Source organism: Camelus dromedarius, chromosome 21, assembly GCF_036321535.1.
Source record: "Camelus dromedarius isolate mCamDro1 chromosome 21, mCamDro1.pat, whole genome shotgun sequence".
Classification (NCBI taxonomy): domain Eukaryota; kingdom Metazoa; phylum Chordata; class Mammalia; order Artiodactyla; family Camelidae; genus Camelus; species Camelus dromedarius.
Window position 1 is genome coordinate 5,080,534 of NC_087456.1, and position 140,998 is coordinate 5,221,531.

General features: G+C 48.5%; 4 protein-coding genes across 24 annotated transcripts in view; 3 read left to right on the plus strand and 1 right to left on the minus strand.

The window, feature by feature from the left end:
* The window catches only part of CHIT1 (chitinase 1), a 13,546-nt gene extending 5,742 nt beyond the window's left edge, over positions 1-7,804 (plus strand). For 6 of the 8 annotated variants that reach the window (XM_031438823.2, XM_031438824.2, XM_064477046.1 and 3 more), the window contains 6 exons: positions 819-984; positions 1,151-1,275; positions 1,915-2,038; positions 4,714-4,899; positions 5,185-5,298; positions 7,375-7,804. In XM_031438823.2, the coding sequence (XP_031294683.1) occupies positions 819-984; positions 1,151-1,275; positions 1,915-2,038; positions 4,714-4,899; positions 5,185-5,298; positions 7,375-7,785 (1,126 nt within the window). In that variant the 3' untranslated portion in view covers positions 7,786-7,804. Of the gene's footprint in view, positions 1-818; positions 985-1,150; positions 1,276-1,914; positions 2,039-4,713; positions 4,900-5,184; positions 5,299-6,642; positions 6,770-7,374 lie in introns of all 8 variants that reach the window. The other 2 variants (XM_064477047.1, XM_064477045.1) reach the window with 1 other exon arrangement.
* A 31,991-nt stretch (positions 7,805-39,795) lies between these two features.
* On the plus strand, positions 39,796-47,048 carry CHI3L1 (chitinase 3 like 1). 2 transcript variants are annotated; one of them, XM_010983750.3, is made up of 10 exons: positions 39,796-39,844; positions 40,191-40,220; positions 41,127-41,328; positions 41,845-41,901; positions 42,654-42,804; positions 43,615-43,736; positions 44,791-44,914; positions 45,508-45,690; positions 46,147-46,263; positions 46,452-47,048. In XM_010983750.3, exons 1-10 carry the CDS (start codon positions 39,811-39,813, stop codon positions 46,590-46,592), a joined length of 1,161 nt encoding a protein of 386 aa, XP_010982052.2. In that variant the 5' UTR covers positions 39,796-39,810; the 3' UTR covers positions 46,593-47,048. The 2 variants fall into 2 exon arrangements, with proteins under 2 accessions (XP_010982052.2, XP_010982053.2); XM_010983751.3 differs by having other exon boundaries at positions 39,844-39,981.
* Positions 47,049-47,186: 138 nt separating this feature from the next.
* MYBPH (myosin binding protein H) lies at positions 47,187-58,483 on the plus strand. 9 transcript variants are annotated; one of them, XM_064477050.1, is made up of 13 exons: positions 47,187-47,871; positions 48,714-48,941; positions 50,477-50,611; positions 51,082-51,275; positions 51,374-51,541; positions 53,990-54,078; positions 54,466-54,661; positions 54,847-54,986; positions 55,554-55,713; positions 56,937-57,073; positions 57,202-57,388; positions 57,701-57,751; positions 58,250-58,483. In XM_064477050.1, exons 2-12 carry the CDS (start codon positions 48,847-48,849, stop codon positions 57,715-57,717), a joined length of 1,518 nt encoding a protein of 505 aa, XP_064333120.1. In that variant the 5' UTR covers positions 47,187-47,871; positions 48,714-48,846; the 3' UTR covers positions 57,718-57,751; positions 58,250-58,483. The 9 variants fall into 9 exon arrangements, 5 of the variants coding, with proteins under 5 accessions (XP_064333120.1, XP_064333121.1, XP_064333122.1 ...); XR_010377096.1 differs by lacking the exons at positions 57,202-57,388; positions 57,701-57,751; positions 58,250-58,483 and adding exons at positions 49,464-50,385; positions 56,360-56,828; XR_010377097.1 differs by lacking the exons at positions 57,202-57,388; positions 57,701-57,751; positions 58,250-58,483 and adding exons at positions 49,464-50,385; positions 56,360-56,527 and having other exon boundaries at positions 56,937-57,062.
* Positions 58,484-59,530: 1,047 nt separating this feature from the next.
* ADORA1 (adenosine A1 receptor) lies at positions 59,531-98,587 on the minus strand. 5 transcript variants are annotated; one of them, XM_031438830.2, is made up of 3 exons: positions 98,389-98,587; positions 97,129-97,526; positions 59,531-60,808 (listed from the first exon to the last, which is right to left on the minus strand). In XM_031438830.2, exons 2-3 carry the CDS (start codon positions 97,467-97,469, stop codon positions 60,169-60,171), a joined length of 981 nt encoding a protein of 326 aa, XP_031294690.1. In that variant the 5' UTR covers positions 97,470-97,526; positions 98,389-98,587; the 3' UTR covers positions 59,531-60,168. The 5 variants fall into 5 exon arrangements, with proteins under 5 accessions (XP_031294690.1, XP_031294694.1, XP_031294691.1 ...); XM_031438834.2 differs by lacking the exon at positions 98,389-98,587 and adding an exon at positions 97,869-98,023 and having other exon boundaries at positions 97,129-97,193; XM_031438831.2 differs by lacking the exon at positions 98,389-98,587 and adding an exon at positions 97,869-98,022 and having other exon boundaries at positions 97,129-97,442.
* Between the last annotated feature and the right edge of the window lie 42,411 nt (positions 98,588-140,998).

The following is a 140,998-nucleotide window of genomic DNA, read 5'->3' on the forward strand; positions in this document are numbered from 1 at the left end:
ACTTGGCTGCCAGAATTTCCAGGACATTTTTGATGATTTGTGGAGACAGTAAAATGGTATATTTTGGAACCAGACTTTTCCTAGAAAGCCCTGACTATATGGTCCCCAAAGTTAACCTAGTCATTCTAATATTTTTCTAGACCAAGAGCCCTTTTGAGAACCTGGTGAAATGCATGCGTCACCTTCCCGAAACGCTGCTTACACGCAGATTTTTTCATTGAAATGCAGGGATTCTTAGCCTGGGGTTCCCAGGCACGTGAACCCCACTTAAGAACTGCTGTTATTAACTAAATTAAATTAAAAAATAAGGTCAAATAGGAGGAGTCTATTCAAAAAAACTCAAGACCCCTAAAGATGTCCAGGGACTTCTTACAGAAACAATGAGAAAGTAAGATGTGGGGAGGTGGCTCCTGGGGCACCTCAGGGATTCTGATGAGCTCTGGACCATTAATAGTGCTTTTTTCAACCTCCATGTGGGTTGACAGCCAGCTCTGAGTCAGGGCAGGACACACCCCTGGGCAGGGACATGGCGGCCGGCTTCTGGAGGGCATTCGGGGAGCGGAGCTCCAGTGAGTCCATGTGCCCCCAGTGAGGTCAATGTGTGGGCGGAAGGACGCACTTCTAGATGACCCCTTGCCCCTAGCCAGGCCCATAAGTCACCAGCAAATGTCCCGGGAGCCTCTGCAGCAGCCCTCCCAGTGCCTTCCTGGCCTATACAGCTGAGCGCCAACCTCCTGAGCAGTTTCTCACTTGCCCATGAGGGACCATGACCCACTGTCCAGTGTAAGACAGGCTCATACCGCCCTGCCACCCCGCAGGTTTACGGATATGGTGGCTACAGCCAACAACCGACAGACTTTTGTCAACTCGACCATCAAGTTTCTTCGCAAATATGGCTTCGATGGCCTTGACCTTGACTGGGAGTACCCAGGGAGCCGGGGGAGTCCTCCCTTGGATAAGCAGCGCTTCACAGCCCTGGTGCAGGTATGGCTGCGTGGGACGGGGTCACCTCTTTAGCCAGGGGGCCACACAGAGCGCAGACCAGCCCTGGGGTCAGTTTTCAGACTCCTGAGCTAAAACATCTGTCTGCTTGGGGCTCACAGGGCTGCCTGGCCCCTGCCTGTGTGTTCACTCTGAGCTGCCCCTGCAGGACCTGGCCAGCGCCTTTCGGCAGGAAGCCCAGACGGCAGGGAAGGCACGCCTCCTGCTGAGCGCAGCCGTCCCAGCCGGGCGGCGCTGCATGGAAGCTGGATACGAGGTGGACAAAATTGCTCAGTGAGTGTCAAGCAGGTGGCATGGACCCTGTGTTCCCTGTAGGGGAGAGAGACCGGGGACAGGCTGAGCATCCCCAGGGAGGGAGCAGGGCTCACCTGCATGGCCAGCAGACCCAGGAAGGGTGCGCCCACTGCGTCTGCTTCTCCACCACTCCAGGGTCCCTCTCTTTGGCGCCTCGCCCTTTCCCTTAAGAGCTCAGTCTTAACATGAAACACCCTTGAGATGGGGAACGGTGAAGCCTTTGGCATCTCCCAGAGGGGAAGCTGTTTAGATCCTTCCCAGCCAATGGCTGCTGGATCAGAACCTGCACCTTAATGGGATTCCCAGGTCACTGATGTGCACAACTGAAGTGGGAGAAACACTGAGTGACATTTCCTTCCAAATAGCAAAATAGCACAAGGTGTCCCGAGTGGACCGCGTCTTGAGGGTGCTGAGGGGACAGCCGGGGGGGAGGCCACTAAAGACACGAGAATGGCCTGGATAACGGGGGGGACTGGGGAGTGCTGTCTACATCACCTTTCCCAGAGCCGGAAGTGGGCCTGCCCTCTGCCTCCTGCCCCCTGCTTCCCATGAGGGTCTCTCCCCGGGCCACACACTGGGCGGGGGGACTCCTCACCCCCCTTCCCTTGCCTCCTGCAGGAACCTGGATTTCATCAGCCTTATGGCTTACGACTTCCATGGCTCTTGGGAGAAGACCACAGGCCATAACAGCCCCCTCTACCAGAGGCAGGGAGCGAGCGGCGCCGCAGCTGAGCTGAACGTGGTGAGAGCAGAAGGCGTGCGGCTCGACCTCCCTTGCTTAAGGGGCACGGCCCTTCTGAGCGTGTAGGAACCTATGGGAAAGGAAAGCAGGGTACCGAGCAGGGCCCGGGGAGCCAGGAGTTTTTGTTTCTTTCCTGTTTGTTTGTTTGTTTGTTATTTTCCTGTCTCATGCCACTGCAGAGTACAAACCTCTCTTCTGTGTAGCATCTTGGCTGGTGTTAGACACAGCAAGCCAATCCCACGACGTCAGTGACTCACTGGGAGGCCGTCTTTGAGCTAGAGTTTCCAGCCAAAATGTCTCCTGCTCCCTTTACACCCCCATTCCATTTCCTTCAAGACAATGGATAACTTCTTTTTTAACATTTTATTATGGTATAATTCCTGTACAGTAAACTGCACATATTTCAGATGTATAATTTAATGAATTTTGATAGGTGTATACACCCATGAAACCACCACCACAATCAAGACAGCTAACATTTTCATCACTCCCTAAGTGGTGCAACCTTCAAATTCCCAATTTATCCCCTCCCACCCCCTTTACCCGCTGGTAACCATAAGTTTGTTCTCTATGTCCGTGATTCTGTTTCTGTTTTGTAGGTAAGTCCATTTGTGTCCCCTTTTTTTGGATTCCACATATAAGTGATATCATATGGTATTTTTCTTTCTCTTTCTGGCTTACTTCACTTAGAGTGACAATCTCCAGGTCCATCCATGTTGTTGCAAATGGCATTATTTTTATTCTTTTTTATGGCTGAGTAGTATTCCATTATATATATAAACCACAACTTCCTTATCCAGTCACCTTTCAATGGACATTTGTGTTGTTTCCATGTTTTGGCTATTGTAAATAGTGCTGCTATGAACATTGGGGTGCATGTGTCTTTTTGAATTAGAGTTTTCTCCAGATATATGCCCAGGAGTTGGATTGCTAGATCATACAGTAAGTTTATTTTTAGTTTTTAGAACCTCCATACTGTCTTCCACAGTGGTTGCACCAACTTACATTCCCACCAACAGTGTAGGAGGGTTTCCTCTGTCTGACGATGGATAACTTTTGCTCCTGGTCCCTGATTGACCTTCTGGAAGGTGCTTTCAGAGGTGAGAGCTTTCCCAGGTTAATACCATCTCAGGGGCTGTCAATCAGGGCAGAACCACCCCTATCCCGCCTCGGTCCCTGGAAAGGGCGGGTTTGGTTTTAGACGGAGGTGGGTGGGGGTTTCCTGTCCAACTCTCCCTCATTGAGCAGGCTAGACACTTTTTTATAAGCCCATTCTATATTTCAAAGCAAGACTGACCATGTCACTTCTCCTTCTTAATATAAACAACAACAAAAAGGCCTAAATGAGGACGTTTGCTAATTCTGAGGAGCCCACATCTGTGTGCGTGCACTGGGTGGAGCATCCTGGACCTCTGTCTCTTTCACAAATAAAGCCTGCTCCTTAGAACACTGGAGCCAAGCACCCGTATCTCTCACCAAGCCCAACTCCTCCACCCACATCTGGAAAGCCATGTGGGTCCCAGGAGGAGCCAGCCCGTTCAAGTGGGGAGGCACACAAGGACATTCAGTGCGAAGCGAGGGGGTTGAAGTCCCCCCAGCACGGCGCTCTCCGCGCCGCATGCCCTGGGTCCATGCAGGGAGAGGGAGGCCTTTCTCCCCCTGCAAAGAAGCCTTCTGCTCCCCACATTGTGTGCCCTGCTGGCTGGCTTCCGGACGGAGCAGAGACTTTCCCAAATCTGCACAAAAATGCCGCAGAGCTTAGCAGAGTGCTCTGACCTCTGTCCTCAGAAAGCTCCAGTTTGATCAAAGATAAATCACGTAGACCAGCAAAAAGAAATACACATAATAGAGTGAAAATTGCTCCTTACCTCGGTCCTAAAAGGTTGCAGAGTGACTAAAAAACCTGGACTCAAGCGGGGCGGCTTCTTGGGAACAGTGAGCCTGTGATCTTGGCTGGAGGGAGGAATCTGCATTATTTGTTTATTCCACATAGTTGTACTGGCTACCTCCTCATATCACAAGCCTAGGGCATCGTGTCAAGTAGTGTGTGATGGGGGAAGGTCTAGTGCAGAGACCGTGAGGAAGCCCTGTGCACATCTGTTCTCTCTATTTGAGCATCTAAGTGTCAGGCGTTGTTCTAGGCTCCAAGGACCCAGGAATGAATAAAATAGACCCAACTCCCCGCTCTCATGCTGAGGATGCCGCAGCAGGGAGGTAGTGGTGACGATCCTGGCTCCCCTCCGCTGCGCTGTGCTGGGCCTTATCCGTGTGTTATACCCTTTAATTCTCACAACACCCGTAGAGACAGATATTTTTATTACTTCCATTTTATAGACAGGAAGCCCAAGGTTAAATAAGTTGCTGAGTGAGGCCGGGATCTGTGCTCACTGAGACACCCCAAGCATCTGGGACAGTGCCCAGCACACAGTGGGCCAGCAGTAAAAATTCACTCGGTGAATTGCTGCCTGACCCCAGAGCTCAGGCTCATGGCTGTAGGGCCATGCAGCTTCTCTCACTGGGGTTGAGGGTCTAAGATGGGATCTAAAGAAGATGGGGCAAGGTTTGAGCATTAGTAAGTGTCTGTGAAACTCCTCTGAAGCCCCTAGGCTTGGACGATCAGAACCAGGCTGAAGGCACAGACAGTTAGCCCTGACCCTCCTCCTCTGCTTCTCCAGGACTCTGCTGTGCAACGGTGGCTGCAGAAGGGGACCCCCGCCAACAAACTGATCCTTGGCATGCCCACCTATGGACGATCCTTCACTCTGGCCTCCTCCCTGGACACTGGAGTGGGGGCCCTAGCCACAGGGCCTGGAACTCCTGGTCCCTTCACCAAAGAGCAGGGACTGCTGGCTTATTATGAGGTAGGAAAACCCAGTCACCCCAAGTGCTGTGGGGAAGAAGGCTCCCTCTCCCACAGTTTCTGAGCGAGGATGCCGGGCATCACGCATTCTGGCCAGCTGAGCTCCGTCCCCTGCCTATCACCTTGGATTTAGCCTTAAGCCCAGGTGCCTCATTGAATCTGTGGCTCCTGGGTTCCCCGGGCTTCTCAGACAGGAGTTTTCCAATCCCTAGTCTCTTCCTGGCAGGAAGAAGATGCTTGTTGGATCCTCCCACCTTCCTCCTCAGCTCTGCCCTCTGTCCTACAGATCTGTTCCTGGAAGGGGGCTACTGAGCACAGAATTGAGGACCAGAAGGTGCCCTATGCCTTCCAGGGCAACCAGTGGGTGGGTTTTGATGACGTGGAGAGCTTCAAAGCCAAGGTGAGGCTCAGCGTGGCTGGGAGGGGTTGGTCCTGGGTGGGCCCAAGGCCTGTCAATAGCATTCAGTGACAGCGTCCAGAACCTCTCTGAGCATCTCACAGAGCTCCGTGGGACAGCATGTTGTACCCCCGTCACCTATTGACTGAGAAAAGACACAATGACAAAAAATTGCTCTACATTGAGTAGCACTCTTGAAAGTATTTGTATTTTATTAAATATAAATACAAAATGTGTATTTTATTAAATACAAATTCTCCAGACATATGAAGAGGAGAAGTACATACAGGGAGATGTATCACTTTAGTGAGCCCATTGACAATATTTGGCGCATGTTCAAATTAGAGAACTTTTAATTTACTTATGTGCCCCCCGCCACCAGCTCCTGCCCGATGCTGGCGGCTCACAACTTGAGTTTCCATCCCTCTCTCCCCCATGAGGCCGTTGGCATCTGCAGAGAGACCTGCATTTGCCCATCTGCTTGTCTCATGTTGGTTATCATGCGAGCAGACAGAGGCAGGTTCTTCTGAAGGGGTAGACAAAGCGTTCTGGAGGATTGAGGAGGGAGCATGGTCCTGGCTGGGGGAGATGAGAGAACAGATCATGGTGGAAGGGGTTTTGAGAAAGTCTTAAAGCAGAAAAGGTGGGCATTCTTGGGTGGAAACTGCAGGAGCAAAGACGTGATGGAGAAGAAAGGGGAGGGCAGCCTCTGAGAACAAGATGCTGGCCCACACGGCTGGAGCCCTGAATGGGGACTGATGTAGGAAGGGAGATAGCTGGGAGGGAGATTGGGGCCAGCAAGGGTTCCAGAACACCCCTGCCCTCCAACCTCGCCTCACTGCAGAGGTGAGCCGTGGCCCTTTGGCAGGGTTAGGGGACAGAGACGCCCACTCAGAGGGAACACACAGCCGTGCCCTGAGGAAGCCTCAGGGATCTGGTGGAGGAGAGAAGACCCTCAAGGAAGACAAAGATGTGAAGTCAGGGAGTTGATTCAGATCCCTGGGGCAGCTCAGTCATTCCCTAGGGCAACTTACCTCATCGCAACCAGCAGGCAGCTCCCCCAAACACAGCAGCTCAGCTCAAAAAAGGCTGAGATGTTAAGGCTTCCAGCCTAGGGAAGTCCCCACGTCCATGTCTTCCTCATACCTCCTCCCCACGCCCACCCCGGGCCATGCTAATATTAGGACAGGAGGATTCCAGAATGAATCGTGCCTGGCAGGGATTGGGACTCGCAGGCCCGGCGGTGATGGAGGAAAGCGGGCCCTGCCTGGATGAGGAAAGCCGGCTCTGGGGCTGCCTGCCCGGGCTTCCCTGGGCTCCTCCACCCCCATCTCACGCCCCACACAGGTCAGCTATCTGAAGCAGAAGGGACTGGGCGGGGCCATGGTCTGGACACTGGACATGGATGACTTTGCTGGCTTCTTCTGTAACCAGGGCCAATACCCCCTCATCAAGATGCTGTCATTGGAGCTGAGTGAGTAAGGGCCCAGGGACCAGAGGCAGAATTCAGGGCAGGGCATGAAGTCCCCTTCCTCAGGTCCTGCCTCCTTCTGAGGAAATGGCTTTGTCCCAATACTGTGATTTCCCAAATTTCATGCCCCCACTCCACTCCCCCAGGAGCTAAGGAAGCTGTTGAAATGATTCTCTCTTCACACTCTTCTTCCCCTTTCTGATTGTTCCAATGCCTGCTCAGGGTGTGGGTAACCAGGACTTCCCTCCCGAGGGCCCTCAGCTTGGCAGCAGCAGCTGGCCCCTCCCTTCTCAAGGAGGAAGCCTGCCCTGGGCCGCTAGTGTGAGACCCCACTGGCCCTCACCATTGCTTGGTTGGGTTTTGCAGAAGGTGGATGGTCACTGACCGCCTCATGCATGTGTAGCCCCGGCGCTTCCCGCTGAGCTGTGCTCGGGCTGCAGGCGTGGCTGGTGCCGGGCTGCCCTCAGCCTGGGTCCCTGACTGCGCCCTCCTGCAGGGTGCGGGTGCTGGGCTGCTGCCTGCCGACGGCTGCTGCCTGTGTGCTTGGCCTGTGGGTTTGAGACCCCTGGGGGGAGACTTGGCTGCATCACTGATCGCTGTTTTCCCAGGTCTTTCACGTGTGCCTCTGGGCCCCCCAGAGCCTGAAGCTCCCGCACCAGGCCAGCCCTCTGAACCTGAGCATGACTCCAGCCTTGGACAAGATGCTTTCTGCCAGGGCAAAGCTGACGGGCTCTACCCCAACCCCCTGGACCGGACCAGCTACTTCACTTGTTCAAGGGGGTGGCTGTTCCAGCAAAGCTGCCCGAGGAGCCTGGTGTTCAGCACTTCTTGCAAATGCTGCACTTGGAGTTGAGTCTCCAAGACCCCTCCAGCCCATCACTCCCACGGCCCACCTCCCCAGCTGTCCCTGGTGGCTGCAATCTGGCTCCTCGCGTCTTTCCACAATCAAACTTTCTGTCTCAGCCTTGGGTTCCTTTTGTTCTGGTCTTTCTGGGCTGCCTATTTTTCTTGCAGAATAAATCTTTGGTTGGTACCACACTGCTCCTGGACGTAGTGACTTACAGAGAGGCTCTCTAAGCACACTGTTAGTTCAAAAACTGTCCTGAGGAAGGTAGGGCTCCAAGAGGGGAGGGTGGCATAAGGCATGCCTAGGTCAGAACCAGGGGAGAAGGTGGTCCACCGCTGCACCAGCTCTCGCCTCGAGGACCCCACATTCCAGTGGGCACACAGCTGCATCTGGGGCATGGCCCTGGATCTGACACATTCTTCACTGGCTCAGAAGCCTTTGGAGAGAACTTCTAGTGGCCTCCACTCAGGTGTTATCCCCAAAATGCACACCAGATGGTAGCAGAGAAGAGCTTTTCCCTGCCTTAAGGCCTCTGCTCACAGCCATTCCGCATTAAAAAGAGAATTCAGCAAATGCTAACTACTATATGTAAAATAGATAAAAACCAGATTTCTTCTGTATAGCACAGGGAACTATATTCAATATCTTGTAATAACCTATAATGAAAAAGAATATGAAAGCAAACATATGTACGTGTATGTGTGACTGAAACATGAGGCTGTGTGCCAGAAGTTGACAAGTGGTAACTGACTATCTTTAATGGAAAAAAGAGAGACAATCCAAACCCCTGCTGCTAAGCACCCATTTACCAGACGAGGCAGGGACAGTTATTATCCCCATTTCACAGGTATTTAAACTGAAGACTAATTCTAACCCAGTTCCGAGACCAGAACCCGAGGCCTCTGAATGGGTCATGATAGGCCAGAAGATGCCCCCGGAGCATCCTGGACGAACAGAGTAACCCAAACAGTCCTGGAAGCTTTGGGCTGAATCTTGGTCATTCTATTTGAAGAAAACCTGCACGTAACCTAATGGTCCAGCCAAACATGCCCTCGCCCCAGGCTGGTTTTGGGGGTGGGACAGGGGCAGGCAGCTGGGGATGGGGACAGGTAGAGACAGAGGGGATGAGCTGGCCCTTCGCAGGAGTGCAGCCAGTCCCAGAGCCCTCTGACAGTGGCTCCCCACTTCTACACGCTGCCTGTGCTCAGGCCTTTGGAGATCTGCTCTTCAGTGCAGAACACAGGTCTCCTTCAGCCCATGCTCCTTCCTTGGAGGTCTCAACCCACAGGAGCTTTCCGTCTGCTCAGAGTGGAGTCTAGGTTGGAAGTTTCCTTACGGTGGCGGGGCTGGTGGGGTCGGTACCTGAGCCCCAGACAGGCTCAGAGCTGACTTTCGGCCCCACCACCTCCTAGCTGTGACTTTGGGCAAAGATGGAACCTCAGTCTCCTCATCTGTTAGATGGGGACGACCTCTTCCCGTCAGGGTGGGTGAGGACTGGGTGAAGGACTGCACATTCGCTCCCACCTAATGCGACCAGCACCCAGCCACCCTCCCTCCCCTCTTCTCAGTCCTTTCTTTACCTTCTGTGGGCCAGATAAAACAAGAATTTAGCAGTCTCCTTTTAGCAGGATGAGCTCTGCTACTGGCTTCCTAAGTACTAACTCTGTGCTGGCTTTATCCTCAGGGTGGGGTTGTCCCCGGCCCCTCCCTGGTCTGCGCACCCCTGTCCCTCTTCAAACGTGTGGTCCCTGCCTCAGCAGAGGCCAGTCTCTCTGCTTCCTGCACCTCCTTCATCCAGTCTAACCTCCACACTGTGAGCAGCTTGATCTTTGTAAATTAGGAGTCAAACTCTGTCATTTCCCACGCCTGAGAACTACCAACAGCTTCCTCCGGCCTAAAGATAAAGTCTCTGTCCTCAGCACAGATGCTCTGCCAGACCCCAGTCCCCTCTACTGTTCTCACCTCCTGTCACCCCACCCCAGTTCGGTTGCCAGGCGCCCCAGCTATCGGCACTGGACACGCCAGCTTCTCATGTGGGACCCCCAGATGTCTGCCATCACTCCTGTGAGGTCTGAGCCCCTGCCTGAAAGCAAATACTGCTTTTGAAACAAGACTATCTCCCTTTACCCACAGGCTGCCCCACTGTCCTCACACACTTGGCTTTGCAAACCAGGTGATACCCCCTTGTATGGAGCAGGCCTTTGAAGTCAGGAGCAAACACTGCTTGAATTGTTAGAGTTTGCTTCACAAAGGAATTTGGGGGTCACTTATGCTTTGGTGGCTCAACCCGCTGTCCCTATCAACAATGACCACTCTCAGCACCACGGAGGAGCGGTTCTTCTGGCCGTCTCTCTGAGCACGCTCAGAGCACCCACCACCACGTCTAAGACTCCTGCTGGAACACCAGGCAACTCCTCGGCTCCCACCCTGCCCCAGGACCCAGCCCTCCTGGTGGGCCCACAGTCTTCTGCCCCCACACCAACCGCTTCCAAATCTGCTGCATCTTCCCTGGAGCCCAGGGAAGTGAAACTCGATTTTGTTTGTTTCAATTATGAAATCTACCACATGGACAGAAGAGTGTTTAAAATTTGTATGTTTCAGTATCTCCCAGGAACCCTTCACCCAGGTCAGGAAACAGAACCTTACCAGCAGCTCTGAGGCTTCTCACGTGCCCCTTCACTAACCCCACACCCTTCTAGCCAGGCTTTGGTTATTCATTCCGTCTTTTTTCTGATAGTTTTACCAACTATGTGTACATTCCTAAACAAGATATTATTTAGTCTAGGCCTGTTTTTGAGCCTTAAATGAATAGAAATATGCTGTGTGGGATCTTCTGTGATCCACCTCGTGTGTTTCACATAGCTGAACTCACTGCTGTATGGTATTCCATCACGTGACTGTACCACAATTTGTAGTCTGCTCTCAGTAGGCATTTGGGTTGTTCCCAGTGTTTGGCTAGTGTGGACAATAGTGTGTGAACACTCTTCAGCATGATGACTGTTGGTAAGTGTGCAGAATGTGTACAGGGGTGGACTTGATAGGATGGGGGGGCGCATGCAAGTTCAGTTTTACTAGGCGCAAAGTGGTGGTGCACGGTTTCCCTCCCATTGCAGAGTTATCACTGCACTCCATCCTCACCATTACTACACCCTACTTTATACCAATCCAAAAGGTGCAAAGTGGTGTGTTGTTACGATTTAAAGATGCATTTCTATAATTACTCATTATTTTAGCATCCTTTCCTATGTCATAAGCTATTTGTATTTGTTCTTTTTTTTTTTTTTTTTTGTATGTATTTGTTCTTTTGTGACTAGAGTGTGTGTCTCTTGCCCATTCTTCTGTTGGGTTGTTTGTCTCTTTCTGATTGAAATGTAGGAGTTTTTTTTATCTTCTGAACACAAATCCTTTGATAGTTACAAGTTTGGTTCTATTTGCTCCCATTTGAGGCTTGGCTTTTTATTTTTTTATGTGTTGTTTAATGTCAAATTTACCAATCTTATACCCTTTATGGTTTGTGCTTCCTGCTTCTTGGTTAACAAATCTTTCTGTAGTCTGAGGTTAAAAATGTATTTTCCCAAATTGTCATCTAAAATTTGTATAGCTCTTTTTCTTTACATCTTCAATCCTTCTGAAACTGACATTTGAGTCTGCTTTGAGGTAGGATTCAATTTTTTTTCCCCATTTGGATAACCAGTTGTCCCAGTGTCATTTATTACATAATCTATCATTTTGATACTAATAAACCAGGTTTCTATATATGCATGGGTATCTTTCTGTTCCTTGATCTATTTCTCCACCCCTGCCTCAGTAACTCACTGACTTAATTACTGAAGCTTCATGATGAATTCTGGTATATGGGAGGGCAAATCCTTCTACTATGCTCTTTGTTTCAGGAATGTCTTTTTTGTTTTTTTGAGTTATTGTCATTTTACAATGTTGTGTCAATTTCCAGTGTACAGCACAATATTTCAGTCATACATGAATATACATATATTCATTTTCATATTCTTTTTCACCGTGAGCTAATACAAGATCTTGAATACATTTCCCTGTGCTATACAGTATAAACTTGTTTATCTATTCTGTATATATATACCTGTCAGTATCTACAGATCTCGAACTCCCAGTCTGTCCCTTTCCACCCCTCTCCCCCACTGGCAATCACAAGTTTGTATTCTATGTCTGTGAGTTTGTTTCTGTTTTATATTTAAGTTCATTTGTCTTCTTCTTTTGTTTTTTAGATTCCATATATGAGTGATATCATGTGGTATTTTTCTTTCTCTTTCTGGCTTACTTCACTTAGAATGACATTTTCCAGGGACATCCATGTTGCTGCAAATGGCGTTATGTTGTCATTTTTATGGCCAAATAGTATTCCATTGTATAAATATACTGCAACTTCTTTATCCAGTCATCTGTCAATGGACATTTAGGTTGTTTCCATGTCTTGGCTATTGTAAATAGTGCTGCTATGAACATTGGGGTGCAAGTGTCTTTTTGAATTAGGGTTCCTTCTGGATATATGCCCAGGAGTGGGATTTCTGGGTCATATAGTAGGTCTATTTTTAGTCTTTGAGGAATCTCCATACTGTTTTCCACAATGACTGCACCAAACAACATTCCCATGAGCAGTGTAGGAGGGTTCCCTTTTCTCCACAGCCTCTCTAGCATTTATCATTTGTGGACTTTTGAATAATGGCCGTTCTGACTGGTGTGACGTGATACCTCCTTGTAGTTTTGATCTGCATTTGTCTAATAATTAGTGATACTGAGCATTTTTTCATGTGCCTATTGGTCATTTGTATGTCTTCATTGGAGAATTGCTTGATTAAATCTTCTGCCCATTTTTGGGTTGTTTGTTTTTTTCTTATTAAGTTGTATGAGCTGTTTATATATTCTGGAGACCAAGCCTTTATCAGTTTCATCTTTTGCAAATATTTTCTCCCATTCCGTAGGTTGTCATTTTGTTTTGCGTATGGTTTCCTTTGCTGTGCAAAAGCTTGTAAGTTTAATTAGGTCCCATTTGTTTATTCTTGCTTTTATTTCTATTGCTTGGGTAGGCTGCCCTAGGTGAACATTGCTGAGATGTATGTGAGATAATGTTTTGCCTGTTTCAAGAATGTCTTGACTATTCTTAGCACTTACTTTTCCATGTACGTGTTAGAATCATTTTGTCAAGTTCCATTAAAAATTCTTTTTAGCTTTTTATAAGAATTGCATTGAATCTACAGGTCAATTTGTAGAGAATTGACTTCTTTTTTTTTTTTTTCTTTTTTCTTTTTTTGGAGATGGATACATTTATTCCATTCAAAAAGAACAGGTTTGGTTTCCAGTAAGAAGAAATACTTTTCCCATAGGAGAGGGCCAAATCCCATTAGAAGTTGGCTATTCTGTGATATTTGGCTCCAGCTGAAAAGGATTCATGCTGATCACATGCGAGTGGCTGTCATCGTGCTCCCCTGAGAAGTGGAAGCATATATAGAGTAGAAAGGAATTATTCTCAGGAGCAAAAGGAAATAACCTAGCCCTGAGGATTGTTTTATTCTTGTTATTAAAGATTTGGCTTCCAATTTTTTTTTTGCTTTTTTTTTTATTTTATGAGGTATAGTCAGTTTACAATGTTGTGTCAATTTCTGGTGTACAGCACAATCTTCAGTCATACATGAATATACATATATTCATTTTCATATTCTTTTTCACCATCGTTCCCTGTGCTACACAGTATAAATTTGTTTATCTGTTTTATATATACCAGTCAGTATCTGCAAATCTAGAACTCCCAGTTTATACCTTCCCACCCTCCTCCCCTCTGGCAACCACAAGTCTGTATTCTGTCTGTGAGTCTGTTTCTGTTTTATATTTAAGTTCATCATTTGTCTTCTTCTTCTTCTTCTTTTTTTTAGATCCCATGCATGAGTGATATCATGTGGTATTTTTCTTTCTCTTTCTGTCTTACTTCACTTAGAAAGACATCCTCCAAGGCCATCCATGTTTCTGCAAATGGCATTATTTTTATCATTTTTATGGCTGAATAGTATTCCATTGTATAAATATACCACAGCTTCTTTATCCAGTCATCTGAGAACTGACATTTTTATGATATTGAATGTCCCAATCTAAAAACATGGTCTATCTCTTTATTTAGTTATATTTCCTAAAATATAACTTAATAGAAATTATAATTTTCTTCTTAAAGCTCTCATATACCTCTTATGATATTATTCCTAATTTTTTTTAAATTTTGATAAATTTTATCCTTTCAAAAATTAAATTTTAGCACTAATTGTTGCTAGTGTATAATAATGTCATTGATGCTTGAGTACTGATGTTGTGCCCACAAACTTTTCCAACCCTCTTAATTTCAGTAATTATTCTGCAAAAGTTTCTATGTAGATAATCGTATCATCTTCATGAATGTTTTGTTTCTTTCTTTCCAAACTCTATCACTTTTTTTTTTCCACTGCGCTAGCTGACCTCCAGTACAGCGGTGAATAAACACAGTCACAGTAGGCATCTTCACCTTGTTCTTGGCCTGAAAGAGGGTGTTCGCAACATTCATCCTTAAGTGGGCTGTTCATTGCAGGTTTCTTGTAGATGTATTTTATAAGACTAAAGAAGTTTCCTTCTATTCCTAGTTTGCTGAGAGTCTTCATAAGAAGGGCTATGATGCAAAATAAATGAGTCATGCATATGAAATTCACAGCTGGGGAATATAGTCAGCAACTATGTAATATTTTTGTATGGGGACATATGATAACTAGGCTTATCGTGGTGATCATTTTGAAATGTATTATGGGAATATCTAATTACTGTGTTGTGTAACAGGAAGGAACTAACATAGTGCTGGAGGTCAATTATACTTCCAAAAAACACAAACTAATAGAAAGAGATCAGATTTGTGGTTACCAGAGGCTGATGAGGGGGAAGAGGGGATTGGAAGAAGGCAGTCCAAAGGTGTAAATTTCCAGTTGTGAGATCAATATGTAACAGAGATGTAATGTACAACATGATAAATATAATTAATACTGCTGTATGCTATACATGAAAGTGTAGGGAATAAATCCTGAGGCCTTATCACAAGGGAAATATTTTTCCTATTTCTTTAATTTTGTATCTATATGGATGGTCACTAAACTTGTGATAATCACTTCATGGTGCAGGTAAGTCAAATCATACAGTGCTGTATGTAAATTTTATCTCAACAAAACTAGAAGAAAAATATCTAGGGAATGAAGCTGCAACACTGTGAGGCTCTAAAAAATAAAAAGAAGGGCTGTGAGTTTTGTCAAATGGTTTTATTCTGTTAATGAGGTAAATTATATTCATCAATTTTCCTCTGTTAAATTCATCTTGCTTTCCCAAGGTTAATCCAACTGGGTCATGATAGATTATTGTTTGTGTACATTGCTGGACCTGGTTGATATTGTGTCTCACATTTTTGTGCTTATGAGTAAGATGAGTAAAATGAGTAAGGTGACCCTGCATGTCTTCTTTCTTACATTCTAAGATGTCCTTGCCATCTCTGGCTGTCATCCAGGCTTATAATAAACTAATTCAGGGTCTCAAGATCTTGCCAACCTCATAAAATGTGTTGGGGAGGTTCTCTCTTTCCACTTTCTGAAAGAGTTGTGTCAAAGGACTTATCTGTTCCTTGCATGTTTGGGAGCGGTCCCCGGGAACACCGTCTTGGCACCACACTTCTTTTGAGGATAATTTGTAACTGCTGACTCCATATCTCTTAGTAGTTACAGGACCATTGCATTTTTTTTTCAAGGAGGGGATAATTACATTTTTATTTATGTATGTATTTATTTTTTAGTGGAGGTACTGTAGTATTTAACCCAGGACCTCGTGCAGGCTAAGCATGCACTCTACCCCTGGGCTATACCCTTCCCAACATTTCTTATTTTTCCTTAAGTAGGTTGAGAGCTGAAACTCTTTATCCCCTCCTAGGCCAAAGAGCTTCCCCTTCCTCCCCAGTAGGTCTAAGGGTGACAGCTGGTGGCATTAGAGCTTGCTTCTTGTTTTACTCAGAACTCAGCATCCCTGTGTTCCCTGGGTAGAGCCCTTATCTGAGATGAGTTGGCGGTTATCTCTCCTTCCCATCTGTCCCTCCCAAGTGGCCCCGGAGAGGGCTGGTCAGGAGATGGTTGGGTCAATTTTCTCATAGGTCGCTGGAGTGGACTCAGATTGTGGAAGTGTCCTGTGGACAGTTACGAACCTCCTGGAAAGTTTGCTCACCTAGAGGCGCCATCCTTACTTCCACCCACTGGGAGGGTTCACAGATTTCCCCCAAATCTCCAGAGGGTGCAGGCTCAGTGACCAGCTTCCTCCACGCCTCTCTGCTTCCTTCCTCTGCCCTGATCCCTGCCCCAACCCCACAAGGCAAAAGTCTCAGAATGTCACTCTCCTGCACTGTAAGGCTCTCGCCTGGGAGATAACATGCATTTCTCTTGACTCTGGGACCCACCGTCTCTGACTCTGGGGGAAACTGGAAGGGATCTTGGCCGAGGGAGCAGCACCATCAGGTACAAAATGGAGAAGGGTGGCAGAGCATCTGAGAGGTCTGTGGAGGGCATGTTAGGAGTGGAGAGCTGCTCATGGATCCCTGGGCAGCCCTGAGCCACGTCATGCTGTCGTCCAGGCAGCTACTTTTTCTAAGCATCTTCACTAGATGCCACCACCGGTTCAGTTGGAACCACTGCTGACGAGTTCCCCTAGAGCTCATGCCACCATCTTCGGCTGTAAGTAAAACCCTTTCCCCAGGATTCAGAGCTTGGTGCAAAGAGAAAGCAGCCAGTCATAAATTAACTAATTAAGCCAACAATTCATTCAGTCATTCAGGTGAAAAATATGTTTTTCAAGTACATGTTGAGGGGAAAAACATCACTTTCAAAGGCCCACTGTTCAATTTCTCTTGGCTCTTACTTGGGAGTAAGGGAGGGGCGAACACACAGGCATTCCTGTCATCCCCCGGCCTCCTTGGCCCCCACCACATGGCATGTGAGATCTTGGGAGCTTAGGACGGCCCCGGCATCACCCCGCTCCCTCCTCAGTGCCCTTGCCATTCTCAGCTGTTGCCCAGGCCAATAAATAAACCGACAACACCAGGCATCCAGGAGCCCAGGCTTAGCTGAGGACACCCTCCCAGGCCCCCCAGGCACCCCACCCCCTCAGCTCCTTCCCTTCTTAGAGACCACACTCCAAGAAGGGACACTGAAGGGGCAACGTGAGAAGGGGAGGCGTCTGGAGGAAAAGGGCCGCGGGACTCAGTGCCTCTAACGTCCATCATCACCCCAACTTGCCCTTCGCCTTCCTCTGAAGCAGAACAGCTGGGATCTGAGGGGCCAGCCCAGCGCAGCCCAGACCACAAGCTCCTGGTCTTGCTTTCCCAAGCTCCTTCCTAGATTAAATTTGAGCTCCTTGAGCTGTAGCAATAGCTCATGTGACCTTATTTGTGCCTCCGTGAGGATGGAAACCTCTACCCTATTCGTTTTTAAAGGTAGGTCTCATTTGTCCCATGTGGCTTATCTGCGTCCATGGGTGAGCCTTGGACTGCCTTCCAGTGTACGACTCAGGGCTCCGTCCCTCAGCCCTGGCCCACTTAAAGGCAGACTTTGAGTGTGAGAGGCTCATACCCTGTAATATGAGCCAGGGCAGGACTTGAAGCTGGGCACCTGGGACCCCTACAATCAGAGTATAGGAGGAACGTCACCCCATCGTATTCCTAACACCATCACTCAGACTCAGAAGTGACTTGATAAAGAAGAAAGTCCACTAGGCCTTTACCTTTGCCTCCCATGTGGCCTTGGGCAAGTCACTTGTCATCCTGAGTCCTCGGTGTCCCACTGTACAGGGGGCAGCTTGGACTGGATGACCTACTGGCCACAGCCAGCCAGCCAGGCTCTCCTGGGACAGCCACTGAACACCCTGTCCCAGGAGAAAAGAAAGCAAGGGATGGCCAGAGCCTCCACTTGGCTTAAATATTACCTTCCCATCTGCTCTCCCACCTGAAAGGTCCCTTTCAATGTGAATCTTGAGCTGAATGTAAGGAGCATGCCCTGTGGCCCCCTCCTCTACCTCACACACACACAACACTCACACCCACGTGTGCATGCACGGGAAACTTGTCCTTTCTTGGCCAAGCAAAGGGAGCTGCGACTCTGGAACAGGGGCACCTTACCTTACCCGTCAAGCCAGTGTCTGTCTTTACACACACTCAGGGCCTTCCCCTCCACTAGCAGACCCCAGCTGCCCTGTTCCGCAACTGCAGGGGTGGTCTCAGAGCCAAAGCCAGCCAGCAGCTGAGCATGACACCCTGGCTGTGCTCCAGAGCATCCCTGGAGCGTGATTCAGAGGTCACTTCCCTTTGGAGGGCATCCAGACCTCCACTCCCCAGCGGTGGGGAGACCTCTTGGCACACCAGTCCTCAAATGCCTTGAGACAATCTCTTTCCAATCCTTTAATCCAGTAGGTACGAGCCACTTTCTATTAAGAGACAGTGACCTCAGTGGGAAGAAAATAACCATCCGAGGGTCACAGAATCATATAAAATGACTTAATTTAGGTGCTGATGCTGCTGGTGCTTCTTTTTAAGTAGGAGAGATGTATGAGCATTAAACACACCTGATTAGAAAAGGAAGACAAAGCTGTACTAAGTTTTCAGTATTTTGAAGTGTCTCTTTTTTCCAAATTTTGGACAGTTGAGATGATACGACTTGACATGATGTGAAGGAAAGCAAAAGTAAGAAATTTGTGCTGCGAGAAAAGAAAGGAAGATAAAAATGTAAGAAAAGAGGTGAAGGAGAGAGAAAAATCAGGGAGAAAGAGAGATGAAGCTAGGAGAGAGTGAGGAAGGCTCATTAGGACAACTGGTAACTCATTCCCCCCCTGGGTCATGTTCCTGGTCACCCCTGACTTTGTGGTGCTGGTTTTTAGGTTATTTCCTGGCTTACAAGTCACCATTTATAAAGAGTAAACATGGTAGGTGCTTATTTCTATTCTATCATTTCATCTTCACAGGAACTCGAAAAATTAGATATTTTATAAATCAAGTAACTAAGACCCAGAAAAGTTGCCCCAGGTCCCACACCACTAATGGTTCGCATCAGGACTCAGATTCATACCTTGGTCCAAAGCTGTACACACTGCGCCGTCTCTTATTGGCTGTCCCACCATTACCTCCCTGTTGAACTGCTGATTATCCACTTTTGTTCATATCCGTCATTGTTCATCACCCCCTTGCTCCCCATGACCCAGTCACTCTTTCCTTCTTTCTGTTTCTTACATCCATTAAACTCACCTCATCTCTCTCCCCCTCTTCCTTGACCTCAAATCTTTGTGTAATCTGTCCCTCTTTGCCGACTGCTCATACCCAGAGCTTTCTATGGCCACCTGGGCTCATCCTTCAAGTCTCTCCTTAAGTGTCACTTCTTCAGGGCGCCCTTGCAACCACTTCCCAGGCACACTGTCACGTCACTTTGACTTATTTTTCACCAGGGCACTTACTGCTGCATGGTGTTTTCCTTGTTTATCGCCTGTCTTTCCAGGGTAGAACAGAATCTTCACATGAGCAAGAACTTACCAGCCTTCTTACTGTGTCTTCAGCATCTAACACAGCTTCCAGCACACAGCAGTTGCTTAATAAGTGTTTGCTGAGTGAATGGATGGATGAATGAATGGACAAAGTGCTCTCTATCCCTTTATAGGCTCTGCTTTTAGCAGAGAGGTACCTTTTCCCAGAGAACCAATAAAAGCAAGCCCTTGGCTACATGTCCCACATCAGCTCAAATCCCCCACCTCCCACAACAACTTTAATCAAAACTCATTTATTCCACAAGCCTGGCCAAGCTCTTTGCTGAGACTGTGGATGGAGATAAATGAGATTTGACCCCAGACTCAAGGCATTGATCTCCTGTGGTTTATAGAGTCTAGACGGGGCAATATGCCTGCCTGTGAAGCATTATAAGTCAAGGTTAAAAGAGCCATAAGCAGTGAGGGAAAAAAAAAACTAAACATGTTCAACGGAAGGAGAAGTCCTTTTTGGTTGGGTAATCAGCAAGGAAGTTAACAGATATAGTCCCCAGCACTGAGACAGAGCCTTGAACGTGAGTTCAGACCTTCCTTGGTCTCAGAGACAGAGCAGTACCCAGACGAGGACTGACAGCCGGGATCCCCCGGACATGCGGCCCAGGAAGGAGGCAGCAGGAGGTCAGGATAGGAGAGGTTGGGGCCAGACTGTTCGGGTTTGTGGACTGATCACAGCCATGGGACAGTGAGCCACGTGGGCACCATGACCCAGGCAGCAGACTGAGCAAGGGTAGCCCAGCCCCAGGCCCAGCAGGGGAGGAGGAGGTGTTACAGCAGAGTGTGACAGCAACCTGGATCCAGGTGAGAGACCAGGCAACACTCAGAGGGTTGGAGAACTCAGGTTTATTTCACCACCGGGCCCAGAAGACTTAACACTCCAAGCTCTGGACCCCGTTTGTACGTTTACACAGGCTTTTATAGGCTACCAGTCAAGACTTTACAACATTTTGCAACATCATATGCAGAGTAGGTGTAAGAAATGGGCCAATTGGGAGTGAGCTAGGTTAGCACCATATGCAAATGAGGTGTTAGAAGTGGACCAATCAGGAGAGAGCTTTGGGAACCAATAGAATCTTAGGGGTAAATTCCATTCTCCTAGAAGCAAGCCATTTTACAGAAGCACAAAAGCGAGATAATGCCCCTAGGCCGGGGAACTGGATGGTGCCCACGGGAAAGTAGTGGTCCTTCCTGGGGGTCCTGCTGGTCTTTTCATGGGGCTTCCCACCTCAGAGGGAGACTGGTTGGTGGAGGGTCCTCACTGGCAGTCAGTAAGGGGCTGACCTGGCTTCCCTCTGCGAAGCTCAGTGAGACAGATTTCTCTCATTTCTCCAAGCAGTGTGAAAAACAAACCAGTCAACACACATTTCTCAACAGCAGGAAATGAAGCAACAGCTTTTGAGACAGCGTCCTGCCTTGATGGAGGGCAAGGCTCCAGGCTATGGTCATTTTGCTATGAAGTTAATTCTGTTTTCAGAAAACAGCTCTCCTCCTCAGGGTGCGAGCCTGTCTGGGAAGGGGTGGAGTCCTGGGGGCCTGGCGATGGGGATGGAAATGAAGAATGAGGAGGGCTCCGTGGTGCTGGTGTGGATGGGGGAATTCTGGTGGAAGAAGACCAGGATGTGGAGGGCAGGGCAGAGGTGAAGCTGGGTTCAAGAAGACTTGGGGAATCTTGAGGGAGAGCCACCAGGTCTGGAATAATTCCAAGCCTCTACGTCCCTTCTCGTCATCTTTCTGAGGCCCACAATCTTCCCATAGACTCAGCCATACCCCCAGTTTCAGGGATCTGAGACCTTCTCCCTTCTCCTGAGCCCATCTCTATAAATACTTCACTACATTGCACTGTGATTACCAGCTTGTACACCTGCTCCTGGACACTGTGACCCCCTTCAGGGCAAGGGCCTCATCCTAGTCCCCCGGGGTCTCCAGCATTTGTCGCCTGTGCAGCCCAGTCTGTAGGCTTAATAAATGTTTGGTTGAATAAAGTAGTTGGAGGTGCAACTTCTTGGTCTCTTCCACCTCCAGCTGATCTCTTAACGTCAGGGTTCTCGGGGTTTGGACAGAGGCCTTTTGCCCTTCTGTCCCTGCATGATCTGATACATTCCCATGGCTTTAAATAGGATCTTTATGTCAATGACTCCCACACTCAAAGCATCTCCAACCCAAGGCTCCCCTCTGAGCTCCAGACACATATACCTACTCACCCACTTGCTATCTCCACTCAGATGAAGTGTAAACAGCTATGCCTGAAGCAGAACCCCTTACTCTAAAGTCTGTCCTCACCCTGAGTGTTCCTCACTTTACAAAATTACCACAGTCCTCTCCAAGTTGCTAAAGGGAGAAGCCCAAGGGGGTTCCTGATTCCTCCTTTTCCCTCATCCCTTTACATCCAACTCATTGGTAGGTTTGTTCATTTTCCCTCCCAGAAATGTCTAGAAGCCGCTCACTTATCTTCATGGCCACCAGCCTGGTCCAGGCCCCTGCGTCTCCTGCCTGGGCCTTTTAATAGCTCTTTATGGGCTCACCTCTTCTACTTTTGTCCTGCTCCATGTCTGTCTCTACAGAGCAGCAAGAGTGGCTCTTCAAAACATAAATCTATCTTGCACCTCCTGGCTTAAGCATTCAGTGGCATCTGTTTGCCCACAAAAGCAAAACCCCTCCATGGTTTACCAGGTCCCCCGACCCAGACCTTCCCCTCTCTCCTCCAGGGCCCCCTGCTTCTGTCCCCCTTGGCTCGGTCTACTCCAGCCACACGGACCTGCTCTCACTTTTTTTTTTTTTTTAATACCCAAAGCTGTTTTCTCACCTCTGGGACTTGGCATATGGCATTCTCTATCACTTCCCTGCTTCTTGGCATGGCTAGTTCCCTCTCATCCCTCAGACTTCAGCTTGAGCTCGTCTCCTAGAGGCCTTTCTGATCATCCAAACTAAAGTAAGTGCCCCACCCACTCCTCACCCCACCCAGCTTGGCCCAGGACTTGGCACCTAACAGTGGCCCAGCCACTGCTCCCTGAAGGAATAGGCAGGGCCCAGGCTGATTGCTGGGAGGTCTGTTTCTTCCTCCTTCCACGCCATCAGAGATCCAGCACCTTCCCCTCAGTTTTACATGTTCTCAAAACCGCCCACACAAGCACCAGATGGAGGGGTTTCTTTCCTCTCCAAAATTAGCTGCAGAGCTGGACAAAGACTCCTCGGCTACCTGTTTGCTGGCTGTCGCCGTCAGCTTCAGGGCTTAAAAGCTAGTCACTGAGTCACTGCAGGGGGACAAGGGAGGAGAGTGGAAAATCACCAACGGGGAGAGACGGCTGAGCCCAGAGACTGACAGAGTTCCTGTAGACATGGCCGTGCTCTATAGTTAGCTCCTGACTGCCTTTCTTGGCAAGGTCCTACCAGTGATCTAGGACAGGCCCGACTACACCGTTATGTTCTATTGTCTGACTACGTACCATGAGTTTTCTTCCCATATGGCCACTCTGCCCTTCCCTTCCCTCTCCCCTCCCCACGAGAGCAACCTTTCTGGAACCACCCCCACACTTAGTAGTTGAAAGGCCACAGTCTGGTTCAAGCATTTGCTTTGCCTCGTAAAATCTGTGCGACTTTGAGCAAATTATTTCTCCGCTCCAAGCCTCAGTTTGCTCATCTGTAAAATAGGGCTAAGAACGGTACGTCCATTCCAGGAATTGCCAAGGGGTGGCTGGCATAACATATGTCTAGTATTTGAAACCCATCAAAAAGTGCCCTTTTCCCCCTTGGGATGGGTAAATGGTGTGATTTTTTTAGCCAAAAGACTCTTAGGCTCTAGTGAACAGCTTAGTGCTTTAACCAAACAGTGTACGCATGTAACTGATATGGTGTTGGGTGACTGGTACATTCTTGTGGCCTGAATGGTGAGCCAGGTCACGACTGTAGGGCAGCAGCTCGGTCTCCCTGAAGAGGAAAGTGAGGAGGAGTTGGCTTGGGACCAAGGGCTGCACTTAAGTGGGGAAAGGGCAAATCTTGGTTGGAACCCAGATCTCACAGGACTGGTCTTAGGCAGCTGGGAGAGGGCCCCCCATCTCTTGGGCTTGATTGTCTTGGGCCCAGCATAGCCGGAGGTCTGCTTCTCCGGTACCCACCTCTCAGTGTGCACTCCCCTTTGATACCCGGAGCCTTCCGGAAAGTCTTATTTGCATGCTGTGGCTCAGACTGAGCTCTGTAGAGGGAGTCTGTGCCCCTTCCTGGGCACAGACTCCTGAGTGTTAAAGGACAGCCAGTGTCCCCAAGGCCACCTTGGTGATCACCTCTCGAGAAGGTGCACCTTGGTGAATCCTGGGACAGAGTAAGGGCCAAGTGCTTGGAGCCCCTCCCACGTGGGAATTCTTCCAGGGCAGCTCCTGCCTGGAGTTTGTTTTGTTAAGAGAGCTTCATTTCACACCAGGCAGGTTTTACCTCCCCAAGGCCTCTGCTTTGCAGGAAAACATGCGCTTTCAGGGCGTCCTCACAGTCCCTGAACTCAGATCTGCTTTGGGCTGTGCCTGGTGAAACAAAACAAGTCTGGGCTCTCGGGCAGGCTTTGCACCAGCAGCCGAGTGACCAGGCAATGTCACCTGCCTTCAGCTTCCTCGTTGCTAGATGGAGAAAATGACCTCTGTATCTGTAACAAATTACCAGAGATTTTAGTGGCTTAAGACAACTCATGTTTATTCTCTTACAGTTTTGGAGGAAAGAAATCAAAATAAGTTTTATGGGGCTAAATTCAAGGTGTCAGCAGGGTTGTATTCCATCTAAAGTCTCCAGGATGGAATCCATTTTCTTGCCTTTTTCACCTTCAAGAAGCCACCTGCATTCCTTGGCCTGTGGCCTCTCCCTCCATCTTCAAAGCACATCACTCCAACCTCTGCTTCCATCATCATATCCCCTTTTCTGTGCCCTTTTCTTGTGGGTATACCAGGCCCACTCAGATAATCCAAAGTAATCTCCCCATCCCAAGTCTTGACTTAAGACATGGAAACAACCTAAATGTCTAAAGACAGACAACTGGAGAAAGAAGCTGTGGTATATTTATACAATGGAATACTATTCAGCCATAAAAAGGATAAAATCATGCCATTTGCAGCAACATGGATGGACCTGGAGATTGTCATTCTAAGTGAAGTAAGCCAGAAAAAGAAAGAAAAACACCATATAAGATCACTCATATGTGAAATCCAAAAAAAAAAAAAAAAGACAAATAAACTTATTTACAAAATAGAAACAGACTCACAGACACAGAAAACAAACTTATGGTTACTGGGAGGGAAGAGGGTGAGAAGGGATAAATTGGGAGTTCGAGATTTGCAGATACTAGCTACTATATATAAAATAAGCAATAAGTTTCTACTGTCTAGCACAGGGAACTAGATTCAATATCTTATAGTAACCTATAATGAAAAAGAATATGAAAAGGAATATGTGTAAGTACATATATGACAGAAACACTATGCTGTACACCAAAAATTGACACACTGTCAACTGATTACACTTCAATTTAAAAAAAAGATGTTCAAAATAAATCAAATGGAAATGTCAAAAAAAGTCATCACCCATAGAACAGAAACTTGTGGTTGCCAAGGGGGTGGGGGGTGGGAAGGGACAGACTGGGATTTTAAAATGTAGAACAGATAAACAAGATTATACTGCATGGCACAGGGAAATACATACAAGATCTTGTGGTAGCTCACAGCGAAAAAAAATGTGACAATGAATATATGTATGTTCATGTATAACTGAAAAATTGTGCTCTACTCTGGAATTTGACACAACATTGTAAAATGACTATTACTCAATAAAAAATGTTTAAAAAAATAAAAATAAAATTGAATCTGGAAATTGGAACTTAAAAATTAATATAGTAATTCTTATATAGCATTGAGGACAGTTATATAAGGACATGGGAATATTATGATTTTTTTCCTAGTATTTTTAGTTTAAGGGGTTTTAATCGTCAAAGTTAAGACTTTGCCACATTTCAGTAATGACTACTGTCAAAGATGCATGGATGTATCCCAACAAATTATTCGAGCAAGAACTTCTTCATTAAAAAAATAATTTTCAAAAACAAACAAACAAAAGTCATCACCAACAAAAAAAGAGTTTTGGCTCAGACATATCTTCAAAGCCTCTTTCCCTGTAAGGTGCCATATTCCCAGGTTCTAAGAATCAGGATGTGACTATCCTTGGGGGACCATCATTCTGTCTATCATCATCTTCCTACTGTACAAGTGTCTTTCTTCCAACCTCATCCATTTCTCAGGCTCCAGAAGGGCCCTTCTTGTCTCAGCACTGGCTTAAGATCCCTAAGGATGGAGGGGCTGTAGACGCCTCCAGTTTCCTGGTTTAGTGTTGAAGGCCCTTAAAGGAACTTCTTAGTCTTCTCTGAATCGTCTCCTGGCTGTGGTATAAGAGAACGTAGCTCTGCTCTACAAAATTCACTACTTAGTGGGAGAGCCACAGAAATATCTCAGCTACCAAAGATGGAAGTCCTGTGGAAGAGCCAGAAATTAAGGTGGGGAGTGGAGAAGGAAGGTAGCTAGCATCAGTAGCGTCTGACGAGCGTCTGCTTTGTACCAGACCCTTCCATTCAGAACTTTCACTTAGTCCTGGGGAGAAACTGAGGCTCAAAAGGATGGAATAATGTTCCCAAGGTAAGCGGATGGCAGAGCTGAATAGGAGTAAAAGGGTTCTTTTCGAGTCTTCCTGAACGCAGTGTGGGATTGGGGTCACTGGGGCCCTGGTTTTATATTTTACCAGCAATTCTTTTCTCTTGGCATTATAAGCAATCCCAATAAGAGGACCGTCTCTTATGGTGAAAATGGCTATTTAGACAGGCTAGAGCTATACATTTGTAGATGAGATTTAGAGCTTACAGAGCAGAGAGGGAGGGAGGGAGAGAGAGAAAGAAACATTAGCGCCTACTTACCTCTGGATAACCAAACGGAGAGGGAAAGGAGGGGGGGAATGTCCTAGGGGTTGGGAGATTAAGACTGTCAACTGGACAGGAAGGGAGGCCCACTGAAGACACATCTGTATTCACTTTGTGGATGGGTGCCAGAAACCCCCCAAAATAGTGGCTTGAAATCACTGTCATCATCAGTCCAAAGACATCTGTCAGAGACTCGTCCTTGAGCTAAAGAGGTCTGTTGAGAGCCTTTCTCCTGCAACAGACGTGGTGGTAGAGACACAATTCCTGTGCTCAGGAGGCACCAGATCTGAGAAGGAAGGGAGGAAAGAGCTCCTACGTTCAGGGAGATCCATGTGTGGCAGACAGAAAGAGACAGCCCCTTCCCTCGGGGTGTTCCCAGTCTGAGAGGAAAGCTGTAACACACCAGGCACTCAACACACCACCACAGAGGTAGGGGTTCCCCAATCCACACGGTTCAATGGTTGTAAAGCCAGAGTCATAGAAAGGAGCCATAAGATGCAAGTTTGCTTAAAGAGGAAAGTTCCAGGAGGAAGTGAGTCTGGAAGCAGAGAAAGGGGAACTGAAGGAGGGAGTTGGCACCGGAGTGTGCGAGTTGGGACAGGAGCTCAGCAATCTGAGAGGTCTGTGAAGGGGAGAGAGGTGGGGGCAAGCCCGCTGAGGCCCTGGACGGGCAATCACACGGCGTGGTCCTCACTTACTCAACAAGATGGGTCCTATAGAAAAATAAACACATCCTTGGATGGATGCAGACCGCTGGCCCCAAGTTCTTGAGTGGTTCCTCATTTGGCTCTCTCTTCCCACCCACCCCTCAGAGAACACAGATCCACAGGGAGCCCTTACGGAGAAAGCCTTTCCCCAAGGCCCTCCCCTGGCTTCCCATCTGTCCAGGAGACATGGGGCTGGGGCACTTCCCACCCTGTCTGCTTACCAAGAAACTGATTTCAGGTTGGCCAAGGAGAACTTGTACCATCACCTGTCCAACAGCCATCTTTATGTGGCTTCTCCAGGGAGACCATGGGTTTCATGGTCTTGTGAGGGACCATCAGCTGCAGTTGATTTAACAAATGTGTGTCGAGTGCTACAGAAACAAAAGCGGATCCTGCCCTGTCTCCAAAATGACTAAACACACACACGTACCACAGTCAGAAAAAAGGGAAAAACAAACCAACATGGTTAGCCTAACCGGTTCTGGGCCCCCAAATAATAGGCCTTGAATATTTCCTGGAAATTTAATCTCCCTAACAAAACCAACTCAATCCCTGAGTTTCGCCATGCTGAAACCTGAGGATGTGATGTGTCTGTGATGGTTATGTGAGAAAGCTGCCGTTCCCACCATGAATATGGTCATCTTGGCCATTAAAATTTTTTTCCTTCAAATACTTGTGTTTTATATTTGACCAGCCAGTCCAGTTGTCTGAAGGCCAGCCCATCCACAGTCTTTCCAAGTGAATGTTTTCCTCCCTTTTCTAAATGCACTGGTTTCTTGTCCTCTTTTGACATTCCTAGGCGTTCCACCAATGATGCCAACAGACGCTTGGAGCCTATGGTGCACCTTATCTGGTCCCGATCCCCTTGCGTCCCTGGCTCACCTCTCGACTCCTCTGGGGAATCTTGTGTGAGGTGACAGTGCTAAAGCTGATTCGTAGCCAGTTTTTATTCTGGTTCTGATGGAGCACAGCCAGCTGTGTCCACACCAGTGGCAGGAGGGGTGGTATGTGGACTGGCCATTAAGTGCTTTCTGTCAGGGGGCAGTAGATGGGGTTTCTGGAATCTGATTTCCCTGGTAGGCTTCTTTGGGAAAAATGTGTTTGTCTGAGGACTCTGATATGTCCTGGCATCTGAGAATATAGAGTTGAAAAAGTCTGTGTGTGTGTGTGTGTGTGTGTGTTTCTGTCACCACTGATAGGATTCTCTATGTTCATGTGTTTCAAGATGGTGCCAGTGGCGGTTCTGTTAACTCAGAGCTTTTTTCCTCATCCCCACATTCTGGCTTTTAGAGTGTATAACTCAGTATGGTCCCAGTAGCCGTTGACAGCTACAAAGGGGGAAGGCCTGTCCTGACGGTGACAGGAAACATACCAGCTTTCTTTAATTTCTCTGAACAATTAAGTAATTCAAAAATTAATGTCTCTTCTGCAATTTGTATATAAGGTTAAAAAGAGAAATGGACATTAAAATAGAGAGAGCTAAATTCAGAAGGAAATCCCCAGATTACTCAGATTTTCAACAATGATGCTTCCCCCCAGCCAGCAAGAACTAATGGTGCTTAATTATATGTCTTAGATCACTCTTCTTAAGAGATGTTGGTAGTCCCTGTTTCTACCTTAGATGCTGTTAGTTCCTCCAACTTGAACAAGAGTTGATAAAATTATCTACTTTATAAATATGAAAAATGTTGAGCAAACAATCTGATATAGTTTTTCCACTTCTGGAGATAAATCAGAATGAAGATTTATCAAATTATAAGGTTTTTAAATCTCATGGAGCACGCTCCTGTTCCGGATGTCTTATTTACAAAAACATGCTACCATATCAAGTAATCACATAAATGTAAAAAAATCCAGATTTTGGAGGCATTTTCTACTTTCATGCTTTAAATCTGTTGACTCGTTCAGATTTTTTTTTTTTTTTTTTTTTTTTTTTTTTTGCTAACGCTGTAATTCAGGAAAAGAAATAAAAAAAAGATTTTGACTATGGGTTTAATTAATGACCTTGGTTACTAGTGTACAAAATAAGAAGCAAAAGCATTACTGTTAAACAAGATGAAAGGTTTAATATATAATATATAGCTGTATAGGAAGAAGAATCTGTATAATATTCTCAAGATGATTCTTTAGAAAAATTAAACTGGCTTAACATTTTTTATTTAAAACAGCTCTATGACTTCTTCCTGTTTTTACCACCATTATGAAAACAATGTGAACGCAATATTCTAATTTGTAACTCTTGGGTTTATTTTCTCATGAAAAACCCAATTATTTTGAATTGCCTGAATTTCCTCTACTGTTTTTCCTTGTCATATAAATTAATGTCAATTTATTTAAGATTATAAAATTGCAAAATAAAGAGTTCAGCTGAATAGATGATAGTAAGTAATATCTTTGCAAAAGGAGATTATTTTACATGATGCTAAAAGATGACAGACTTGATGTGTCAATTTAAATTGTAATTTCCAGATCCTTAGTTAACTTTATGACCTTCAACTAATACTGTATTAATCTGAGTTAGTAATAAACAATCTTTGGATACTTGAACAACAAATTTTGAAATATTCTTACTGTTGTTTAATACATTCCAACATAGCCAGCAGGAAGAGGTTGAAAGCTTATATAAATGCCTTTGGGATATGTACACACTGAGTTTTTAAGAAAGGTACAAAATGTCTGTGACAGTAGGGAGATGTGTTTGCAAGATAATGGATGTGTTTTTAACCAAGGGGGGAAAAAGAATAATTTTTAAAAATTCTTATTCATGTTATTTATTTTTAATGGAGGTACTGGAGATTGAACCCAGGACCTCATGGATGCTAAGCATGTGCTTTATCACTGAGCTATACCCACACCCCCCGACAAGAATAAAATTTTATCTTTAACTAAAAATGTTCTTGCTGTGGCAAGACATAAAAGGAGATAATAAGAGATGAAGTTGAGGTTGTGCCATAAGCTTGGATGATCTGAGGGGAAGGAAACTTTATTTTCTTGTGTTTAAAATGCCTACAAGTAATGAGTTTGAAAGCTATAATGGTATGTGTTAAATTTTAAAATGAGATTAGCCCATAGTATGTATATGCGTGACTGGGACACTGCGCTGTGCACCAGAAATTGACACATTGTAACTGACTACACTTCAACCACCACAACAAAAATGAAGTTAGCCCAGTGTAAATTAAGTTACTCATTAGTATTGCATTCTCTACTGAGATGGTTCTGCCTGCTTATATAATCCATTTAACGTCCTCCAAAACAACAGAAGTCTCTTTTTATTGTCAACATATGCTGTTAACTCTCTGTTCTTTCAGCATGTCTTTACATTTTAACAAAAATTCCTTCTTTTTGAAAACGTTAACATTTCTAATCATTATTACTACCTATTTCTGTATGTTTTTAGAAAACATTGTTTGTAATTATTTCTTGCCTTTTAATACTTATGATATAAGTTCATATCTGTGTCCTCTGACAACTCCTTCAAATTTTATCTTGCCCAAATTCAGGCCCCATATTCAGAATAGTAAAACTGTTAAGATGTCTTTTACACCAAACCATTTATAGATTTTTTTTTTAAGATGGCCATGGGTAACACATGAATTTACTTTTTTTTAGTTGAAGTATAGTCAATTACAATGTGTCAATTTCTGGTGTACAGCACAATGTCCCAGTCATGTATATACATACATATATTCGTTTTCATATTTTCTTCTATTAAAGGTTATTAGAAGATATTGAACATAGTTCCCTGTGCTATACAAAAGAAACTTTTTAAATTTTGTTTTTATATATAGTGGCTAACATTTGTAAATCTCAAACTCCCAAATGTATCCCTTCGCACCTCCTTTTCCTGGTAACCATAAGATTGTTTACTAAGTCTGCAAGTCTGTTTCTGTTTTGTAAATGAGTTCATAGTGTCCTTTTCTTTTCTTTTTAAAGATTCCACATATGAGTGATATCATATGGTATTTTACTTTCTCTTTTTGGCTTACTTCACTTAGAATGACGATCTCTAGTTCTATCCATGTTGCTGCAAATGGCTTATACAACTTAATAACAACAACAAAAAAAAAACCCAATCCAAAAATGGGCAGAAGACCTAAATAAGAAATTCTCCAATGAAGACATACAAATGGCCAATAGGCATATGAAAAAATGCTCAATATTGCTAATTATCAGAGAAATGCAAATCAAAACTACAATGAGGTATCACCTCACACCAGTCAGAATGGCCATCATTCAAAAGTCCATGAACGATAAAAGCTGGAGAGGCTGTGGAGAAAAGGGAACCCTCCCACACTGCTGGTGGGAATGTATGGAAAACAGTATGGAGATTCCTCAAAAACTAAAAATAGATTTACCATATGACCCAGCAATCCCACTTCTGGGTTTATAGCCAAGGGAACTCTAATTTGAAACGATATATACACCCCAGTGTTCATAGCAGCACTATATACAATAGCCAAGACCTGGAAGCAACCTAAATGTCCATCGACAGATGACTGGATAAAGAAGCTGTGGTATATTTATACAATGGAATACTACTCTGCCATAAAAAGAATAAAATAATGAATTTACTTTTTACCTTATACAAGTTGAGATATGAAAAATAATTATATTTGACATTCTCCAGACGACTGATTAGCTCAACATAGTTGTTAAAGCCATCCTGTTCGTTCTGCTCATCAAAAAGAAACATTCAGCTTTCTAGAGCTAAGTATTAATAAGTAAAATGTGTTCATTTAAACATTTCAGTGATTCCATTGAAAACAATCATACTCACATTGCAGTTTGAAAAGAAACATTTTGATGTTCATATACAGAAACTGACACAATAATTGCCAAGACATCTATTTATATTAGGTTTTCTCCCTAGGTTCAAATATCCCTGTCAATTGGTGACATTCTTACTTTATGGCATAAAATAAAGGCCCTGGAGATTTGCTCATGTCCTCACTCTCTCTTATACAAACTGATCACACATTATACTTTAATAAAAAAGCTCCATGTTCCCCCAATCTGTGGATTAATCGGAACTAAATAATCTTATTATTACAGAAGATAACTAATCTTTTAATTATAGATGAGATTTCCTTTTTTCTTGCATCTACTAAGGCCCCTGATGAAAGCCGAAGATCAGGAATTCAGTCTTCTGAAATAACAAAAGAACATGAGTAAAGAGTTGACCCTGGTGTTCTTGGCTTGGACACCAAGGGCTATCTGCCCACAGGGGCAGACCTCCCTGTGCAAGTGGACACTGTGACCATGGACTTGTTAGGCTAAACCAGTTGAGTGGGCCAGAATCCCTAGAGTGGTTTTGGTCTAGATTCAGAAGGGTCAGCAAACTATGGTCCTCTGGACAAATCCAACTGGCTGTTTGTTTTTGTAACTAAAGTTTTATTGGAACACAGCCACACCCACAGAGTCAGCATTATCTATGGCTGCCTTCCCACTACAGCTGCGGATTGAGTGATTGCACACGGAGTGCACTGCTGAGCCAAAAGCACACAAATTTGTAGAAGTAGAGTATCCAACCCCAGTTTCATTAAGTAAAAATCAATTACCTAGAACTAAATGCACTAAATGAATTGATTTCATAATGATTATTTATATTAATTGAGCTAAGAAAAAACCTTTTCTTTTTAAATGTGTTTCTTGACCTCAACTTAGACAACTGAAATGAAGCAGTCCTTTAAAAATTTTTTAATAATATATTTTATTTAACCCAATATATCCACAATATTAATATTCTAATATGTAATCAATCTAAAAATATTAATGAGATATTTTACATTTTTTCATTCTGTATCTTCAGTTCTATTTTAAATCCAGTGTTTATTTTTATAGTTACAGCCGATTGAACACATTTTGTATGTCACTTTGTCCCAGTTGAATGTTGAAATTTCAAAAGGAAAAAATATTCTGTGAATGATCTTAATATAGGTTACAAGCTAATATATCATTAGGACAATTTAAGAAGAATGACTTTGTAAATCATAATGACATGCGTTGATTAGCCTTGTCTACAAAATAATGATAACACAGGTTAAATAATATAGAAAGTGCCTTTTCTAAATTCCTATGCTTTTTTTAAATTGAAGTATAGTCAATTACAATGTGTCAGCTTCTAGTGTACAGCAAAATGTCCCAGTCATGCATATATATACATATATTCATTTTCATATTTTTCCATTAAAGGTTATTACAAGATATTGAATATAGTTCCCCAAGCTATACAGAAGAAATTTGTTTTATCTGTTGTTATATATAGTGGTTAACATTTGCAAATCTCAAGCTCCCGAATTTATCCCTTCCCACCCGCTTTCCCCTAGTAACTATAAGACTGTTTACTATGTCTGCAAGTCTGTTTCTGTTTTGTAGATGAGTTCATTAGTGTACTCTTTTTTCTTTTTCTTTTTTTTTTTTTTAAGATTCCACATATGAGTGATGTCATATGGTATTTTTCTTTCTCTTTCTGGCTTACTTCACTTACAATGACGATCTCCAGCTCCACCTATGTTGCTGCAAATGGCATTATTTTATCATTTTTTATGGCTGAGTAGTATTCCATTGTATAAATATACCACAACTTCTTTATCTATTCACCTGTTGATGGACAGTTAGGTTGCTTCCATGTCTTGGCTCATGTTCTCCTGGGACAGTTTACCCAGGCAACTGAAATAAAAGCAAAAGTATACAAATGGGATCTAATTAAACTTACAAGCTTTTGCACAGCAAAGGAAACCATAAGCAAAACAAAATGAAAACCTGCAGAAAGGGAGAAAATATTTGCAAAAGATGAAACTGAGAAGGGTTTAATCTCCAGAATATATAAACAGCACATACAACTTAATAAGAAAAAAGCAAACAACCCAGTCTAAAAATGGGTAGAAGCAATTCTCCAGTGAATACATACAAATGGCCAATAGGCACATAAAAAAAATGCTCAGTATCACTAACTATCAGAGAAATGCAAATCAAAACTGCAATGAGATATCACCTCACACCAGTCAGAATGGTCATCACTAAATAGTCCACAAACGATAAATGCTGGAGAGGCTGTGGAGAAAGGGAACCCTCCCACACTGCTGGTGGGAATGCAGTTTGGTGCAGCCACTACGGAAAACAGTATGGAGATTCGGCAAAAAACTAAAAATAGACATACCCTATGATCCAGCAATCCCACTCCTGGGCGTGTATCTGGAGGGAACTCTAATTCGAAAAGACACCTGCACACCAGTGTTCAAAGCAGCACTATTTACTGTAGTCCTATACTTTTTATGGCCAAATTTCTTATTTTATAAATTTGGAGCAATGTAACCAAACAAATTGATACAGCTCATTCATCTCTAAGGGAGCACGTAGGTTATTTGTATGGGTTCAGTAAGAATATGTCCTTTTTTCTACCGGACTATAACGGACTATTGACTATGCCAAAAATTCCACTGATTAGGTATGATCACCCCCTTATTAAGGAACAAAGACTACATTTCACATGTGAGAATGACATCTATGGAGTCCTCCCAGGAAAACTTCTGTGGGACGGCTTTATGACTTGAAATTCCAGCCTTACAGATAGTAAACATTTCATTTCCTGGCAGGCCAGAAATATTAACAAATATGGGAATCTTAGAGAAAACTGTGCTAATGAGGATGCTAAAAATTCTTCTGACAGATGAAAGAAATTCCCAACCCCAGGAATTTTGCAAGCCTCCAGACAGGAGTTGTCTGTCAAGCCTCAACATTATGTGTCTCTAGCTCTGTTCGCCATTCAAAGTGGAAGTGTTACATCAAGGCTGTTGTTACGCCTGTGGAAATAAATTTAAGCCAAATACAACGAATTATCAGTTTAGTAACACCAAGTCAGAATACTGTTAATCAACTTAAGTTTTCTCAGTGGCAAGAACTTGCCCACGAGAAAAGAAAAACTGCAGAAGCAAAACCTGACACTTTGCTCTGCTTCATTCATGACTAAGTACCACTCAGGGTTGGGGGTTTGGGGATGCGGACATTGTGCATCTGGAGAGAAACCAAACGCAATGGGCTATCCTGCCCTGTTCAGGACACCAAAATAATAAACCTTGACTACTTCTTATAAATGTGGGCTCTCTGACAAAGATTGTTTTCTCCCTGATTTTTACTTGCTAACAAGTGAAGATAAACTGTGAATATGACGGACACATGAGAAAGCTATTGATTTCTACCACGAACACGGCAGCCCTGGTCATCTTTTCCCCTTCATGTTTTGTATTTGGCAAACCAATCTTTCTTTCTGAAGTCGGACTGACTCCCTTTGCCTTTTTGCAATAAGTTGTTTTCATGTCTAACTATTGCTGAGTCTTTGGCAGCATCTCCTATGTGCTGACACCAACATCATGTTGGAGCAGAGGAGCTGGAAATGAACTTGGAGGAAGAGATCTACCTGTAAATAAAGAACTTCTCAAATATTTAGCAGGATGTTGCCACCACCTTCGTTTGCTCTGACACTCCACGCAAAAGGAAGGGGTCCTCAAAACGGTTATGCCTGAGAGGCTGCTCTTGGGATGCAGGAACTTGTACTCTGAGGTGGTTTTGTCCATCCAGAGGCTCCTGATCCGGCCTCATCTGTACCCTCCTTGCCCCCACTCTGTGCTTCAACCACCCTTGAATCCTTCTGGGTCCTGGAACATGGCAGCCTCTTCCCACCCCAGGCTTTTTCCATTTCTCCTGCCTCACATGCTTTTGCCAGGCTACTATCTACCATTCCTTCTGACCTTGGCTAAAGCATCACTCCCCAAGGAAGCCTTCCCTGACCACCTGCACCCCTTTATACAGTCTCCCAACCCTCAGAATTGCCTTGTTGAACTTCTCACTGTTGTAACAAATTACTTATTTATGTGAGTCTTTAGTTAATGTCCATATTCTTTGCCAGGCCATATACTTCATGAGGACAGGCACTGATTCCCTGTTTTCACTCACCTTTCTGCCTCCACCACTTCCTACAGTGCAAGGCAACTGGACGTGCCCAGCAAGCATTGGTTGAATGAGTAGATGAATGATGAGGGCAGTGTGAGGGCTTAGAAAGACTGGATCAGGGCAAAACTAAGTCAGGATGATTGTTCTGTGGTCCCATGGTACCTCCTAGGTTGGTTATTTACATGTGACAAGAACTATTGAAAGCGATGAAATTTCTAGAACATCAGATTCCGAACTCGAGATAGAAGATCTGTGTACCATCTTGAGATCATTCATTCATTTATTCAGCCACTCAGTCCGTATTTTATTAAGCACTTACAATGTGTCAACCACTAGGGATGGTACAAAGGTGAATAAGACAGACCCAGTCGTCAGAAAGGGGCACCTGAGACACTTGCCTTGATATTAAGTTCACATAACAGGAACAATACTTTGACTCGTATAATTTTACTTGGATGTGGTTTAGTGCAGTTGATGGATATTTGACTAAACAAAGACTCCTTCTCTATCCAGTTCCACCCTTGCTTCCGTTACTGGCTTCCGGTAGACTGGGACCAAAGGGATTTTGATAATTTAAGATATATCTACTCCACAGTGGCTTTGAAATATCAGTTGCTTTGACTAATTGTTTAATGCTTTTTAGACATATTCTCTAAGGCATAAGTGGAATTATATATTTATATACAACTTAAGGAATAACTTTTTTGGGGTCAATAACACAAATTGGCTTCTAAAAATATATTTAATTCTGTCATTTACAACAGTACAATGTTTATTATATGGAACATGATATTATTTGGTATCTAATGGAAACATTTAAAAATTCTATTGGCTGTGAAAAGTCATTTCTGCTATCAGGCATAGCTGGTTAAGTAATATATTTGAAAATTGTTGGTTATTTTATACATTGTTAAATATGCAGAAAATCAGTTCATTCATGTTAATAAAGTAAGCGCCCTTTCTGAACCCTGCTGGGCTGTAAAGGGGTAAACTGGCCAAAGAAGGGCGGGATCCAGACACACCTCTCAATGGGTCTCTTGCATTTCTGCACATTGTATGGCCAGAGGCTCTGGCTGTCTTTGTTCCAAGCTACTTTTTCAAAGGTATTTGTAGAGCAAACAGCCTTGGCAGATAGAAGGAGCATTTCTCTCTGGAGCAAAAGGCAGATTTGTTTACTGTCCAGTATAACAAAGATAATGTCTCCCTTCCAGGTCAAGGAGAGGCCAGCTTAGCTCAGTCCAGAAGACTGGGGCTCCTTACATTCAGAGTGCCTCTGCTGTGGTGCGGCCCACCGCATGCGCAGCACCCTCCTGGGCTGCTGCGGCGTCGCCCCCTGCAGCCTGAGGCCGAGGGAAGTGTGCTGGGGGCGGGGCTTCGGCTGGTGTGTTAAGAATACGGAGATTATGACCCTCTGAATGAGGAGGCAGAAGCCATCGCACAGGGCTGGCCAGTAGCTCCCCCACTGTCCGAGCTTCCCCTTTGGGGAAATAAAAATAAAAATCCCCGGGGCCATTTTGATTGAAGGCACAGTTTCAATACACTCACACAAAGGTAGTAAAGTAACAAAATGTATTACTTACAGATCCTAGAAACTCTGTGTGTGGGGTGCTGTGCACAATGAACCGGGGAGGGGCAGTCCGCTGTTCCAGGTCACAAACCAGTAGGACACAGACAGCAAGCACCTTTTACTTTTAAGGTGGTTGGGGAGCAGTCACTAAGTTTCCAAAGGCTCAACTTTAAATGTTTATTTTAAAAGGTGCCCTGGGAGCCGGGAGGGTGTAGCTCAGTGGTAGAGTGCACACCTAGCACGCACGAGGTCCTGGGTTCAACCCCCAGTGCCTCCGTTAAAATGAATAAGTAAGAAAATAAACCTAATTACTTCCTCCCCAAAATAATTCATAAGTAAAATAAAAGGAACAAAGAGACATTTAAAAAAAAAAAAAAGATGCCCTGGGAAATGTAAAGCAAATGCCGTAGCAGCAACCCTGGCAAAAATGGCTGTTTTCTTATCACTGGAAGTGACGCCAACATGAAATTCATGCCATTTGCTGTGTTACAAGTAAGTGCTTTGTCTCTGACCTAGGATTCTCGTATCTCCTACCAGAACCCGTGAGACTACGGCTGTCTACCTCATTAGCTCGCAAGCACTATAAAATTTCAGGCCTTTCCTAGTTATGGACAGGTGAGGGGATGGCATATAAAAAGGCTCTTTGGTGGGACAGGAGAGAGCAAAGACAAGGATCTGAAAGAAGGCATGCACGGGGGTGACAGGGAGTGAAGGGGGCACGGCGTGAGATGAGCAGGGAGGTGATGTGCCTTGGGATCCTCCGCCAGTCCTGCAGAGGGAGGCATGTGGGATGTCTTGGCCATTTGTTACGACAATGCCACCATCACACGGAACACGTGGGATTAATAAACTGGGTTTGGGTGAGCACAGGACAAGACTTGGGCCAATCCGACCCCGTGAAACAATATTTAACAAAGAAAGAGAGTGAAAATAGGGGTTTTCTTAACATCTTCACCGTTATGAAAATTTTTGCATGCATGCTACTGTGTGATACCTCTGTTAGAGATGAGAGGAGTTCCACTTCCCAGCACCCCCATGGACAAGGGCAAGTTATCACAGACTTCGATTGCTGTAGGTCATCTAGGTATGAAAGCAGGCTAGCTGCTGCAACGGGGAGAAGCTGCTGCAACGGGGAGAAGCCGCTGCAAACGAGAGAAGCCGCTGCAACCGGGAGAAGCCGCTGCAACGGGGAGAAGCCGCTGCAACCGGGAGAAGCCGCTGCAACGGGGAGAAGCCGCTGCAACGGGGAGAAGCCGCTGCAACCGGGAGAAGCAGCGACCCTTACAGTGTTCACGTGTTTGGCTCTGGACAAATCAATTTCTGTCCATTTCTCTTACAGTAAAGAGGAGGAGTTGTTTCAATTTTCTAGGGAGAGAAAGGAAGAGAAGGGGGACAGAGGGAGAGCCCTTTCAAGAGAGGGCTGTGAAACCAGCGAGGCTAATATCGGATTATTTCCTAATGTTTTTGTAAAACTAAAGGTACCTGTTGAGAAGCCCTCTGATCCATTCTGGGAATTGGAATTCTGAACTTTTCACTCACTGCCTATTAATTAATGGATAGCCTGCAAAGTGTGGAGTTGTCCAGGATCTTTGGCCAAAAAGTTTTAAAAAGCATTCACAGAGAATAAAGCATGCAGAGCCTTGTTAAGAAGTTTTGCTCGTCTCTGAAGAGTGCTAAGAAGGCACTGAGGGATTTAGGGAGGGGTGACATCATTAGGCTTGGGTTTCAAAAGAGAGGAGCTGAGATGATGGAGATTATGAGATGCTGAGAGCAGAGCTGATGGAGATTATTGAGCTTCTGAGATTATCTGCTCCTGGGGGAAACTGAGACTCGCCTGGATTTACTCCCCCAGGCTTGCTGCAGATTCGTTCTCGCTCTTTTTAGCTGACATTCCAAAAATGTCAGGTACCAGGTCTCAGAGAGGTCTCAGGAATTTCCCTCTCCGTCCCAGTTTGTCCTTAAAATACTCAGCTTATCAATTGCTGTGAAACAGCTCAGACAGTTTCCCACTTGACCCAGGCACTGGGAAACAGCATGAGAGGGGAGAGGAGACCAGACAGGGCACTGCTCTCAGGGAGAGAGTAAATAATGGCCTTGTCTGGGGCTCTGTGGGTCACAAACTCAATTGCGCCCTGTTTCAACCTGGCCAAGGGCCTGGATGGAGGGCTGGGGAGGCAAAGGCAGAGGCTGCCAGAAGAGCTGGGAAACTGCCGGTGGAAAAAAATTTGAGAAAAGAGAGTGGGAGGCTGAGTCACTCACCCGGAGCCCCCAGACAGCACCCTGATGGTGGCTCTGATGGCAGGTGCCTCAGGAAGACCTGGCCCAAGTTTTCAAAACTCTCCAGGGTTTCTCAATCCTCCCTGGCTGGCCGGCAGCGCTCCTCCCCCACCACTTTCCAGCCTGGTATTTCCTTCCTTGACACACAGCTCATTTCCCCTAAATGAGATGGTCTGGGGCGCGGGGGAGTGGAGCGGGACAGGTATAAGAGGAAGTGTGAGGTCTGGGGAAGCCATCTGGTCTAGACAGCTGGACACCAGGAGCCTGAGGACGCAGGCAGAGGCCACACCGTGTCCCCCTCTGCTGCAGCCAGGATGGGGCTGAGGGTGGCTCCAGCAGGTCTCAGGGTTGGCCACAGAGCCACGGCACAGAGTTGCTGGACTCCTACCTGCTGGCGGGGAGGGGCGGGTGTGGGGGAAGCAGAGCCAGGGGAGGCAGAGGGGAAGGGGCTGGTGTGAGAGGCCCTTGATTCCTTGATGGGGGGTGCAGGAAGCAGGAGGAAGGGCAGGAGGTACTTGCAAGGGGTCTCACCTTGGATTTCCCTTCAGGTTTCGTGGTTCTGGTGCTGCTCCAGAGCTGTAAGTAACCCCTTTTTACGTCCTGGGAGGTGGGGGTGTGGGGAGGGCTGTGTGGGGGAGACCTTCCCCGTTTCTCCTGTGATCCAAATGACACTGAGATATTAGCATTTGTTCAACTAAGGTGATGGATATACATATGTTTATTATACTATGCGCAACTTTTCTGTCTATTTAAGATTTTTCAAAATGAAAAACTTTCAAAGACTCAGATTCAGTGAAGGCTTCAACTAAGGGCCTGGTGGGAGCCACCAGCCAGAGGCCAGGAGCCGTGTGGATGAGTGAGGCCAGCTGTTGGTCCTCCATAACCAAGAGGTCAGGAAAGGCCAACTTTGCCGCAGAAGAAATTAGGATGAGGGGAGAGGAAGAACTTCCTGGTCTATTGTGATATTGTGCCCCAGCTTGGGGGATGGACTGGGGGGGCCTGAGGACTGCCCTTCTGAGTGGGTTACAGCTTGGCAGAGAAGAGACGGGCTGATGTCTCTCAGATCAAGGCTCCGCTAAAGGTCCTGCAAGGCTCTCCCCTGAGGGCCAGGGTCTTCTGTTTTAGGCTCAGTTCTTCCTCTCCTTCAAAGCCGCTGCCTCCAGGAAGTCTTCTTTAGTTGCGCCAAGTCCCATTTCATCTCTGTTCCTCAGCCCCACCCTCCCCCTACACAGCGTTTTGTCCTTAGTCTGCAGTATGTTCATCCACCGCCTTTGATTTTTTTCTAAGCATTTTCAGACTAGGCGAGGAATGCCCCCTGAGGTAGAGGGAACTGAGCCGGCCCCTTTCATTGAGAATTCTAACTTTTGCTCGCAATTCCGCCCACCCACCAGACCGCCAACACCCCGTGGGTGCCCAGATCGGGGCCAGCCGGAGGGTCCCTGGCTCAGTCCTGGCTCAGGCCCCACCCTCTGCTTCTCTTTCAGGCCTGGCATACAAGCTAGTCTGCTACTACACCAGCTGGTCCCAGTACCGGGAGGGCGATGGGAGCTGCTTCCCAGACGCCATCGACCCCTTCCTCTGCACCCACATCATCTACAGCTTTGCCAACATAAGCAACAATGAGATTGACACCTGGGAGTGGAATGACGTGACGCTCTACAACACACTGAACGCGCTCAAGAGCAGGTTGGGCCACTGGCTGGCCAGGGCAGGAGGAAGGCGTGGGGAGCATGGCAGGGCTGGTGTCAGGGCAGGGCGCCTCTGCTCAAGAGGATGGGTGGGGCCCCCAGTACTCACCTGTGGGTGGAGAACAGGAGAGCCTTGGCTTAAGTGGGAAAACGTGGTGAGGGCAGGTGTTGGGGTGTTGGAAGAGGCAGACCAGAGAAGAAGGCACAGCTGAGCTCCCCTGAGAAAGGCAGCCCCCTCCATCCCTGAGGGTCCCTCTCCACGACGCATGGAAAGTGCTCATGACTCTGTTTTGCCATATCCTGGCTTCTCCACTGGAGGGAACAAAACTGGACAGCATCCCTCAGAGTAGCTGCCACAAAGTCTCTACCTCTTAGAATACTGAATCTCAGGATTGGAAGGACCTCAGAGGCCTGATTTGGCCAGAAACCTGCTACAGCCTCCCAAACATGGGGCTACCCCTTATCACAACAGCTTCACTCCACCTCTGCCCTTCTGCCTCCCTGTGCCCCACAGGAACCCCAACCTGAAGACCCTCCTGTCTGTTGGAGGGTGGAACTTTGGTTCTCAAAGGTAGGACGCATTCCCCAGGGGATGATGGAATTGAAGGAGGCATGGGTTTCTCCTCACCCATTCTATGGGGGTCACAGGGACTCTACACTGGTCAGGCACAGGGGCCTAAATGGTTGTCAGGGGCCTGCCTCACGTACGATCAAGAAATCAGGGCCCTGAGAGGGAAAGGAACTTGCCAAGAGTCACACAGCAAATTGGTAGCGGATCTTCTGATTTCTTGTCAATGCTCTTTTTTACTACTTCTCAGACCTGACAACAAACATCCTCCGGGGGATACTGTCCTAAGGTCTGGAAGGAGAGAGATTGAAAGAATGGGAAAGTTTGGGAGTGGAGACCCTGGAAGGACTTCCTGGAGTGGGTAGAGTTGGACCAGGCTTTAAAAAGGGAACAAAGTATGGCCATGATTGCTCCCATTTGTTGAGCATGTCAGGCATTCTGTCCAGCCATTATCACATGTGATCCTCACAACAGCACTGGGAGATGTATTTATGCCCATTTTACAGATGAGGAAACTGAGGCTCAGGTTACAACCTGCTCAAAGTGGCTTGGCTAGTAGGTGATAAAGCCAGGATAACTGGTTCTAAAGCACATCTTTCTAAGATGCCTGGCTGTGGGTCCTGTTCCAACCACACCCTCCTAGAGCTGTGTGGGTTCAGGTTCCCAGCTCCACGTGCCCCAGGGACCCCATCAGAGAGCCAAGGCACCCAGCATACTGGTGCTGAGCAGTCTTCTGGGGGTGATTTTGGCTCTAGATTTTCCAGAATAGCCTCCAACACCGAGAGTCTCAAAACTTTCATTAAGTCGGTGCCAACATTTCTGCGGACCCATGGCTTTGATGGACTGGACCTAGCCTGGCTCTTCCCTGGATGGAGAGACAAACAGCATTTCACCACTCTGGTCAAGGTGCTGGTTGGGTCGGGGAAAAAGGCAGAAGATTAGGGGGGTATCAGGGAGTCGGGGGGTATCAGGGAGTCGGGGGTTGGGTAGAAGCTGCCTTCAGGGATGTTCTCCTGAGGCAGGCAAAGGGAGACTGAAGCCCCCTTGCTGCAGATCCTGAGATCTGGACCAGGGATAAGATGAACTGGCCTGTGTCCTGAGAGCTTACACAGCAAGGATGATATCTTGTGACGACAGTGGGAAGTGCGGTGCGGTTCTAAGAGGCAGAGGTCGCTAAGCAGAATGCTCGCTCCTCACTGCCCACTTAGTAGAGCATCACTGGCCACTATTCATTCCCAGACTGGCGCTTCCCACGTCCCAGCATGCACTGCTCGGGGGTGCTCGGCCCCGTCTCGGGGCAGCCCGAGCATCCCCAGTTACCCCAGGGGCAGAGTGGCCATTTAAACAAATTGTTCACGGTACCAATATAAACCACTTTAATTTTGTGTTCTCGTGTACGTGCTTGAACAAAGCACAGAACAACAGGCGAAGTTCCCCCAGCATCCTCTGTGGGCCAAGTGGGATCGCCCTCTATCTTCACGGCCCCTCCAGGACAGAGAGTAATTGAGTGTTGATGGGTACGCATGGGGTGTAGGGATGAGATTGATCTAAACCGTTTTCCAGGAAAAGGATGGATGAGCCTGAGAATGGGCGACTTTATCATTCCCGCCGAGCCCTGGTCAGGCCGGGGATCGCAACAGACCCGGAAGGCCTGTGGGAGGCTCAGTCTTTCTGCACGAGGCTTGCTCTCATGCACCTGCCTCTCTCCCCAACCAGGAAATGAAGGCTGAGTTTGCAAGGGAAGCCCAGGGAGGAAGAGAGCAGCTCCTGCTCAGCGCAGCAGTGTCTGCGGGGAAGGTGGCCATCGACGCGGGCTACGACATCGCCCAGATTTCCCAGTGAGTCACCCTACCTGCTCTGCCCCGTGTTCCATGCAGACTCAGAAGACCGGGTTTCCAGTCCCTGTTCCTCCAAAGACTTGATGCAAGTCACTTGTCCTCTCTGTGCCTCAGCCTCCTCCTCTGGCAAATGGGCGTAATAATCCCGGTCCTTCCTTGTCGCTAGGGGTATCGTGCTGATCTGCTGAGAAAGTTGCCATGAATGTATGTATTTGCGGAAAGGGAAGTAGGAAACGTTATACAAACCAGCCAGTCACTAACAGGCGCTTCTCCGTGCCAGGCTGAGCCGAGGGGCACCAGTCTCTGCAGAAGCAACCAACCTTTCATTTCTAACTGCTGAGAGTCCTCAAGGTGCCCCGCCCCTCCTTGCCCCGCCCCTCCTTGCCCCGCCCCCAGATGCACGCGGGAATGAGCAGTCCCCGGCCACGGGGCTTAGGAAACCCAAGAGTAGAAACAAAGGCTCTTCACTCTGACTTTAGAATTGTCTTTAGGGTCTCCGGGAGGTGTCGACTCAGTGCTTCAACTGATCCCTTAGAGGGTGGGAAAGAGGTGGCTCTCAACCATTTGCCCCAAACACTTGGAGTGCATGTTCATGCAGTGAACACCTGCAGACTTCCCGCCTGTGTGTGTGTGGAAACCTTGCTCCGCACCCCAAGGGATCATAGGTTCAGGCTCAGGCCATCCTTTGGTCCTGCTCTTTCCCCGCAGGCTCTGTTGATGCCACTTCTAATCTGCTTTCACCAAGATGAACATGGCCAGGGTGGAGGGGGTGAGGTGAGATGGAGTCCAGCTTCCAACTGTGTGCTGGGGGCAGAACAGAAGAACCCCATTCTTGCCTTAAAAGCTCTTGCGGGGCCCTGAGCCCACTCCCCGGTGTGGCTCGGGAAAGGTGGTGCAGCAACCAGGATGGCAGATCAGCGGCTTCTCCTGGGTTTGGGGTTGATGCCTTGCCTCTTGGCTGCCTGTTTCTCCTGCTCCGTCCCACTGGGCTGATGCATGTGAGACCAAGAGCTTTTCTAACTTTCCGCCTCGCCCTCCATCCCCTCTTCCACAGACACCTGGACTTCATCAACCTTTTGACCTACGACTTTCATGGAGCCTGGCGCCAGACCATAGGACATCCCAGCCCCCTGTTCCGAGGCCAGAAGGATCCAAGGTCTGACAGATTCAACAATGCTGTGAGTGCCCTGAAGGAGGCAGGGCCAGGAGGGGCCCATAGAGACCTGCCACCTGCCAGTGCTCACACCCCACCTCTCCACTCCTCAGTAATCCTGCAAGGGTGGGGTCATGGAGCCCGCTTCACAGATGAGGAAACTGAGGCCAGAAGTTTATGCGTTCTCCACATCTCTGACAACTGAGGAGGTGGTGCTTCCATAAAGGATCAGGACATCTCCCGATGGGCCTGAAGGGTGGACCTAGCGAAGGCAGAGGGCAGATTGGAGAGAGCACAAAGGGGTCTAGGGGCTGAGGAGGTGCGGGTCTAGTCTAGACCTGCCACTCGCCGGCTGTGTGGCCCGAGCCGATCACTTGATTTCTGCAACTATCAAATAGCAACGGCCCCTTCCTATACCTAAGAGGATTTTTTTCGAGATTGAAACTCTACAGTGCACTTCAGGCTGACATTATAGGTTCCTAGAAGGAAGGGAATTCCAGACGCATCTCGACCTGGAACTCCACTTCCCAAGGCAGCAGTGGGAATTCTGCGCGATCTTTCCCTCTCGCACCACCAAGTGTCTAACTGCCCGACCCGTCCTGCCCCACCCACACCCAGGACTACGCCGTGAGCTATGTGCTGAGGCTGGGGGCCCCGGCCGATAAGCTGGTGATGGGCATCCCCACCTTTGGGAGGACCTTCACCCTGGCCTCTTCCAAGACAGATGTGGGAGCCCCGATCTCGGGGCCGGGAGCACCAGGCCAGTTCACCAAGGAGGAAGGGATGTTCGCTTACTATGAGGTATGAGCTGGGGAGTAGGTCAATGTTCCCACAGCACCTGCAGTCCCGGGGAAGGTGAGCCTCCCACCCTGTCCCTACTTTTACTCTTTTGGGAATGAAAAAAGTTCCAGTGGACCTTGCCTTCCAGCCCAGGGCAGAACCATGTCCAGGAGGCGGGTTCTTTTGCATCAGCCCAGCCTCTGCTGCTCCGTGCTGCCTTGGGCCAGTCCTCAGTGTCAACCCCCCATTTCCTGCGTCTGTCCAGCCCCCTTAATGCCTTCAGGGTACAGCAGTCACAGAACCCTGGGATATCTGCGTGTTTTAAGGAAAGTTACACAAAGCCTGCGGTTTCCAGGGGCAGATGTGGCCTACAGGCTGCAGCAAGGGGCTGAAAGGGACCTGGGGAGTGGCATCCCCCAGTGACCTGAAAGGCTCAGCACCGCTCCCCACACCACCCCTGCCCTGTTCTCTTCTCAGATCTGTGAATTCCTCCACGGCGCCACGGTCCAGAGACTCCTGGACCAGCAGGTCCCCTATGCCACCAAGGGCAACCAGTGGGTGGGTTATGATGATCAGGAGAGCGTCAAAAACAAGGTGCGTTCCCAAGAAAAGGGGGAGGGAAGCCCCCCACTCTGAGGGCAGGCCTGGTTTACAGGGGCATTTGGGGTCTCAGGCACCTGCTCTGCTCTCCCCTGGGGAGGCGTCCAGAGAGCATGCCCCCCCACCCCATGCAGACCGTGGCCCAGGGAACCCAGCCTTGCCCCTCCGGGTCCCCCCACCAGGCAAAGTACCTGAAGAGCAGGAAGCTGGCTGGCGCCATGGTGTGGGCCCTGGACCTGGACGACTTCCAGGGCACCTTCTGTGGCCAGAACCTGCACTTCCCTCTCACCAGTGCCATCAAGGACGCGCTTGCAACGGCTTAGCCCTCTGTCCTGCAGCGCATGGTGGGGCCAGGGCACCCCTCGCGGCTTGGTTCTGACTGGCCGGAAGCCTGATCCCCTGCCCTGCCGAGTCCCCTCTCGTGGGCCCGTGCGGAGGGCCACAGCCGTCCCTTCTGAGCCCTGCTCTGGTGGACAGGCAGGTAGGGGTGAGGCCGTGGGGCCAGCATACCTGCTGATCAGTGAGACTGCTCAGTGACTCCAAGCACCACGCAAGGGGAGTTGTTTCAATCCCCTCACCCCCAGGCCCCCTTGCCTCGGGACACCGTTTGGGCAAGCCCTACCACCCTAGAGCCAAACATCTTACAAGAAGCAGTGGCCACACTGACTATACTCTCTGCAAAGCCCGACTTGACACGTCCCCCCAGGAACACAATCCTGCCCCATCCCACTTCCCTTTCCTCACTCTGCAGCTGCTCAATAAAGCACCACGGCTCACCAGCGTGTTGACGTTTGATTCAGTCTCTTGTGGGTCCGCTGAGCTCACTGCCCGCATCTCTTCTGGATTCCTCCCTCTCAGGCTTGGAAGCCCTGAGTTACAGAAGGTGAAGCCACCTTGTCCTCTGCCAGACCCCAGGGAGTCCCCCAAGGAGGCCCACACCCCCAGATCCATCTGCCGTGGACTTAACCCAAGAGGGCTGGTGACCTTCAGATCTTAAAGGTCATTGTTGTCCAGACTTCACGACGCAGTCACTTGCTGAAAGAAGCCTTTTGTGTTTCCAGAAGGCCGGCAGGCACGAGGGAGGGAGCCCTTTAATCCCAGCCCTTCATCTCCTCTCACCCTGAGCAGGTGTAAGGGCCAACAGGGGCCAGGTGAGAGAGCCCCGCCCTGGACTCTCGGGGCTAGAAGGAGACACCAATTTCTCACACACCCTCCCTCCATCCCAGGCCTGGAGTCTCTGCAGGGCCCTGAGAGGTGGCCTTCCAGCCCCCTCCCCCGACACCCCCGGTGACCAGGAGCCCACTGCCTTAAAGGAGCCCTTCCCACTGCTGGGCTGGGGTCTGTCAGATGTCCTAGGGCTGCGGCCCAGCCCTCCGTCTCCCCCCTCTCCGAACACACTCAGCCCCCCTCAGCCCATGCAGAGACCCGGGCTCCTTGGCTCAGCCTGGGGCAGGAGGTGGAGGGCAGACGGGATGAGACGGATCTCACGGATGGGCTCAGAAGACCAGCCCGCCTTCCAGCCTTGATGGAGTGGAGCTGTTCTCACCAGTCCCTGTGAATTCCCAGAGCCCCGGACATGCCGTGTGTCCAAAGCGAGTCCAGGTGCACACTCCAAACCCAAAGAGAATTTATTTGTGGATTCCCTGGTGTTTGGATTATCTGTGACTTGGCCTAGTGGTTTGTGACACTAGTTTGAGGTGTGGGGAAGGAAATACCTATTGGCGTCCCTGAAATCTGAACCAGCTGGAGCTCGGCAGATGCAGCTGATCCCAAGGTCAGAACCCTGCTAAAGGCAAAGAGAGCGAGAACTTGGCCAGAGCCTCAGGGGCGTACCTGGCATTTTGCTGCTGGCCAGTGGACCAAGCGTTTCCTCCCCACCTCACCACACAGGGGGCTTTGCTTGAAACCCCAGGGGCTGTGAGTCCTCCAGGGCAGCCAACCCTCATCGCGCCTCCCCTGGCCACCCTTCCCCCATCCTCCTGGGACAGGTTCTGCAGGGCTGACTCAGGGTCCTGCAGACTTAGTCACAGTCACTTATAGCTGCAGAGTCAGAGGCCAGGGATGGGGATCGGGTCTCCAGGGCCGGCCCCTTGCCCGGCAGGACACTGAGTCACACAGCAGAGGGCACAGCACCCAAGCAGGGCAGGATCTGGAGGCTCCCCAGGCCTTCCACTGCCTCTCCCTAACAAGGACAGTTAGGATGAGAGGTGGCCTCGCTGTGGTGCCCCTGGCCCCTGGGGCAGGGGGAGGGTGAGCATGTGAGCCCTAAATAGATTACACATGTATTTATTTTTAAATTGTGGGATACGTCATGCATGCTGAAGTGTGCATAAAATGTATTTGTTTAATTTAAAGAATTACTGAATAGTGAAAGCCTGTGTAGCCACCAACCCCCACCCCAGGACAGGAAATGAGACCTCACTAGTGCCCCCAAAACTCCACAGTCATGTACATCCCAGGCCCTCCGCCAGAAGACAAGCACTGTCCCGACTTTCCCGCCTTCTTCTGTGGTCGCGCCACCTGGAGATGCCCCTGGAAGAAGAGAGCTGGTGTTGCCCGCGTTTGAATTGAACACGAATGAGAGACCCCACCGCCTCCTTTCGCTCAGCGTTGCCTATTGGATCATCTGTGCCGCTGAAGCTTGTCCCTTTTATTCCATTTTTGGTTTATAGGTGCGTATATACTCCACGGTTATTCATTGTCCCCTGGGGACGGAGAGTTGCGTTCTCCATATCCGGCTGTTACAAACGCCACTGCGGTGAACGCTGGCAAGCACGTCACCTGCGGCACAGCGGAGAGCGTTTCTGGGGGTGTAAGTGCTGGGTCATAGCGTTTGCACATTTTTAACTTGACCAGATACTGTCTCACTTTTTCCAAAGAGATTTCTCCGGTCGATGCTCCCACCAGCCACGGGAGTTCTTGTTGACTTCCCCCTTCCCTGACACATGTTATTTTCAGACTTATTCAGTCATTACCAATCTGAATGTTTTATTGGACGAACGAATCAAAGGCCAGAAATTTGGTTGGATCTGCCTCATTTCCCCCATGGCAAGCAAATATTCATACCATGTCTCACTTCGAAGAGTCTAAACATCTCAGAGAGATGTCCTCCTCCAAAGCCTCTTTCAGATCTGCCTTATGACTTTATCTGACCCCCAAGGACGAGGGGACTGTGGCAGTGCTCTCTGTAACAGGTGGGGAAACTGAGGCCCGGAGCAGGGACTGCGGAAGCTGGGTAAACAGGGGTCTTCGATGTCCTCCCTGGAGTCCCATTGCTGGAAGACCTTCTCCAACCAACCCCATCTTGGGCAGCCCAATTCACTCTCTCCCTAGGGCCCTCAACCTCATACAGCATAAGTGAGAATCCCCAGGGAATGTGAGGACCAGGGGATGGTGGGACCTCAGGGACGGAGCTGGGAGTGCTCCCCAGGGAAGGCCGTTTCAGGCTGTCTGGACCCCAGCACCCAAGCTGAAAAGCCCTGGGCCTCACAAAGACCAAACACGCAGCCTGGTCTGGGCTTACTCTCCAGATGGAAGCTCTGAGCCCTGGCACAGGCTCCCGGCAATGTCCCGTCTCGCCCGTCTGTCCCTCCTCCCATCTGGGCACCAGAACACTGGCTGCTGAGATGCAGTCAGGGTGATGGACGAGGTTGCATGCTCCTCAAGGGACCCTTGCAGTTCCTCCCCTAGAGCTATTCCTGGCTTCGGAGGCGCCTCCCTGCCCCCCCCCCCAGTCCCCCTGCCTGACCTGACCGCACAGCTGGGAATCATTTGCTTGGGAGGGTGGGGCAGTCCCCTGACTATATAAGCCAGGACCTAGGTGTCCCGGCGCCCTGGCAGCACAGACCCTCCACGGCTAATCCCTGCACTCTCCAGCCTGACCCCCCAGCCCAGAATGACAGGAAAAGCCACCTCGGAGGCCCCCGCCCGTGGTCCGGGGGAGACCGCCTCTGAGTCTGCAGATGTGGGCCCCCCAGAGCCCTCTGGAAAGGTGGCAGCACCGGAGTCTACTGGGGGAGACCAGGCTCCCAAGCCACAGGAGCCTGCCCCTCAGGCACCTGCCCCCGCAGCCACTAAACCTGCCCCTCCGAGTGAAGGTGACAAGAGGCAGGGCAGGTGGAGGAGGGAGGTGGGCACGGCAGGGAGTGGCGGGGTAGAGCTTTGCACCATGGACCCCGAACTTCACCTCCTGCTGCTTCTCCCTCAGATGTCCCCAGTGCCCCGCTGCTGCTGGCCGTGGAGGATGTGAGCGAGAGCTCGGTGGCTGTGAGCTGGGAGCCCCCCGAGAGGCTAGGGAAGCTGGGGTTCCAGGGCTACGTGCTGGAGCTCCGCCGAGAGGGAGGTGAGCCCTGGGCTGAGCCCTGCATATACATGGGGGGAGGAGAGGGGAGCTTGCACGGTGGCAGGGACAAGCCCCCAGACCCTGCAGTTGGCTCAGTCCAAGGGGATATACAGAAAGAGGAGGTGGAAGCAGCCCCCTCAACCCACTCACCCCAGCTTCTGCTCCACCAGCACACCTCTGAGAAAAGGGGGGTGTCCAAGTGACCTCAGGAGGCCCGTTGTCCTCCAGCTCCAGAGAGCCCCTGAGTGACGGACAGAGGGCAGAAGTTGCTGGGGCAGTGCTCTATGAGAAGGAAGGAGGTGCTGACCCTCAGAGGGCCCTGCCTGGGGAGGGCAAGCGGGACGTGCAAAGCCAGGAAGCTGAGGTGGGGTGGCGGGTAAGTCAGAGCAAGAGACAGTGAAGAGAGATAGGGGACGAGGACTCTGGCCAAATTCCTGATGCCACTGTCCTGTGGTCCACCTCCATGGCAGCCAATTCAGCCTGGACTCTGCCTTTGCCTCTACCTTGCTGTGTGACTTGGCAAATGTGTCCAGCCCTCTCTGGGCTTCAGCAACCCCATCTTTGGCCACCGCTCAGGGGCTCAAACATCAGATGTCTTTGATGCCATTTGACAATGAGAAGTCAGGAAGGAAGAGCATGGGGGAAATAAAACCCGGAAAAGGAGGTCAGCTTCCTCAGATCACCAGCGAGCAGGGAAGCCCCGCTGAGAAGGTTGCCTCCGGCCATGGGGCCACGGACGCGTACTCTCTTCATTTCCCTCAGCCTCGGAGTGGGTGCCTGTGAATGCCCGGCCCATGATGGTGACCCAGCAGACTGTGCGGAACCTGGCTCTGGGTGACAAGTTCTTCGTGCGTGTGGCTGCGGTGAACTCTGCAGGGTCTGGCCCACCAGCTGTGCTGGACCAGCCTGTCCACATCCAAGAGACCATCGGTAAAGCCTGTCCCTTCACCTCCTGCTCCCCAGCCCTCCTCAGGCACCTTACCTAATGGACGGAGAAACGGAAGCCAAAGGGCAGAACGAACAGGGCGGTCGTCCCCTCATCCCACACTCACGTGAACATGACACCTTGCTGTCTGCACCTTGCCTTAAGAAAAGTCCAGGTTCCTCAGCAGCAAGGGGGCCTCTGGACGTCCAAGAGGCCATTTTCCTGAGTGGCCCAGCTCCAAGCATAGTGGGGAGGGGCTTCCTGACCCCCCAGAATGAAAGCTCAAGCCCCCCAGGTCACCTGCCTCAGGCCCAATGCTTGGAGTCATTCCGTCCTTCCTCCCATCTGATCTTAATCCCTCCAGCGGCCATGGCAGCTCATTTTCTGCTCATTTCATGTGGCCTGGCTTCCAGATTCTCGCCAAGGTTTTGGAACACAGAGAAGTCTTTGCTTGCCTCCTGTTGCCCCATGTCCCTAGTGGGAGGAAGGCAAATTCCTGCAAAAGCTCGTGAAGGTTTCTCCATCCCCAGAGGCCAGCACCGCACTGGGAACCAGCTGCTGTCCCCTTGCTAAGATTTCTATTTGTAGGGTGCATTAGCCTCACGCCTGCCTTTGCTCCCTTCCCAGGACTGATCAGGTTTCAGTCTGTTAGTGGCAATGAGTCATTTGGGCTGATCCGAGGTCTCTGGGGACAGCCCAGAGCCCCAGGGTGAAGAGAGACACAGGCCAGCAGGTGGCCTGAGGTCTTCTTCACCTTCCTTCTTGTTCCCCCTTCTCAGCACCCAGAGGGGGACCTCAAAGCTCCAGACAAGGCCTCTAGTAAAAGGGGGTTTCATGGCCACCGAAGGGGTCAAGTTTGGATTCAAGGAAATACTTTTCAACTCTAAGGCCTGAGAGATGTGGGAGCCACGGGGCTAGGATCTTAGATGTGTAGACTGTCATGGCTCAGCCGTCCAAGCCAGGCAGGTCCCAAGGCGCCCCGAGACCTCCTTGAGGTCACCCAGCCTATTAGCGGCAGTCCCAGGACCTGACTCCCACACAGGACTGTCCATGTCCCACCAGGCGACGAGGTGTCTTCTCTGGGGGTTTTCAGAACCAGAGGGTCATTCCCATCCTTTGAGTCTGGGTGAGAAGTGGCCCCACCTGGCAGCTCAACATGGACACATTGACTCTCGCCTGGAGGCGCCAGGAAGTCCTCCTGGTGAGGGAGGCATCCTGGACCTTCCCTGGGTACAGAGAGCACAGGCTCTGAGAGGCTGCAGGCGCCGGCCTCTGCTTCAAGGCCTCACACTGGAGGAGCCAGCCAGACTCAGCACCCACTACTCTGTTAAAATTCCTCTGGCAGGACAGAAGGGGCCTTCCTGGAGAGAAGATGGGGAGGAGGCCGAGAATACGCAGGGAGCAGCCAGGCCCTCCTCAGGGCAGGGCAGGGTGGGGACCCTGTCCAGAATCCTCGGCTGCTCAGCTGTCCCTCCCCAGCCACCTGGAGCTACCAAGCATTCCTGGCCCCCCACAGCTGCCCCTGGAACATTCCACGCCCCGTGCTCCCAGGGCCAAGTGCCTGCCCAGCTAATCCTCGGAGACACAGTGTTCCTTCTCACTGTCTCCTCCCTCTCCGCCCGGCATGCCACTGACCAACTGCTGCCACCTGTTTGCCACTGAAGAGCCTCAGCCGCCACTACCCCGCCCCTGCCCAGGGGACAGTGCAGGCGCTCTGGCCCCTTCCCTTGGAACACCCAGCAGCCTCGGCGGTTGCACCTGGCTAGGTGATGATCAGGGAGGTAGCTCTCTACCCTAGCATGGGGCTGAAGTGAGGTGTCAGGGAGGACTTCCCAACTGCGAGACTGAAAGGTAGTGGAAAGGGGGACAGGAGGAGGGGGATATGTCTGCTCTGGCTTCACTTAGGCAAGGAGAGCCCCCAATCCTCCCATATGGCCTGGAGCCAGAGCAATGGGCAAATGGGTCTCCCAGGGGCTTCTTGAAGGCCTGGGCCTGGTGCGGGGCAGGCGGGCAGAGGGGTAGGAAGAAGACAGCCTTGCCACCCTCCCTGGGAATGCAGGCTGACAGGTGCAGCACCTGCTCCCCGCTAGGTGGAGCCAGGGAGCCAGCCGGGGCCCAGCTGGAGCCCAGGAATGCCTGGGCCACGGGGCAAATCCCAGGCTGGCAGGGTCGGGGCGCCAAGGGAGTGCCCGGGATGCCTACCGGTTCACACCGCGGAGGCCCCGCCCTCCCGGAACCTCCTGGCTCTCAAGTCCCCAAGGGCCTTAGGGTATCTGGGCCCCTGGATCTCAGGAGTGAGCTTGGCCCTTCCCACAAGGAGGCAGCCTCGGGGCACAACTGGGCGCCCTCCCACCCAGCCAGCAGCCTCAGCAGTTGTCCCTTACCCCTGCCGGGAAGCCTCCAGTCCGCAGCTCCCCCTGCTGTGCTAAGCCTAGCCTCTCTCTTTAATGCAGAGGCTCCCAAGATCCGTGTCCCCCGCCACCTTCGTCAGACCTACATCCGTCAGGTGGGAGAGACGATTAACCTGCAAATCCCCTTCCAGGTGGGTACGCCCCCAGCCCAAGATAAGAGCTTGTGTGGAAATCAGGGCCCCCATCTGAGGTGTGTTGGAGGAGCCAGGAAATGTCAGTGTCCCTGTGAGGGGTCTGCCTGGGTCCCACCCACTAAGATGGGCTCAGCTCTCCTCTGTTGTGACCATGACTCAGTTGTGATTCTCCAGCCTGTGAACAGAGTAGGTGGTCCCGGGGCTGGATGGACACCTGGGAAATCAGGTTCAAGGCAGCACCTGTGGCACTAGCCTCTGACGCCCCTCCTAGGAAGGGCCGATGGGACTGGATCCCTTGGGCACACCTCCAGAAATCCCTGGATCTGTGTGGGGTTGGGGGTGCTGGCACCTTCTGCACCCACCCTGAGCGCTCCTCCCTCCCAGGGGAATCCTAAGCCTCAGGCCTCGTGGACCCACAACGGCCATGCCCTGGACAGCCAGCGGGTAAATGTGCGCACCGGGGACCAGGACTCCATCCTTTTCATCCGCTCAGCCCAGCGCTCCGACTCGGGCTGCTACGAGCTCACTGCGCAGCTGGAAGGCCTGGAGGCCAAGGCAGCCATCAACGTCCTGGTGATTGGTACGGGGTCAGGGAGGCAAAGCTGACTTGCTGGGGACCCAGGGTCCACCTGCTACCCCTGAGCTGATGGCCAGCGGGGTCAGGCTGAGGGAGGAGGACAGGAGCCAGATCGTGGGTAGGAGGATTTTGCAGCAAGCCCAGCCCCCTCCCCGACCCTCACACTCCCTCACACTCTGGTCCTGCAGAGAAACCGGGATGCCCCGGCACCATCAGGCTCCTGGACGTCTGGGGCTGCAACGCTGCCCTTGAGTGGACACCACCCCAGGACACAGGCGGCACAGAGCTCCTGGGCTACACAGTGCAGAAGGCAGACAAAAAGACAGGGGTGAGGCCCGCTGGAGCCAGCGCGGGGAGGAGCAAGGGCTGAGTGGACGGGGTGGGGTGGGAGGAAGTGGCCTGGGTGGCTGGGCAGGGACCAAGGAGTTCTGGTCTACCCACTGCTAGCCTGACTCCCTGGGTGGCTTTTGGCGAATCTCTTTCCTCTCTGGGCTTCAGTTTCCCCCTCTGGCCCTTCACGCTTTAGAGCAGTGCTTCTGGAAGTGTAACGTGTATATGAATTACCTGGGAATCTTGCTAAAATGCAGATCTTAATTCAGTAGGTCTTGGGTGGGGGCTGAGATCCTGCACTTCTGTGAAGTTCCCAGATTCTTAGTTTGCAGGTCCTCGGGCCACACTCTGATCAATAAGCCTCTAGAATTCTCTGAGGACCCCAGAGGTCACCTGCTCCAGTAGGGGCTCCTTCTCCCAATTCAAAGGCCCTCAGGCCCAAAACTCGTTGGCTCAGCCTCCCAGGGACGGGGAATGGAGCAAGCTGCCCCGGGGAAGGGGCCACACGGGAGCAGGGATGGGGGCAGGGACGAGAAGTGAGGCTGACAGGGCAGGCTCCCTGCAGCAATGGTTCACAGTGCTGGAGCGCTACCACCCGACCACCTGCACCGTCTCCGACCTCATCGTGGGCAACTCCTACTCCTTCCGGGTCTTCTCGGAAAACCTGTGTGGACTCAGTGAGTCGGCCGCCGTCACCAAGGAGCTGGCCCACATCCAGAAGACAGGTGAGTCCGGGGCCAGGACCGGAAACCAAGCCAGGCCTGGCCAAGCTGGCCCTTCTCCCTGTCCCTGCCTTGTCCTTGGGGCATCAGCATCCCTGCTTTTAGGCTTCTCGTGGGTGGCCCCTTGATGGAACCTTTGCTGCCCCTCCACACCCAACTTCACAGCCACACACACATGGTCATGTGGAGTGACTGCAAAGAGATGGATGTGGTTGACTGATTGCAACGAACACACCGGCGCACACCTGTGCAAGTGAGAAGCACCCTAGGGAGGCTGCGCACTTATTCTAAAGCTGTCGGGTAGCTGCCAACATCCCAGTGGTCACTGACTCGCATGTGCAGTGTCCCACGGGAGCTACTCTGAAGGGCGACGTGCGTGGAGAGGTAGACTGGCGAGTTTGCTGAAAGCACAAACCTCCGGACCCTAAAATAACACCACACAGATGGACAAGAGAGATATGGGTATTTACTGTCTCCACGCAGGCACATGACCCTCTTGCGTCAAATGTGAAATTCCAGGCCCTTTCTCCCTGTCACCCTGCGGTCTCCAAGGCCCTCCCCCACGCAGTCTGTGTGGGCTCCAGAAGGCACATTCTTTCTGATGCTAGCCTGAGCTGCACAGAATTAGGAAGAAATTTTTGTTTAACAGAGGAAAGCCAGCCAGGTCTCCAAAGACAAACAGAAATGACATGTGGTACCTCCGGCTGCTTGGCCATCTCATCTATTGGTTTTCCTGCCCACTCCTCTCTTTGATCCCCTCCGTGACTCACCCAGCCATGGTCTCGGCTTTCCTCTGCCTCTCTGAGACATTCTGCCTGTAAGTTCCCATGGGATGGTTGTGCCTGACTTCCCAAAGACCCCAGGAGCCCCGGGTCCTGCCCTGGGGCTCCAGATGAGGGGGTGTGGATGAAATGGAGTGTCACCCACCCTCCTGATGCTAAGATCTTCCTCCGGACCACCCGCTCTGTGTCATCATGTGACCTTCCACACCTTACGCCCCACACTCACCAAGTGGAATTAACTCACCCGTGAAGGGCCTCACTTTCCCATCTGTCAGCCGGGAAGAGAAGCCTACCCTGGCAGAGGAAAGCTGTGTAGCTTAAATGAGACAGCCAAGTGTAAGCTGTAGTGATTATTTTAGGGAAATATTTCAGTCAGTCCTAAGAGGCCTCCTCCTATAAACCTCAAGTTCACCCCACTTTCTCCCCGGAATATTGTCTCCTCAGATACTGTGGCCAAGCCGAAAAGCTTTGTTGAGCGAGACTTCTCCGAAGCCCCCTCATTCACCCAGCCCCTCGCTGACCACACCTCCACCCCTGGCTACAGCACTCAGCTCTTCTGCAGCGTCCGAGCATCGCCCAAGGTGAGGGGCAGGGTCCTACCGTGCCCTGGGCGGGGGCAGCGGGGTTGAAGAACCTTTCCAGAAGTCTCTGCTCACGCCTGAGGACGGCCATCAACCTTCTCAGCTGTCTTGTGACCTCGCTCCCCCAGCCCAAGATCATCTGGATGAAGAACAAGATGGACATCCAGGGCGACCCCAGGTACCGCGCCCTCTCTGAGCAAGGCGTCTGCACCCTGGAGATCCGGAAGCCCAGCCCCTTCGACTCCGGAGTCTACACCTGCAAGGCCGTCAATGCGCTGGGGGAGGCAGCCGTGGACTGCCGGCTCGAGGTCAAAGGTGAGGGCTAGGGAGGGGTCACTCCTTTGGGAAAACAGAAGCCACTTCTCCTGCTGGACTAGACCAGGCTGAGCTCAGAAAAATCAAGGCAAGACAAGCAAGACAGTGAAGATTGAGGTCAGGCTGTCAGAAGGACTTCCCAAGAGGGAGGATGGCTCACTGTGCAGGAAAAAAGGTGGTCGAGTCTGCCTTGCAGATAAACGGATCACTGGGGTAAGGGAGTCAGCCTCCCTCACCCACCTTCATTCCCCACTCGGGTCCCTGGCGGACACCCACCCCCTCCCCGAGCTCTAACCTTTGGATCTCTCGCAGCCTCAGCGACACACTGAAGGGCGGCTGGAGGTGGCTGTGATGAGGAGAAAGGTAAGTGGCCCAGTGCACTCCCTCTGCTGCCCCTGGGGGTGGGCGGAGAAGGGAAGGTGGCAGTCAGCTCCGGTACAAATCCCGGTCCCAGGCAATGCACACGCACCGCCCTGGGGTGCTCCAGAAACGCCGCAGGGCAGGTGACGCTGGTGAGGCCTGGAAGGGGGTGATTCAGAGGATGGACACAGGACGGGGTCTAGTCCTGGCTGAGTGACCTTGGGCCAGGGCCCTCCTTTGGACCTGTTTCCACAGTCAAAAAGGTGGGCACAACGACCACGCCCTAGCTACCCTCCCCAGGGGATTCTGAGGCTCTGGATAAGGGACGACGTACCCTAGAGCTGCAGGGGGCAGAGCTCAGACCGGGCACCGGGCCCTTAGGGAGGGAGGCCTGGGAAGGGAAAAGGGTCTGCTTCCGCTGCTCCACCCCAGCCTTCGGCAGGGCACGCGTGGCCCAGCTCTGCTGTACACCAGGGGCTCATGAGACATGCTCTCTGCCAGGTGCCATAGGCCTGAGACGTCAGGGCAGCCGGGCCCAGAATCCAGCTCCGCGGATGCCCCAGACCTCCGTCTCCATAGTGACGGCTGCTGGCTTTCTTTGCTCCTTGGTGCCTGCCTAGCCTCCCTCTCTCCCCCGGGGGTGGGCTTCCCAGGCTCCAGGCCAGGCTTCCTGACCACAAAGACTGGCGTGCCCTGCTGGGCGAGAAACACTTGAATAAAGGTGTGTGTTGTTAAGCGTGCAGGGGCCTCTGTGCCAGCGAGCACCATCGAGATGGGGGCAGCACTGCGTCACCGCCGGGGGCGTCGAACGTGTCACCATGAGGGCGTCTCCACCTATGACACCCGAGGAAGGGGCGAGTGGAGGGGGCTCGAGGCATCGGGGTTTCCCGGCACGACATTTCTCAGGACCTCGCTTTCACGTTCAGGGTTTGCTACCCCAAGAGGGGAACTGAGGCAGAGACACGGCCTCCTCCGCAGCCCTCCTTGCTCCAAACGCCTCCACAGCCCTCCTCGCTTCGCTTCTCCCCCGCCCCCACCACTGCCTTTTTTCTGCCAAGGTTGTCTGCTGCTCTCAGACAGTGATGGGGTGTGTTCTCCGAGAGGGTTCACAGCCATTTTTATTAGTCAGGTGGCCTTCCCCGGGAGCCAGGGGACATCCCACCCCCAAGAGTGGGAAGGGCCTGGAACTGAGGCCTGGAGTTGCTCTTTGCACTGAGAAGCTGGCCCCCCACCCCTCTGTATCTGGAGCTCCGGGCTTAGCAGGGAGTGGCCCCTTCCCCAAGGGTCTAAAGGCCTAGACTTTGCAACCCCAAAGCCCGTGAAAACTGTGCTAAGCGCCAGGACTCCTGAGGGCACTTAAATGCCAGTAAGCCCTTCCTGCCCACGCACAGGAGGGTCGCCTCTGGCGTGACCAGCCTGCCACACCTCATCCCAGAGTGCCCACAGCAGCCCGCCTTCCTCTGTCCATCCCCTCCCCAGGCAGGTGGAACGCTCCCAAGAGTTTTTGCTTTCTGTCTGTCTCAGAAGCAGCAGAGATGGGTGTCACCTAGGAGGGTACCGTCCCATCACTGGAGGCTGGCAGAGCTGGTGGTCCAGATGACAGGTAGTTAGTTACACGCCAGTTGCCTGCTTCGGATGCTCAGGACAAGACTGAGGGCCCAATGCTGCTGCCTAGTGGCCGTCTGAGGCCCACACCTACAATTCCACACAGGCTCCCAGGTGGCTGGGAGCCCCTACTCAAGGTCCAAGGGTTAGTAGAGAGTAAAGCAAGTAGTGGAAACTATTTCTGGACCCGCTCTTTCTGCCTCTCCCAGTATAACCCTGGGGTCCCCAGGGCATGGAGAGCAGGCACCTGGCACCCAGCACAGCTGGGAACATAGGGTCCTACGAGGTACGGACTGAGGCTCCTTGATTTCTGCCCGTCAATGGCTCTGGCCACCTGCTCCCACAGAACAGGAGAGGAAGCAAGGCCAGGAGAGCCAGTTTCTTTCCTTCCCTCCATCTCGGACTGGATCTTCTCCCCTCCTTAAGTGTGGTCCCAGGGCTGCACCACCACCACCTAAGACGTGCAGACCCCCCTGGCCACTGTGGGAGCTGGGCTTGCCCCCCGGCCTACCTGGCCCATCGGCAGCCTCAGTCTCCCAGGGCCCCCCAGCCTGGTGCGCTGGGCTGCCCGTGGGATGGGCAGGCAGGTGGGGAGGCTCAAGCCCCTCTCCTCCTCCCCTCCGGTCGCCCGGTTCGCTCCCCGTGGACTGCCCTCCCAAACGTCCTCCAGGACCCGGAGGTGCAGGGGGCCCCCAGCCCACAGCCCAGCAGAGAAGGGTCAGGGACACAAGGGAGACAGGTGGGACAGCAGGGGGGTGAGGACTTGGGCTGAGATGACGCCCCGGATGCAGGCCAGTGGGAGCAGAAGTTGGAGTCTAGTCATCGGGTCTCTCTTCTGGAGGGTCCTCGTCAACGGCGGGTGCAGGTTGGCAGCGGAAATGGTTGTTCCAAATCTTAAGGAAGGTAACCCGAAACTTCTGGATGCGGAAGGCGTAGACGATGGGGTTCATGGCCGAGTTGCCATGTGTGAGGAAGATGGCGATGTAGATGAGGATCGTGGGCTTGTGGCAGGAAGGGCAGAAGAGGGTGATGCAGTTAAAGATGTGCAGCGGCAGCCAGCTGAGGGCGAAGAGGAAGAGGATGAGGGCCAGAGACTTGGCGATCTTCAGCTCCTTCCCGTAGTACTTCTGGGGGTCGCCTGAGGACGCCGACACCTTCTTGTTGAGCTGCTTGCGGATCAGGTAGAAGACCTCCAGGTAGATGAGGACCATGAGCAGCAGCGGGGGCAGCACCCAGACGAAGAAGTTGAAGTAGACCATGTACTCCATGCTAATGACCTTCTCGAACTCACACTTGATCACGGGCTCGCCCACGCTGCCGTTGGCCGCCCAGGCCCGCTCCACTGCATTCAGGTTGTTCCAGCCAAACATGGGGGTCAAGCCCACCACAAAGGAGAGAATCCAGCAGCCAGCGATGGCCACCGCAGCCCTTCGGGGAGTCACCACTGTCTTGTACCTGGGGGAGCGGAGGGGAGGGCAGAGCGTGAGGCCCCTCCTCCATTCACCCAGCCTCTGGGGGTCTCTGAGGGGAGGCCCTCTGCCTAACCACGGCCCAGTGAGTGGGGAGGGGCATGTCTTTGACTAGAGAACCAAGTCTTCGGGGTCTAAAATTTAGGCCAGAGCTTGCAAGGCACTGGCTCATGGCTCCTGCTGGGGGTGGGAAGCCTGGTTAATAATAAAAATCATAGTAGAAATGAACACAATGACCTCCTTTTAGAGTTTTCATAAAACCATCAAAGTACAAACCCCTCACGTGAGCTTGGCACACCCCCATTTGGCGACCTCACCATTGCTTTGTGACTGTCGCCACAGGGTAGAAAAGCAGCAGCGGAATGAGTGTCAATTTGACAGCTGAGGAGATGGAGGTTCAGCGTAGTCACGGGTCCTGCCCGAGACCACGTGGAAGGTGGCCACACTGTCCTGTGCTTCCTCGCACACGTCGACAGTGACCGCAACCACCGGGTGACTCACAACCCACCCCTCCCTGGGCCAGCTAATGCACTGCCATGAAACACCTTCCCACAGCCTCCTCCCTTTGGCTCTGTCCCAGCCCTGCCAGCGCCCCCATCTCCCACCTCCATCCCCACCTCCCCTCCCCGCTTCAGTCACTGCAAAGTGCTTATCTCCTGAGGGGTTCATCTCAAGAACCAGCTCTCCACCCCCAAGCTAGTTGGAAATTATCCTCAGCAAAGAAAACCAACGTTCGCTGAGCATTTACTGCACATAAGGGACTCCCGTTTATGCCTGCCTGCATGGGTCCGTTCCTTCGTTTTTTAGCGCTTTCTGGGCCAAGCATTGGTCTCTGTGCTGGGAATAAGATAAAGAATCCCTACCTCTACACAGCTTACATTTTGGGGGGAAAAACAGATAACACTAAAGTAAGGAAAGAAATAAACAAGACAATTAGAGACTGGTAAATGTCCTTTGAAGGATGTAAACAGGACAGTATCAAGGGACAGAGCTTCCAATCTTTTCTAATGTCATGACACACACAGAAGACGACAACATTTGGGTGACATAGAGAATGGATGAGTCTGCCCTCGGGCGAGGGGGGAGGCACCCACACCCACGCCCACCTCCCCAGAGCTGAAGGGGCACCCCGGGGGGCTCCCCGCTTCCCTTTATGCCAATCCAGCCTGCAGCCAGCAACTCCTCTGCCCACACACTGGCCTTGGAGCGAGTGCCAAGGGCGGAGCCCTCCCAGCTCTGTGCTTGCCCGTGAGTTATTTTCCAGTGCAGCTTCCGAGATGGATGGGTGCCCTCCTAAGCATGTAAACAGCTACTGAGTCCCATGGGTGCGAAGAGGGAGACCTCCTTCAGACTCTGTTCTCTTCGGTCCCAAGCCTGCAGAATCTGTTGTGATCTCTCCTTCACAGCAATAACACTTAAGGTCCCTCTCATCCTGGACATCTTTCAATGCCTCCCCTCAAACCCACTGCTTTTTGAAGGCTCTACAGGGGTGGGAAGGGGAACGACTTGGGGGTTGAGAGCAACCAGACCCCACCTCTTCCTCATCTAGAAAGCAAGCACTAGAAGGGACCTTGGGAACCGCGTTTCCAATCGCAGCATTCTCATGAGGAGACTGAGGCCTCTAGAGGATTCCAGCACCTTAGGTGTGGTGCACCCCCTCCTCTGCAATCACAAGGTCCTTGTGTCCCCAAAGCTCCAAGGAGCCTTGAAAGCTGCCCAGTTTGCTTGCGCCTCCCTGAAGTTGTCTTGGATCTAATCCTTGCTCTCCTGCTCTAACTAAAGCCCATCCCTGCCTCTTGGCTCCCTAGCAAGACAGCCAGCCTGGTGCATATTTTGGAGTCAGAGACCCATATCTGGGCTCTGGGTCTGCAGTCTAGGAGGTCAGCTTTTCCTCTGTAAAATGAGACCGTGGGACCCACTTCAGATGAGATAACATACGTGAAATGCTCTGTAAGCACCCCACCAACATTCCTGACTTCCCACCCCTCCATGCCCCGGGGAAACACTCATAGCTGGGAAACCCTGGTATCTCTGGATGCTCAGCAAACACAGCCTAATGGTTCTGCAAACATCTGGCTCAGGGCTTGTTTCTGATGAGTTCAAAGTGCTCCCCACATGTCCTATGGCGGAAGAAGCTCGGGGCGAGTCTATGGAGCGAGACCAAAGGAGCACAGCTCATTCTGTTAAAAGAGAAAACGGCCAAGGGACACACTGCCATAGCTTCCCAAGGCACGTCCCCAGGACGAGCCTCAGCAGGACCAAATGGGGCTGCAGCTACAGAAGGAAAAAGGGAGGCCAGGCACCCCCCTATCACGACCCATCACATTCATGTATTTTACATCATGTTTATCATTTACAAAGCCCTTCTTCACTCATAGCTCAGGTAATCCCTGTAGCCCCCCTGCGAGGTCAGGACAGCACACCGTGGAATCCCCATTTCACAGACTAGGAACGTGAGGTCCAGAAATGGGCAATAACGTGCCCAGGTCTCCTGGCTCCAAGACCAGCTCTCCTCCGGCCCCGGGCTGATAACGGGTGTGGGTGGATGGCAGGTTAGGAATGTCCTTTTCTTACAAGCTTTAAAACGGGAATGTCCAGGGCCCCCCCCCCCCCCCCCCCCCGTTCGCAAGTGGTACCGCCGCGGGGAGGGTACGGCTCAAGTGGGAGAGCGCGTGCTCAGCACGCAAGAGGTCCTGGGTCCAATCCCCGAACCTCCTCCAAGCGGAAATCAATGAAGAAAAATTCCCTCCCCGTCAGAATACAAAAGTGGTACCGCCCAGAGAAAGGGGGCGGGGCAAGGTGACCTCTGGTATTGCCGGTCAGCCTGAGGACGCGGGGAGTGGGGTCCTAGCCCAGGCCGCACATCTCCGCCGTGACGACCCACCGAGAAAAAAGGCGAATACTGACAGTGTCTCAGGTGGGAGAGGAGGAGGAGGCAACTTGCAGCTAGAGGTGCCCCCCTCCCCTCCTCCCCTCACCCTCCCCAACAGCCAGGAGCCCTGAGGTTAAAGCTTTCCTGGGGCTCCTCCAGGGCCAGGTCCCAGCAGACCCTGCCGCTTAGGGTATCAGTTCTCATCTGTTTGTTGGGTTTTTTTTTTTTTTTTTTTTTTTTTGCTATTTTCTCCATGGTGGGAAAGGGCTGGACCCAGGACCTTGGCTGAGGTGGGGCAGGCTCTCACAGGAAGGGCTGCCTCCCAGGGCTGGGGGAGAAACTCACCTCTCCCTACACGTGGGGAAGAGAAGCAGTTCTGGGGTGCACGGGGTAGGGCGTCTTGAATGCGCCTTAAATGCATGTCCCTCTCAAATCGTGGTCTAAGGCCTCATCATTCCCTGGGCGATGCTGAGAACCAGCCAGAGAGATGGCTGCTCTCAGGAGTGTGCAGTCTCGGGCAACAGAATGGAGGCACCAAAACACCAATTGGAGCCTGGTCCTCAGGCAGGCAGGGTAGGCAGCTCCTTAAAGGTGTCATGGAAGGGCCCTGGGAGAGCCCACCCCCTGGCCCCCTACACCTCCCTCACAGTGCACAAGCCACTGGTGAGCTGTTCCTGTGGGTCAAGAATCATCCTCTCTGTGTTGTTTTTAAAGCCAAGATAACACTAACTCCATAGTATGAATTACTTTATTAGTCAGTATCTTCTTTTATTTTTTTTAGAATACTTTTTTTTGTACAATTTATTTATTTGTTTTTTGGGGGTAAGATAATTAGGTTTATTTATTTATTTTTAGATGCAGGCTCTGGGGATTGAACCCAGGACTTTGTGCATGTTAAGCATACGCTCTACCACCGAGCTATGTACCCTTCTCCCTATTAGTCAGTGTCTTCTTACTGATGATGCTAACGTGAAAAAAACTGGGTACCTAGGGCAGGGGTGGCAGAGACCCCGAGAGGGGAAGGGAGAGCTTAAGGAAAGAGGTAGAAAAGTCTACTGTTGCCAAGAGGTGGCCAAGCCGAACAGACAAGTATTTCATAACATAACAGCAGGAGTAAGTAAGTGTGGTTTAGAGGTAGAAATTAGGGAAGGGGCTACAAACCCTGCACCTAAATAGGGCAAGATGAGGAGGCTTTTGCTACTTCCCTGGACACCCCGGCAGGGCTGTCCCAGGGGTGGAGGGAGGTTCAAAAATCATGGTTAACTGATTGATAACAATAACCATACTAATGACAGCTGGCATTTACAGATGCTCTCCGTGTGCTGGCACTGACTTTACAGACAGCCCTGTAGTTAGTTACTATATGATTATTATTCTCATTTTCAAATCGCAGTAAATGAGCCTCAGATTATGAAACATGTCCAAGGTCACTCAGCTAGTGAGAGGCAGGGATGGGATTTCTACAACTGAGATTTGTTCAAATCCAAAGCCCATGCTGGGCCCCAGCTGTTCCAGTCCAGGAGGGGGGCTCTGAGGGTGGGAGTCCAGCGTAGAGGAAGGGAGTCACGGTGGGCCTCACCTGCTTCAGGAAACCTCCGTAGTCTGACGGGTTCTGAAAGTGGTGGCAGACCTGCCCAGGAGCCTCCCAGTGCCCTCCAAGTCCGACCTCTCTGCAGCCCTTAGACTGGTCTATTCATGGTCTGCTTGGCCGTTCAGTCATCGTGCTAAGGTCTAAGTGTTGGGGTTCAGGAATATTGAAGAGAACAGGGTTTCAAGACAGGAATGTTCTAGAAGCAGGGGATAGGAAACAGATCATAAACCAACAGACGGATCGTTACAGAGAGTGAAAAGACCTATCAAGTGAAATAAACAGGATGCCCTGAGAGCGAGTGGCTGGGCACGGGTGCCGCTGGCTTGGACTGGGTGGGTGGGCGGGACCAGTCCTCCTCTTTGGGCAGGAGACGCCGAGCTGAGAGATGATCACTCAGAACAGCCAGGCGGAAGGTACTGGCAGGTGAGAGCCTGAGGCCGGTGTGAGCTTAAGGAGCAGAGCAGCTCGAGAGGGGCGTCCCGGGAGTGAAGGCAAGGGCCAGGGCGGGGCCGTCAGAGATGTGGTCAGGGACGGCCACCCAGGGCTGGGCAGGTCACATGAAAAGTTCCAAGGCTGGAGGTGAGGCTGGGAGGAAGGTATAGCTCAGTGGTAAAGCGCATGCTTAGCATGCACGAGGTCCTGGGTTTAGTCCCTAGTACCTCCATTAAGATAAATAAATAAACCTAATCCTCACCCCCAAAACAAACAGAAATGCAACAACAAAAAATTATATATAAAAAAAGGTTTCAAGGTTCACTCTTGTGCAGGGGAAGCCATCGTAAACAAAGGAGTTAATATAATCCAATTTCTGTTTTTCAAAGGGCTGCAGGTGGAGAACGCGTGGTGTGTACCAGGGGCAGCGAGAACACCACGGGAGCCCATTTCAGCTGTTTAGGGAAGAGATAAGGTGGTTGCTCTGGCTGATGGCAGTGGAAAGTGGAGAGAAGTGCATGGCTTTGAGATGTATTTGGGGACGGAGCCAAGGGGACCTGCTGCTGAGTTTGGATGTCTGGGTGAGAGAAAGAATCACAAGGATGATGCTCAGGTTTTGATCCTGACTACTGAGGGGAAGCTGACTCCTCCCTTGCCAGGGGCCCTTCCCCTACTCCCAAACCCCTACTAGCTCACTCCCGGCGCTGCTGCAGTCCTTTGTGTGCATCTCTAGGCACCTCCCACCTCAGGGCCTTTGCACTTCCTGCTCACCTCTCCGAGATGACTGGGAAGGCTCCTTCCCCCACATCCAGATCTCAGCTCAGATATCACCTCCTCAGAGATGCCTTGAACACCCTGCAAAAGGAGCCCTTGTCACTCTGTAGCCTCCTGCTGTTTCTAATTTTCTTGAGCGAGCTTATCACTTCTTGACTCTCTGAATCCATCCATCCACCTGTCATTCTCTTCCTCTCTCTATATAGATGTATGTACAGACAGGCAGCTTTTCATGAATTTATTATCTATTTCTCCCCGGTGGAATGTAAGCTCCATTAGGACAGAGGCTTTATTTTGCAAGTTCTTCACTGCATCTCCAACACCTACAACAGTGCCCAATAATTATTTGTTGACTGACATAGTTGTGGAAGTCTTAGCCATAGCAATCAGAGAAGAAAAAGAAATAAAAGGAATCCAAATTGGAAACAAAGAAGTAAAACTGTCACTGTTTGCAGATGACATGATACTATACATAGGAAACCCTAAAGAAGTGACAGAAAACTACTAGAGCTCATCAATGAATTTGGAAGTTGCAGGATACAAAATTAACATACAGAAATCAGTTGCATTGCTATACACTAACAATGAAATAGCAGAAAGGGAAATTAAGGAAACGATACCATTTACCATCATACCAAAAAGAATAAAATACCTAGGAACAAACCTACCCAAGGAGGCAAAAGACCTGTATGCTGAAAACTGTAAGCCACTGATGAAGGAAATTGAAGACAACAGAAACAAATGGAAAGATGTACCGTGTTCTTAGATTGGAAGAATAAATATTGTTAAAATGGCCATACTGCCCAGGGCAATTTATAGAAAGTCAATGCAGTCCCTATCAAATTACCAATGACATTCTTCACAGAGCTGGAACAAAAAATTTTACAATTTGTATGGAAACACAAAAGACCCTGAATAGCCAAAACAATCTTGAAAAAACAGAGCTGGGGAAAATCACACTCCCTGACTTCAGACTATACTACAAAGCTACAGTAATCAAAACAGTATGGTACTGACACAAAAACACACATAGATCAGTGGAACAAGATAGAAAGTCCAGAAATAAACCCATAAACTATGGTCAATTAATCTACGACAAAGAAGGCAAGAATGCACAAGGGAGAAAAGACAGTCTCTTCAATAAGTGGTGCTGGGAAAACTGGACAGCCACCTGTAAAAGACTGAAATTAGAACATTCCCTAACACCATGTACAAAAATAAATGCAAAATGGATCAAAGACCTAAACGTAAGACCAGATACCATAAGACTCCTAGGAGAAAACATAGGCAGAACACTCGTGGACATACATTACAGCAATATATTTTTTAAACCAGCTCCTGGAGTAATGGAAATAAAAGCAAAAATAAACAAGTGGGATCTAATTAAACTTAAAAGCTTTTTCACAGCTAAGGATACCATCAACAAAACAAAAAGACAACCTACAGAATGGGAGAAAATATTTGCAAATGATGCAACTGATGGGACTAATTTCCAAAATATACAAGCATCTCATACACCTTAATATTAAGAAAACAAGCAACCCAATCCAAAATGGGCAAAAGACCTAAATAAGCAATTCTCCAATGAAGACATACAAATGGCCAATAGGAACATGAAAAAGTACTCAGCATCCCTAATTGTCAGAGAAATGCAGATCAAAACTACAATGAGATATCACCTCACACCAGCCAGAATGGCCATCACTGAAAAGTCTACAAATGATAGATGTTAGAGAGGGTGTGGAGAAAAGGGAACTCTCCTACACTGTTGGTGGGAGTGTAGATTGGTGCAGCCACTATGGAGGACACTATGGAGATTCCTCAAAAAATGGAAAATAGACTTACCATGTTATCCAGCAATCCCACTCCTGGGCGTATATCTGGAGAAAAATAAAATTCAAAAAGACACAGGCACCCCAATGTTTATAGCAGCACTATTGACAATAGCCAAGACATGGAAAGAACCCAAATGTCCATCAACAGATGACTGGATAAAGAAGTTGTGGTATATTTATACAATGGAACACTACTCAGCCATAAAAAAGAATAAAATAATGCCATTTGCAGCAACATGGATGGATCTGAAGATCGTCATTCTAAGTGAAGTTGCCCAGAAAGAGAAAGAAAAATGCCATATGATATCACTTATAGTGGACTCTAAAAAAATTTTTTAAATAAGGACACAAATGAACTACTTATTATTTATAACTTAGATGACTGATCTCTTGAGTATGTGTAAGCACATTTGACTGTCCTTTATGACCAGATTACCGCATTCTGTTGATTCTTATTTTGTGGTTGGCTTTATTTCTTTGATAACTATGTAAGTTTAAAAAGCTAAAGCTCTAAACGTTCTTAGAAACAATGAAGAGTACATATATGTAAATTAAGAATACATATGCAGTAAAAGAAAAACGATCTATCAAGCCATGAAAGACACAGAAGAAACTTAAAAGACATACTACTAAATGAAGGAAGCCAGTCTGAAAAGGTTACAAACTGTACGATTCCAACCAAATGACGTTCTGGAAAAGGCACAGCTACGGAAACAATAAAAAGGTCGTGGTTTCCAGGGGTTTGGGGAGAAGGAGGGAGGGAGGGATGAATAGATGGAGCAAAATGGATTTTTAGGGCAATGAAATTATTCTGTATGAGACCATAGTGGTGGCTACATGTCATTATGCATTTGCCAAAACCCATAGAATGCACATCAGGAGTAAACCCTAATGTAAATTAAAAAAAAAAAATTCTAAAGCTCTAATCTGTTCTTGAAACAATGATCAGTACGTATATGTAAACTAAAAAAAAAGTGTGCAGTATACTGTGTATATGTATTTACATGCAATATAATGTGCATGTGCAGACTGTAATAATTCTTCCTAATAAAACTGAAAAAGGAAAAAAATCATTTGTTGAATGAATGAATAAATACATCTGAAAGTGGATACATAAATCCATACATTTATTTATTCAATGATAAACACATTTTATTCAATGATAAATTAAAATGACTTATTCAGTCACTCATCACTGATTGAGGACCTACCATATGAGTACATCTCAGGAAGCAGAGATAATGACTACATGGTAGGTGTTCAGTTAGAGACAGTCAAACTAGAAAGGCATAACTGTAGTCTTAGAAGCAATTACAGGTGGGAATGCAGGTTGGTGCAGCCACTGTGGAAAACAGTGTGGAGATTCCTCAAAAGACTAGGAATAGCCTTACCATATGACCCAGGAATCCCACTCCTGGGCATATATCCAAAAGGAACCCTACTTCAGGATGACACCTGCACCCCAGTGTTCATAGCAGCACTATTTACAATAGCCAAGACATGGAAACAGCCTAAATGTCCATCAACAGATGACTGGATAAAGAAGAGGTGGTATATTTATATGATGGAATACTATTCAGCCATAATAACCGACAACGTAATGCCATTTGCAGCAACGTGGATGTCCCTGGAGAATGTGAAGTAAGTGAAGTAAGCCAGAAAGAGAAAGAAAAATACCATATGAGATCGCTCATATGTGGAATCTAAAAAGAAAGAAAGAAAAGAAAAAGACAAATGAACATAAATACAAAACAGAAACAGACTTATAGACATAGAATACAAACTTGTGGTTGCCAGCGGGGAAGGGGGTGGGAAGGGACAGACTGGGATTTCAAAATGTAGAATAGATAAACAAGATTACACTATATAGCACAGGGAAATATATACAAGATCTTGTGGTGGCTCACAGTGAAAAATTATGTGACAATGAATATATGTATGTTGATGTATAACTGAAAAATTGTGCCCTACACTGGAAATTGACATAACATTGTAAACTGACTATAACCCAATAGGATAAAAAATAAAAATAAATAAAATACATAAAGATAAGCAATTACAGTGCCAATTACAGTGCCCTGGATGGAGAAAGTTTTTTCTTGCCCATACTCCACTGAGTTAGAAGGGGCGGGGCGCCTGCTGCTAAGTCAGACAGCTCCCGGTCCCCTGCTTACTCCCTGTGACAGGTTAGGTTGCTCTGATGAAGGCCTCTTATGAGGCGTATGAGCGAGTGCCACCAGGCCGCCAGCCAGCCTCCAGCACATCCACGGCAGCCCTGGGCCCCAGAGCTGTCCCTGCACACCGTGATACCAGCTGAGGCTCCCCCCGCCAGAACTAGCCTCCCCGAGTCTTCCAGAGAAGCCAAGTCTCCAACTCAAGCAGCAGCCATGAGTGTGCCTGAGCTCTCCGTTGGCTCTTGGCCTCATGAATAGGCCCCTTTCATGGATGAGATCACTCCCAGTCGGAGGCCTGACTGTGCACGGAGGGGTGGCCTCCCCTTGCCGACAGCCTCAGAGGAGCACCCTTCCCGGACATCGCTGGGGACTGATTTTTAGGCTGACTCTGAGAACATTAACAACAAGCCTCCTTAGAACAGGAACAGGTCAGAAGGCCATCAGGTGATGAACAGACCAGGAGACCTAGGCTGGAAAGAAGCATTTGACAGAGGAAAGAGAAGGGGCTGTCTAGAGCTCCTTAAAAAACTCTCCTCAGTGGACTGAGAACTGACCAACAGAGGAAGGTACTCAGAGGAGCCGCTCCATCACTGCACAAGCAAGACTGGAACGTGCTGGTCCTGAAGCTGTCTGTCCTCAGCTTTCCCAGCGCTGCTCTGGGTAACTGGGAAGGGGGCTGACCTCGACCCCTGTTGGCTGCATTTCCCAAGCTCCTGAGTCAGCTAGGTTCACACGAGGCATTGGAGTGTGGGGGTGGTGGGGTGCAGAATGGAAGAATATTTCCACCCCTCTCTCTCTGCAGCATATGGGTCTCCGACAGCGGGTACCTCTCTTGCGTCCCACCAGCCAGGCCCACCATGGCTCCGGCTTTCATTAGCCCCCTGCAGCCCCTGGGCTCCAGGATGACCTGCTCCCTTTGTCCTTCAGCCTAGGGGTGGCTTCCTGTCCATCTGAGCTACCTCACCATCCCGTTTGGCTTCTCAGATGCTTCGTCAACTGTGTGACCAATTCCTGGCATTAAAAGCTCTCAGTTGTAAATACCTAAGTGATTTCTGTGTTCCTGGTTAGACTCAATGGAGTGAAGCTACAGCAGGAAGAGTTGAAGTCAGTCATCACAGCTCATCGCCCCCCTCTCCCCGCCAGAGGGACGAGAGAACTGACCAGACTGTCAATAAATATGTGTTGACTCAGAGGAAGAGATAATCAGAGCGGGTCTGAAAAAGGCTAAATATGGTTCTGCTCGAAGGCAGGGGTGATGAAGTGTCCTGTGATCTGCTGAGACCAGGGCAGGGTGCTCGGGCCCAGCTGTCCCTGTCTCCTGTCACCTGCTCCTCGCCAAGGTGCTGGGCGTGCAGGCTGGATGGGGGCCCAAGGCGGGTCTGCCTCTTTCCACAACCTGCCGTTGGGAGACTTGGGGGCTGACTCCTCTCTCCCCTACCCCCTTCCTTGACGTCTGAGAAGGAGCCATAGTCTACACCTCTAGCCATCTCCTTCCTGGCCCTGATTCTTATCAAGGACCTCAGCCACTTTCACTGGAACTTGGATCTCAAGACCAGGGGAGTAAGGCGTTCAGACTATTAAACTACTTCCTGCAGAGAAAGTCTTCCTCTCAGAGGAGAACAGGAAACGATACAATCAAAGGTGCTGGGCACACTCCAGAGGCCACGGATTTAATAGTAACATTGCCCAGGGGAGTCTGGATCAGGGCCCCTGGGGAGGGGCCAGGATGTCTGGGTCCTAATAACCCTGCCTTGAATCTGGCTTGCTTCAGGCCACGTGGCATCACCTGTCATCTCTGCATATCAGTGTCCCTAATCCCCCAAAGCGGGGTGTGTCTGACACCCTCAGGGCTAGTCTGCAGCACCACAGGCGATGGGGGTGAGCAGATACTGAACTCCTTGAAAGAACAGATCTGGATTGATTAATTAGGTTATTAGTGTAATGAGCCTTGAAATTAACTCGTGGTCATGCTCTGAGGACAAATAGCTCCCCGGCCTGTTGAGAAAAACAATGATGTCTATGTATGTATTCTGAGCAACCTCCCCTCCCCTCCCCGTTTCAGATTCAGAGCCCCACCTTGCCTCTGGGAGTGAGCAGAAGAAACGCGGCCCCTGCCCTAAAGGGACGCGCTGTCTGGCGGGGAGGGTGTAGCCCCTGAGCAGCGCGCGCGCCCAGTCTGATGGGAGAGCAGCCCGAGCTACAGCACACAAGGCCAAAGTTCCTGGCGTCCACCACAGGCTCAGCGGTGGCACAGGTAACTGACCTCACAAGTTCCATCATAGGCCTGTGCACCTGTGACAAAGTGCCTCTCATCACCAGGGGTGTCCCTCATCCTTACGAAGAGGGGGTTGGGACTTACTCAGGGAATCTGATCCACAGGAGGCTACAAGGGGTGGGGTGTCGGGAGGGAGGTTCTCAGGTTTGGGGAAGGCATATTTTCAAAGTAGACTTGCCTCTGGTCCCTCAATCTTCCACCCAGTCAGAGCACATCAGAATGTCCCCCCACAGACAATGGGAGACCCAGGGGCTGCGCTTTGACAGAATCCCATGGGGAATTTTAAGACGCAGCCACCTCCTCCCCACCCCCAGCCCTCTGACAGCCCACATCCCAGTGACAGGCTGGTCCTCAGGGAGGAGGGTGTCTGACTTGAACCATAAACTCAGGAAGTTGGACCCAGACCCCAGCATTCCCGGCCGTGTCTTGCCCTGAGATCTGATTCTCTCCAGCTCTTGGGGTAAGGCCAGGATGGCTGAAACACCACGGCCAAATGACCCCGCCAGCCGTGGGAGACTTTCTGACTCATTTGATGGGACAGAAAAAATCCATCCTGTCTGAGTATAGATTTAATGACCTATGAGTCGCTGGTGCAGTGGAGCCCTATGGGATGACCGTGGTGGTAAAGGGGGTCAAATTCCTTTTCCAATGAAGTGGAAAGGCCTGGCACGACAAAGGGAGGGAGCTGACTGAATCACCCCCCTCAGGCCTCTCTGGCCTTTGTAGAGAGCGGTCACTTTCAAGAGGTGGCAGGGAGTCCTGCAGCCCAGCTGGCACATTGGGAGGGCGAGAACAGGGAGAAGCTGGAAGTGAGGGCTCAAGAGCACAGGGTCCCCCACTGCCCATCCAGGTTTCTGCGTGGACAGCAGCAATGTGAGCCCCCCCCCCCACCCTCCCGGAGAGAAGTAGTCCTCCCTTGGAGTATCTCATTGTGATGGGAGCCAGGAGACCTAGGTTCTGGTCCAGGCTTTGCCAGGAGGGAGCGAGCTGGCCTTGCGTGGAACTCCTCCCATTTGGGGCATCTGTATCCTCACCTGGATAATGTGAGACTGAATGAGGTGTTTCCTGAGCTCTGAAAGGTCAGATTCCCCTCTTTTGGAACGTGTCAAATCGTCTTAGGTGAAGAGGTAAGCTTGGCACTAACAGAAGGGAGGGAGCACTGAAAACCAGTTTGCGGGCGAGGAACCCAGGGGCAGCAGCTGAGAGGAGCATACAGCTCCCGAGGAGGGAGCCCCCTCGCTGAGGACTGCATGCTCCTCACAGCGCGCTCCAGCTGTGCACCCCGTGGCGAGGAAGATGGGGGAGCCACGTGGAATGGAAAGAGACATAAATATTTGTTGTGAGTGAGTGAGTGAATCAATGAATGAAAAGTGCCCTGGAGTTAGATCTGACTCCAGTTAACACCTTGAGGCTTTCACCAAGAACAACTCTTTGCACCTTGGTTTTGTCTTCAGCACAACAGGACGAGAAGCCCTGCCTGGCTGGCTCACTGTGACCATGAGGCTGGTGCATTAACTTACCTCGGACCCTCTGTGAATAGTGGCAACTGGTGCCCATTCCTATCTACCCACCTGCCACCTCCCACACTCCAAGGACATCCCTGACTTCACCAGAAAATACAGTCAGCTCCTGAAAAGATACAAAACAGGTTGCAGGGACAAACAAAAGTTACTTGTTTCACTTTGGAAACATTGACATGGTCACATGGCTTTAGAATCTGTTTTACAGCCAGCTCTCCCACCTAACTCAACCTCGGTACAGAATTAGTCTGCGTTCCCTGATATGTCTAGTGTCTGAGTCCGCGGTGGGGTGCAGGTGGGGTGTGGGTGAAGATGTGGGAGCTTGCTGAGCCAGCACCAAACCCCATGCAGGGCCCTGATGAAGCCACACTTCCTGGCTAAGCCCAGTAACGCGTTCTTGGGTTAAGTGGCCAGCATGGGGGCTGGAGACAGATGATAAAAGAAATTTTCACATATTGAGGTATGGGGAAGTCATTCTGGCTTATACATGAGCTAATTTGAATTTTATGCCAGCTAGAACAGCCTGTTCGTGGCCTATTAAACGTGCATTGTACATCTGCTTTAATTATTAAAGAAGAGGGCACGTTGGGATTAACAGACACACACTACTATACACACAATAGATAAATAGGGACATGGAATTCCAGTGCCTGAATATAGCTAATTCTTTTAACTGGAAAAAGAAAAAGGCACACTGACCAGAAGTAAAGGATGCTCGTGTTAAAAATAAAGATTAAATGTCCTTCGTATCGGGACCCACTGTGGTCTTCCTTTGATGGTAAGACTCCCTTCCCAGCTGCCAAGGCCACACTGTTCGTGCTGCACGTGTATGTGCTGGTCTGGTTGTTTTTTTTCCCCCCCTCGAAACCTTGAGGAAATGTATCCCTGACTTGTTTCATGTCCTTTGCTCGGACAAGATATCCAACTGTGCTGAAACTCTGCTTCTCCGGGGGAGTTTCTCAGAGTAATCCGGGAAGCGGGCTTCCGGGATATAGTCCTCAGTTTGGCTCAAATAAAACTCTGTTCTATTCTTGTTACTGACTGTTTATTGACTATTGTCATTGACACAGGGGAGGCAGACTCGGGAGAAACCTTTCTCCCACCTCCCTTCTGCGCATCTCATCTTCTGGCCTGTCTGGAACCGGTACTCAGCATCCCCCTAAAGGCCTGTTTCCTGCAAGGGACCAAGACCCAGCTCTGCTGGAGAGACAATACGCAGACTCCAGGAGCAGCCTAAAGGCAGCAGCCTGGGGAGCCCCAGGCAGCAGACACAGCGCTGTCGCTGTCGTGGCCAGAGCCTGGAGTCACAGTCACTGCCCCGCCCAGACCTTCCCTGTTCTGCAAGATGGGGAATCTAGCCCTGAGGAGGCAACTGCTCTCACAGGGCTTCAGTTCTTCTTTCTCTGCTTTTGCTGCCTGGGCTTTCAGGGCTCCCTAAAGTTCAGAGCATCTAGCCTTCTCCTATAGAAAAGAAGCAACAGATGGCAGGATGTGGGGGGAGGACAGAGAGGACAGGGAGACTCCTCCACCTTGGAAGTCTTTCCAAAGAAAGGGTCCACCCTTACCCTCAGGCCTCCATACCATAGCTTGTACTTTTACATCAGGAATTCCTACCCAAGATCTAACTTCAGTCCCTCCTGCTGCATCACAACCCAAAGCAGTACTGCTCTTGGGACCTGGAAGAAGACGCAGTCATATTCTCCTAGGTCCTGGCCTTTCTTCCCACCTCACATCCAGGTCAGTGTGGTCTGGAGTCTGAATGTCAGTGGTAAGAGCCCCAGCCCCCAGCGGTGTCCATCGTCCCTTTTTGGTGTCTCTTGATGGTTTCTTTGTCTTGTGTCCACCATGTGCTTATCCACTGAGCCCCACGATGTGCAGGAACATTTACATGAAGCCTCAGGCCAGGCCCAATCCAGGAAACCGGGCAGCCACCCAGGCAGCAGCACACAGAAGAGTTCAGCCACCACTGCCAGCCCTGAACCCCGCCCACCCTGCCCCTCAAACCCCCTGCATTTGCTCCATGTTTTCCCCCTCTTTTCTGCCCCAGCCCCAGAGACAGGCTGGGAGGGAGGAGGGTCCTGATGCAGAGGAAGGTGGGGAAGCACCCAGGCTTGCCCGGCTAGATGCAGGTCAGGCATAGATACCCCTTCCCGGGACAGCATGCAGGAGGCTCTCCTGGATCAAGGAGGGGGCTGGTGCCCTCCTCGTCCACACGTGGGAAAATTATTTGTCTTCCTGCCTGAGCATGTAACTGCAAGTTCCCCAAGGGCAGGAGGCGGGTCTCATTCAGTGTTGTATTCGTAGCCCTTACCACGGTACCTGGCACCCAGTAGGCAGACAATAACATTTTTAGAAAAGAAAACAGATTCATATCCATTCTAAGGTTCTGCCTCAGTCACCCAGCCCCTTTGTGTCACCCAGCTTAGTACATTAAGCCATTTAGTTAGGTGGTTCCACACTTCCTCCTAGCCCCTCTCCTCGCTGCTGGCCCTGGGTGGGAGTAGGGAACAGCCTGTCTCGTTCTCGGCAAGGAGCTGGCCTTGCCCCGGGATAATGGAACAGCGTGGAGCCGCTGCTGGAATCCCAGGGCAGGGGCCTGGCAAGGCAGCTTCTCTGAGGGTTGAGCAGTGACCTCATTTTCAGTCCCTTCTGCCAGCCTTGTAAACCACTCACATCTGCCACAACCCTGGGTGAGGGACTCTCACATTATGATGTGTGTGGGAGAGGAGGAAGCTTTTAAATCAAAGCCTTTTTTTTTTTTGTCTCCATCCGCCATTCACGAAAACTTCAAAGTGCTGTGCTCAGAGCTGCAAAAAGAAAATGTGGATAGCTGGCAATAATGGGCCTTGGGGACTCAGCCAGGCAAGGCTCAGGCAGGGCAGGCACTGCTGTCAGCTGGGGAGGGAGGGACATTCAGGTGGGACGGGCACTGCTGTCAGTTGGGGAGGGAGGGACATTCAGGTGGGACGGGCACTGCAGTCAGCTGGGGAGGGAGGGACATCGAAGTGGCTTCCCTGCCCCAGATGACATTAATACCAATAATCTGGGATCTTTGGGAGGTTCAACCCAAGGGCCCCCAACTTTTAAATCCCACAAAGCCCTGACCACCCACTACTCTCCCCACCCCCAGCTGCCAGAGCTGGTGCCTGCCGTCTCTGACAGAGTCAAACCAGTTGGCCAGGGAAGCAAGAGGCTCCAGGAACAAAACACTGGCAGGCATTCCACACGCATTAGAGGCCCCAGGTTCGAATTAGACAAACTTGCTGTGTTAGCAGATTGCGTCACTTCTCAGATTCTTAGCTTCCTCATCTAACGTGGAGCTGATGTCTGTCCAGCCCACCTCCTGGCGTTTCTATAGCAACCATTTGGCACTGAGCTTTACATCGTCTCTCCTTCCCTCTTTTCAGTCATCCTAGGAGGAAGGCAGCATCTCTACAGTTGAGGAACCTGGGTAACTCCCTCAAGGTCACACAGCCGGTGGCCGGAATTGGAATTGTAACTCAGGTCAGCCACCTCCCAAGCCAGTGTTTTGTGTTTCACACAAGGATATTCCCATGAGGCTGTGAGGATCTTGAGGATGGGGACTATAGTCTTACGTTCCCCAGCACCCCTTATTGTCCAAGTTCTCAGACTGCCGTGTATGAGTGGCAAGGCTCAATGGCAACCAGCCTGATGGCTGGCGCAAAAGTCACCCTCCCCACCCTTGTTTGGGGAGGAGGCTGTCTGAGGAGCCCAGAAATAAAGGAAAGGTGTTGACTCAGATTCTGCAGGAAATAAGAACTCAAGTCCGTGCCAGGTCCCTGGCAAGCCCACTTGTGTGACCTGTTTGTCTTAATGGACAGCCATCTCCACCGTATGGAGAGAGGAAAGACAGGGAGCCAGGATGGGAGAAGGGAGAGGGCGAGAGGCTCCCCACCTCAGCGAAACGACAGTGGCTCAGCACAGCGCTACCCAACTTCCAACCAAGGGTCCTTCTTCTCACACACATCAGCCAGCATGACAGGAAGGGCAGATTTTGTTGTCATTTTACAGACTGGAAAACTGAGGCCCAGGAAGGTTCAGTGCCTGCCCAAGGCCACAGCTTGGCTGACTAGTGTTCCTGGCTCTAGCCCAGTGCTCTTTACAGGACACATGCTACCTGTGGGTGGCAGAGAAGGCCTCCCGGAACCCCTCACATCACGCAGCCCTAGGACCCAGCGCAGGGCCCGCAGGGCTGCCTCTCCAGCCCATCTTCATCACTCTCACTTCCAAGGACCTCATGGGATTATTTCTGCAGCCGTGATACTAGCAACACCTCCTGATTTAGCTTCCCTGCACCTGTGATGGAGGTAGATGTGCAGATGAGCCCATGCAGGCCCCAGAACCCAAGAGAAAGAAGGCAGGGCCTGAAGGAAGCCAGCTGGCAGACCAGGCTGTGTGCGCCCGCAGCCTCTGCCCCAGGTCTCAGCCCTCTTAGCTTGGCCTGTGTCGATTTCTCCTGTTCACCTCCAAAATCTTGCGTTCTGCCTCCATCTCAGCCTAGAAGCTCTCTGAGGACAAGGGCTGTGGCTTCCCACAGCCTGTAAATCCCTGAGGACAGTGGCCAGGGGACTGTGTGTATCACAAGCAATATTCACTTTGGTATCTGGCAGGCAGGTGTTCAAATCCCAGCTTTGCTACTTAACTAGCTGGAGGACGCTTTTCAAGTTCCTTAACCCCCTCACTGTTTCTCTGTATTTTTATTTATAAAATGGTGTTGACACTAGCCTCGCAGGGCCAAATAAAATTAAATATGCTACCAAAGAAAGCCCCCAAAGTTGTCCCTGGTATTTACATGTGGCCCAGAGCACATGTCCCCTTCCACAGGGTCCCCTCCCACAGGGTCCCCTCATGCCAGCAGCCCCTGGGCTAAGGGAGGAGCTTAAAGCCAGGAGGGAGGTGCCCTGGGCGCTGTCCCGTGACACAGCACACCCGTCCCTGTGTATAGGGCTCTATGCGCCTCCCAGCCCTGCCACAGCCACTTCCCCAAGGCCAAGTTTGCCACCATTAGGCCATGGCATGCATGTAAAGGAACCCTTCAAGCCACACTGGTGGGCGGGTGTGTCAACTGTCCACCCCAACCGCAAGAGACAGCCAGACATGCGCACACACCGCTCTCCGCCCACCCTCCTCCCTCCCACAAAGCAGCAGGAAATGGGAAGAAGGAGCCCTAAGACACTGAAGAGGACAGGAGGGTGTAGCTCAGTGGTAGGGCACATGCCTAGCAGGCACAAGGTCCTGGGTTCAGTCCCCAATATCTCCAGTTAAAAAAAATAACTAAGTAAATAAGGCTAATAACTCTTCCTTGCCCCCAGAGAACTAGTTAAAACCCTATGATACTGAATCTTTCTCAGATATATACCCAGGAGTGGCAGTGCTGGGCCATATGGTGGCTCTGTTTTTGGGTTTTGGAGAAACCTCCATGTGATTTTCCATGATGGCTGCTCCAATTTACATTCCCACCAGCGGTGTACAGGGCTTCCCATTCCCACGTCCTCGCCGACATGTGGTATCTGTGTTCTTTTTGATGATGGCCGTTCTGACAGGTGTGGGATGGCGTCTCGTTGTGGTTTGGATTTGCATTTCCCTGATATTAGTGATGTGGGGCAGCTTTTCACGCTCCTCTAGGCCATCTGCATTTCCTCTTTTGGAAAAATGTTCAGTTCTTCTGCTCATATTTTAAATGGGTTGGCTGTTTGTTTTTTTAACTGAAGTACAGCTGACTTAAAATGTATTAGTTTCTGGTGGACAGCATGGCTGGACTTGGAGGGCATTCTGCTAAGTGAAGTAAGTCAGACAGAGAAAGACAACTACTGTAAGATATCACTTACATGTGCAATCTCAAAAACTACAACAAGCTAGCGAATATGACAGAAAAGAAACAGACTCACAGACGTAGAGAAGGAACTGGTGGTTACTGGTGGGGAGAGGGAAGGGGGAGGGGCGAGACGGAGGTGGAGGATGAAGAGGCACAAACGATCAGGTATAAGGTAAGCTACAAGGATGCATTGTACACTGTGGGGAGTACAGCCAATATTGTACAGTAACTATAAATGGAGTATAACCTTTAAAAATTGTGAATCACTATATTGTACACCTGTAACATGATATTGTATATCAACTATACTGCAATTAAAAATATGACATTGTAAAATAAAAATACGTAAATAAAAATGGTTAAAAAAGAAAAAACATCAAAAAATTTTTAAATAAAATAAAATCGCATGATACAGGATATATGGCAGGTTTACATTATTCTCACATGTAATCCTCTTAACAATCCCATGAGGTAGATATCATTCTTTCCGTTTTACAGATGAAGAAACCGAGGCTCAGAGAATTGGGCCAAGATCACAGAACAAGTAGCAGAGCCAGGACTGGGGACCAACCCCGCCAGCCTGACTCCTGAGGCACTCGGGGTTCCGTGCCTCTCAGCGTCCCCTCCTTCATCGGACTCCGCACGCACACCGCTCACTGGGCCCTTGCAGCGACCCTGAGAAGTCGGGCAGGGACCATGGGTCCCCTTTACGGATGAGGACGCAGGGCCAGAGAAGCAAGCTGGCTTGTCCCAGTGTGCACGGTGGCAGCCCAGGCCCCGGATTCCAGCCCCCTGGTTCCCAGCTCTGAGCCTCCCTGGGTACTGAGCGAATTGGGGGATCACTTCTCCCTGGTTTGGGAGGGGGCGCCCCTGTTCTTGATTCTCCTCCCAGGTGTTTCCCTGGAACATTTTTTTTTCTTCAAATCTCGACAGTGGACTGAGCTCTGACTCGGACCATGTCCTGGCAGGAAGGCTGCGGCTCAGAGAACGCCCCTCCCGCCTGCGTGGGCTGCAGCTGGGGGAGGCGACACCCGCTCCTGTGCAGACCCCCGGAGGGCCTGGGCCCAGCACCCGCTGCGCGGCCGACCCCCGCCAGCCCACCGCCGCCAAGCCCAGGGCGAGGCCGGGAGGTGCTGGTGGCGCGCGGCCCCATCCTGTCAGAAGCCCGCTGCCTGCTGAGCGTGCCTGGAGGCTCACGCTCCTCTCCCCGCAGCCAGGAGCCGTCCACAGCTCCCAGCAGGTGGGAGGCAGTGTAGCAGGACATCCGAGAAGAAAGACATTTTCTCCTTAGTCGTCAGCTCCAACTGCTAACTCGGCCGCTCTGCCAACATGCGGCAGCGCCCACTTCCCGATCCTTCTCACCTCCCAGCAGCAGCTGTGTGTGTCCCTCCGGTCTCTGCTCCACTCACATACCCACAGCCCTGCAGCCTAAATTAGCTCCTGCTGCCACCTCAGTGCCAGAGCAGGCCAGTGCTTGGGTCATACTCTGAACTACAGGCCAGAAAACAGATTGGGGTGGCGGGGGGGGGGGGGTACCTGCCTCCTCCCCCTACATACACGCCCAGAACCAACTCACCCTGAAACAATGAAGCCATTCTTCTCTTCTGTTCTGAGAGCACTGTCTTATAGACAACTTTTGCGGTAGGGATCAGAATTGTGCCCATTCTATAGATGTGGAAACTGAGATCCAAAAAGGTAAGCAATTTACTGAAAAATCGCCCAGCAGTAAGTGTTGGAATCTAGGCTTTAATACAGGTCTTTTCATTCGTTCAGTTGTTCATTCAGCAATTCCAGTTATACTTAGCTGCTGTGTGACGAATAACAAGTTGTTTGTCCTCTCTGAGTCTCAGCTTCCTCAGAAAATATAGAACATAGTAATATAACTATTACTATAAAACACTGTGAGTGCCTCTTCATAAAATTGTGCAAGGATTTAAATAAACTCCATACAAAGTATTCAGCACAGGGCCTCGCAAATCTTAGGTGTTCAGAAGTCACTTGCTACTATTACCATTCATTTATTGAGTCATTGGGTCAGGCATTGGATATCAAAAATGGGCAGAAACTATGCTGGCACTGTGAAGATAGGGATGAGTCGGCTTGGATCTCACCTTTCAGTTGCTCACTGCTCCCTCCAGTGAGGGAGGTTATGTCAGTGCAATCTGACAAGGGCTGTCTTACAGGGGAGCGTGGGGGAGCTGTAAACACAACAAAACAAGGAAGGCTTCCTGGAGGAGGTGTCACCTAAACTGAGTATTAAAGAATTAATAGGAATTCCTAATAGGAATTAGATACAAGAAGGGAACAGCTTCCTGAGTGGGGTGTGTGTGTTTAAGACACCGTCTTAGATGTTAAATAGCCTACTTTCATCCTTCTCCAAAACTCCAAGGCCTGGACAGGTTAAGATGTGACTGGCCAGAAGGCAGGGAAAGCAAGTGGTGAGCACAGGTTACAGGAGGGGTGGGCTGAGCATCCCGGGCTGGGGAAGTAACCCTGGCCTCATGCCTGCATGTGGGCCAGGCCTGCTCAGGCCTCCTGCTGCTTGGCAGTGGGTAAACCATCAATCTTGCCCAGCAGTTTGTGGGTCTGTGCCCTCGAGGGCAGGACTTGTGTGGCCAGAAAATACTTGTCAACTTGCACTTATAAACTGTGGTCCTGTGTCAAGGAGGACTGACGGTGGGGCTGGGGCGTGAGGACTGGGTGGAGCACAAACAGGAAAGAGATCAGCCTGGCCGGGACTCTTCCCTGGGCCTTGGATGGACGACTGGGATGGGAGGGGCGGGCGTGAGCAAGCAGAATTGAATGGAGGTCGGGAAACCCAGGATGTAATTCTCTGACTTCTAAAAGTTAAAAGCTATTTCCGCCACACACAGACACAGACACATACATACCCCCGCTAGGAGCCTGAGGCCTCCGCAGCCACTGTCATGATTAAAGGTGACGGGGGCAGAGGGAAGGCGCTGTGCTGTCACACCCCTCGCTGGCTTGCTGGCTGCTCCCAGGCGGTCAGCCCCTGGGCCTGACACCACGGCTCTGTGTGGTGCCTGTGCCCCTCCCAGCCCTTGCTGGGCCATTCACGTCAAGGCGGCCCTGGGAGCCCGTACTGCGGGGTTGGGGGTGGTGTGTTTACTCTGCAGAGGATGGGCCAGTGTGGCAGGTGTTTCTCCTGAGCACAGTGAGTCCGCAAACACACTGAATGTTTCCCTCCCCAGAGAGGATTTATGGAGATGCCAGCCCCCAGGGGAGCCCTTGCTCAGCTCCCTCAGATGCCAGCCCTCCAGGAACAAAGGATGAGGCCCTCAGGGGGGACAAGCAGAGCTCAGGAGAAGCTGTTCACACCCTTTCCTCATAGAAGCAGGGTCATAGGGACCAACAGGAGCTGAACTGGGGGTCAGGAGACCAGAATAGTCCCCTGTAATTTGCCAGGTAAGCTTAGGTGAGACCCTTTACTCCTCTGAGCTCCTGGGGGTGTTTTGATGAACTAACCCTTCACTGCCCAGTACCTGTGTTTGCCCTCTATGGGTACATGTGAAATACGCAACTGACTTCTTCCCCGCCTGGCTGCTCAGTCTCCCCCACAAAGGCTTCTTTCCCATCACAGACACTGACTGGGCCACCTATTAAGTGCCAGCCAGGCGTGTGTCGTTAGGAACTGAAGGCCAATGAGCGAGGCAGATGGGCAGAACCCGCTTTCACAGAGCAGGCAGCTCATCTCGACGAGGACCTGGTCCCAGTGGGACTCCAGCAGCCACCTAACGTCAAGCGGGAAACGAAAACCCAGTCTGGATGATCGGATGGCAGTAATCACCCCCATTTACTGAGTGCCTGCCGTGTGCCAGCCCCTTAATGTACCTCCTCTCTAAGCCTCCTAACAACCTTTGAAAGGAGGCATTAAGAAGCCTGTTTTCTGCAGAAGAGGAAATGGAAGTTCAGAAGGGTTAACTACTCCGAGACGACACGGTTCTAAGCGCCTGAGCGCTCTGTCTGGGGAGACTGCGCTTACCCTTCATTCTTCTGGTATACCTCCCAAACGGCAGGGGGAGAGGCGCCGCCTGAAAAGGTGATCGTTACAAATATCTGGGGAAAATAAGTCACGGGGATGTCCGGGAATACAGTCCATACTACTGTAATAACTTTGTATGGTGACAGATAGCTAGACTTTATCCTGGTGATTATCTTATAATGTATAAAAATATCAAATCACCATGATGTACACCTAAAACTAATATAATATTATAAATCAATTATACTTCAATTAAAAAAAAAAAAGAAAAAAATCTGGGGCAGAGGGGCCTTTTATCCAATAGAGCTTCCCCTCTTGTGTTTCCAAGAGAATGTCGCCTGTTGAGTTCCCATGCCAGCTGGGTGGCTTGTGCAGCAGAGCCCTCAGTGCCACCGGGATAGAAAGAAAGGGCTGAGAAGCAGCTCTTGCCCTGCTGCAGTCAAGGCCCCTGTTCTCCCAGGGGCTGGAAGCAGAGAGTCGGAAGCCGGTGGACTCTGAGAGCAGGCAGCATGGTGACAGCTGGGAGGTCTGGCTCGCAGGGCCGGCGCCAACCCTGCCAAGTGCACTGCAAAGCGTGCTCTGCTACACAAGGCGAAAGATTGTTTCTGCGTAGAAGAGCGGACAGCGTGTCTCCAAGCAGCCCATTCAACCGCGACCCTGTCCCTGTGTGCCCTGTGCCAGCCTTGGGCTCCCCCATCCTGCCCGCTCTGCCCCTCAGGGCGAGGCTGGAGCCCATACCGACAACTGCCTGCTTGTTGGTTGACCATCTTCTCTGCTGCATTTGCTGAAACAGGGCCACTTGGTGCCAAATATAGCAGCTGTGAGGAGATGGGGAGGCATGAGCACCGTTTGGGGGTTAACTCAATCCACAGGGCCAGGCCCCAGTGGGTCCCAGCAACGAGGGCGGGAGACAAGGCTGTGGGTGCACACGGAGAATCCAGGGAGAGTGTCCCCCTGACTGAGCATGTGCGGGCACTCGAGGGCCTTAGTACCACAGAAGCTACCGTGTCTCATTCTGAATAAAGCCTGGCGGGAAGGACGAAACCCCAACTCTGCTGTCTCCTTCTGGAAGCTTTGGGGAGCCCAAAGCCACATGTCCTCACTGCTGTGGTTTCAGCCCAGGAGAGCCAGCAGCCTCCCGAGAAGTGCGGTGGGAACAGCAAACAGAGCAGCGGGAGGCACCCAGGGAGCCTGCTGGGTATTTGAGGGGTTCCTTCCTTGAGGCTGTGCAAGGCAAGAAGGGGCCCATCCACTGGGCCACATGAAAGGATGGAAGCTGGGGAATGAGCAAGAGAGGGTAGGGCATACTGCGGGAAGGGGGTAGCTCAGTGGTAGAGCGTGTGCTTAGCATGCACAAGGTCCTGGGTTCAATCCCCAGTCCCTCCATTTTAAAAAACAGTATTAACAATAATAAATAAATGAACATAATTACCTCCTCTCTGAAAATTTTTTTTTTTAAAAAGAGAAAGACCACCAGTGGAGCTACCAATACATCACTTCCACTCAAGTACCTACTAGGATCTGAATCTCCCCCATTCCTCCCTTCCCCAGCCTTCCCTGTCCCCCAGAACAGCACCGCCATCCATCCCGTAGCATCAGCCTTAATCCTGGGGAGTCACACTTGGTCCTTCTCCCACTTGGCACATCCAGTTCGTTACCAGCTAGCTCTACCTCTACATACCTGAATCTTTCCCGTTCTCCCCATCTCCACCGCCTCCTCCCTCAGCTCCCAGCCTGCCCCAGCCCCGGCCTCTGCCACGCTCTCCTGCTGTCTTCTCTTACCCCCTCCAAGCCATCCTCCACACAGCAGGCAGGGTGACCCTCTTATGTGAATGGGGTGAATACACCGATTTGATTTTTTTTTTTTAATGTTAAAGCCACACTTGCATATATGGAATAAATCCTATTTTGTGATGGTTTTATCCTTTTTATGTATCACAGTATTGGATTTGCTAACATTTTGTTAAGCACATTTGACATTTTTAAAATGTAATTCCGATGGTGTCATTCCCTGCTTAAAATGCTCAAAGGCCTCACTGAGCACCGCTAACAACAAGGCTTACAGGCCCTCCCGTAGCCCTCAGGCCACACAGGTCTCTCTGGACACGGACAGGGGGCTGGAGGAGCCAACAAGGGGCAGCCACAGCGAACGACAGGATGGCTTCCTTCCTTGACTTCTTCTCAAGTTGTAATTGTAGCTACCTGCTTGTTTATCCATGTCTTGGCTCACTTCCACTCTCTAAATTCCATGAGGGCAGGGACCAGGGCCACCTTCTTGACCATGATGAGATCCCTAACGCCTGGCACAGAATCTGGCCCTTCTGAGTTAGTGAAGAAATGAACTCTCCGCCTCCTCCGTGCCTGCGACCCTGCAGTTGAACACTCAAGTTTATCACCATGAACTTCAGGGGGGTCCTCAGTGCTGCCAGCTACACTCACCTTTCTGAGTGCAGTCATTCTCCCACTTCCTGAAGATTTATTTCACACCTGCTACTCTTATCGCCTCCTCCCGCTCAGCTGATGACCCTGCTTCCCACTTCACTAAGAAAACCGAAACACTCGGAAGAGAACTTCACCTTCCAGCCTCTGCATCCACACCTTCTGCTTGCCTGCCTGTGAGATGATCTCCACGCCCTCCAAAGCAAGTCCCTCCGTGTTTGTCCTAGGTCCCTGCCCTGCGTGCCTGAACAAGGATGTCAATCCAGAAGTTCTCTCCTCTGCCCCATCATTGGTTTTGCCCTCTCTACGCAGTCCCAGTCAGCACACAGACATACCAATGTCCTTCCTAACTTAGCAAACGACACAAAACGAAATGCCCTGCGCCCACTTCTCCTGACAGCTCCTGCCCAGTGACTGCGCTCTGCCACAAAATTCCTCAAAAGGGTCATCTACGCCAGAGCTGCCTTCAGGTCCACTCCTCCGCCCTCTTGAGCCCCCTCCAATCAGGCTCTCTGCTCCCACCACCCCATTAACATCGCTCTTGCTAAATCCAGTGGGAATTCTCAGTCCACCTGACCCGCTGGAAGCATGTGACGGGCAGTCTCTGGTTCTCCTCGCCGGTCTCTGTGCTTGGCTCCCAGGCCACCACACATGGGCTCTGGGTGCCTCCTGTACCTGTGGCTCTCCTTCAGTCCGTCTGGCTAATGCCTCACCTCTTCCCCGACCTCAGTGCTCAGTCCTTGGTCCTCTCCTTTCTTTTTTTAAGTGAAAATAATTATAGAATTTTGAAAGGTTATTTTCCACTTACAGTTATTACAAAATATTGGCTATATTCCGTGTGTTGTGTAAGACACCCCTAAACCCATCTTACACCCACTGGTCTGTACCTCCCACCCTCCCATCCCTATATTGCCCCCCATAACTGGTAAACACTAGTTTATTCTCTGTGACTCTGTGAGACTTCTTCTTTTTTGTTATATTCACTAGTCTGTTGTATTTTTTAGATTCCACATATTAGTGACATCATACAATTTTCTCTGCCTGACTTATTTCACTTAGCATAAGACCCCCCAAGTCCATCCAGGCTGCTGCAAATGGCAAAATTTTGCTCTTTTTTTATGGCTGAGAAGTATTCCATTGTCTACATAACACTGCATCTTCTTTATCCATTCATCTGTTGATGAACACTTAAGTTGTTTCCATATTCTTGGCAATTGTAGACAGTGCTGCTACAGACAATGGGATGCATGTACCTTTTTGAATTAGCAGTTTTGTCTTTCTTCCGGATATATACCTAGAACTGGAATTGCTGGCTCATACGGTAGTTCAATTTTTTATTTTTTGAGAACCCTCCATACTGTTTTCAACAGAGGCTGTATCAATTTTCATTCCCACCAACAGTGTACAGGGTGAGGTTCCTTTCTCTCCACATCCTTTCCAGCATTTGTTATTTGTGTTCTTTCTGATGCTACCATTTGGATGGGTGTGAGGTGATATCTCATTGTGGTTTTGACTTGCATGTCCCTGATGATGAGTGATGTCGAGCGTCTTTTCATGTGCCTGTTGGCCACCTGCAGTTCCTCTCGGGGAAAATGTCTGTTCAGTTCTTCTATTTTTTTTTTAATGAGGTTGCTTGGTTTTTGATGTTGAGTTGCATGAGCTATTTACATATGTTGGGTATTAATCCCTTATCAGTCACGTCATTCGCAGATATTTTCTCCCATTCAGTGCTTGTCTTTTCATTTTGTTAATGGTTTCTTCTGCAGCGCAAAAGCTTTCAAGTTTAATTAGGTCCCATTTGTTTATTTTTGCTTTAATTTCCTTTACTTTAGGAGACAGATCCAAAAAGATATTGCTGCAATTTATGTCAAAGAGCATTCTGCATTCTTGAGCTTTCCTCAAGGAGTTTTTTAATATCCAGTCTTACATTTAGGTCTTTAATCCATTTTGCTATTGTATTATTTTATTTTGGTGGGAGGGGAGTAATTAGGTTTATCCATTTTTAGAGGAGGTACTGGGGATTGAACCCAGGACCTCACGCATGCTAAACATGTGCTCTACCACTTGAGCTATACCCTCTCCACTCCATTTTGAGTTTATGTTTGTGTATGGTGTTAGAGAATGTTCTAATTTCGTTTTTTTCAGGTGTAGCTGTCCAGCTTTCCCAGCATCACTTAATGAAGAGACTGTCTTTTTTCCATTGTGTATTCTTGCCCTCTGAGTTGTAGGTTAATTGACCATAAGTGTGTGGGTTTATTTCTGGGCTCTCTATCCTGTTCCATTGATCTATGTGTCTGTTTTTTTGTGCCAGAACCATACTGTTTTGATTACTGTAGTTTTGTAGTATAGTCTGAAGTCAGGAAGCGTGATTCCTCTAGCTCTCTACTTCTTTCTCAAGATTGTTTTGATTATTCAGGGTCTTTTGCATTTCCATACAAATTTTAAAATTATTGGCCGTAGGTCTGTGAAAAATGCCATTGGTATTTTGATAGCAATTATATTGAATCTGTAGATTGCCTTCGGTAGTATGGTTGTTTTAACAATATTAATTCTTCGAATCCAAGAACAGGCTATATTTTTCCATCCATTTGTGTTATCTTCAATTTCTTTGATCAATGTCTTACAGTTTTCAGAGTACAGGTCTTTTGCCTTCTTGGGTTTATTCCCAGGTGTTTTATTCTTTTTGATGTGATGGTAAATGGGATTGTTTTCTTAATTTTCCTTTCTGATACTTCGTTGTTAATATATAGAAATGTGACAGATTTCTGTATATTAATTCTGTATCCTGCAACTTTCCCAAATTCATTGATGAGCTCTAACAGTTTTTTGGTGGTGTCTTTAGGATTTTCTACGTGTAGTATCGTGTCATCTGCATCCTCTGCTTTATTTCTACTTTCTCTCTTGGGGATCTCATCTGACCTTGTGGATTGAAACCCCATCTACATGCCAGTGGCTCTCACATTTATAACCCCTGCCCAGATCTCTCTCCTGAACACCATCCTTGTGTATCCATCCAACTGCCTGCTCAACATTCCATGGAGGTATATAATAGATACTCCAGACTCAGTATGTCTAAACCTCAACTCCTTTTATTTCTCCCAAAGCTTGTATCACCTGCAGCCTTTCTAACCTTGGGAAATGCCCACTCTGCACTTCCAGCTGCTTAGAACTAAAAGTTTGGTCATACTTGACTCTTCTTTCTCCCACACCCTACATCCAATCTATAAGCAATTTTTTTCTTTCTTCAAAACACACCTGAAATTTTAAAAAATCATGGCACATTCATACAATAGAATGAATTCTAACAGCAATTAGGAAAAGAATAAAAACAAACAAAACCTACTATTTCACTCAATAACAGGGATGAGTCTCAGGCATAATTTTAAGCTTCAGGAGCCAGACACAAAAGAGCGCATACTACTCAATTCTCTTTATAAAAGTTCAAGAACAGGCAAAATCTATCTAAGGGGATAAAGGTCAGAATGGTTACCTTTTGGAAAGTACTGATGGAGACGGACAGAGGGGAGCCTTCTGGGGCGCTGAACATGTTCCAAATATTGATCTGGGTGGTGGTGGCATAGATACACCCATGTGCAAATATTTATTCAACTATATACACTTAAGGCTTACGCACTTTACTGTATGAACATTTTACATCATTAAAAGGATATAAAAAGTTAACATTTGAAAACGCACTTCCAGAATTAATCACGTCTCACCACCTCCTCTGCTTGCTGTCTTTCTGATTCAAGCCACTTCCCTCTTCTCCTGCCTGAATTACTGCCACAGCTCCTAACTAGTCCTCTGCTTGCCCCTACAGCACATTGTCAGCACAGCAGCCACAGTGAGCCTTTAAAACCTAAGTCAGATCACGCCACTTCTTTGCTCTAAACTCTGCAATGGCTCCCCACTTCCCTCAAAGTAAAAGCCAGTGTCCTTCCCGTGGCCTCCAAGCCAGCAGCTCATTATCTTTCCAGGCCTGTCTCTGACCACTCTCCCCCTTTATCCCAGCCACACAAACCTCCTCGCTAGTCCTCACACACTGCGAGTTCCTTCTGTGTGGAATGTCCTCCCAGTATCTGCATGGCAAAGCTCCTCACCCCCAAGATTTTGCTCAAATGGCAACTTCTCAAGGAAGCCTCACTGACTATCCCACTGAAAATTGCAAACCTTTCTCCCCACCCTCTCCTGGCATTTCCAGTCCCATGTGCCCTGCTCTTCTTACATTCAAATACTCTACGTATTAGGCATCATGTCTGTTAGCTAGCGTCTGTCTGCCAGCCCGTTAGCACGCAGACTCTGCGAACATCTTTGCTTGCTACTGAATGTACCCCAAGCACCCGCAGCGATGCCTGGCACGTGGGAGGCACTCAGTGAGTCCTGCTGCATGACCGAAGGGACACATCTTCTATATTAGGGCCCTGTGTGGGGACAAGTCAGGGTGACTCCTTACCCTCCTCTCCCAAGGGACAGGTGGCAGGAAGACAGTCCCAAAGGCCCTCTCCCACACAGCCAGGGCTGCAGAGAGTGGGTGTGGAGTTGGGGCCAGCTGCTCAGCCCAAGTACCATAAGGTGTCAGATGCACCTCCGGCCACCCCTTCTCCCACCGGGGGCAGGTTAGGGGTTTATACTTGGCCACCTCGGTCTGCAGGAATCCACAATCTCAACAGTGGCTAAGAACTCCCAGACAGAGGCAGAGCCCAGAGCAGCCGGCCCATCTCTGTATCCCCAGGCCCCACAAAGTGCCTGGGACACGATCAATGCTCAAAGCAAGTTTATGAAATAGATAAACAGATGTCTCCAGCTCCCTAACCCCACTAAATCCTGCTGAAGAAAAACCTGTGAGGAGCACTGCATGACAAGACGCCCGATCGACCTCCTTTTCTTTGGGGGCAGGGAAGCCCCTTGCCAGCTGCCCCCATCTCCTTGCCCACCCCCAAAGCCAGTATTTCCAAAAGGACATGAATGCCAAGGCTCAGCCCCCTCCCTCCTCTGCCTGTCCCTTCCCACCACCGGCTGCCAGCATTTTCTTTGTTCTAAGGGGCTGGTAGCCTCCTTTGGGCTTGAGTTAAGGAGGCTGAGGCTGAAGGGGTAATTCATGCAGCTCAAGGAGCTGCGTGTCTGCCTTCCTCTCTGTTCTGTGTTCACCCTGCCAAGTGGGGCCAACCAGGAAGTCCCACACTCCAAGCTCTCTACCCTGGGGACTGCTCCCCTCACTTAGAGGCAAAGAAATAGGATGTTCAGGCCTCAGAGAAGAGAGACGAGGCAGTGTGGACTAGACCTGGGGCCCAGACAGCCCTGCCCTACCTAGCCCAGCAGGGCAGATGGGCAGGGGGATGCCAGGTGCACCTCTTGGGGTTTGCAGTTTGGGTGAAATTGGGCAGGAGGAGCAGGGAGAGTTGGAGGAAAGGGAGTTGGGAAATATTTAACCTTATAAGACAATCCTTACAGATAGAAGCTGTGCTGTTTACCAAGAGGCACAACCCAGAGATCCAGACTTGGCCCTGAGCCTACAAATTAATGTTAATTGTGGGAATCATTGCTGTGTTATTTATAAAAATTGAAAATTAGTAATGCAGTGTTATTTATAAAAATTGAAAATTAGTAACACTCTAAACAGTCAAGATGTATGAGTCAACAAAATATGGTAATCTTTTCTTTAAAAAAAAAAAATGTTTGCAGCATGCCTACTCTGTGCCAGGCCTGGGGGGCAGGTATCTGAGCAGGTGTGATCCTGGCCCTTTCAGTGTTCACCAAGCCCAAAAAAATGCACCTGGGCCAGGAGAGATGGGGAAGGAGAAACAGATCCAACTGGAGCACTTAACACGGGACATGAACCTAGTCCAGGTGGGGAGGGGGGGCACAGAAGGCCTCCTGAAAAGGGGCTGTTTTAGCTCAGACCTAACAGATGAATTAAAAATACAATCCAATATTATACCATTATAAAAATCCTTACGAAATATTTTTTATTGACATGGGGGAAAATGTTTATAATATAACATGAAGTGAATTATGTTGTATTATAAAATGGTATATAAAAATCATAGATGCATTCAACTATGTAAAAATAATTTATCTATCTATCTGGGAAAATTTTTCTGGAACACCAGAATGTTAACAGTAGTTATCTGCAGGCGATAGAATTAGTGGTGATTCTGCCATCTTTATTCTTTTCTATATTTCTCAAATTTTTAGCAATAAACTTGGACTGCTTTCACACTCAGAAATAAATATCAAATGTCGGGGTACAGCCTCTACGGCCCCACCCCATGATCTCTGAGTAGAGGGGCTCTCCAGACGGTGTCCGGGCCATTTCCCTGCTTCCAGGCAGCACTCACACCTGGTATCTTGCTCCTCAAGCCCTTGGAGGCTTCCTGGAAGCCATTCCAGTGCCAACCGGGAGATTTCACCGCTGACACTAACCCAGATTGCTCGGTGCACTCTTTACCATAAGCCACCTGAAAGCCGTCCCTAATTCAAACCAAGAAGTTACCTTTTTAATCACAAAGCTGACATCCTTCCATCACTTCCCCCTCCAAGCCCATCACTAATTTGCTGACTTAACCTCCGGAGGCGGCATTTCCCTGCTCTGTTCCTGGAGGGGTGTTACATCAGAGGCTAGGGAGCAAGAGTCAGAACTGGGAGAAGGAAAGGGCCTGTGGCGGAGTGGCCTTGATCATGCTGGAACCCTGGGCCTGCTTCCTCTCCTGCAGGTGCGAGGGAGCTGGGCTTCAGGGCTGGCTACCACTCCTGTCTCAGACACCCCAGGCGGATGACCACTCCATCCTTAGACAGAGGAGCTAGAGACGGCCTACCTCTGCTGGAAGCAGACGGCACCACCAGAGAGCAAATGTTCTGGGACCCTGAGGCCACAGACGGTCACCTGCTGGGGTACCAGTACTTTAGTTGTCAAGGAAAGCCCAGGCTAGTTGGCGGGGGGGGGGGGGGATGAGGTTTAAGGGGGGGCCAAATTGATGCCTAAAAGCAAACACATCTTAATCTACCAGATTTCTTTCCCAGCCAGAGCTCTGGTCCAGCAGGCCAGCCTCGCCCACGCCCTGCTCTGCTTCCCTGGTCAGCAGCCCAGTTGGGCAGGCCTCCAGCTGTGGACAGAGGCAGGGCTGCCAGTGGCTCAAATGCCCACTGGAGGGAAGGTGAGGAGGGAGGGAGAGGCACCAAGCGTGGGCTGGAGCAGAGCGCAGACGCCACTGGCAGAAGTCAGAGAAGATCACCCCCACTGACAGTCTTAAGGAAACTCCTCCATTCAGCTTCTTGGGGCTGATTTAAAACGCACACGGGCTCACTGGTTAAAGGCATCTGTTAGACAGACCTGGACCTGACTCCCCGATACCCATCACCCCTTCACCCCACCCCAACCCATCTGGCTACAGACAGATCTTACTCAGGGGTCTCTTTCCCACAGAGTGGGTTTTGGTCAGGGAGCCCACTGTGGGCACCCTTTCTCATAATGAGTCCCCTGGAGTAGGTGCCACCATGAAGACCCAGGGCGAGAGGTGTGATGCAATGAACACTGGAGATTCCCTAGGAGTAGACACTGAGGGGAACAGGGTGTCAATTACCAAACACGCAGAGGTGCTGTGCAAGTAACCTGCAAAATACATGGAACTAACCAACAGTTTAAGCTTTTGGGTTTTTGGTAACTGGATCACGCTACATGATGTCAACCTTTTTTTCCTCTTGGCTGTCTGCCAAGTGGAAGGAAGTAAAATTTGTGGTTGACTGACCAAAGGATGCCTTGCTTGGTGAGGGGCCCAGCAGACTCCTGTCACTTAAGGCCCCACCCATGTCTCACCAATGCTTCATCAGTGTTACTCCCTGGTGCCCAGGGCTGCATCCATCCCTGACTGGCTTGTCAAGGCCAGGAGCCAGGCACCTGGGGACCTCTGGCTGAAAGGTGTTCTCCCAGACCCAGCAGCCTGCTGACTCTGGCAGCCCAGAGGGGAGCAATGCATGCTGTTCCCCCTGAGGGGCCACCTGGGCAGTGACCAGCAAGGGCTTGGGGCGGCCCATCACCTCAGCCCAGCCTCCAGGAGTCCAGCTTTGGAACTAGGTCCCAGGAACCTTTCTCTGACTCAGGAGAAAGCCTCCTCTCGCAGGCACTGCCAACGTGTGGCCTGAGCTGATGGGGGCCGCTGATGTAGAATGCTGGGAAGGCATCGGCCACAGCAGGATGGATGGAAGTTAGACTCCTGGAAGGCCCGCCTGAGGCTCAGCTGTGTGAGCTCTGAAGACTCATCCAATTCAATCAACATTTACCAAGGGTCTGCTATGTGCCAGACACTACACTAGGCATTCTGAAGAATTTGCAGAAACAAACAAAATGTGGTCACTGCCCTTGAGGCATGACAATCCAGCAAGGGAGAAAAAACATGTATAAATACGATTTAACAGTGTCCCTGGAAATGTGGTGTGTTGTGTGTGCCCACGGGGGCTGTGCACGTGTGTGTGGGCATATGTGTGGCTACATGAGAGAATGAGTATGCGTAGGGTGGGGGTGCAGGACTTGCATATTCAGACCCTCTCTGAGCAATACATTAATAATGATAATAAGACTACAAACATAAACCTACTATTTATGGCTTACATAAAGTACTAAGTGTATTATACATTACTAAGTGCTTTTATGCAGGAGTTTATTATAATCTTCCAATCATCCTAGAAAGAAAGTAATGTCTCCTTTTATTGATGTGGAAATGAAAACTGAAGGAGGTTAATAAGTGATTTTCTCAAGGACCTACAGCTAGGAATTCATAGCAAGGATGTGAACCCCGGCCTGTTCTCTCAGCCCCTACGCACACCCTTGGCCCTCCAGAGACAGCTCCTCAAGACCCCTAGCTCCTCCAGACTGGAGCAAGGAGCAACAGAAGCTGGCTTCTGGAGGAATGAGCCTCCAGGTCCTGCCAGCACAGCCACCTCCATCCCCACAGGGCAAGCAGGGCACATTCTGTGGGCCTATGGTCTCTGTTACATCATAACCAGGCCTTTGGTTCGCCTTGGCACACACTCAGGAGACTGAATTTCTTAAGCAGCCTTCCTGTATCCACATATCTGCGTGAATTTCCTAATGTGGCCTAATGGTCAGGCTCAGAGGCCCAGCCCACTCTAATGGGCTGAAACCGGCTTCACCGGCACAACCCAGGCATGACCCGGGACTAATGGCAGCATGAAGGCCGCTCAGTGGCTGAGGTTACAGGGCTTCTGGGCTGCCTCCCCTACCTTCCCTTCTCCCCCTACCAGCAGCCTTCACCTCCCCTCCCCTGGGAAACCTAGAAGTTGTGAGGGAGGTAAACAGGATGGAGAGACTGGCATCCAGGGCCGGGACACGGGGGAATCCGGAAGGAAGAGGGCAGTGGAATCAAGGCTCTGCTTTAGGAGACTCTCTGGATCTGCTTCTCCTCTACCAGCTCCTGCTTCACTTCGCTCGCAGGATCATGGTGAAAGGGAAGGGGAAGGTGCATTAAAAAGCTTTGAAAAACTAAATGTGCACAAATGTAAGGCAGAGAGGAGAAACGTGGGTGACTCGGCCTGCCCAGGCAAGATGCCCAGTGGGGCCAGAGGCCCCATACCCCAGTGGGGCCAGAACTCCCCAGGAGAAAGGGGATCTACTGGTGAGAAGATTTAAAGAGGAGGCAAGCACGCCTCACAAGACTGTCCCAGTGAGGCTGGCCCTGGCAGTGCGCCCAGGCATTTGCTGGCACTTGGTGGCCCAGGCACTGCCTGGTGATGAGACTATGGCCTGGCAGACCCAGTGAAGGAGCCCCAGTGTGGACTGGACACCTGCATGAGGGGACTGCCCCTATGCCACTCACCCTGGTGCTGCCTGGACACAGCATAAGCATCTCTGCTGTGACTGGGAAGACATTGTGGTTTTTGCAACAGAACAGAATCATTAAGAGTGGGAGCCTGTATTTCTCCCTCCTCCTGCCTGCAACAGAGATCCCGTAGGTGGGAACTGGGCAGAGGTCATCAGACTGCTTGGGTTCAGCAGGACAGCCCTGGAGCACGGAGCTGGCTAGCACAGGGTGTCTGGAGAACAAAAGAGCTAAGGAGTGTCCTCAGGAAGCCTGCCCAGGTCTGGCTGGAGGAGCACCGCTCCTGCCCATGGTGTGACGCCCTCAGCCCCGCCTAACAATCTGCTCCGCCCCTCCCACTTCCCTCCAACTGGTGGAGCTCAGCTCATTCCCACCCAGGGCTCGCTGCTCTGGTCTCAGTGGCCCCACCAAATCCACTCTAGGCTGGACAGGCAGCCTCAGGTTCCCTGATCACGTCAGGAGAACAACAGCAGTTTCAGCGCTGTTCAGGCAATGCCCAGGACCCCATTCCTCCAGCCAACCAGCCCCGTCCTGCTTCAACTGCAGTTCTGCCTAGTCCTGCAGAGCAGAGGGCAGGATGGCAGAGTGAGGGCTGGGGCACAATGGCCCGGAGAATATCTGGCTCACTTGGAGTCTCAGGCTCTACCTTTTACCCTCTCTAGATGGCTTTCAGGCCACCCAAGATGGGGTGCAGCGGGGACCTTCAGCTGCTCTGGACTCACCTGAGTGGGATCTTGACACGGAGGTAGCGGTCCACAGCAATTGCCAGCAGGGCCAGGATGGAGCTCTGAGTGAGGATGAGGACAGGGCAGGCGACCATGAGGCAGGTGTGGAAGTAGGTCTGTGGCCCAATGTTGATGAGGATGGCAAGTGGGATGACCAGAGCGCCCACTGCCACATCAGCCACCGCCAGTGACACGATGAAGCAGAAGGTGGCATCCCGCAGTGCCTGGTTCACCTTCACTGCCCAGATCACCAGCACGTTCCCAGGCACGGAGACCAGGGCGATGAGCACCTCGATGCCAATATAGGCGGCCTGGAAGGCCGAGATGGAGGGCGGCATGGTGGGCACGGGCTGGGCACATCAGCAGACAGGCACCAAGGGGCAGGAGGCAAGCACCTGTGGTCACGGAAGCCTGGGCTGGGAAGGCCTGCCTGGGAGGGGGAGGGGAGCCCAGGCAGCTCTGGAGCTCCAGCTGCCCTTTGGAGAGGTGCCCCACTTGGCACATGTAGTGCCTGCCGAAGCTGGTGGGGTACCCTGGCCCTTTCTCTGCCTAATCTTTGTCCCCTCCCCTTATCATCCCCAGAGGATCCATTCAACAACTTAAAATAGCAGCACTCGCTCCTCCGCTGGCTTTTTTATCAGGTGTGAGGCAGATCCCAGCACACACACAGCCCACAGGGGTCCCCCGTGCCTGGCTCTGCCCACCTCTGCCCACAGAACAGGATGCGGGGAGCTCACCATCCTGTCTGCCGGTGGCTAGGGGGGTCCCAGCGGCGGCGCCCAAAGTTCCGGGCACCTGGTGCCGCCCGCCCGGTGGCTCGAAGCCGCGCCAGGCAGGGCTGGGCTCTGGGCACCGCGCGCGGCAGCTCTCGGTCCTCTGGGCTCCCGCCGCAGCGCTCCCGGCCCGGCCTTTCAGGCAATCACATGGTGCGGCAGAGGCTCAGCCCGGACGCTTTTAAAGAGGTAGTGCCCCTGTTTCGCACCTGAGACCGGACTGGCAGACGTGGGTCTGGGGGACTGAGCCCAGCACCGGGCCAGGGCGCGGGGTCCCCCTCCCCGGCGTGCAGCCCACACGTGCCCTGCGCCCGCCCACCTGACACACTGCTGGCGCCCGCTTTCTGGCAGTCCCAGGTCTCGGTCCAGCTCTGCGGGGACCCTCGCACACACCCGCCCCAAGGGAGCAATCTGGTTTCCTCTTTCAACCCTTTGCTGCATCCCCACCGAGACGTCCCGGAGGCGAACTGAGGCACAGACTTACCCAAGGTCACCAAAGCTGGCAGAGCTCCCAGCCACCTGAACGGCTCTGTCTGTCCAGGCGCCCTCCCCGCTCTACGCCTTCAGCAGGCGCTCGCTCTGGGGATGCCTGGAGAATCCAGGACCAGCCCGTCAGGTCCAGAGGGATGGCAGCTGGCTGGGACTCTACTCCGGCACCCTGCACCTCCGTCGCCCCCGGTGCGGGAGCTGAGTGACAATCCTGCTCCGCACACCCAGAGGGGGCGGGGGCGGCGGCTGCACCCGCGGGCCCCTCCCTCCTGGCCCTCTGTCTCCTCCCCCATCCCCTCCTCTAAACAAAGGCGGTGATTCTGCTTGAGAAAAGCCGGGAAAATGTGAGCTTTTCCGCAACGTCTGATGTGTGAATCCAGTCTCGGGAGCAGACAGAGGTGCAGCCTCCCTGGGTTCACTCTCTGCCTTCCAAAATGTGACGTGCCCAGAAGGGCTGTTCTGGCCTCCAGCGATCCCTCCACGGGTCACAGCAAAGCATCTCACCTGAAGGACTCCAGGATGCCCCTCCTTCTCCGCTTCCTCCAATAGTCAGTTGAAGCCTTGGCACCCTCCTCCACCCCTCAATCCTGAAACCCTGCTCTCCCAAGAAATCGGCCCCTTGAATATTCCTAGGAGCTTCCAGCACACATTGCTTTGCATCGCTTTGCCGTCTCTTATCCTGAGTCATTCATTACATTCCTTTCTCCTGTATATTTCATAACTGCCTTTTAGTCTTAGTAATTTCCACTTCACAGATGAGAGCACTGAGGCTCAGAGAAGTGGCCCAGCTTCCCAAGGGCATCTCCACCAGTGTCACCCCCTTTGTGCCCATCATCTTTCCTTCTTCTCCCTCTTCATAGAGCAGTACTTAAGCCATAAGGTCTCCCATCTCATTTCCTCATGTTATTGATAAAGACGCAGACTCGGGGAAGGAAGGGACGTTCACAAGCCCCCACACAAATCCTAACAAGACAGAGTGAGAAAACAGGCTCCTGGCTCCCAGCACGGAGCTCTCCCCACTCTGCTCCACCCTGATCCTTTGCTCAGCTGTCTCCTGCTGCAGTGTAAGTGGGCCACCGGTACTGACTAAGGACTACCCCAGGGCAGATGCTCACTCAGACCAGGTGCCTTACAGAGATCGCAACCTGAGAAATCCCTGTACACGAATATTGGGGAAGGGCCCTGGGAGAGCAGAGAGTCAGGCTGGGGGGCTCCATGCCACCTAGCCACACCTGTGCTCTTGTTGGGTTTCAGGATGTCAAGAGAGGGGTTCTGCTAAGAAGAGAGCGCCAACTGAAATCTGTCACTTGCCATCTGCCTCCACAGGGATTAGATAACTAGCCCCTGCAGTCACTGACCTTCAACACAGGAGTTCAGGGCAGAGATCAGGAAGGAGGCAAACTGCGTGCTGGGAGAGACTGGCAGAACAGACCTTCAGAGAGTCAGACGTTTTCAGGAAAAGATTTTATGAACCCAATTTCTTGCATCTTCTTACATCTAGAAAAGTACTAAATTCATGAACAGAGACATCTGCTCCTTGTGACTAGCAGCAACCTTCTGCCAAAATGTGTGCTTGATTGCGTGTATCCCCCCTGCACTAAAATCATATATATACTGACCTCCCCCACCTACCCCCTCAGAGCAGTTCCTTAAGCTATCTGAGGGGCTGTCCCTCAGGCTAGAGTCCTCATTTTGCCCCAAATGAAACTTAACTCGCAACTCATGTGCTTCTTTTTTTTTTTTTTTTTTCAGCCTACAGCTTTGACAACCAACAAAGGGACCCAGAGCAGACTCCTCTCCTTCACCTGAACTCTAGGAGGAATAAGAACTTGGTACCAGCAGGGGCCCCTCGGGCCCCTCCACCTCCTCAGAGGGTCTAGATGAATTTGGATGACTTGCTCCTGGTTCTCAGATCTCCCATAATCTTTGGTGACCCTGAGTTTGTAACAGGTATCTGCCCCTCCCCACTCCCAGGGGAAAGATGTTGGGGGAGGGGGCCTGGTTGAGACACTGAGGCTTGCTCGGTTGAAAGACACTGAGCTATCTGTGCTGAATGGTCAGGTAAGAGGTTCATCTGGCACCTTTCCTCAATTCGGCTACCCTAAAAGAATTTGTTGGGATAGAAGTGAAGATACGATATGAGAGCTTTGCTCCAAAGAAGGGGGACAAGACTCCCCCTGTAGTTACGGGCTTTCTCCGGCAACTGAGGAATTTTTAGGAGTGGTGGAGGCAGCGTCCTCAGATTGTGCAGTGGTCCCATAGGGAAACCTACTCATTAATCAAAAGACTTACTCATCCAGAGATCAGGTTTAAGAACTGGCCATTCGGTGATCCAAGCACCCACGGTGGTCTTAGACCACTGAAGGGAGAAACTGAGTCACGTAAAAGGGCCGAAACAACTCTGAGTGACACTTAGAGGCGTTAAGCGCACAGGTAGCACGCCAGCCCACCGTGCAACTTCATTAGTAAATTCCATCCCTGAAAAATTCAACTTTAAAACGGGCAACAGAATCTCTCAGAGAAATAAGAGGTGTCAGAAATCCAGCTTCTGACGAACACTCCAGCCAGGTTTATGTACGAACAAAAGTTATACTTATAAGTCCTTACTTAATAGGGAATTAAAGGAAAATTTTGCCATGAAAGTGGCTGATATGAGGTCTTTTATTGTGTATGCAGTTGTTAGAGAAAGCCGGCTTGATAAAACACCTTTTCGGACTTCTGACCCTGAGAGAATGAGCCCTTCTAGAAGCATTTGCTCTACTCTCCCTGTGCCTTGAGACCAGGGTTCTCAAGAACACTGACCTTATCTAGACTATCGCTAATTCCTGAGACTGAGGGGAAAAAGCAGGGGCAAGAAGCCTTTTAAATAACTATTATAAACTAGTGAGTTTTATATTGTAATACCTCATTCACGACTAAGTTTTAAAATGAAGCTGTGACTCAATTTACAATAGCCAGGACATGGAAGCAACCTAAATGTCCATTGACAGATGACTGGTTAAAAAAGTTGTGTGTGTGTGTGGGGTGTGTGCATATATATACACATACACTATTCAGCCATTAAAAAAAGAATAAAATAGTGCCATTTGCAGCAACATGGATGGACCTGGAGATCGTCATTCTAAGTAAGTCAAAAAGAGAAAGAAAAATACCGTAAGATGTCACTTATATGTGGAAACTTTAAAAAAGACAAATGAACTTATTTACAAAACAGAGACAGACTCACAGACATAGAAAACAAACTTATGGTTATCAGGGGGAAAAGAGGGTGGGGAGGGATAAATTGGGAGTTCAGGATTTGTAGATACTAACTTTTTATATATAAGATATATATAAAATAGGTAAACAACAAGGTCTTACTGTGTAGCACACGTAACTATATTCAATACCTTGTAATGGCCTACAATGAAAAAGAATATGAAAAGGAATATATACATATGCATAAATGAATCACTATACTGTACATCAGAAATTAACACAACGTTGTAAATCGACTATACTTCAACAAAAAGAATTTTAAAAATAAAATGAAGCTGTTAAATAAAATGAAGCTGGGATCTCTGGTTATGTCTGTCTATATGTTTATGTATGCATATATGTCTATACCTTTAGATGGTATTAGATCCACTTACTTGGCTTAAAGAAAATTAAGCACTTATATAAGTTCTCAGAAATCTAAAAGTACACTGGCCAGAGTGAATTTCAGGTTTATGTGAACTAGGAAATATTCAGTATTAAATAAATTGCATTAATTTATATGTCTTTAGAGTCGTCAGCATTAAATGTAATACTTTAATTGTAGCTACATTTAACAGAAGTCAAGTAAGATCTTATTGTATCTGTTGCAAATTTGTCAGCAAGAAAAATCACTTGATACGATGAAGTTTTTATAAGTAAAAAAGTATAAAAGAGAGAAGGGCTTTCGGGTGAACTCTTTAGGAATATTATGTTTTAGGACTGTCTATTTAAAAATAATCTCTTCAGATCTCTGGTAAGTTAAAATTTTACAGTTGTGCTAAATTAAGTCAAATGATGGACATTTATTGAATAGTTAGGTTATTCCCAAATAAAATAACATAGTAAATCATTTATTACTGAACATCAGTTTCCTTTTAGAGAAATTAAAGGTATTAAGGACTGTTAAACATATGTTTGGTGCCACACTGAGATATTTTCTATAACGAAAACACATGGTTTTAGAAACTATTATTGGTATTTATGTCTGTCACTCTACAGAATGCTAGTGTAAAAGACAGTTCATAATTGCATACTTCTTAGTTTTCACTAGAAATTAATGTTTATAAGAGTAGAGGATTCTAATTCAAATATGTCATTAATGCTACTAGAAATAATAAAGGAAACATTTCAGTATACAGTAGGAAAGTAGGATGTGTGTTTTCAATGAAAGAAGGTATGAAGAATGGAATCGCGTTTTATTAAGGGACAATAAAGTAGTTTTGTCCTGGAGCTGGTTGCTTCTGGATGGAAAAAATAAGGAACAAACTAACATGGATACAGAAAGCGATGGAAGAATTGTGGAAAAGGAAACTCTGAGAAAAGTCTTCTGCATGGCCAGAATTGGCTAAGTTTGGAATAAATTTAATTGAGTAAATACACTTTAAAAGTAAGCTGGTGCAAAACTTGAATCTGGTTTTTCTCTGTTAAGAAAACAATTTTTTGTTAAAATGTTAATCTGATTTTGATAACAGATTTTAAGTTTCTTTACCTTTTAAGTGATCGATTCTGTATTTGCCTTTGAAATCTTTTATTGTTACTCTGGTTAAGTGAGTTAAGTATTGTTTCGCAGTGACCTGTGATACTGTCTGACCAAGTGTTTTTAAATCTTTTTGATATTTTTGACAAACTTCCCAAATCAAATCTAATGAAGTTTCTTTTACCTCTAGCTAACTCTGGAATGCCTCAAGGGGGCCCTGAAACATCCCAAAGAGAAATATTAAACTAATTAGGCTCATTTGGTGTGTTACATTACATGAGATGCGTAGTCAAATGAGTAATAAATCTTCTTAGCTTATAGTATACAGGCAAATGTTTTTAATCTAGATATTCTGGAAATTATATGGAATTCCTAAAAATCTGGTATGTCTTGGTAAAATTTATCAGTCATAATTCTAGTTATTATCTTAAAATCTTTTATGTTGCAGCCGTAACCAAGTGTCTTTTTTAATTGCATTGTAATCAGGTCTTCAGCCGTGACTTCTTAAGTCTTTTATCATTCCCAGAGAGTTACTGTTTTACCCTAATACCTTTGCAAAAAATGCTTCCTGTTCAAGAAGACTCATAGCAAGGACCTTTTCACAAGTACAGATTCCTGATAACTTTCAGATCATACTGCTGAACTGGAAAAGACATTAAAGAATCTAATGAAAAACCTGATGGCTTTACAAAACTATTTTTAAAAGGATTAGTTTCATAGGACTGAGTGAACTGATGACTATGGTTATAATTTTTATGGTTTCTGACTGAAACATTACTGACTTATTAACCTGTGTTTTCCAGATATAAGGAAACCCCTCCCCTCAAGCTAGTCATGACTTACAGCAATTTGGTAAATTATTCCTCTGTAAGCAGAACTGAAACATTTATCCTTTCTCTCTACTTGCACCTTCCAGAGATTGGAAACACTTAGGTTCCCAGCAGTTTTATTGGGTAAATTAGGAAGGCCAGCTTCTAACAGGTACAGGAATCCTACGGTATTTTAGAGACATTGAAAAAGGAGAAATTACCCAAATCTATAGATATTGTAGGTGACATTTGTGACAAGCTTTTGGTATGGCTTCTCTAGCCTTGAAAGACCTTTTAAAAAATTTAATCTGAGCGTCCCTATAAAAAGTTACGGCAAAGCCAATTTTTTTTTAAAAGCCTATATGATCAATTACACTTACATAAATCATCAGGTCAAGTTTATTGAAACCAGACTTATTTTGCAAACAGTTTCGTCTTAACTTGGCTATATTTGGTAGAAATGAGGGTAATTTTTGACATAAAAAGATAATATTTCAGTGGATATTAAATTCTACTTTTGTTAATTGAGGTCTGAACTTCCTAAGACTCACTTCCTAGATAGCTCCTTACTGTTATATTACATTACTGTAAAGTTTAATTAAATTATTAAAAAGACTTCTAAGTTTATTTCTGAAACTTATATCAGTAATCTGTCTTTGGATGAAGATAGATGCCCCATGACCAGCAACCAGGAGAGTATGCATACCAGAAAAGATATAATTTAAAGGACTGTCTCTAATCTAGATGGAACTGAAACAGGGGAGAACAAATTTGACTCCATATTGGATCTGTTCTTTACTTTTGACCACTGTGTCCTGTTTTCTAGGCTCAGTCTTGCCAGCTCTGCACCTTTTGTGAAACAATGTTGCCTTTAGCCTGAAATAGATGGGAGAGCCTATTCTCAGGGCTCCGACCTTTAAGGATGTCAGCACTTCTGCACTTAGGTAGAGATGGCAAGTTGCAAAACAGCGAATAAGCCTTGTTTTGTTGGAGGTTTACAGGACACCATGGCCTGGCCCACTGACGACTGCAAGGACAAAGAATTCCTGCAGCAATAAGTTTGCAACAATCAACCACATCCCCTCCCCTGTTTTGTTTGTTTGTTTGTTTGTTTGTTTGTATAAAAGGAGCCTGTATTCTGATTGGAGAAGGATGGTTCTCCAAGACATTAGTCTGCCATCCTCTCAGTCTGCTGGCTTTCCGAATAAAGTCACTCTTCCGCGCCCCAACACCTCATCTTCCGATTTATTGGCCGGTCGTGCAGTGAGCAGAACGAGTTTGGACTCGGTAACAGAAGGTACCCTTAACTAGCTCATGCACAGCAAAACTGAAGATCAATTGACTCTTGGATTAATATTTCCACTTAGAAAGGACCCCTGCACTGAACTGGCCTGTAGAGAGGACTGCTGACCTTAAAATCACCTTAAAACGAAGCTCAAACAGAGGATAACTACCAGACCAGGATGAGAAGAACAACTTCTGAAGTAGACAGCTGACCCAAGAGGTCAGACCAGGCCTGTAATTACTCTGATAATTACGCACACCTTTGCCCATGAACCAGCTGCATCTCACAGTCTTATGCAGAGTTAAAGTTAATCCAGTTGTTAGTTTTATGGTCAATTACCTGTTTCCAGTTCCTCTGGGTTACCTCGGTGGATTTCTCCCCTCCAAGGCTCTCACTGGAAGGACTTTAGGAAATTATTATAAAAAAAGAAATTATAGTTCTGTTCAAGCCACTGTGGGTATTACTAGGCGGGATCCCCTCACCTGGCCAATTTCTAATACTTTCTCAACCTTGGCCGTAAATATGAATTTTCTTCTACAGTTACTCAAAATCAATCAGAGCAACAAGCAAAATTTCAACAAAGGACTGTAACTTCCCTTAGTTGTGGGCTGGATTTCTATGGCTAACACCAGGCTGTGGTCATTTAAGTTTAAGGCCCCCCCATTAAGTTGGGAACAATTAACCCGTACTAAGTATAAGCAGCCCAATAACACCAAGAAACCGGGCTGGGCACCTTACGAGCAATGCCAGTACACAGTTTCCCGTAAAGATAAGGGTTGGTGCAGAGCAGACTAAGTCATCTCACCTGGGGATATACCCAGTGGACATTCTTGGTATAAATTACGTCCTTAGCGCTCCTCCCAGCGGTTATATTTTGTCTGCTTTACAAAGCTGTTGCTTCTTGCATTACCAAATGTGTGGCTGAGCCTCTGGTAAAATGTTTAGGTGACCTGAAGCAGTTGACTAGATACATTATTCTATGTGAGATCGGTGATTATAATAGTGCAACTTTAAATATGGAATCAAGAGGGAATCATTTCCTGGACCATGACAGATCAGGACAGGTGGTCCAGAGACCCTGGCTGCTGTTACTAAGGCCTGCTGCAGTAGTAGCGCACTGAGGGGCCTAGCAACGAACTCCTCGCCTGACCTGGGGACGAGCATTCCTGGCACTGCGGGGCGAAATGGGCATGGAGTGCCTCCCAAACCCCAAACGGTCGAATACATAACCCTGAGGGGGCCCTGCTAACTAAACCTGTCACTTGCCTCTACAAGGATTAGGTCACTAGCCACTGCAGTCATTGACCTTCAACACAGGAGTTCAAGGTGGAGGTCAGGAATGTGGAAAACTGTGCAGAACAGAACTTCAGATAGACATTTTCAGGAGAAGATATTATGAGCCCAACTTCCTGTGTCCTCTCATATCTAGAAAAGCATTACCATCATGAATGGAGACACCTGCTCCTTGTGACTAGCAGCAGACTTCTGCCAAAGTGTTTGCTTGACTGCAGAAGTCCCCCTTCTCAAAAATCAGGTATATGCTGACCTCCCCCTCACCTCTTTGGAGCAGTTCCTCAGAGCGATCCAAGAGGCGCTCCCCTGGGCTATAGTCCTCATTTTGCCCCCAAATAAAACCTGACTCACAACTCTCGTGTTGTGTTTTGTTGTTGTTGTTGTTTCGGTTGACAAGGGTGAACACACTGCTTCTGCTGGGGGTCTGTGCTGAAGTGTAGTGAGGCCTGGGGTGGGGCTGGAGCCGGAGTCGATGGGAGGAGGAGGGTGAGGGCGGGTTGGATCTTCCTGGAGGAGGAGGAATTTCTGCTTGGGGAAAGATAACTTCCATGTCTGCCTTCAGAGGGAGTGAGGAATCTGTGCCTCAGAGAAAAATTGCCATCTTTCCCTAGAGCCTAGCTGGAGAAACTGGGACACGTCAACCCTCCTTCCCCACCCCCCCTCCACTTCCCCTACAGAGTTTCTCCGCACTCCGATGGCGGCGTGCCACGTGAACATACAAGTCTTTGCATCCATGCCTCTGCCTCTCAGCCCATTTCCTTGGCCCCAGTTATTTTTGGTTCAAAGCTTTCTCTTGATTTTCACTTATCTAGCTGTCAGAAAAACCTGCAAAGACCCAGGCAGGCCTAACCCGGGGCAAGGGGTGGGTGATTGGATCACCCTATCTAAACTTCAGCAGCATCTTCAGCTCGGGAGGAGCTCGCCTTACCCGCTCCTCCCCCAGCCAACCAGCTCTTCTCGCCTCGCTGTGGATTGTCGACATTCCATAGATACGTTTATATATTACCTGCAGGTGATTTGTCTGTTCCTCAGTTCCGGGTAAAATGCTTTATTTATTTATGCTTTATGGATCATGTTTGTCCCTTATCTCCTCGCTCCTTCCCGCCCTCCCTCCACCTCTGCCTGTTTTCAGGGTCAGGCCTCTGGGGGATTAGGCTGGCCTCTTTGATGACTGAGCTGATCCAGTCAGGGCCCATCCTGGAGAGATGCTCTGGGAAACACGACATCTCAGAGTCTTCTGGGTGGGGGAGCGTGGGGGAGTCAGTGGTGAACGCAGTGTTCCTGGGTAGCAGGGCCATGTGCGGCAGTGAACAGAGCGCTTGACTGAGAGTCAGAAGATCTAGAAGCTGGTTTCTAGACCCTGCTCTGCCACTCACTGGCCCTGTGGCCCCAGGCCAGCTCCTTTTCCTCTCCTGGCTTCAGTTTCTGCACCAGTCAACTCAAACAACTGATGTCCACCAGCCTGTCCTGCCGCTAAGTCCGTTCCCAGGGGGGAAAGATGCCAGGTGGAGACCATGGGTGCTGGGCTTTTCCACCTAGAAGCCTTCTAAGTTCGGGCTACCCCATCTGGGGCGGGGCCCAGGGCCGAGAGGAGGGGAAGTATGTGGAGGGGGAGGGGGAGAAGAGGGGCAGAGGTCTACAGTGGGCGGAGGACGACGTGGGAAGGTGTAAGCAGAACAGATGGAACCAAGGTGTCTGGAATTCACACTGAGCCAAAAACTCTGGCTTTCACAGTACGTCCAGGACCCCTAACGAGCTGATCCTCCCACGGCCAGGGTCCCCTCATGCTCTGCAGACTGGTGACCCTCCATGCTTTTCCCGACCTTGAACAGCTCAGCCTTGGTTTCCTCATCTGTAAACTCGGCATAGGAATGCCACGCCTTAGCATGGTTATGAGGGCTTAACAAGCTGACTTATGGAGAGGCTAGCACAGAAATTTTATCCGCAAGGAAAGCAGGCAGCACCAGGCCGGTGGAGCAGTGAGGGTGGAGAGAGGAGGGGAGTGAAGAATTTTGGAATCTGCTCGGTGCAGCCAGTCCTGCTAAGTTCCCACAGGTCTCAGGCTGGGTGTCTTTAAAGGTACCCAGTGAAAACCTATTTCATCGCATGTGGCTCTGGGGGCAAAATAACATCACAGCGAGTCCAAAGAGCTGCGGGGCTTGGCGCCCCGCCTCCCCCTTCGCCCTCTTGGTCCTGCTTCTTTCCTCTCAAAGCCCCTGTCCTGGGCTTCTCCGCCGACCCCTCTCAACCTGCAGTCCCCGCATGGGGGGCAGGGGTGCACGGGGAGAGGGGGGCTTAGGTGTAAGCACTTCTTCCTTCCTGGAGTTCTCCAAACTGGGCTAGAAACCCCAGGTCAAGAAGGGGCCCTCCCAGGGAGACCGAAGCCATCCTGTCACCCCTCAGAACAGCAGCAAGGAAGGCGGGTGTCAAGGCTCAGCTCAGCCCCGGCGGCGGCGCTGGGGGGCTGCGTAGATGAGGTTTTAGGAGTCTCCCCTTTTCTGTAGCAGGAGGTTATTTTGGCCCTGTCTTCTTTTTCAGCATTGTTCTGGGCAGCATGTGTACCAGGATAAGGAGGAGGAGGACCAGGGTTGGGAAAGGACAGGCAGGTTGGGAAGAAAGGATTTCTGGATGGCAGGGAAGTCCCCGGCCTTTCCCCCGTGGGGACCACTTCCAAGCCAAGCCTGCCTCTGCAGCGACTTCCCTGGACTGCCCTCCCTCTCCTCGCTTCCTCCACCCTCTCCTCTTCATATCTGGAATCTAGGTCTCTGCCTCCTTCCCCCTCCCTCCTCCTCCCTCCTGTCTCCAGAATCGGCTTCTGTGCGGGAGGTGCTGGGTCTGTGGGAAGGAGAATTGTCACAGGCTGAGTAGTCCCTGTGTGTCTGCGTGTCTGTGTGTCTGTGTGTGTTCAAGGACGGGGGAGGCACAGATCAGGGCCAGTTAGTCCAAGTCCCTTTAGGTGGCACAGAACTGTTCCTAAATCCTGAAGTGAGATGTCACTTTCATTTCTTTCTTTGTTCATTGTTCATTCATTCATTCATCCACTCATTTATTCTATTCAAGCAACATGTATTGAACCCCCTTTGTTGAGTAAGACAGTGAGCCGAGCCAGCACTGGCGATACAGAGATTAGAAAAGCTCCCAGGCAGGTGCAGAACATAAGGGAGTACGCGACCCCAATACACAGTCCCTCCAGGGAGGGTCAGGAAGGGTTTTCCTACTTTGAACCCCAATGTCCCCTCCCCCACTGAGGAGTACTTCCTCTCGTTGAATTTCAGCAGGGATGGAAAAGAGCTCGTACCAGTGCCGCAGGACCACTGGCAGCCATCTTACATGGAGGTTTTGATGCTGTAAGCTGAGAGCCCCTCCGATGGCTGGGAAGGAGGGCCAGGTCTTAGGGGCTCAGAGAGTTACCCCCGCTTTAGCTATTTCGATTTATATTACATACGGTTTCCTGGTATAAGATTTTATTTAAACATAGATTTGTTTTTAATTATGTGACTTCTAAAAACTTGAAAAATCTGAGCTTCAACTCAACCTGTATAGATGTATAGATCTCTTTATAGCCTTTGTAGGTTTTTGAGCAAGAGACTGAAGGATCTGAAAGGTGCTTTAGAAAGATCATTCTGTGACCCTGTGCAGCGTGAACTGGGGGAAGGAGAGGGTACCTGCTGTCAGAGGTAACAGCAGTCTTGGTCAAAGAAGATTAAAAGCCAGACATAAGAGGAAGCGGTGGGAACAGAGAAGACAAACAAGAGAGATGCCACATAGGACGTCCCCACTCCTTGCCCGGTCAAGCAGAGCAGCCAGGGAGAACGGAGAGGCAAAGGTGTCTTTCAGATCTTAAGCTTGGGCTCCTGGGCAAATGCTGATGCCTATAAGGGAGATACGGAGCAAGAGAAGCTAGTTGTGGGGTAGGGGGCAGGATGAGAAGCCCACTCCTGCACAGGTTGATGGGATGTGCCTATGGGGGCCTCCAGGGCAGAGCCCAGCAGGTTTGTGGAAATGGCCAAGGGGATGACTGGAGCTCCATCTGGGTCATTTCAATTGAGGTCTGGGAGAGATGGGATCACTCAGGGAGGGGATGCAGAAGAGAAGTTGGAAAATAGCGGGGCTGTGCCCACAGCACCCAGGAGGGAGAGCAGCAGGTTGGCAGGGGTTTCCGGAAGAAGGGTGCTGAGGGACTCAGGGCTGGAGAGCAGCCAGGAATGATCTGAGGGGGAGGTGGAAAGATTTGGTGACAAGAGAGGGAGGAGTCGGGACAGAAGCACTATCTTACAGGTTAACCCTTGAGCAGGCAGGTAAAGGAGGGGCTGTGAGTGCAGATGAGGCTTTGAGAGAGATTGTCAGGGAAGAGAACAAAAGATGGACTGTTAGCTGCAAGAGAGTGGGGTCAAAAAGAGGGTGGTGTTAGGTGGGGAGATCTGAGCGTGCTCACAGCCTGAGGGAGGGGAGCAGCAGCAAGGAAGAGAGGAATCAGAGGAGAGAGAAACTGAGAAGAAACCCCAGCTGTCAAGGTCCTAAATGGTTAATGACAGCTGGCTGGGCACGGAGCTCTGGATGCTGGAGACCTGGAGATACTAGATCTCCGAGCCCATCTCCCCTGCCCCTCTGAATCCTGGGGGGAGGCCTTCTGCCCCAACCCAGTCTCTTCCCCGAAGTTCTTCCACTCCCTGACCCCGGCCGCACCCACACGAGGCCAGCAGTTTGCCCTGCCATGTTGCACATCAATTAAAGACTCAGCCATCTTCTGGCATCCACCTGGAGCCCATGGCTCAGCCCCCACCCCAACCCCAGCGCACAGGGCACTCGCTATGAATTTCTTGGCCTCTCTGGCCCTGATGGCAGCCAAGGAGGTGCCTCTGGGCAATCCACGTGCCATCCCACCCCAGCCTGGAAGAGCTGGAGTCCTCACTATCAGGTAATAGATTCACTAGAGCTCACTCCTCCCTGCACAGCTCCCCCCATCCTCGCCAGAAAGCTCACCCCCACCTTCCCCAGCTCCTCAAACATCAATTCTAAGGGTGCAAGGCAGGGATCCTCCGCTTCCCATCAGATGGCAGAAGGGAGAATCAAGGAGGGGGAATTACACGACTTCTGTTGGAGACTAAGCAGACTGGTACCCACACTCCCTAATTCTTGCCTTATTTCTTCCCACTCGTCAAACAGCGCTCTTGCCCCTCAAGAAAGAAATACGCCCCCTACCCTCTGTATGCTCTGAGAGGGAGAAGAAGGCCACAAAGATGGGGGAAAGAAGGAAGGAAGGATGGAAGTAGAGTTGCCAGGTTAAATTCAGACCAAGTTAAAAAAATTTTAACAGCTTTGTTGAGATACAATTTAGGTAACATAAAGTTCACTCATTTAAAATGTACAATTCAATGGTTTTTAGTATATTTACAGAATTATGCACCCATTACCATAATATAATTTTAGAACATTTTTCTCACCCCCTAAAAAAAACCTCATACCCATTAGCAGTTTTTCCCAACCCCTCGTTCACCCCTATCTGGCCTCAGGCAAAGCTAATCTCCTTCTGGTCTCTACGGATTTTCCTGTTCCGGACATTTCATGTACATGAAACCAAACAGTATGTGGTCCTTTGTTACTGGCCTCTTTCACTTTGTATAACGTCTTCAAAGTTCATCTAAACTGCATCATGTGTCAGTATTTCATTCCTTTTATGGCTGAATGGTATTTCCTTGTATGGATACCCCACATTTTGTTTATCCATTCTTCAGCTGATGTACGTTTGGGTTGGGTCCATTTCCACGCTATTATGAATAATGCTGCTGTGAACATCTACGTACAAGTTTTTGTGTGCACCTATATTTTCATGTCTTGGGTGTATACAGACAGAAGGAAAGGTAGAACCATGTGCCTGATCCTTTCTCACATTTATCTCCTATATCATCATGTTGCCTAATTGGGATACTGCTGTGATCCCCTTTAACAGATTAAAACACCGAGGCTCAGAGGGAGACCTGAACGCACCAAATGCTGGAACTGAAATATGAGCTCAGGCCTCCAGTTCCCAGGCCAGGGTTCTTTCCAGCACAACACAATGGGCCCCTCCCAGAGGGTCTGCAGTCCACCCAAGGGAACAAAACACATGGACTTTGAAAAGCAACCTAATGTGAGCAATCACCCTGTCACTCTGAACTCCTAATTAGATGCTTTGTAGACTGTGTCCTGGGGTAAGGGTTTCAACTGAAGCAAGAATCTTCTGGAGAATGAGGTTGAAAGCTGACCAGTGGAGCAGCCCCTGTGCTCCCAACCCCTGGGACCCCTGGGAACCTGTCAGAGAGTCCACCAAACAGGTTTTCCCGGTGATTTGTGTGACTGAAGCCCTGGGATGGAAGCCAGGAGTCGAAACACTAGGCACTCACCCCATCAAGCTGAGGAGTCAACATTCTTGGGAAACAATTCTGGGAAAAGAATGGACAGGAGATCTTTATCTGGCTTTAGTTTATTCTCTCAGCTCAAGTCTTATCCTGTCCCTGAGCCGGTCCCTGATTTTAAGCAGAACTCTAACATTTGGTTCATAACTGCCTTGCTCCTCTGCCCTCCCAAGACCCTGTCACCAACGAGCACCGGGAGCGTGAAGAGACTCTGCACTGCGTGCGTTTGCCTGAAGTCGGGGTGAAGAGGCAGGCTGCGGCCGCGGCTCCCTGGCCCCTCGGGGGGCCCACCCCAAAGCCCCAGATTCCAGGCCAGGAGAACAAACAGGAGCTTGCCAGAGGTGTCCACCTGCATCTCAGAGCCACCTACTCTATCTGGCTGGGGTGGGAGATCAGATGGGGTGGGAGACACAGGGGGGGCCCTCCAGCGGCTGGGCTTTTCCATTTCAGCCACTGTCCCCGGCCGCAGGGTTGGAGGGACTTCGTGGAGGGCTTAAAATCGCTCCTGGTGCGTGGTAGAGCTCAAGAAGCTTCGACTGAACGCTGACTTTTCAGAACAATACAGTCCGAGAGTACAAAACGAAGAAGAACGTCTGGCCACGCTTTACAGTCTAGAACCCATTTAACCCTTACAGAGTTGCTGGTAAAGTAAGGCTCATTATCTTCCCTTTTCCCAAAGCGGGAAACTGCGGCTCAGGGAGGTGCGTGGATCTGCTGGGAGAAGGGATCCAGAGCCAGAAGAAGCCGCCCAGCTCAGGGCGGTTGCCTGGGGCTCAGGGTCCCCCTGCTGGCGGCCGGAAGCCTGGGTGTGGGGCAAGGAGCTGGGGAGAAGCAGCCCTCACTCCGGGGGGGCTCAGCGCGGGCTCCCCCACGCGCCCCTCTGGGCTGGGAGGAGGAGCCTAACCTGCGCTCCAGGTTAGGGTGCGCTGCGCAAGGCTTCAGGTGGGATGCTCCACGGCAGAAGAGACCTGGCTCCCAATCCAAAGGACCTTGTTCCCGTTGTTTCCAGGCAAAGTCTTCTAAACCAGCCCAAAGGGATGGGATCGCTCCTGTTTAGAGACACCTGTAGAGAAAAGGGTTTTCCAGCTTCCTTTACTATCCACCTCATCTCATTCAGTTCTGACAGTGAGAAAAGCTAACTTTGACCCACCCACCTCTTGTTCCTTCTGGAAATGAGGGACTGCTGGCTCCCTGCTGGGTATTTTTAAAATTGAATCCTTGTCAAGAGTTATGAGTGTGGTCTGCAGTGTCAAAGGAATTTGGCATCGAAGCTCACTTCTGTCCCTTCTTGTGTCTGACTTTGAGCACGTTACTTAATCAAGAAGCGTCATTTTTCTCACCTATAAAGCGCGCTTTATTTTCATCATGTGTGGTTGGGAATATTCAGTGATAAATTATAAAATCAAGAGCACTGTGTAATACAGTGAGTGTTCAGTAAATGTTATGAATAATAACTATTATTTTCATAGTTCTTTTAACTTTCTTGCTCTGTCACCTAACTAGAGAGGAACAGGGCGAGGGGCACAGGAGGCAGACAGGAGCTCTGGACAGAAAAGTGCGGAGTGTTCAGCCATGAGCTTGGGGTGTCCCCAGCTTGGTCACCTACTCCTTGTCTGCAAGGGGAGGGGTGGCAGCTGCTCCCCTCCCCTGCCCGGGCCCTGACCCAGCAAAGGACTGGTACAGCTGCTGGAATGGCCCAGATGCCTTGGGTTTAGGGCTAGGTAGAGGACAGCTGAGGATGGGGGAGGAGGGGAAAGGGGCAGATATGGAATACTTCTATTTTTTCTCTCTCATTATGTCCAGTTACCCTGCAGCTTCCTAGGCCTTCCAGGTCAGCCTGAGACCTCTGACCTCGGGCCTGCTCCACCCTGGGGGTTGGACAGGAGGCGTTCCCCTTCTTTCCCTCCCTTGTCCTCTGCTCTCTCGTGCCCCGTCCCCACCACCGCTGAACCCAGCCACCCCACCCCCACGCCTCTGCTCTCTCCCCCACCCACGTGCACCCAGCTGTCACTGGCCCCGAGCTGGGCACTCCGCCTGCCTGTCCCACTCATGAATCGCCAGCATTCACACTCTGGCCCCAGAGCCTCCACCTGTTCCCCTCGGTCTGAGCAGCAGGGCTGTGTGGCCTCATGTGTTGTCCTCCATCCGGGACCCAGCGCAAGAGGCTAAACTTCAAAAACCCCAATTTCCACCTAGCAGGACTGGGGTGGGGCTGAGAATCTGCCTTAGGGGTTACCCCCATCTCCTGAAGGAGCAGAGCTGGTTCTTTCCTGTCCCAGACCCACCAGCACTGTCTGAAAAAAACCCAAAAAGCCCACTCTTCCCAAAAGGATATTTGCATACTTAATAGCACTTCCTTTTTACATCTTGTTTATTCGTGGCCAGCACCTGAATCAGGCGCTGGTCAGTGCACAGTGTAAACAGAAAGTCACACAGTGGCAATATATTTTAATTAATTTTTTGTTATACAAGTGAATACACTTTCCTTGATTAAAAAAAAAGAAACCATTGTAGTTCAGGTTCAAATTCCCTTTGATCATTTCCCTAAATCCAGACCCTTTTCCCTAAACACAGAAGTGACCACCATTACCAGCTTGTTTATATATTTGCATAATGTATCCATAGAAAATACATAATTTTATCATGTGGGTTTGGGTTTTACTGTTATTTTTTACATAAATTGTAAACTACAAATATTTTGCAACTAAATTCACCAAAAAGAGTCTTATCTATCTAAGTCAGTACATATAGATTTACAACAATCTCTTTCAAACATGTTGATAGCCATGTCACCCAAATCTGGGTGACAGTTTTGTTTTCCCCAGGAGCACCCCATCCACAGTGGGCAATCAACATGTTAAATGCTACATAATATTACTAGCACAGACACATCACAGTTTATCTAGCCATCTCCCTATTAATAGACATTCTGATTCTTTATTTCCTCCCTTTATAAACATTGGGTCCAAGCACTTGCTTGAGCCTTCTTCAGTCTGGTTCTACCGGGTCCTATGTTCCTACCCCTTGTAAACAGGACAATTATCATGTATCCTCTTTTAAGGGTACAAAAATAGCAAAAGTGTCCTTAAGATCACTTTATAACAAATTTTTAGTAATCAAAAAAAAATCCCGGGTCCCACTAAAATAATTTCTACATCCACTTGAGGGCAAATTACTGCTCTAGGAAAGAGTGTGCAGCCAAGGAGATACAAGGAGATGGAAAAAAGAGAGTGAAGAGAGAAGAAAGCAAAAGAAAAGTGAACAGGAAAGAGCAAGAAAGAGGAAGGAGTAAAAGAATACGTATATGACAGTGGTCTCTGCAAAGGGAAAATACTGTAAGTGTCTAGCAGAAAAGAAACCGTTAATTTGGCATATCCATTTAACAGAATATTATGCAGCCATTAAAATGATCATTATGGAGTAATCTAAGTTGGAGCAGTCAGAACAATGCGTCTGATATTAAGTTAAAAAGTAGGCTACAAAATCAAAACTACATTATGATAACAACTATGCAAAATGATGTGGGCGTACAAAGATGGAAAGGGAACACAGACAGCTAAAACAATTTAATTTGTTGTAGCAGCAGAATGGTGGGTATACTATTATTATTGCTTGCTTCCATTAATATTGCCATAATATTGTTTGGTGCGATGTCTGATTAACGTTCAAGTTCCATAGCAACAGGAAGAAGGAGGAAAAGGAAGAGAAGGCGGTGGGGGAGAAGGGCATGGAAGAAGGGATGAGAGGGGTGAAGAAAGATGAGAAGAGAGGGAGTGGAGGAAAAGCCCATGTTTTGGGGGCTGGACCACCTTTACAGCCATGTCAGCCGTAGAGTTGACTCAGGCTCTTCTTCCAGGCTCTTTGCACTGAAAGCGATTTTCACTGTACACAGAAGACGTTCATCTCCCACCCTCTTCCCTTCAGTATATTTCTTAAAGCCTATCAAGGAATTAGGGATACCAAGCTCAGGATTTTAAGGAACTCAGGGTCTAGTGGCTAGGGAGAGATAGGCGCATGGATGTGTGAGCAAACAATTACAGCCAAGCAGCAAGTGCTCAGATAGAGGTCTCATCCTCTGTGGGTGGAGGCTGGAAGGCCCCAGAAGGCTTCATGAACAAGGGACATTTGAACTGGATTTCAAAGGATGGCCAGGAGATTGTCAAGCAGAGAAAAGTGCGTAGCATCCTAGGCAGAAGGCCCGTGTGCAAAGGTACTGGGGCCTAAACACACACACACACACACACACATACACACACACACACACACACACGTATACTACTGTTTAGTACAGCTAAACATAGGGTTCAGGAGGAACTGAGGCAAGAGATGAGGGCTTGAATTTATCCTAAGAGCAATGAGAAGCATTAAAGTGTTAAATCAGAGCAATAGCACATTTTGGAGAGGTGACCATTGAGACAATGAGGAAGGTGGGTGTTAGTAAGGAAAAGTGGAGAGGAGCATAAGTCATGAGGTTATTGTAAAAGTTCTGATAAGAAAGATAAAGACCCTAAAACTGGAGCAATTAATGGGGGTGGAGGAATTAACTTGAGAAATTCTTATGCAGCAATAATAGGACTTAATTCATTAGTTCATTCAGTCAACAACTTTTGAGGGCCTGCTATGGCACTGGGAGGTCAGTGATCAATTGGGATGGGGGCAAGGGAAAAGTGAGAGGCCCACATCAAGCTGACTATCTGCCTCCAGACACGTCCTTACCCTGTACTCCTTGCTTCAGCCAATTGGCTCCACTCTCCACTCAGCATCTGAGGCAGAAACCTAGGAGTCATCCTAGATCCCGCCACCCTCCTGTCCCATATCCCATTTATTCCTGGTCCTTCAAGGCCTCTTGCTTACTGGCTTATCTCTGCCATAGCACTTTTCACATTGATCTGTAACCAGCTGTATCCCTGACTATCTTCCCCTCTTAAGACAGACGCTGTCTTTGATCACCGAGGCCAGTGTGGAGAACCATCACTAGCGGGTAAATCTGGAGGCTGTGCTGAGCTGTGTCCCGCTGGAGCACCCTCTACAACTCCATTTGTTAAATACCTGTCTGCGTGGACTTCGTCAAGGCTCTCAGAATCAACCCACATGCAGCATAGGCCCAAAAGAGTGTGCTTTCATATAAATTGTGTTAATCTAAGTGCTTTTGTACTGCTTTTGCGCTGTTAAAAATCCATGAATTTCTTCAGTCAACTTCACTCTTGTTACTAATTTTTCAAAGTTATGGACTTCAGGTTCTGACCCTCTCACTAAAGAAAACTAAGTATACTGGACAAAATAATCAAAACGTCTTTTTAAATGCATCAGGAGACTGGAAAAGAGTGACAGGTCAATTCAGAAGCCTAAAGTCACGTGAAGGCTGGAGAGGTAAGCCTCGTACCGACGTCAGCACTTACCACTCACACGTGGAACCTAAGAACTGAAACAACCAGTGAATATAACAAAACAGAAACAGATTCATAGATACCGAGAGTAAACTAGCGGTTACCAGGGGGGAGAAGGAGGGGGAGGGGCACGAGCAGGGTAGGGGATTAAGAGGTATGAACTACTATGTATAAAGCAAATAAGGCACAAGGATACAGCAAAGATTTTACAATCACTTTCCATGAGTATAATCCATAAAAATATTGAATCAGAATGGTACACACCAAAACTAATGTAATACTGTAAATTAAATCTCATTTTATTAAAAAATAAAGAAATAAAAGAAATTCAAGAAAGAACAACAGATTAAACGCAAAGAAAGTAGAGAGAAGGAAACAAAGATAAGAAGCAGAATAAATAAAATAGAAAATAGTACAGGGGATTGATAATACCAAAGTTAGTTTTTTGAAAAGTCTAATAAAATTGATAGGACTCTGGCAAGAATGATCAAGTAAAAAAGAGAAGACACAACTTAGAAATATTAGGGATGAAAACGGGGAGACAATATTACATAGGCTAAAGGGCTTTAACAAGGTAATAAGACGGTATTAAGAAAAAATTTTTGCCAAATATTTGAAAATTTAGGTGAAATGGAAAAATTCCTAAAAAATTAAAACTTACCAAAACTAACTCAAGAAGAAAAAATCTGAATACTCTTTTAACCAATTAAGAAATTGAGTCAGCAGTTCTACCAAAAGCTCAAGAAACAAATAATTCCTATTTTATAAAAACTCTTCCAGAAATATAAAAAAATGAAAAATCCCCAACTCATTTTATGAACCTAGAATAATGTTGATACCAAACTTAGATTTAAAAAAAAATGAGGACAGAACTTTAGGTCATTTTATTTATGAATATAAACGCAAAATCTAAACAGAACATTAGCAAACCAGATACAGCAACAAATAAAACCATACTGTGTCCTGGGTGATTTGATAGGGGTGGCATTAAATCCGTAGATTGCCTCGGGCAGAATGGCCATTTTAAAAATATTGATTCTTCCAATCCAAGAGCGTGGGATATCTTTCCATTTCTTTAAGTCTTCTTTAATTTCCTTAATCAATGTTTTGTAGTTCTCCATGTATAAGTCTTTCACTACCTTGGTCAGATTTATTCCTAGGTATTTTATTGCTTTGGGTGCAATTTTAAAAGGGATTGTTTCTTTACTTTCTTTTCCTGTTGATTCATCGTTAGTGTAAAGAAATGCAATTGATTTTTGTACATTAATCTTGTATCCTGCTACCTTGCTAAATTCTTTTATTAGCTCTAGTAGTTTTTGTGCGGAGCTTTTAGGGTTTTCTATATATAGTATCATGTCGTCTGCATATAGTAACCAATGAACTTATTTATAAACAGAAACAGATTCACAGACATAGAAAACAAACTTGTGGTTACCAGCGGGGGAAGGGGGTGGGAAGGGATAAATTAGAAGTTCGATATTTGCAGATACTGACTGGTATATATAAAATAGATAAACAAGTTTATACTGTAGAGCACAGGGAACTATATTTGATATCTTATAGTAGCTTATGGTGAAAAATAATATGAAAATGAATATACGTACATTCATGTGGGACTGAAGCATTGTGCTGTATACCAGAAACTGACACAACATTGTAAACTGACTATACTTCAATAAAAAAGTAAAATAAAAAAAAGGAAAAGAAAAAAAAATATACTACATCTTGACCAAGATGGGTTTACTCTAAGAATAAAAGCTGCTTTAAATTTTTTAAATTAATTAATATAATTCACCACATTAACAGATTAAGGGAGGAAAATCATCTCACTTGCTGCTGAAAGAAGCATTTGATTGAATATCCATTCAGGATAAAAGCTCTTAGCAAAGTAGAAACAGAAGAAGATTGATAAGAGCTTTTTAAAACTCACATCAAACATTATACTTAACAATGAATACTTGAAATCTTCTCTCCAAGACCAAGAACAAGAAAAGAATGTACATTATCACCCCACTGACCTGAAAGTTCTAAGTAAGACGCGAAAGGAAGGAAAGGAGAAAAGTAAGAGAGAGAAAAATTTTAAGAATTGAGAAGGAGGAAACAAAATTACTATTTTTCACAAGTGATAAAATTATCTAGTAAATCCTAGGAAATCCATGATAGCTGATTAGAATAAATAGAAGCATTTATTGGACAAAAAAAATAAATATGCAAAAATCAATTTAACTTAATTTTATTTCAATGAACCAACAGAAGCAGATAAAGAATGTAATCTTTAAAACTACAGTCATTTAAAAGAACATCAAAATATAAAGTAACTAGGAATAAACCTAACAAAAGATTACAAGATTTTTATGAAGAAATATTTAAAACTGTATTGAAAAACATTAAAGGAAAATTATTATTTCAGGTAACAAACACTTGTGCAGAACCCCCTACATGTCAAAGGATTCTAATGCTTTACGATTATTAACCTAATAAATCCTCATAACCACTCCTATGTGAAAGGCACTTTTATTATAATCATCCCATTTACAGGTAAGGAAACTAGATACTATCACAAGGTTACAAATTTACTGAGTGACAGAGCTGGGATTTGAACCAAAGCAGTATGGCTGTAAAATCCATGCTTTTAATTTTGTATTATGTTGCCTTTCTTAGTGAATTAAATAAATAAGAGAGACACCCTATTTATGATTCGGAATACACAAAATTACAAAGATGTCAGCTCTCTCCAAAATTATAAGGAAGTCAAATTCTCTCAAAAATTAATCTAGAGTTTCAGTGCAATTCTAATCAAAACTCCAAGAGATGCCACCATGGTTTAGCTGTAGCATCCAACCAGATTTTGAAGTTCACTTGTAGTGCAGGGGACAAATCAAATAACTGTTGTGACCCATGCAGAAGCCATGTAGGGTGCCCCATTTATGAAGCACCCACTACATTCCAGTCACCAGGATGCAGTGATGAATAAGATCCATGATGCCCCTACTTTCATTGAGTTCTTCATCTAAGAGTAGCTTTAGTTTCTATCTATGAAAAAAAACTGTTGGTATCAGATTATTCCTCACACTGAGAACTTTAAAAGCTGGATAAAAGTGTTTGAAAGCACAAAGCTGGCAGCCAGGACTTGAGAGGCCAAGATCCAAAGAAAAGGGAAACGTGCTTAGTTGAGCCCAAAAGTCTAAAGAAAATGTTCAATCAAGACATTTGCCTAAATTGTGCATATGTAAGACAATGCTTCAAGAAAGCAAGTAGAAATTTTGGCAATGTTTATGGCTTAGGGGAGACCTAATTAGAGTTCAGGGCCCCCGTTTTCAGTATAGCCACCAGAGAACTATATCCTAAAAAGGAAGGGTAACATGGAAACGGATAAGCCTCAGCTGGATCGAGTTAATCTGATCATAACCTATCTGCCTTCCAGAAGACAACTAAAGATCCCAGAGGCCTGCTCCATGGACAGCTTTCATCACTGAGGTACCAACAGCCTCACATCACATACAAAAAAAAAAAAACAAAAAAACTCAGTTCTGGACAAAGAGATGTAACATGAAGGTCATGAAGGTGAAACAATAAAACTCCTGGAAGAAAACAGAAAAGAGTACCTATGACCTTGCAGTAGGCAAATAGTTCTTAAATAGGAACTAAAAGCATTAACTGTAAAGGAAAGTAAGTGAAAAGACAACCTAAGAGAGTGACAGGCAAGCCAGAGCAGGAGCAGGTGCACTCACACCTGACAGAGGGCTCCTGGGGGATACGAGGAAGCCCCGCGACCAGCCACCATGAAAGTCACACACAACCCAACAGAAACATGGGCGCCACACTGGAAGAGGAATTTTACAAGTGAAGAAACATGAATGGCCAAAAATATCAGAAAAAATATTCATTAATCATCAGGGAGATGTAAATTTTAACCACAAGAGATGCCATTTTGTTCCTTCCAGATAAACAAAAAAATCTGACAATATCAACATTAGTGGAGGTATCACCTCACACCAGTCAGAATGGCCATCATTTAAAAAATCCGTGAACAATAAATGCTCGAGAGGGTGTGGAGAAAAGGGAACCCTCCTACACTGCTGGTGGGAATGTATTTTGGTGCAGTCATTGTGGAAAACAGTGTGGAGATCCCTCAAAAAGGTAAAAATAGACTCACCCTATGATCCAGCAATCCCACTCCTGGGCATATATCTGGAGGGAACTCTAATTCAAAAAGATACATGTACCCCAATGTTCATAGCAGCACTGGTTACAATAGCCAAGACATGGAAACAACCTAAATGTCCATCGACAGATGACTGGATAAAAAAGTTGTGGTATATTTATATGATGGAAGACTATTCAGCCATAAAAAATAATAAAAATGCCATTTGCAGCAACATGGATGGATCTGGAGATCATTATTCTAAGTGAAGTAAGTCAGAAAAAGAAAGAAAAATATCATATGATATCACTCATATGTGCAATCTAAAAAAAAAAAGAAAGAGAAATAAAGGACACTAATGAACTCATCTACAAAACAGAAACAGACTCACAGACATAGTAAACAACCTTATGGTTACGGGGGGAAGGGAGTGGGAAGGGATAAATTTGTGAGTTTGAGATTTGCAAATGTTAACCACTATATATAAAAATAGATTAAAAAAACAAATTTCTAACTAGACAGCAGCATGTAAATCAATGAAGCTAGAATACTCCCTTACACCATACACAAAAATAAACTCAAAATGGATCAAAGACTTAAACATAAGACAAGATACAATAAACCTCTTAGAAGAAAATATAGGCAAAATATTATCTGACATACATCTCAAACTGTTCTCCTAGGGCAGTCTACCCAAGCAATAGAAATAAAAGCAAGAATAAACAAATGGGACCTAGTTAAACTTACAAGCTTCTGCACAGCAAAGGAAACCATAAGTAAAACAAAATGACAACATACGGAATGGGAGAAAATGTTTGCAAATGAAACCGACAAAGGCTTGATCTCCAGAATATATAAGCAGTTCATATGTCTTAATGAGAAAAAAAAAAACAACCCAATCCCAAAATGGGCAGAAGACCTAAACAAGCAATTCTCCAAGGAAGACATACAAGTGATCAATTCATGAGTTTGAGATTTGCAAATGTTAACCACTGTATATAAAAATATATTAGGCACATGAAAAAATGCTCAATATCACTAATTATCAGACAAATGAAGTCAAAACTACAATGAGGTATCACCTCACACCAGTCAAAATGGCCATCATTCAAAAGTCCTCAAATGATAAATGCTGGAAAGGCTGTGGAGAAAAGGGAACCCTCCTGCACTGCTGGTGGGAATGCAGTTTGGTGTAGCCACTGTGGAAAACAGTATGGTGATTCCTCAAAAGACTAGGAATAGATTTACCATATGACCCAGGAATCCCACTCCTGGGCATATATCCAGCAGGAATCCTACTTCAAAATGACACCTGCAATCCAATGTTCATAGAAGCACTATTTACAATAGCCAAGACATGGAAACAGCCTAAATGTCCATCGACAGATGACTGGATAAAGAAGATGTGGTATATTTACACAATGGAATACTACTTAGCCATAAAAACTGACAACATAACGCCATTTGCAGCAACATGGATGTCCCTGGAGAATGTCATTCTAAGTGAAGTAAGCCAGAAAGAGAAAGAAAAATACCATATGAGATCGCTCATATGTGGAATCTTAAAAAAATAAATAAATAAATACAAAACAGAAACAGACTCATAGACATAGAATACAAATTTGTGGTTGCCAAGGGGGCGGGGCGTGGGAAGGGACAGACTGGGAGTTCAAAATGTAGAACAGATAAACAAGATTACATTGTATAGCACAGGGAAATATATACAAGATTTTTGTGGTAGCTCACAGCAAAAAACTGTGACAATTAATATATGTATGTTCATGTATAACCGAAAAACAGTGCTCTACACTGGAAATTGACACAACATTGTAAAATGACTATAACTCAATAAAAAAGTTTAAAAAAGAAAATCCAAACAAAACAAAAAAAAACAAGTTTCTTCTGTATAGCGCAGGGAACTATATTCAATATCTTGTAATAGCCTTTAATGAAAAAGATTATGAAAATGAATACATGTATATACACACATGACTGGGACATGATGCTGTACACCAGAAATTGACACATCATAACTGACTATACATCAATTAAAAATTTTTTAAAGATAAAAATAAAATTATCTAACCCCTCTCCAAAAACTATTAGTGGAAGTATAAATTGGTGCGATAACCTTGGAAAACAGTTTTTACATTATCTAGCAAGGTTTAAGAGGCATAAACTCTGAGTCAACAATTTTACTCTATGTATATAGCATAGAGCAATTCTTCCATATACGCATCAAGAAATGTGAAGGAGAGTATTCAGTGTAACATAGTATTCAGTACTCCACAACTGGGGAAACATACTTTTCCATCAGCAATAAAACTGAGAAGTTGCAGTGTATTTACCCAATGGAATTCTGCACTATAACGAAAAGAAAATGAGTTGCAACACACGTAATGCAGATGAAGGAAGCTAGCCACAGAAGAAGACATACTTTTATTCCATTGATAAAATATTCAAAAACATATAAAATCAAATAATATGCTATTACAGGATGAAAAATGTGATAACACTGTTAAGAAAACAAAGGAATTCTAAGCACAAAATTAATGAGGCAGGTTACCTCAGATTGAGGAAGGAATGGGTGAGATCAGGGAGGCATTCAAAGGCAATGCTGCCATGTTCTCCTTCTTAAACTAGGTGGTGGGAATGCAAGTTGTTTGCTAAATGGTTCTTTTTATACTCTGTAATTTATAAATATTACTTTCTATTTAGCAAAATTTGATAGAACAGTTAAAACTTTGTCTTTTACATGCATATAGATTTCTAATCATCTGGCTCATGATGGAAAAAGTATGGCTGCCTCTGTACCAGTTTCACTAGGGAGCAGACCACAGCCATGGCAGTGTCTCCAGGAAGGCCCTGTTGAAATGCTCTTCCAGAGAAGAGGGACTGTCCTGGACATTCTGTTTATGTAGAGTAGAATGCTGGTTCAGGCTGCCATAGCAAAATGCCTAGACTGGGTGGCTTAAATAGCAGACACTGATTTTCTCACAGTTCTGGTAGCTAGAAGTCCAAGATCGGGGTGCCAGCACAGTTAGGTTCTGGTGAAGACTCTCTTCCCGGCTTGGGGACTGCTGCCTTCTTGCTCTGCTCAAACGGCCTTTTCTCAGCACATGCATGTGGAGAGAGAACAAGCTCTCTTTTGTCTCTTCTTAAAAGGGCACTAATCCAATCACAAGGGCCCCACCCTCTTGACCTCATCTAATCCTTATTTCCTCCCAAAGGCCTCACCTCAAAGTATCATCACATTGGAGTTTTATATCATTCATATATGAATTTGGGGGTTGGGGGGATAAAATGCTTGGTCCATAACATACAGCCATCCAGATTAGCTCATTATAACTTTGGCAGGTTGAGAAGGGCTGAAGCACAGAGGCCTTATGAAGAAGATGTGTCTTTAGGGGTTGGGAATGAGGGTGAACAAAGGTTCCAAGGATTCTCCCCATGTTCCCCCCAACAAGGCTGAGGGCTTGCTTAGCTCTGGAGACTCAGAAAACCACTGCTTCTGAACCCCTTTGCCACGGGTGTCACTTGTCTCACAGCCCCCTCAGGTTTTCTGTGCATAGTCCATCCACCTTGCAGCTGCTGGCCCTGCCCAGCCACGGACTGAGGAGGGAGCACACTGTTTCTGTGTAATTTCCTTAAATGGACACTTCCTTCTAGGAGAACTATTCCCCAGAGATTTCCTGGACATTTGCAATGACAGAGAGTTCGCACACAGGCTTGGGGGTAGGGGAGAAGGTACAAAAGGGAACAGCTTTAAATTCTGAAGCAGAGAAAAGTAAAATCCTGCCAGAAGCAGAAGATGGGGGAGGATGGGGAAGCTTCTGCTTTTGGTCTTGGTATTGGGGTTTCACAGAGCAGATGGCAAGGGGTTATTTATAACTTATAACAGGCAGAGCTGAGATCCGTGAAATGCCAGTGGCTTGGCTGACAATGGATGGGGCCAGGGTGAGGACTGAGACCTCCACAAAGACTCCTAGAGAGCAGGGTTTGTGTGTATCTGGGGAGGGGCACGGAAAGGTTATGGAGACTGAGTGCCATCTTCCAGGCTGGGTGGAAGCCCTCCAGAGAATCACTGCTTTCAGGAATAATAATAGTCCTGCTAATAATACTAGCTGACATGATATTAGCTGACCGGGTGCCAGGCATTAAGCTAAGGGCATAATTATCCCCATTTGCCAGGTGAGAAAACTGAGGCTTGCTGATGGTAAGTAGCCGTCGTGAGACCTTGTAGCTGTAAACAGCGAAGCTCTCTGCCTGGCACCTTGGCTTGTGTAGGAGCGGGCAGAGGCTAAGGGTCTAGACATCTCCCCCTGTCACAATCAGCCCCTAGCTACCTTAAGAGGCAAGATCACAGGGGTAGAAATCTGGACCAGGAATTTTGATGGGGGTGGTGAAGAGCACAGGGAACTGGCAGAGAGATGCAGAAGGGAGGCTCTGAACAACTCATGAGTGTGGGTACATCCATGTGATCACCCAGGTAAAAGCAATGTGATTATACGTAGAAGACATTAAATGCTTATTAAATAAATAAATCCTGGCTCTTGAGGATAAAACGGGCAGGTGCTGAAGTCCAATGTGGCTACTCCACCCTGCCATCTGTCACCTCAGGCCAGCCACTTCCTCTCCCTGGTTCCCAGTCTCTCCTCTTTAAAAGGAGACAGTTGGTCTAAGATTCTTCCCAGATCTGCTCATCTGTGCATCTATGATTTCACTGTAGTTGGCGAATGTGGGGAAGGGGAGGGTTGAGGGTATCAGAAGTCAGAAGTCAAGCCCTTGGCTATCGACCTCCAAGGCCAAGAGCCAAGCCCTGGCAAGAACAGCCAAAGCAAAAGGAAGACGAATCAGGAGGTGCCGTCTGCCCTGTGTGGCAGAGGGAGGCTCCAGGAGTGCTGCTGATCATGCCAACACCCACTCCCGGGGCTACGGCGCCGGTGCCAGGCATGCTTGCCAATGGGTGGATAGAATGTTCCCAAATTCACAACTCCAGGAGTGAGACTGTCTGTCTCGGAATGACAAAGCCCCAGGCAACTTGAAGCAGCGCACCCACACCTCAGGCTGCAAACCTCCTTCTGGAGGTCAAAGTGTCCAGCCTCCTGACTCTGCTAGTCTACAATTCTATGCCCCTCTGAACTACAGCTTCACTTTTTTCCCCCAGTGGGTATCATTAACATCCGAAGGGCCAGGAATTCACCCCAGGTCACAGTCCATGGGGACCAGGACATTCAGGTCAACCCAGAGGAGAAGTGGCCCTGAACTCTCACTCTGTGCCACAGAGGGGACTCGCTCTGATGACACAAGCTCCATTGTTTAGCTAAGCTAGTCAGCAAATATGTAGTGAACAGCCACCATGTGCATTTGCTGTGTGCCTACTGTATACTCCTCTGCAGAGGTGTTGGCTACCAAGGTTGTCCAAGGCCTGAGTTAGAGGTTGTAGACCTTAACAGAGGAGACTGTCCACTGACTTTGACATTGGTCAATCTGGGTTCTAATTCTGCATCTACCTTCAACTGGTACCATTAGAAAAATTTTTAACTCCTAGTCTGAAATTTGGAGTAATGCTACCTGCCTCACAGAATCACTGTAGAGACAAAATAGTTACTGTGTATAAAACAATTATCACAGTGCCTGGTAAACAGAAAGTCCTAAATGATGATGTAGTTGGTGGTGGTGACACGGTGATGACGGTCACATTGTTGCCCCTGAGTCAGTCCTACTCCGGGTCCAGGGTACTTCCCCTGACTACCTAACCTCCATTCAGTGACACTAGATGGAGAATGCAGGTGGCTATGGGTTCAGGAATCCAAGAAAACATTTGCGCCTGGACGAGGAAGAATGAACACCTCACTAACAAAGGGAATTGTCACTTTCAGAAATCTGGATACAGACAAGAAAGATGAGGAGTAGGTAGTGGGAGACTTGGAAGCCAGACACAGGGCTGTGAAGCAGCCCTGCTGAGAGACCACAGAGGGAGGCGTTGGGTGGGCGAAGGGCAGGTGCCCGAGATCCTGCCTCAGTCTGGTCCCCGACCCCCTCCCGAGGCTTCAACTTCCCCATCTATAATTGCAGAAAAGCAAACCAGAGGCTGATTGAACTATGGCTAGAAATTGGAAGTCAGGGCTATGTCTCCACTGTTGTGGAACCAAGATGGGGTGAGAACATGGAACATATGAGTCGGTGAGTGTTTGGATGTGTGAACTCCGTGGGAGGCCTGAGGGTGTGAGGCTTGGCACTTCAGGCATGGAAACAGCCTGCTGAGGAAAAGTCCCTGGGCCCAGGAAGCAGGTTCACCCAACTCCACCTCTACCTCCAGGTGGCCAACTGCTTTCATAGGCAGAGAAGCAAACGAGTCCTGCTCTGGGCTGGCCCAAGCTCCCCCCGGGCGGGGAATGCGAGAGGCAACACGGCCCAGGGAAAGCACCCTGGGCAGCGGGACCCGGAGGATGGCATGCAGCCTTCCCACAGCCCGCTGTGCAGGGAACGCAGCAGATGGCACTGCCCTGACTCGGGGAAGCATTTGGCTCCTTGTCACATAGCAACTCACTGCGGGGGGATTTTGCGAGGAGGGCCTAGAGATAGACAAACAAAAGAGAAGGTCGGGAAAGGGCAAGCTGGGAAGCTGTGCAGAAATTTCCTAAGGTCCTTTCAGAGGCCTTGAGCAGGTGATGGCCAAAGGCCCAAACCGGACAGGACATTCCAGAACACAGAATCCAATTCTTTTATTTTGCAGATCAGGACACTAAGGCCCCTGGGGAGGTTAGGGGGCACAATGCAAAGGGGCTGTGGAGCCGGGGAACATGAACCCATTCTTAAAGGCTGTGTGATTTAGTCCAAGTTTCTTAACCTTCTCTGAGCCTTAGACTTCTCCTTTGTAAAGGGACCATGTCACTTGTAAGAAGTGAGTGAGACAGTGTATGTATGCCACTTAGCATGGTGGGGTGGCCAGCATACAGCAGAGACTCAGTAAATATTAGCTTCCGTTTCTCAAGGCCACACTGGGGTTAACAGCAGAGCTAGGGCTAATATCCAGATGTCCTGACTCTTGACCCAGTGACTTACATGTCCTACAACCCAGCCGCAGAGAAGTCAAAGACAAACCATGCCCGCAATGCCCCCTTAGGGGTGGGGCAGGGAGGGGTGAAGTGATGCTAGAAGGGATTTTCTCATGACCAAAGAACGGGAATGTATTACCCAGGGTTCCGTTTGGGGAGCTTATTTTAGTGTGTGCTTGGGATGGATTAAAAGCTGGGAGTGAACTAAATGTCACTTTGATGAGCTGTTTAGCCCACAGATGCTGGAATTCAACTTACCAGAGGCAGGGTTGGTTATACCGCTCTCTAAACCCCCCCAAATGAAAGGAAATGAACATGCATTCATTTAGTCAACAAACGTTTATTGAGTACATGATATGCCCAGAGAAACAGGGTTTCTAATTACTGTTTTGCTTATGAGGAAACAAAGGCTCCAAGATATTAAATGAATAAAAGTTCGCACAGCTTGTAAGTATCAGGACTAGGATTCAGTGCCACCTTGACCTGGGCTCGGCCCCGCGCCGCACTGCATGCCCTGCCTTCTGATAGAGGGAAAGGAGTAGGATTGTGTCTAGGCTGACGTCAGAATCGTGTGCCCGCACAGAGAGTCTAGGGAGAATGCCTCGCTTGCTCCTTCCTCAGGGCAGAAGTGGCCCTTGGAGGCTGCCTTGTGACCTTGTTCCTGGAGCTGCCCAGCTCCGGGCAGGAATCTTTGTCTAGGGCCCCACAGCTCCCTCACCAGGACCAGATCCCTCCCAGGGCCCCTTCCCAAGACAGCCTCACTGTCCAGGAGCTCCAGGGGGCCTGCCATAGTCACCTCCCTGTCCTGAGCAACGAGGGGCAGGCAAAGCAGGACGTTCAGGCACAGACCCAGTTCCCGTATAATGGGAGAGACATCAAGGGCCCCCACTCTTTAGGGGAGATGCAGCCCCAGGGTGATAGAGTGATGGAATAAACACTACTTCTGCTCTCAGGGAGCTCCCAGTCGGATGGGGGAGACATGGACAGAACTAAGTCCAATAATAATGGAGCTGAAGCTCATTGAGTACACCCCACATGTCAAGCACTCATATAAACATGCACTCATTTAATCTGTATAATAACTTTATGAGCAGATCCTATTATTACCGAAATTGTTACCGAGTCCAAACTCGTTCCGCACACCAGGCCAATAAATCGGGAGCCGAGGTGTTGGGCCAAGGAATGACAACTTTATTCGGAAAGCCAGCAGACTGAGAGGATGGTAGACTAATGTCTTGATGAACCATCCTACTCAAGTCAGAATTCAGGCTCCTTTTATACTAAAAGGGAAGGGGGTGTGGTTGGTTGTTGGAAACTTCTTGGTGTAGGAATTCTTTGTTCTTGGAATCCTTTGTTCTTGCAGCTGTCCATGTGGGTCAGATCATGGTGTGCCTGTAAACCTCCAACAAAACAAAAGTTGTTTTCCATTCTGCGAATTTTTATCTTTCAATGAGTGCAAAAATGCTAACATCCTTAAAGGTCAGAGCCCCAAGAATAGGCTCTCCTGTCTATTTCAGGCTAAAGGCAACACTGTTTCACAAAAGGTGCAGAGCCGGCAAGACTAAGCCTAGGAAACAGGGCACAGGGTTAAAGCCAAAGGAACAGACCTAATATGGAGTCAGGTTTGTTCTTTTCTATTACATTATTAAACAGGTGAAGAAACGGAGGCAGAGAGGTCAAGCCACTTACATAGCTACCGAGTGATAACGCCAGGATTAAAACCCAGGCTGTCTGGCTCAAGGGTCTCTCAAGTCAAAGAGAAAGAAAAAGCAAACACCTGGGCAGGGCTGGAGAGTCTGGGGACTACTCTGACTACTAGTGGGTTCCAAGTGACCAGCAACAGTAGATCTGGTCTGAGAAGGCTGCCCTGAAGAGCATGGGCAGGCTCAGGGCTTGCTTGGAGCTCAGGGCCCAGGGATAAGTGTCCAAAAAGCTCTGGGGCAGAAAGCAGGCCTGTTGAGATTAGGAAGCCAGAAGTGAGGGCAGTGAAGGGTGGGATTTCTAGAGGAGGAAGGCCAAGAAGGCTTGTGAAGAGTTTAGATAGAGCACCTGAGGAAGACCTGTGAGCTTGCCATGGAGAGGGCTGGCTAGGGCTGAGGAGCCCCCAAACAGAGAGGAATTTGGGTGGGAAAGAACACAAGGAAGCATTCAATGGGAGACTTACCATAAGGAAGGCTCTTGAGCACCAAGCCTGGGGGTAATATTGGGGATGGGGAGTTGGTGAAGAGGCAAGCAGCGTGTCAACAGCTGAGCCACACACTCCCCTGCCCCCATGCCCAACAGGACTCTCTGGCACAGCTCTCCTTGGGGCATCCCCGTAACTAGCTGACTGTTAAATCACAGACTGATTATGAGCTGCCCTTTGGCATGAGTTTCTGGTCCTAGCTTTACAACTTACCAGCTGCCTACCCTCTCTGAACTCTGGGTCCTCATCTTCAAAATAGTGATTATGAGATTATTGTGAGTATTAAATGAATTACAGTTTATCTAGCACTTAGCACAGGGCCTGGAAGAAAGAGCTCAGCAAGTAATGACCCATGAGTTATTTAAAAGTTTAATTTCCAAATATTTGGGGATTTTCTAGAAATTTCTATTGTTGACTTCTGATTTAATTCCATTATGATCAGAGCCCATGCTCTTTATTATAAATATTTTAAAATAAATATTATAAATAATTTAAAATATTTTACTATAAATATTTTAAATTATAAATATTTTAAAAGATTTATTTTGTGGTTCAGCACATAATCTATCCTATGTGCATCTATTAGTGGGTGGAATATACATACAGATGACAATTGGAAAAATTGATTGGTAGTCTTCTATTTCCAGATTGATTTTTTTCTACTTGTTCTCTGAATTACTGAGGGAGGATTTTTGAAATCTCTAGCTAAAATTTTGGATTTGTCTGAAATAAACAAAGAAATTCCCTTCAGTTTTGTCTTTACATATTTTGCTTTCTGTATTAATTTTTGCCTTATGTATTTTGAAGGTCTGTTATTAGGTGCATATATATTTAAGATTAATATGTTTTAATGATAAATTGACTCCTTTATCATTATGTAATGTATCCCTTTACACCAAGTAACATTTTTTGTTCTGAAATCTAATTTTTCTGATATTAGTATAGCTACTCCAGGTTTCTTATGATTAGTGTTCTCATGGTACATATTTTTCCATCATCTTACTTTCAAACTACCTGTATCTTTGTATCAAGTTAACTTCTATACAGCCTGTATTTGGATCTTTTTTGATTAATCTAGTCTATTTATATTTAATGCAGTTATAGATATGTTTGGGTGTAAATCTACCATCTTGCTAATTGTTTTCAATTTACCCTATCACTCTTTGTTCCTTTCTGCCTGTTTAACTGTCTTCTTATCAATTAACTCAGTATTTTTTAATATTCCAGGTTATCTCCAGTATTTTCTTAAAGCTCTATGTTTTAGTTTTCAGTAGTTGCTCTTATGTTTTAATTTTTAGTAGTTGCTCTAGTATTGACAGTATCCATCTTTAACTTATCAAGTCTACTTTCAAGCAGTATTATATCAATTCATGTATAAGAACCCTACAACAGTATACTTCTTCTCTCACCTCCCATTCTCTCTGCTATTGCCATACATTTTTGTTATAAACCCTATAATACACTGTTATTATTTTTGCTTTAAATAGACAGTGATCTTTTAAATAAATTTTTAAATAAGGAGACAATGTCTTTTTATATTTACCCACGTTTACAACTTCTGATGCTCTTTATTCCTTTATGTAGATCCAAGTTTCATTTTTGTATCATTTTCCCTCTGCCTAGAGAACTTCCTTTAACATATATTATAGTGAATATCTCCTGATCATAAATTCTGCCAGCTTTTTTTTTTTTTTTTTTTTTTTAGAAAAGTCTTTATTTCACCTTCATTCTTGAAAGGTATTTTTCACTGGGTACAGAATTCTTGGCTGACAGATTTTTTTTTTTTCCTTGCAGCACTTTAAAGATATTGTTCTACTATCTTCTGTCCTTCAGAGTATCTGTGAATAAGTCAGCAGCTTTAAAAAAAAAAAAATCTTTGTTTCTCTATACATAATGTGCCTCTTTTTCTTTGACTGCTTTAAAATTTTTCTCCTTATCACTGATTTTCAGGAATTTGATTATGATGTGCCTTCTCGTGGCTTTCTTTATGTTCATCCTTTTTGGGGTTCATCAAGTGACTGAGATTTGCGAGTTTATACGTTTCATCAAATTTGGAAAATGTGTAGCCATTATTTCTTCTAATTTTTTTTTTTTTTTGCTTCTTTCTAGGACTTCAATTATATGTATGTTAGTCCACTTGATATTGTCCCACATGCCAGTAAAGCTCTTTTTAAAAATATTTTTCTCTGTGTATCTTTTCAATATTCCCTATTGTTTTGTATTCAGATTCAATGCACTTTACCCCCACAATATCTTATGTGCTATTAATCTGTTATGAACTGAATGTTATGCTTGTGCCTCACCCTCAATTCATTCATTGAAACCCTAACCCCTCATTGTAATCAGTGTAATGGTATCTGGAGATGGGGCTTTGGGGAATTAACTGGGTCTTGAGGCTGGGGGCCTAGTCTAATGCCATTATTACCCTTATAGGAAGAAACACCAGAGAGTTTGATCTCTCTTTCTGTGCACTGAAGAAAGGCCATGTGAGAACACAGCAAGAAGGCAGCCATCCACAAGCTAAGAAGAGAGCTCTCACCAAAACCCAACCGTGCTGGTGCCCTGATCTCAGATTTTTAGCCTCCAGAACTGTGAGAATATAAATTTCTCTTGCTTAGGCCATCCAGTCTATGGCATCTTGTAATGGCAGCCAAAGCAGACTAATGTGGAATCCTATCCAGTGAAATTTTGATTTCTTTTTATATCTTCTATTTCTCTCTTCATTATGCCTCTGATTTTCTTTAAATCCTTAAGAATATTGAGCCTATTTATAATAGCTCTTTCAATGGCCCTGTCTGCTAAGTGTGTTACCTCTAGCATTTCTGGGTCTATTTCAGTTGACTAATTTTTCTCCTGATTATAGGCCACACTTTTTTTCTGCTTCCTTGCTGCCTACTAATTTTTGATTGGATAACTGACATTGTCAATTTAACATAACTGAGTGTTGAATCTTTATCATATTCCTTTAAAGAGTGTTCGATTTTGTTCTGGCAGGAAGTTAAATTAGTTTGATCTTTTGTTTGAGGCTTGTTTTTGAACTTTTTAAAAGCAGTTCTAGACTACTCTTATTTTTAAACTTTTAAAAAGTACATCTAGAATACCTTTTACTTTATTTCTAAGGTTTGCCCCTTTTGTGAGGCTCTTGATCTAACTAGTGGAAACTCAAAAACTTCCTGGCCCTTTGTGCAGTTACGAATTGTGAAGATGCAGAGGGGAGCAGAGATTGCGAGGCTTTTTGAATAACTGGATATGGACGGACAGGAGATAGAGAGGAACTACTGGGTGGGTGGTGGCATTGGTCACCAAGAGGGGAGATACTGGAAGAGGGAAGTAAGTAAATTGATTACATTTCAGATATATTTCAGTTTAGGAGACTGCAAGGCTCTCAAAGTGGAGATGTAAGTGGGGGTGACTGCCATAATCTTGGATATGTGATCAGGGGAGAGAATGGAGTCAGGTTTGGGAGTCATCAGTATATAACAGTTTAGATCAGCTATCATTTACTGAGCATTTTTATACATGGTTGTTGAAACCTAGGTGGGAGAATGAGATTACCTAAGAAGACTGCAGAAGAGAGGTCTAAGAACGGAAAATTCCTCTTAACAGAGGAGAAGCTTATGAAGAAGATGATGATGAGGGAAAAGAGAAGAAAAATGAGAGGAGGAGGAATGGTGAGAAAAACCAGAGAAGAACCAGGAGACGGCGGGGTCACGGAAGCTAAGAGAACACTCTTAAGAAAGGTGTGGCCAACACTGTCAAATGACACAAACCCACCAAGTAAGATTGAAACTGAGGACTATCTCCGAGAGCTGGGACCTGGTGACGGTGTCTGGTGATCTTGGGAATAGCAGTTTCAGTGTCTGAGGCAGATGGAAGCCACTGAACAGATAAGTGAGTGGGAAGTGGAAAGGATAAGTGTAAACGCTTCTTTCTAGAAACTTGGTGCAGAAGGGAAGTTTGGTGACAGAGCCTTAGTTGGGGGGGGGGCTACATTGAAAAAGGAGGGAGTTTTTGATGGGAGAGGCTTCAGCATGTTTTAAGGGCTCAGAGAAAAGGCCAGCAGACAGGAAGAACTTAAAAATAATTGAGAGAAAGAGGGACAATGGAATAAAGTCCTTAGAGAAGAAGGAGTAGTTGGGTGAAACGGCATAGGAAGAGTCCACAAGCCGCAGTTAATAGGCGGCAAAGGACTTGTGGTTAACAGGGAAGACATTATTCATCATCTCAATTTTAAAGATTAAAAAAATGAAGCCCAGAGGGGGAAGAAATTTGCCTTAAAGCACGTAGCCTGGACAGAAGTGACCCTGTCCCCTACACCTGGCCACCCGACTTCCTGTCCCACGGGGCTCCCTCTGTATCAGTCTAGAGGCTTGACTGCCCCTGCAGGAACCTGGGGGGAGCTGGATGTCTGAGTTCCAGAGAGGGGAATGCAGGGAGGGTCTTACAGCACATTCTGGGAAGGGGTGGCTGCTGGGAGAGGTACTGGGGAGGAGAAGACAGAGCTGGGAGAAAGGCAAAGGCACCTCCACCCAGGCAGCAGCTGCTCCCAAATATGTCACAACTTGTCAAAGAGGCAGAAATAGAAGCTGTCCAGGGAGTAGAGGGGGTGGGGCGGCATGCTAGGGCGCTGAGCCCACAGGAAGGGCAGAACGGGGAGGCTGGAAGGGAAGGGGTACAGGCGGGTGGGAGGTGGGGGCCTGTCCAGAGCTGAGTTTGACAAATGCATGCCAGCCAGTTCTGGGTAGGCCACAGTGGGTCCAGAGAACATTCTGGTGAACTTTCAGTGAGACTGAGTACAGGAACTGTAGAGATGGGAAAGGGACAAAACGTGGGGTCCACAGACACCTGGCAGCTTCCCGCTTCGAGACCCCTCCCGTGTCCAGCTGTTGCCTTTTAAAGATGACAAAGAACAGTCCATTCTTAATACCCACCTGCCTTAGCTGAACTAACTACTGTAGACAGTGATTAAGCTTACAATGCCCAGAAGCCAAGCCACCAGAACGGGTCACAACCCTCTACCAAAATCCCTAGCCCTACCCTTTCACAACCCCCTCCTTTCTCTGTTACCCCAACATCAACCAACCAGAGAATTGTGCGTGAGCCGATCACGCACCCTGTGACTCCCTTTGCACCCAATGTCATGTACACACAAGGAGTTAAAGGTTACCCTCCCTCATAAAAGATCTCAGCAATTGGCCCTCGGGGCGCACAGACACCTCGTCTCTGGCCCTTGCTGCCTACAGCAGCGTGACCTAATTAACGCCTTTTCTGTGTTCACTCTTTGTCTTTGGTAAATTATCTTACCGCCCACATACTGGGCCACCAAATCCCACAGCACAAAATATCCAAGGAAACCTGCCTTCTCTGATCTAAAGATGAGTTCATCTTTAGAGCTGGTTCAAACAACACTCAAAAGAGTCCACCTACCCTGACCCCATGAGCACTTCCTCCAGCCCCACATGCTGAATCTGAAAAAGAACGTCGCCTCTCAAAGCGTCACTGGGATCATTCAGGCCAGCATCTTGGTTACAAACAAGGGTGTTGAGAACCAGAGAGGAGAGCTGACAGCAGTATGCCCTGACTCCTTATCCGGGGCCCCTTCTTCCTCTTTCCCTGAAGGTCCTGACAGTGTTCAACTCAACCAGGAGCTGAAGGCCCAGCCCTCATAGGAGCATGGACTACTTGTAAGAAATCCTCACCCACCGTCTTTCCAAAGGCCCTCAGGTCCACACTGCCATACACTCTGCTGAGCTTTGGTCTGGTTATTTAAAAAACCAGCTCTGTGCTTGGTGTCTACCAATCACCTCTCCATGACCCTCATCCCCCAGGGACCCATCCCCTTCCACCTCCAGACCTGCACTTCCCCACCCCAAGGCCAGAGATTCTTGATGAATGAGCCTGGCTCTGAGCTCCAGATTCCAGGCAGGGACGGATTTCCCAGTGGTTATTTGATGCTCAGTTCTCAATGGAAACAATGTGTGGCCTCCCAAGGCCTGGGGCTCTCCCCTTCCCTTCATCTCTCCACCCTGGCTCCCAGCTGCCTCCAAACCTCTCCTCCTGTCTCAAGCCCTCAGGACTCCCTCTGATCTCCCTAGCCTATTGTCTCTTAAACTTTTCTTGTGTCTTCTTTTTATCTCTCCATCACTGCCTCTCCTGATGTCTCCCTGAACGCTCCATTCAAAACTAGAGCACCTCCAGTCCCCTCTCTGCCTCCCCACTGAGGCCTCAGGTCCACCTGGAAAGCACGTTCTCACTTCACCTGTCAGCCTCAGAGAGGGAGAGGAGGAACCTGCATTCAGCCCCGAGGCTTAAACTCAGGCAATCCAAGAGCCAGCACTCTTAGACTTAGTGCTCTGTGCGCCTTTGGGCAGTCACTTCCCCTCTCTGAGCGTGTTTCCTAGTGTATAAAAGGAAGACGGTGCACTGGCTGATCTCCAGTCTACCTTACAGCTCTGACGTTCCACGATGCTGTGACTTATTCTCATGCTGCTACAAAGCTACTGCCCCACAAATAATGCTGATCTGCATGCCATCTTCACGCGTCTAGGGCCCACTGAAATAGGCAAGCATTCCCTCCACCCAACCCCCACCGGCTCCTCATGCAGAACACCAGAGAGCCAGCCTAGGAAAACAAAAGGTGGGGCCTGTTTAGAGAAGCCAGAGGCTCCCCTCTTCCAGAACCTTCTCCGTGATCCTCTGTACCTGGGCACGTGAGACTCTGGGACAAGAAACTTGCTCCGATGTGAGCCAAGCAAACTGGCAGCCCAGGTCCGCCCCCTTGCAGGGTCAGTAGGGACCAGAAGCTGCTAGGAGCCGGAGAGCTGGGACTGGTTGCGCAGCAGATGGGGAAGGAAGGAGTCGGGAGCAGGTGAAGGGGATTTCTGAACATTGTGAAATCCAACCAGTACCATGCAAATGAGATCAGCACAGCATGCAAATAGACAGAATCAAGTTGAGACAGTGAGGGTGGGGGCAAAACCCAGTCTGGCCCTGGAGCCCTGGGCAGGGATAAGGGCTTCCTCTGGAGAGAGCAGGATTGCTCGAAGAGGAGGCTACAGTCAGAGCAGGGGGCCCTGAGTGCCCAAGCCAGCAGGGGTAGGGATTAGGGCCTGACGCCCTGCTGTCAGGTTAGAGCTGATGGATCACCGCTGGTGGCAGAGCACAAAGGCCGTTCTGTGCTTGGCACCAATGTGTTCCCATCCATCAGAGGGCAGCTTGCACGGGGTGGAGGACTATGCGGGGAAGCCCTAGGTGCAGCCTTTCCACAGCTCAGCTCTGAGAGAGGGGCAAGGTGAGTAAAAGACCGAGCCCCCCATTAAGGTTTTGAGGTCAGAGGTACCTGGGCCACGCTGTCTTCTCAGTCCTGGGAAGGTCTGTGCCCCGCAGCTGGGACTTACCATGGTCCCCAGGCCACCTACTCAGACAGACATACACAAGCACATCCACTGACAGGGATTCACTGAAACCCAGATGCAAAAGCACCCTAAACTCCCAGTCCTGCCCTCACGTTTGGTCAGAGGCAGACATCACACAGACTTAAGGCAGAACTCACATCCAGCCAGAGGGCGGGGGCCGACGCTACCCGCAGCTCTCTGCCCAGATTCAGTCTTGGCCGGGGGATGAGAAAGAGTGGACTCTCAGGAAATTCAGTTGAGCAGAGAAAAGGAATAAATGAATGAATTCCTTCTCTGGATGACATCTGCACTTTTTCTAGCCTACTCCTTTTTTTTTTTTTTTTTTTTTTTAATCACCTAACACTTCCTACCCTGCTTAGATGACTTTGTGTAATCATCTTCCTCGCTCAGCTGTGAGCGCCTGGCCGGCAGAAAGACCACGTTTTACTCACACCAGTGACTCCACCCAGCACAAGGCACACAACACGTGTTCCTTGAAGGAAGGAGTAGATGAATAGCTGCATACACACATGGGGTGTGGCCAGGTTTTCCAGCCCCCCATTCCTGCTGTTTTGGTCTTCTGGAGGCAATGAGGACAGCCAGAGCGACAGCCTGACGGAGAGGCCAAGAATGGAGGAGAGGACAAAGCAAGGAAGGGGACTAATGTTCTGGGGGTGTTCCCAGGTGCCAGGTGCCCTTTCTTTAACACAGCAGCCATTCCCCTATCACATGCATGTAGCATCCCTTTACCAGCTGAAACACGCATCCTCTCCCAGCTGAATCCATCCTCTTGCTTCTGAGTGGTTCGTTCAGATCTTCAGCACCTCACTCCTGGATCACTGTCATTCATCTTCTATGCAGTCTCCTTGCCTCCGCTTTCAAGTCCCTCCCTGCTGCCGCTCTGGGTCTCCTCCCATCTTCACAGGCTTGTCCAGTCACCCACTTACCTGAACCCTGAGCTCCATACCAGGCCTCCTACCCAATACTCCCCTTGTCCTCCTCTTCTGGTCTCAGCCAAATCCTACCTTTTCTCCAAGACCCAGCCTAGAGCTCTCCTCACCCTCAGGCTTTCCATTGAGACTCCAGCCTTCAAGTGGTTTCGATTTTATATAAACTGAAACACTCATTTGATGAACCCACTCATTTGTAATTGATCATGGCCCATGCTTACTGTTAAATTAAAATAGCTCTCTCTTGCCGTGGAATGTAACATTTGCACAGTATCCACACTTACCAACTTGATAGTCAAATCCTGGAAATCATCACACAACAAGCCCAGTTCTCCTGCTTCCATTTTTAGAGAATGTGGACACATTGTTGACAGGTGAGGCAGTCTGGATCCCACAAGGACAAAATGATGCAATTTTTGGGTTTCCATAGTAACTTCAACATCACTCTTCTCAGGGCTCAGGATTAGAATGTAAACTGAGGATAGGTTTTTCTTTTTCTATTTCTTTCTTTTTTTTTTTTTTTTTTTTTTTTTTTTTCTTGATGAGATGTCTGTTAGAAATAGAGATTCTTCTTCAACTCATCTGGTTGGGGCCAAAGCGTGGTTTACAACCCACAGCCCCCATGAGGTCACTTTTCATCACACTGGAAGGCCAAGAACCCAATTAATACCTTGCTGCTCTTCTTCAACATGCTTGGGTTTTTAAAAAAATTTCTAGTTGTGTCCCCCTCCTCATCTCTGTTCCTTACCCTGAAAGACACCAGCATTTTCCCGGTGCCTCACCATAGACAGTGAGAGACAGGAAAGCTGGGTTTTTCGAGCTCCATTCAGATCTCACCTCCCCTGTGAAGTCTTCTCTGTGTCCCCAGCACAGTTCCTCTTCCTCTTATCATCCTTGCCACTGGTTAGAATTTAAAACATCAGTCTCATCTGTTAGGAAGAGGGGTCCTAGGGAATAAAAAAAAGGGACCAAAGGATAAAAGACAGAG

Coding starts and splice junctions, on each gene's coding strand:
- CHI3L1 (XM_010983750.3), top strand. CDS start 39,811: ATGGTCTGGGGCGCGGGGGAGTGGAGCGGGACAG. Junction 41,329..41,844: donor CTGAACGCGCTCAAGAGCAG/GTTGGGCCACTG, acceptor TGTGCCCCACAG/GAACCCCAACCTGAAGACCC. Junction 41,902..42,653: donor TGGAACTTTGGTTCTCAAAG/GTAGGACGCATT, acceptor TTTTGGCTCTAG/ATTTTCCAGAATAGCCTCCA.
- ADORA1 (XM_031438830.2), bottom strand. CDS start 97,469: ATGCCGCCCTCCATCTCGGCCTTCCAGGCCGCCTATATTGGCATCGAG. Junction 60,809..97,128: donor CGTGTCAAGATCCCACTCAG/GTGAGTCCAGAG, acceptor CCGCTCCCCCAG/GTACAAGACAGTGGTGACTC.
- MYBPH (XM_064477050.1), top strand. CDS start 48,847: ATGAGAGACCCCACCGCCTCCTTTCGCTCAGCGTTGCCTATTGGATCA. Junction 51,542..53,989: donor CCACATCCAAGAGACCATCG/GTAAAGCCTGTC, acceptor TCTTTAATGCAG/AGGCTCCCAAGATCCGTGTC. Junction 55,714..56,936: donor GGCCCACATCCAGAAGACAG/GTGAGTCCGGGG, acceptor TTGTCTCCTCAG/ATACTGTGGCCAAGCCGAAA.